Genomic DNA, 142,072 nt, shown 5'->3' on the forward strand with positions numbered 1-142,072 from the left:
CAGGAAATTCGTCGACTTTCGCTGTTCAAGGGCGGCGAGGAAAGTAAAACGCAGCACTCGGAGTTCTATTCTCGGTTTGCCGAGACTATGCCGTGTAATCATTTACATGACCAAGAGTCAGAGACGGCGGTAAAATACGAAAGGGAGAGCAGTTAATGACACCAGCCACCTGTTAGCTGGCCAAGTTTCTCAGGATCGATTCTACATAACTGAATGACTATGAGACTCGTAGGCGATTGCCAGACTACGGGTATTTATGCAAATTCGTATTTTTATGCAAATAATTAAAATAACACGACCGAGACAGCGATTCGTTTCATTTATCATCGTTCGTTTCATCGTTCATCGACGAATACTCTACGAATCTTTATATCTTTAAACTTTCCATAAAAATCCGTGGTTTGGCGATTATTTAGCTATGTAATAAAAAAAAAAAAAAAAAAATAATGCGTTTTATACGCACGTGATATTTGTGAAGTGTTTCTACGACGTAGAACATAGACGTCAGAGGATATAGAAATGGGACACAAATTTTCGATACCTCAAAATGAAATTTAGCCCGAGGGCAAAGTTTAAGTCGAAGTATACTTTGTTGCTATAGCAGAAGACTCTTTGAATAGAAAAAAGAATATGTAAAGTGTATAGGACTGTCGAAACGATCTCCGTACTATTTATGTTCTCGAATAGGTCGATCATATCGATCGTGTTTCGTGTTATTGGCGTAGTAATCGAAATCCCTTGCCATCCTCTCGTTCTGTATTTTTATTATAATCTTTTGATAAAGTTTTAAACGTTCGTACAATATCTTTTTCTTCCTTAGTTTTGCTGAAAAATATGGAATTCTCTATAAAACTCTTACTATACTACAAAAAATGGAAACACGAGAACGTGTAAGAACGTTCATTTACATTTCGACTTATTTATAATAACTATGTTTTAGAATACTATATTACATCACTATCGTTCATTAATAAAACATAACGTTTATATAAATTTTTAATTGTAAATTCTAACCGGATTCACTCGTATAGTTCACGAATTGATCATAGTAAAGGATTCGTTGAGTAATAGAATTTTACGTTAATTGAATTTCAAAATGAGTTTTAAGAATATAAATATGTAGCTTTTAATTATAAATCTCGAATACAAGCATATCCGTGTTGATAGAATTTGGCCATCGTACTACTACCACGAGTGTATTATAGTCGTTTATCCGCATGCCAATCTATCGACATGCAAATGAGACTAATGATCCTCAACCAATGGATCGATGTAATCAGATATCGCTGTCGCGTTTCATATGACGCGAGTGTTACCGATTAGCATTAGAGTTCATGTTCCATCACACTACTTACAAATCGTTCATTGCATTTTTCTCTTATCTCCGTTTCGCATTTGTCTTTGGCAATTACAAAATAACAAACAAGTAGAAAAATATATTCTATAGTGTGAAAGTGACGCATAGGTTTCTAGATCGAACAATGATTTTCAGAAGTTTATTGTGCTTGCTTCGTTGCAGCATGGAAAAAGGAATCGCTGGTGCACTTTTCAAGACGAAACTTTTTCGCTCAAAAACCTTGCAAAAATAAAATATTGAAACAATTGTAGAAATACGAAGGATTTGTAGCGAAACGTTTCCATGCCAAAATATCATCGGAAATATATCTAAGCTAAAAATTGGTCATTGAAAAAAAAGGAATTAAAAAATCCAATCTTTTGTGTTAGGTCGTCCGAAAAGTTCCTTTCGTTTTTGTCGAAGTGGTCATCGCTTCTAAGAAAACTCTAGATCTGGTCTTTAGTTTTCTCAAGCACCGAAGCCATCGACAGCCTATAGACGAAAAACTGCGACGAAGGCATAAACTGTACACAGGCAACGTTGGCTTCAGGGTTTTCAGTCATAGGGTAACACTGCTAGCGTGCGAATCTGGATCAGCTCATATTATATTCCGACTTGTATTTACACTTTAGTATTTTAAAATATATATTTTCTACCTTACAATTTATCCACGCGTTCCTTTGTATTCACATACAACTAATAACCTCAACAGCTTTATAAGGAAATAATGGATGCACAACATTTTCCGTTTTATATTATTTTATCGAATTACGTATGATCCATTTTCTTCTATCGAAATAAAGATCACAACGTTCGACAGATTAGGTTTCATGTTCGTATAAAGATGCATCGTTGTAAAAGACGTGTCTGTAAAAGAAAGACACTTTTCGGACAACCTAATAGCATGCTGAAATCTATTAATCGTAAACGATCAAGATTATTAAAAATGCATCTAAGCTTTCGTCATCCGCAAGGCGAATTTTCACAAAAGTCGAATTGCAAAATGTGTGTTATTTGAAAATTCAGTAATGGACAGGAGATTACGCGGCCATGCACCGACGCGACGTTCCTCTTCGTCGTCATCTTCATCGAATCGATGGACTTTCACTGGCAGGTCTCTGAACCCGGCGCGCCGCCGCTTCAACGACGTCTCTTCCGGTTTGGCCCCGTCGCGCCGTTCGTGAACTTGAAAACCGGACCGGCCACTGTCTCAAAGTTTCGCGAACTCACCTTCCCTCTTCTCTCCTCTTCGCTGCTCCCCAAACCATGGTCTGCGAAACCTTGCACAGCTGTTCGTGCATTTTACGGAACGCTCGTGAGGAGAAAGTGGCGGAGGAACGTGGAAGAACCGATTGGAGTCGAGAATTTTCCTATCGCCATTGTAATTCATGCTACTGACCTTAATAACGATGGTAATCTTTGTCGTACGTCGCAGCAATCGGATATATGTGAAATTAAAAGCAAGTAAAAATGTAATGAAAAATAATGTGGAGAAGGTGAGATCTACCAAACGGCTATTAGTCTAATTACGTGAACAACATGTTCGTGCAATTAACATCGTTATAGTAACGTATATATACATGTAACAACGTAATGAGCATCACCGAGGAAGATTTCAATGACTTATGCTGATAGATCATTTTCACATAAATTCTATTTTTATTTTTACACTCTTTGTAATTAGATCGTGGATGTTGGCGAAAATTTAGTTGATTTGAAATTAATTTGAGGAATTACCGAATAATCAGGATGGTTATCGATTATCATAAGAGCTCTATGAAGTACCGATTAGTAATGTGAAGTGGAATGAAAAAAATCATTGACCTGGATTAGATGGATGTATCGTCGGGTAAGAATGTTCGCAAAATTTCTATTTTCATTCGCGAATGAAAGGTAATTGACAGTCGTCAAGCTAAGGCGGTAAAGTTCTAGTTTGAATTCTTGGATTAGACGACAATCGATTTCTCCTGGTTTCAATGATTTGAAAAACGTACAACTTCCGACGGCAGGATTTAAAAAAGAACTTTCAACCGGACGATTTCTCTCCAGGAGATTCTTTTCTTTTTTCAAATATAGATTTTCACTCTGGATCCGAATCTACGAACCCAAAAGGTAAAATTTCGATTTTCCAATTCCTTTCGTCGCTCCGATTTAAAAATTGCTAATTTTTTTGTCTTATAAATAACTAGTTAAAAAAAAAAAAAAAAAAAATACCGAAAGCTAGAATCTCAAAATCCCCAAAATCGACTTCCATGTCCATCGTCGATCGATGAATTTCTATCGACCTGTGCCCAATCAGATTCACTTCCGCCATACAATTTTACGATATACAAAATTCTAACAAACTAGTACTGTTGAAGCATCGAAAGGCAGAGGTTGGAAATTCTTAGAATCCAGTGCCATATCCGTTGGCAATCGGTTTCCATTGACCTGTACCCGACGATTCGGAAAATGTTTCGATCAACCGGGGGAGAGACGCTGAACGTCGCGACGGAAGAAGGCGAAGGCGAACGCGGGAAGTAGGTCGGAGAGAAGTGCCGGTCCTTCGTCGGAGACACGAGGAGCCGCTGACTGAGCGCCTTCGTCAGTCTCGCGAAGATATTCCGGGAGTCAACAGGTGCGTAGGAGCAGGCCTTCTCTCTCTGCTTCTTAAAAAAAAAAAAAAAAAAGAAACAACTATCTTCGATCCTCAAGTTCCACGCGAATCGATCGTTCGTCAATTTCGTTCTTTACGCGTCTATCATGCGGATCTGACGACGTATCCGCGTTATATTCTTCCTCCTTTTTTCCTCGTTTCTTTTTTTATTCTTTGCCTATTCCTTCGTGCGCTCTCTCTGGACACGATCTTCTCACTGGATCTTTGACCACTGGATCAGCTGGATCAGCACGATCGAAGACACGCAAAAATGGACAGATTTAAGGTATTTATTCTTTTTGAGTTTGCGCGTTTCTAAGTCTTGGCGTGTAGGTATCTTCGCAAACTTTGTACAGAGTTTTGTTTTTTTTTTTTTTTAATTTAACGCTGATTTTGTTCTGTGACAGAGGTCTTATAGTTCTTCATGATCTTGTGCATGGATAAAATTTGCCGTCTATCGACTTTGTTAAGTATTGTGAAATTTCCGACATTTGATGCGTTTTAGTCGTTAACAGCTTTTTAGTATTCCTTCGTTAAATCTACCTTAGCATTTTGCATGAAATATTCTTCCAACTTTACTTCCTGAGTTCTCTGTTTACTTTGTAGTCCCTTGAAATAGCGTTACGACTTGCTACTCAAGCTTCTCGAGCGTTTCTTACTTTCGATATCTTCTTTTCTTCGAGTTGCAAGATATTTCTCCAGCACGTCGTTCTTTTCACTGCTCACATTCTTGCAATTGCAAGACAAGCTTCCAATGTATCGGCCGCTTTTATCTCAAATGTAAAAGCGATTCTTTACTCTCCACGTCTTAACAAGTCTATGGAATACGTAAACAGGCAAACGTTCCTCTTACGTTTTTCTTCCACCTTCGTCAAATAAATCTTCGTCTCTTTAACAATGGTTTCTCGCGAAACAATATTTCCAGCAGGCATTTTTGAAACCTGCGCAGCTCCGTCGTATCGCAAAAATAATTCCACTCGTTTCTTAAATTATTGTCAATTTTCTACATCCCCGTTCCGGTTCTTGTACATCGCAGTTTCGCATTTCTACCGATGAACGCTCGGAAGCGATTTCTTCAATTGAAGGATCACCGAGCAAACACCGGAGGAGGACCAAGGAATTAAATAGAAATAAGAAAGAAAAGAATAATCGTTAATTGGCAGAGAATGAACGTCGATCCGCGAGCTTTCTGGAGCGGAAACGCAATGTGACACGGATCGGGGGCATCGCAGTCCGCGTGGATCGTGCGCTTCCTTCGCCGACACATTAATTGCGTATCGTTCATTAGTTGGACGTTGCAATTTTCATGTTCCCATAAGCTCGATAATGTACGAACCTTCAATTTCACGCTTCAACGATGTACGTATGTTCACCAACAGACTGTTAGCGATCTATCATTATTTATCCTTTGCGAGTTTCTCAGCCTTACGATCAATTACCATATTCGATTTTCGATAGTTAGATCTGCATAGTTGGCAAGAATCGGAATATTAATTACTTTTAAAAGTATAGGTTTTTTTTATATGTCGTTCCTTCTATTTGTATATTTTATTTTGAAAAAAAAAAAAAAAAAATGGTTCAGAACTTGTCCTAATTAATTTATCTATATTGCGTTCCACATCCAAGATTTTATTTTACGTTTAAAAACGCTTATCTTAGAAGTCTCGAAAACGAAGAGAACGGGTATATTGTAACCCTATTCAACGAAGGAAGATAAGATCCGAGAATCATAAATGTTCATGAACATAATCGCGATGTCGTAAAAAGATGAATGGAGACTTTAAATTTGCAGACTTTGAGGTATTACGAATCAACGAATATTATACAAAAGAATATATTCATTGGATCACAGCGAAGGAAGGCTATTACGATAAGAAATATTTAAATCGATATTAATCTTCGATTAACCGTTCGCTTCGTCAGCACGAAATTAATAACGCTATACTCAATTTATAACGACTTTTACGAACATCTTTACACGCCATTTCCATCGTTACGATTGAAATTAAATTCACCGCAACAGAGAAATAACGCAGATCACTCGTTTTTATATCGTTGAAACCACAATTTGCATCGAACTAAGTTCAATTCTACCGAGGCACGACTATCCGTATCCAAGTGGAAGAATAAGAAAGAACTTAAGATCGCTTCGTACGATTTGCGAACACCATTGCAAATACCATCGCAATCCACGACCCACAGAAGACCCATTCCACTTTCCTTTGCATATTTCAACACAAAGATGGCTGCTGCAAAAGGTAAAGAGTCTTCGCGAGGTCGTGAACGCGTTAAGGTCACGAGGGGTTCGATCGGTTAGCAGTTTCTCGGCATCAGCCGTTCGGCCGTGAATCGTCGAACGAAAGTCACCAGAATGGAAAAAGTGGATCGTCTCGTCTTCAACGCGTGGACGCGATGCGTGCAGGCCGAGCGTGTGCGAGACGTGCCCGGGGAAAGCACGTCGTTCTGTTTCACTTGTTGATGCGAGACCAGCCTTCTCGGTCCAATTGTTAATTTTATTTCGATCCACCTTCTTCGTCTTGATCGGCATGTTCGAGAACGTTACTTACATTTCGTTCTTCTCATTTTCGTTCCGTTGCATTATTTGGAAAAATTAAACCGGTAAAAAAAGGTCGAAGAGTTTGGACGAATTGCGAGATAATCGAAGACTACAAGGGAAATAACGCTATTCATATTTTCCATCCATGTGCGAAACAATTTTAAGATTCGGTATGTTGTCTATTAATATTATGTTACTAGATTTGAATTTTTATTTGATTTTGATACCGAACATGCGTTTTTCCATCCTCTTCGTAATTTTGAAAATATCGTTGGAATATTGGAATATCGAAGATATTAAAATATTGCTTGTCTCGATATTTATATATTTCGCTTTTATCAAAGTTCGTCGGCTACGTACGTCTTTCAATTTAACCGATTCTTGCCACTTTTAGCTACTTCGTGTCGAAATATTCCTTCTGAATCGTGAAGTAGCGTTGAAATAAAAAATCAGTAAGAACGTATTTCTCGTGTTTCTTCTCTTACGGTATTCAACCAATTGTTAATCTACGTGGAAATTTTTGAATGGATTTTTTTATCGTAGAATCGTCCGATGAAAAGATTATACGTTTTTTTACGTGTCTCAGTTTTCATGGAAAATATACGCGATGTTTAAGTTTCAGATAGTAACTGTGAATTGAGCGATTGAGCTGTTCATCGTGATTTTCTCTTCGTTATTTACTTTTTATTTCATGCACTTATATATTTTTATACTCACTCGTGCTAGCTCATGCTTCGATCTTTTTCCTCCTATTCTTGCTCGTGCTATTTCACATTTCTATTAAATCTAACACTCTATCCGACAACAAATATCATTTCGTTTTAAAGCGCAATAATCTCAATGTCGGTCGTTTTCACGCATCAGCGTTTTCAATGGATAATGTTTGTTTCAACCTGATAAAATATAAACGCGCAATGTCCAGAAAATTGCCGCAATTTGTCGATACTATTCAGTTCGCGAAGGAAATTTCAATCATTGAATAAGTAGTACGTTATCTCATTGTCATTATCGTCAATTCGACGATTTAATCTTACAAGCGTAAGTACTTCGCGGTGTCTAATCGATTCATATTTCCTCTCGTTACGATTTAAACGCAGCTTTCCCAACCATTTGCGAAATTTTACTCCTCCAGACTTTTCTCCATGTCGCAGCCACGTTAAATCGATCGTTGCAACAGACCGTTGTATCGCCTGAACGGCATGGTGTTTGCTCGATGAATAATCATGGGATTTATAATAGAAAGTATCTAGACACTCGGTTACTGCATCGCTATTTTCTAATCTTCGCCGAAGAATCTGGGAGATTTCAACGAGCCATTAAATTTCTCTCACCGCGATTGCCTCCTGCGACGCGATTCTCGTTTCTGTGAGGCGCATTCGTCTTTCAACGCAACTTCCTGAGCATAATTCATTGCAAGGTCGTATGATGGAGGTTAGCGGAAGAACATTTAGGTGCGAGACTGGTGGATCTTCATTTGCATGAAACTGGTGAAACTTTCATGTTAAAATAGCCACGTTTCAAGAGTAGCCTATCGCATTTTCTTCTTCCTTCTTTGAAGATTAATATCGACGCAGGGAAACACGATCGCATTAATCAGGACATTTTGTAAAAATTCGATCGCAGCTGGATCGACTCACGAAATTGTAGTTTCGTGGCATTTCACAAACGAACGATGGCAACATCTCCAAATTCCGACACGATGAATGATAATGCAACTGTACTGTGAAAACCGCAACTATACTCATTTCCAAAATATAATGTGTAAAAGTATACGTGGAAAAAATTATGATAGAATTTATCAGTTAAATCGAACGTGTAACTTTATCAAAGAGCGACGTTCCATTCAAAAAGAACACGAACACGTAAATTTGCAAATTACTACAGGGTCGATAGAAATCGATGTCTGTAACTATTAATAATTAATGAGTAATTTCTCAAATTATATTTATATCCTGCAATCAATCAAATTCATAAGAACTATTGCAAAGATATAATAGCAGAGTTTATCATTTAAATCTGGTTTATACTTTCTCGTGGCAATTTTTTCTATACTTCGAAGTATGTTGGCAGCGAGGCTCATTCTACTTCCTAAAATAGATTAGACAACTTAGACTTACTGGGAATAAAGAGGAGGCGTAAAGGAGAAAGTTCGATGACTCATAAAGCGTAATACGGATCGCATGTTATTCCTCTTTTGTTCGATGCAATTAAACACGTCTTTTTTGCAGATTCTGCACTATCCTTCGAAAGTTAGTTTCGCGAGTTAAGAATTTTACGAAAGGCTCGCGAATTCCTCGTTTCTCGTTTTATAGAAAATTTTCTTCTCCATCGAGAGTAGACATGAAAATTTTATTTCTGTCTGCTGTTTTTTTTTTTTTTTTTTTTTTTTTTTACCGACAAACAGCTTGAACGACGAAACATCAACGACTATATCTATCATGGTTGGAACTTTTTTAGATACGGATACTTGTCTTAACGAAACTAGTTTGCAATGCTACACAGAGTCTATAATTCATTCGAAATAATTTCTTTTGATCTTCGAGCTTGGCTCGTTAACATAGACACAATTTCGACATTACAATTTTGGTACTCAAATTTTTCGATCAGGTTTCACTGATAAAAAATTCCGACGGCGCGATATGAAAAGTGAAAGTGACCCTAAAAATCTTCGAATCGCTGTCACCAAACCGAACGCATCTCCAACCTTGCGTTTTCAGCTTTACATACGTCACTGTGCATAAGTATTTCTTGAGCTGGTGAAATTTCATCAAAATATTATTTTACGACGGTAATACGTTTGGTAAGAAAGAGATCAGTCCGATCAGAATTTACTCTGACCCAAACCTAATTGAAACTTAATTTACATGCAATGTAAATTATCTATTCGATGTAAACTCACCTATTTCCCATTGTAGCAACGATCTGTTATAAAACGAATTTCTCATAATAAAGTCGACGATAAATTCAAACAAACTTCTCACTTGCCACTTTTCTCAAACTAATCATACGCTCGTTAATCGCAATCAGGCGTCAACCTAATTGTTTCACCATCTTTCATTTATTACAGACGTATTCACACCCACCTAAATAGCGAAATCATGAAACTCGCCTATAAAATCTCGACACAAAGAGTCTAAATAGGCTTCGTGAGCATAATCGAGCACGTAACATATCCCATACAAAGCTGTACGTAGACGTAACACGTAAAAGCATGTAGCTTGGGATCGAGGAGGACATAATGGACTTCCGGTAGGTCCCTTTCCATCCAGATACACAGCCATGTAACGAATGAATCGTTACATAAACTGTATTCGTAGTTAATCCTTCGTACTTACTGCCAAAAATTATCTTACGTATCGTTATTGGTTAATTTTAATCATCGTCTAAATTAATCTACCAATTTCGCTGCTGATAATCTTTCAGAGACCTCAGACTAGACGCTTCACTCGCTTCAATAGCATTTCTCAAACTATTTTTCTAAATATATATATCGACCACTACATAATTCTGCAAAAAGTATTTCTCTCGTTCTAGGTGACGTTCACTCTGGCGTTGATGACACTAGCCATCATCCACACGAGCACGGCTGATCTACCGAAACCCAGCTACGCTAGAACGATGCTCAAAGTATCACGAAGCCTTCCAGGCGAAACAGAGGAGCTGAAAGTACGAACCAGCGAAGGGAACGTGGCAACTTTGATCGTGAAACGTCGAGACAAATCCTACCCCGAACAACAAACAGCGAACGAGCCTGCTAAAACTCTTCAAGATCCTGAAAATCCTAATCCTGAACTAGGCAACGAGAACAGCACATCGTCGGACGTATCTGAATCGATAAAAACCGAACCAAAGACCAAAGAGGACATCAGAAAATTGGAAGAGGCTCAAATAGAACAACTCAGAGCGAAATTGTCAGACTCTGACGGCCAAAGAGGCTTCTCGAAACTTGAAAACGTATCCGCGAACGAAGAGACGAACATCGCTGAAAAGATTCGACCAGTCAGCGAACAGAACATCGATTACGGAAGCTGGACGCCTCTGGGTACCGATGGAAGGGCTGTTCAGCTTCAGGAATCGACGACGGAGGAATATCTGAGCTGGAAACCTCTTCAGAGTGATTTGAAGACGACTACCGAAGAAAGGACCAATTACGCCAGATTCGATTCAGCGTTTCCTGCAGGTGGACTACTTCTGCCGCGACATTTTCAGGACAGATCGGAGAGGAAACTGCAGTTGGCCGACCAGAGCGAGGAGAAGACTCGCTACACGTTTTTGCCTCATCAGATTCGATCTTCGAGGACGAATATCGGAGCAAACGCGTCCAAGAACAGAGATGGCAAGAACGTGCCGCCAGAAGTAATTGTCAGGTCGGAGATAAACGTGAAATCAAATCCAAAGAGGTCACCTATGACGCTGGATAGGGATGGTACCCCTGTGATTCATGGCAAGAGGGTTCCCGACGAACCTATCGATAAGATTCAAACGTGGCGCAACGCACGAGTGATTAACAACAAATTGATACACGATGCAGGATCTACGGACAACCTGGAAACCTCTTCGAGTTTTTATCCGGCGGAGAATGCTGTGGAGAGGCAGAGGTTCGAGAGATTCTTCAAGAACGTTAACAGGAGGTATGTCGAGGGTATAAAGATGAAAGAAATGTTTACAATCGAAAAATAGAGCTGGCTTCTGTTGCACACGTTGAACTAATATTATTGATAGTTCGACCAATGAAATTATTAGTAACTGAACTAGTTTATTATTTTATTATTATTATTATTATTATTATTGGTAATAGCAACAGCGGTAGTACGTAGTAGCAATTGAATTAATATTATTAGCGAAAGTTTACAAGTCATGGGTTACGAGTTAGCTACTTGGTTATATATGCTTCGAGGAAATACACGATAAATATCGATATATTTTTCGTCAATTTGTCCGATAGATACGGCAAAGACTACGAAGAGGAAGGGAGAAACGTGTTCTTCGAGTGGGATCCAAAGAACTACAAGAACGAAGCGTTGAAAGCAGAGGTGTACGAAGCTAGAACAGACAATTACCGAAGCAACTCTCACAAGAGGATGCTACACCCTGACGGCGTGTCGATCTATCCAGTTTCGCAGCTCTACACCCCGGAAAGTCAAAAGATCGCGCCAGTCGCCTTGAAGCCTGGCGCCAGGGCACCGGTCCTTCAATACGCTCATCCAGAGTTGGGCGTGCAGCCTGCAAAGATTCTAAAAAACGAGAAAAGAAGGCCGGACAATTTCCCGGAGAACCAATACTCCTTTACCGAGCAAAGACAGAAGAAGAAGTACGTCTTAAACGACAAGAACATCGTGGACACTTACACGACGAAGAATTATTACCCTAATCAGCATTTCTATGGTCTGAAGAGGCCAAACGACGCGCCATTTTGGGTGAAAATCTCGGAGAACCTGAAAAACCAATTCTCCAATAGCGTGGAGAAGGTTTCACAATTTACTCGGCCAGTGATCGATCCTCTGGTGGAAGCTACGCATAAAATTTCACAGAATTTAGGTCTTTCGAACGGTAAAGAGGCTGAAGACAAGGTCGGCACTGTTACTTCCGGTAGCAGTATCCTGATTCCAGCTCTGGGACTCGTGGCATCAGGCGCTGCTCTCGGAATCGGTGCTGTCGCTGTTGGAAGATACCTGGACGTTGATGTCCTAAAGAGATCTAACGAAGCTCTAGGCAGCGAGGTGGAATATCAACGAGCTTTGGACGCTAGTCAGCCTCTGTTGAGGGAAACGGATAGAGAGAATAATGGCAGAGACTCGGAGCAGATAGACAAATATAGCGGAACCGTGTACTTCCTCGAGAACGTAACACCGAACGAAGAATCGAAAGTTGATGGCGATGGTGGAAATTCGAATAATCGGAACGGAGTTTTGTTGATCGTGGAGGGAAATGAGAAAGCAGAGAATCAAGAGACTAAGCCGGAAATGGAGGAGAATAAGCAGGCGACGGGATACTCGAGAAGGAAACGAAGTGTCGATTATTTGGACATTTTCCAAGCGGAAGGAAATTTAAAGAACTTAATCAGAAATAAACGTTTGCAACGAAAGGGAGCCGATTCGATCAGCGAGATCGTAGAGATCGATCTTCCTTCTCGCGAAGGTAGCATCGACGTCACGGAGTTTCTTATTCCAAATAGAAAAGCTAACGATCGAAGTAATTCGAAAAAGAACAGCGAGGATTCTGCTATTTTGATAATCGAGGATGGCTCCACGCCTTTGGACTTCCTCCAGAAAAATCTGGCTAACGATGTGTCTGATAAGAACGATTTGGACAGCTTGGAGAGGGTAAGCTCGGAAGCTTCTGCGAGCGACGAAAAAGATTCTGTGGACGGAAGAGGCGAAAGACGAAGGAGAAGAAGTATCGAAAGCGATCAGGAACTGGAAGACGCACTTCAGAATCTGGAGAACGCGGAGGTTGCCGAGGTAGCTCATATCGATGGTGACTGGACCAACACACCCTGTGCCAAAAGGATATTCTGCGACGCCATGATCGAAAGGGGCGCGGATGCGGTTATTTTGATGGAGAAAAAAATGGCTAGTCTTTTAGGCTTGTGAGTATCGCGTCAACTTTCATATCGAAGTATTATGGTCGTTTCGAGAAATTATTACTACCTATAGAATTATATAATTTGGTATTGAATCATGTTATATTATAGTTAGTAGAGAATATTACAGTCAGTTACCTATAAAGTTTTACTATGATATGTAGTTTCAGAAGCAAAGTATCGTGGTATTTTCCTAGCATTGTTATGGTACACAGCTTTCAGATTGAACTATTATGGTTGTTTCCAAGAATTATTTTCTTTTTAGCAAAAAGGTGAACGTAAAGTTACAAAACACACGGGAAGTTGTTTGTTCGTGTGATATAATGACGGTTCTCGCCAATTAGCATATTATTTTGTAGCTGGCTATGTTTGGTGTACGGCCTTTCGGTTTCGTAGATCTGAGAAATGCCGATAGACCTCTTTTCTTCCTCTTCGCCGCTTCTTTTAGAAGAAACCAGTCTTTTTACGGATACGTACTCCTTCTAGAGAAAGGAACGCATTTTAAAAGCTTCACCGATTCGTCTAAGAAGATGTATAGATTTTTCAAGAAAATGGTAATCGGTTTCACAGAATGGAAATGCACCAGAGAAAATACACAGTGGAATAGACTGTATTTCTACAGTCCATTTATCTGAACTTGTCTGGCGACAAACAGTTTACGTGATTGCAGTTCATATAATAGAATTACTTCTACCTCCTACTAGGAGATCACGCTCAGATCAATGATTTTTCAGACCAGCAAAAGTTCGAAAATCGATCGAATATTAAATAAAATTTCGTTCGGATAAACCGAGTTCTACTGTACGCGTTTCAAGAGCGAATCGACGTTACTCGCGTGTTTAATTTACAAGAAATACATTGAACGTTGTATCATCGAATCATTGGAAACAGATAACTTAATTTTTTAAATATTCATGAGTGTCCAGTGAAAATCGATTGCACGGTCGTGATTTCCAGTGAAACTATGCTCGAAACGAACATGCAGCGATCTCGGGGTAGAAATCGTTTACGATCGATAAGCAGCAGCGAGAAATGAAACGTTCGGATTCGACATCAATTTGTCATCGTTTAATTTTCTATCGTTTCTTGCGCGGAGCTTTTCCCGTGACACGCGTGTACATAGTCTGGCTCGTCACGAAGGTACACGACGTGTGCACGCGCTCGCGCACGCGTGTATGCACAGAGTGAAATTGTGCTAAGAGGTAAAAGTCGAATCAGTCAGTAGGACGTCGCCGGCGAAAGCTGGGAAGAAAGTTATCTGTTTCTCGCTATGGTTCCGTCCAGCCGGCGAGGTTCTTTGATTTTCACGACTCGTCCCGGGATAATGGCTTTGTTTGAACTGGTTTCAAATGGAAAGGAAATTGCAGATACTATTTCAAGGATTTGAAGAATCGATCTGGAGTATTCTTTAGATAGACGCAGACTTTTTAAGATTTTTTTTTTCCTTTTCCAGAAGCTTGGAAAATCTACATTCGTTTTACCTGAATATCTACATATTCGTTTTAGAAAAAGTTAAAGGTCAATGTTACAAACGGTATTCATCGTCCTACGGTATCCTTTAGTTATTTTATGCGACTTTCGTACGACTATAAAAATGTGATAGGAATTTAAATTACCAAAATAAAACGTAGAGTCTGATAAAAAAAAAAAAAAAAAAAAGAAAACGCTTCGTCGAGAAACGCTTCATTGTGAATAGTTTCAGCCACTCTAAGTGAATTTAAATACGCGGGTATACACAACTTTTACGCTACATAGCCTTGCAAGGGATTAATTTCCCCATTTACTAATCACATCTATTCGATTAGACTTTCTAACTCGTGAATTTCACCAAAACAATTTTGATCTATCGTCGCAATTCGATAGGGTCAACTTTCGATTCTACCATCTGCTTGTCATCGTCCTTTTCATTTAATCCTACGATTTATTAACGATCCAATTACACATCGTTCCGTTAGCTATCAATTACACCGTGCCTATCGATAGTCTGGCAAGATTACGGTCGCCTCGGGCTTTTTCTAACGAATTGCCGTCAATCACCAGCCGTTAATCGCTTGAATTTGTGTGATGTTCACAGAATTCAGCCGGGAGCAGCTGTACAAGTGTCCAGCCACTTCCAGCAGGTCATGGACGCGGTACGAAGACACGATTGTTCGAGCTTTCTGTGTCCCCAGGCCAGGCCAGGAAACGTTTTCTTTTAAACAAAAGAAAAGGAAAAAGAGAAAGAAAGAGAACTCTCCGCTTAGATTCCTCTTGTAGATTCGTCGACGGACCGTGTACTTGCCCCCCGTCCTTAGCCTCGGAGAAAAGCGGAACTGAGAAATCGTTAACTTAGCGACCGGTGAAAGCATCGCCGTATAGTTCGATTCGAGTGATTCGGGATACGGCGATTCGATTCGCACGTTGATTTGGTTTTAGAGACGTTTTCGAGAGTTACTTTCAATCAGAGCACGAAAAGTGGGAATTTTTATTCAATTGGAGTGCGAACGTTTCGATTATTGGGATTCCATTCGAGATGATAAAGGTTTGGCTGTAGTTTTTGCAAAATTTGATGACTGACATTCGACAGCAGGATTAATTTGTAGATCAACGTCTAAATTAGTCGGACTTCTTTGAACGCGTAATAGAAACTGCATTTATACCGAAATTCGGTCGAATTTTGTTTCCTCAATTTGATAAAAATAAGTAGAATCCGGATGTCTTCAAAAGCATAAAAGAAGCTTCGCTTATGACAAAGTTCGTTCGACTCTTAGTCAATTTAATGGGATTTGCATTCATGTATGTATGTAATGGAACATTTATTTTATATTTCTGGAGCTCGGCAAAGTTTTTAATAGAAGAGAGCGAAAATGGAATCACGAATAATCTCTAAGAAAATTGTAGGGAACATTGCGAACTGATTTTTCAGCCAAAACTGTACATATTTGCCACCTTATTTAATATAAACTTAGGCTGGTAATTTAAGAAACTAGAGTTAATTAATTTCTATGAAACTCGAAACGACATAGCTCAAACTTGACCTAAATTATTCGATGCTACTAGATCGCACTGTTTCAACGCGATGATTTAGATAAATCGTTTGAATTACGTTTCAATTAGTTTGGGTCAAATTTGAGCCTTCATTGGGTCCTTTTCAAAGGAACGGATTTGGCTTGAGAAATCTGGATAGATGGATTGATTTCTTGAGAAAAATCGACACACAAATTACTAATCAATATGTATAATATTCTAAAGCGATATATTTATTTTGTTTCTTCCATTTTATTGTTTCACCTGCCTAATGGAAACAGCCTTAATTTGTAAAATAGGAATAAATTATACTTTCTTGCAATAATTCTGGTAAGATCATTTATTCTCTCGTTTTACCGACTGCAAATAATTATCTGAATGGTACATTACTGTACCACATTCAAGAAGAAACTTTAGCCAATTTTGTATACAGATTAATACTATTATATGAAATAATTTATATAGAAATCCTTATCTATCTTCTATTCTCCTGATCAAATTTGCTCCTAAATAATAGTGATATACGCGAGTTTTCCTCTTAATTACATGCTCATGATTTTCTTCAAAGACTGAAACTTATTTTCCTCATTTAAAACGAACATAAGATCGAGATACGAACAATAAAAGAACCACAGTAATAACTAAAACGAAAGTTGATTAAAGTAAATAAAAGTTAATTAAAAAAATTCTCAAGTTACCTTTATACATGTACCGCAAACAAGTGTCTATCTACAAATGTGATCCAACGTTTCGTATCCAATTTCAGTAGCATAAATGCGAACAAAAACATAGTAGTACGTTCCATGGTAAAAGTTTCTCAATAAAGGCAATCAATTATTCAAGAAAGAAGACAGAAGTTAGTCAGTAAGCACTTAAGTCGAAGACAGTTTGCTAGTAGGCGAAGACGATTAAAAAAATTTGTCTATCCTCGTAGACGCGAAACTTCGAAGCTTGCACGCTTCCAAGTTGCAACATTTTCATATGAAAAAAGGTGATGAGGTGGTTTTTCACCTGCCAAGACGGGCATGCGCACGTCTTCTTTCGTGTAAAGAACGAGAAATTCGTGACAGTCGTTTGATCGTGCAGCTCGCGTGCGTTGTACTTCTAACGGATTTCGACGCAGGTACACATTTGACGATATTTTCCTAAATGTTACTTAATGTTTCGTACATCCCATGGAGTACTATTCAATAGAAAAATGTTATAGGAATTAAATTATACAGTAACTCTCCAATTTCATCTGGGAAAGTATATTCCAGTTACAGAATCATCCTAGATATTTATAAAAGCTACACCAGACGAACATTCACGGTTAGTTACTTTTCATTATAAAAGATATAATCATTCTATAGAATTTTTAATATATGTTACTGTTCAATGAACGTAAGATTTTATACAATTATATACAATTTTATAAAATTACACTACTTATCGAATAGATACTTTGGTATTTACTCTCATAATATATACTCTCATAAGAGTTCTTTTATCGGAAAGAACAAAGCTCTATTACGAACGAATTCCATAAACAATTGAATGATTTGATAAAGTGATTAAAAAATTGAAACGTCTATAAAACTTACATTTTGTACTAGTGATACCAAAGCTTCTTCCGTTGGTGATTTCATCATTGCTCCCAATTTGTCACCTTAACATTCCTAAAAAAAATATGAAATACAAAATTGTATTGTTTGTTTTGAAATAACAACAAAATGAGGACATTAGTATGGCTAATATAATAGACACTCGTTCTTTTATTACATAATATAGAAGTTCGTAAGATTTTTTAATTTATACAATTTCTGGATATTATATTCGCCACTTAAATAAATTTCTTCGACAACATAAACTTCCAGTAATAATTGTAATTATTGATAAATTATTTCCTCCGCGAAATTAAATTTTTTTATTTGCAAATTTTGATGCACATCCGTGAAAGGAAAATAGTACGGATTAACAACATTGCAAAGACGCGAACATTCCCAGTTTTCCTTTTATTTCCACGAATGTTGGATGTAGTTATGAGTAATTGCAGACGAATACTCGTAATAGCCAAAATTAGACGTAACGTTGAGAACGACACTGAACTACATATTCACGAATAATTAATATCATAATAAGCATTCTGACTGAGCAAGGCGACATGCGCTGTGAAAAACGTCCTGATAATTTTTGAACGTGAGAACAGGTGGTTCAGTTACGAGAAAAAAGGCTCCTATGGATATCCAACGAGGTAATTTTAAATATTACTAGAAGGATAATCGCAAAAAATTGAAGTTCTTGCAAAATTTTTTGTTTTACCACCCTAAAAATAAATATTTCTAGAAATTATATTTTTAAGTAATATATCATAGAGAGAAAAAGAAAAATTACAGGCATATTTAATCTTACGATTCTGAAATACTTTTTGAGAACCTATTTATGATAGATAGAGATGTAGATTTAAACAATGTATACGCTTGGAATTACAACCTGCTGAAGTTTATGGGAATCTGGCCGGAAGAGAGGAAATGGAACCGATCTTCCAGTTACCTCGTTCTTTTACCGTTTATCACGATGGTGTGTTTCGCATGTGGTCCACAAACTATTAACCTTTCGATAATAGCTGGTGACTCGGATTTGGTGATTGAGAATCTATCGAATAACATTACCTTCATGGTTTCGATTATGAAGACTTTGACTGTTTGGATCAACGGCATACGTAAATATTTCAGAAAATTAACAAATATGGATTTATTTATATTTTTAACTAAAAATACTACCAAACATGCAATTTTTAAATCTCATTGTACTGTTTTATTTTATCATATTCCCTCATTCGTTCACGTTACATTTTAAAATATTCTTTAATCTTATTCTAATTGTTACACAAAATGATCCATTAAGACTTATTCTATCTACCATTTCCTCCTCTTCCAAGCGTTAAAGTCTCTGCTAGGACATATGGCCAATGACTGGGAGACAGTGACGAATAATACGGATCGAGAAACAATGGTGAACACCGCGAGGATCACTAGAAAGATTACAATAGGAAGCACATTGATGGTCAACATCGTAATTCTCGCTTTTGTGCCTGCACGATTGTCTAGCATGAAAAACAACGACATTACACTATTCCTCCGTGGCTATTATCCGTACAACACTAGCGTCAGTCCAAATTTCGAATTGACGATGATCGCTCAATACGTGGCTGCTATTTATGCAGCGAATACGTACACAACTGTAGATAGCCTCGTCGTCCTACTGATTTTCCATGTCTGCGGACAGATTTCGATTTTGAAGCAAGATTTAGGGAAGATTCATTCGTACGATAAGAAAAATATGGAAATAAAGATGCAGAAGATCGTCGAAAAGCATGAATATATAAATAGGTTTGTATTAAGGAAATTTGTTATTTTGTTGATGATACTAGAAAATATATACAGCGAAGAGAATAAATTAGAATAAGCGTATGCATGGAATGTTAATTTTCGATGTTTAAGTTCATCAATGTAAAACTACTGTATGTTCGTCTTTTATTTTCTTCGTCTCAACCTTTAAACTCATATTGTTGCTATCTATTAACTATTAATCTTGTCATGCGTACAACTAAGGTTCGCGGGAAGGATAGAGAATTCCTTTAATATGATGCTTCTGTTTCAAATGCTGAGTTGCACCATTCAGATATGCTCTCAGTTTTACCAAGTTATTATGGTACGACGAAAAACATACATTTTTTCAAGTGTATATCGTATAAAAAAGTTTCAAAAAGTATTACAAAATAATATATCATTTATTTCATAATTTAATGTGCAGTCGTTGGGAGAGAATACAATGGAACACATGATTTTGCAAATTTCCTTCCTGTTGATATACGTAGCTTACGTGATGTTGCAATTGTTCCTATATTGTTACATGGGAGAAAAATTAGCAGCCGAGGTACATTTTAGAAAAGAAAGATGACTGGATTGTCGTATCTAGAGGCGAAAAATTATTAAAATTTTCAACTTTTTCAGAGTACAGAAATAGCTAACATAGCCTATAACACCAAATGGTACAATTTACCTCCCAAGAATGCAAGATGGCTTATAATTATTATGTGTCGTGCCAGGTCTTCACCCTTACAAATTACAGCAGGCAGATTTTGTTCCTTTACTTTCGCGCTCTATTGTCAGGTAAGTGTAAACGAGTTATAATACAATTTACAGGTAGCATTTTTGTGCACTATATTTCCGGAAATGAAGATGATTTTCGATCTTTTAACTGGACTGCTGTATGTCGTTCTATGTCATATGAAGCGATTTGTGGGGACGATGCGCTTAAAAAGCTGCATGTCACTCTCGTTTCTAGAAAGATACTGCAAGTGTAAACAAACGATATACGCTGTTATATTGGTCATAGGAAACTGTAAAATTTTTCGCTGATTATTTTTTTCTACTACATAGCATTGAGACAATACCAAGAAAAAGGCTGGATAATTCCGTGAACACCCTACAGGTTAAGGATTTAGTTTAGATATAAAATAAGTAGATGGGTGTAAATCTTTAGATGTGACAGTATTTTAAAACAAATTTCGTAATGAGCAGGAATTAGAAAAATGTGTAATGCAGATCTCAACATATACAGAACAACCTTTTTTTTGTGTTTAGGTCTTAAAAACTTCGATGGGCTATGTTTCTGTTCTACATGCAATGAAAAATCAATAATAGACGAACCCATACATCTGTGAATTTGAGAACTGTCCATCAACTTGATAAAACAAGCGTTACGAAAAGAATGTTTTAGTATATATCTCTAAATGATAAATTATATCTCAAAGCAACGAGAATTAGAATGGCGAGACAAACAAATTAGGCACTGTGTAAAGTAATAAAACAATTAATTACTAAACAGATTCCTCCAGAACACGAGTGCTTCTCGGGAAACCTTGAAGATCTTTTTTCCTCCTTGTACACATCCATACTTTTCTCATCACATTTGTTGAGAAAAAAGAAAAATTGGCCACCATTTGCTTTGGCGTGTACAGATAAAAAATGAGTAGGCTACTCGGTTTGCTAGCAACACAGTGTACGTATGTGTAGTTTAGTGAGGCTCAGTACAATTCTTCCTGGATCCCGCGCCAAGAAGTTGATGATCCTACTTGATATATATTTATATACTTGTAATGCATAAATGATTTTTGCTGTTCCCATTTTATACCAAGCTACTAACACACATATCAGCAAAGGTTTACAGAAAGTATGTGGTTTGCTGTGACAGCAGTCAGGTGAGTACACAAGTTAGGGAAAGGTTCTCCGCGACATTCGCATCCCTTATGCTTGGTTTATAAATTTGTGCGTCGATGCAAGGCAGTGACAGTCACGCGTGTGATACGGAGACATGATTTTCTGTGTCATCAGGTCAGACGAGTAGTACGCGTAGCAGCATTTGTGGAGAATATAAGGGCAGGTCTTTTCAGTGGGTTGACAGTAGCACTTAGCAGTTCCACATAATGCATATTATGCATAATACGCATAACGTGGTATTTCTGCTTTCTTTTGAGAAAAAGAAGAAGCTAAGAAATATCTTCTTTTAAAAAAAGAACTTACCGTTTGGATTCCACCTTTAGGTTCGTGCACTTGCCCCTCGTCTTTAGCCTTGGAGAAAATCGGAACTGAGAAATCGTCGATTTTGCGGCCGGTGATAGCATTCAATTCGTACAGTTCAATTCGAGTGATTCGAGATCCGTTCGTTTTTTGGTTTACTGATGTCCTCGACATTTACCTACAACCAAAGCACAAAAAATGGAAATTTTTATTTAATTGGAATGCGAACGAATTCGTGGTGATATAGGTTTCAATATAATTTGATGGCTCAGATTGGATAGTAAGTCTAGTTTGGTGATAAAAATTTGCAATATTTCTGGCGAGACCGTTTATCCTCCTATTTATTAATTGTCTATGTTGTCTATTACAGTGCTGTATGCAAAAAGTAATGTTTGTGTGTAATTTAATAGTACTATATAAAATAATTTATATGTAACAACGGCTTTTTCCATTTTTTGACAATTTTCTACCTTATCTTTTTAATTAAGAAGATGCGTTCTTACTCTTATTATTAAATAAAACTTCAATTGTCTCATATTTTCCTGATCCAATTTGTTTCCATATAATATTGATATGTATGTGTTCTCGACTCATTTACATGCTACAGATTTTCTTAAAACACTGAAACTCTATTTCCCGGTTGAAACCAAAACAATATCGAGGCACGAAAAATAAAAGAACCGCAGTAATAACTGAAATTGAAATTGATTGAAGTAAATTAAAGTTAGTTAAAAATTTCTTACGTTATCTCTCTTCATGTACTGCGAACAAGTCTCTGTTTACAAATGTGAAGGAGTTTCGCATCGAATTCAGGTAGCACATAAAAGCGAATAATAACGTAGTATGTCCTACGGTAAAAGTTTCTCAATAAAGGCAATCAATTATTCAAGGAAGAAGACAGAAGTTAGTCAGTAAGTACTTAAGTCGAAGACAGTTTGCTAGCAGGCAAGACGATTAAAAAAATTTGTCTATCCTCGTAGACGCGAAACTTCGATGCTTGCACGCCTCCAAGTTGCATCATTTTCACATGAAAAAAGGTGATACGGTTGTTTTTCATCTCCCAAGACGGGCATGCGTTCTTCTTTCGTGTAAAGTACGAGAAATTCGTGACAGTCGTTTGATCGTGCAGCTCGCGTGAGTGTACTTCTAACGATCTTCGACGCAGGTACACATTTAACGATATTTTCCTAAATATTACTTAATGTTTTGCACATCTCATAGGGTACTATTCAATAGAAAAGTGTCATAAGAATTTAATTATATAATAACTCTACAATTTCATCTGGAATATGAAGATTTATAAAAGCTACATCAGACGAATTTTCACGGTCAGTTACTTTTCGTTATAAAAGATATAATTATTCTATCGAATTTTTAATATATGATACTGTTCAATGAACGTAAGAGTTTATACAGAATTTTACAAAATGACACTACTTATCGAATAGATATTTTGGTATTCATATACTCCCATAACAGTTTTTTTATCAGAAAGAACAAAGCTCTATAAACGAATTGCATAAACAATTGAAGAATTTGATAAAGTGATTAAAAAATTGAAACGCCTGTAAAACTTACATTTAGTGCAAGTGATGCCAAAAATTCTTCCGTTGCTGATTTCTTCATTGCTCCCAATTTGTCATCTTAACATTCCTAAAAAAAAAAATATGAAATACAAAATTGTATTGTTTGTTTTAAAATAACAACAAAATAATGACAATAATATGGCTATTATAATAGACACTCGTTCTTGTATTACATAATATAGAAGATCGTAAGATTTTTTATTTTATACAATTTCTAGATATTATAATCATCACTTAAACAAATTTCTTCGACAACATTAACTTCCAGTAATAATTGTAGTTATTGATGCACTATTACCTCCGCGAAATTAAATGTTTTTATTTTCAATTTCCAAATTTTGATGCACATCCGTGAAAGGAAGATAGAGTATTGTCTAACAGCGTAGTAGAATGCGAACATTCCCTGTTTTTTTTTTTTTCATTTCCACGAATGTTGGATGTAGATATGAGTAATTACAGACTACCGTATGACAATCGTAATAGCCAAAATTAGATATAAAGTTAAGAACGACATTGAACTACATATTCACGAATAATTGATATCATAATGAGCGTACTGACTGCGAAAGACGACATACGCTGAGAAGAACGTCCTGATAGTTTCTGAACGTGAGAACAGGTGGTTCAGTTCCGAGAAAAAAGGCCCCTATGGATATCCAACGAGGTAATTCTAAATATTAATAGAAAGATAGTCGCAAAAAATTGAAGTTTTGCAAAATTTTTTGCTTTACCACCTTGAAAACAAATATTTTTAGAAACTATATTTTTAAGTAATATATCATTGAGAGAAGCAGATAAATTATAGGCATATTTAATCTTACAATTCGGAAATATTTATTAAGAACCCGTTTATGATAGATAGAGATATAGAATTAAACGATGTATACGCTTGGAATTACAACCTGCTGAAGTTTATGGGTATCTGGCCGGAAGAGAGGAAATGGAATCGACCTTCCAGTTACTTCGTTCTGTTACCGTGTATCGTGATGGTGTGCTTCATTTGTGCTCCACAAACAATTAACCTTCCGAAGATCGCCGGTGATTCTGATCTGGTGGTCGAGAATCTGTCGACTAACATTACCGTCATGGTTTCCGTTATGAAGACTCTGACTGTTTGGATCAACGGCATGCGTAAGCATTTCAGAAAATTACACAACAAAAAAATAAACAACAAATATGGATTTATCTTGTTTTTTTACTAAAAATACTGCCAAATATGCAGCTTATAAATCTCATTGAACTGTACTATTTTATCATATTCCCTTATCTATTTACGCTATATTTTAAAATATTCTTTAATCTTTTTCTAATTGTTACACAAGAAGGATCCATTAAAACTTATTCTATCTACCATTTCCTCCTCTTCCAAGCGTTAAAGTCTCTACTGAGATACATAGCTAATGACTGGGAGACAGTGACGAATAATACGGATCGAGAAATAATGGTGAACATCGCGAGGATCACTAGAAAGATTACAATAGGAAGCACATTGATGGTCAACATCGTAATTCTCGCTTTTGTGCCTGCACGATTATCTAGCATGAAAAACGACGACATTACACTATTCCTCCGTGGCTATTTCCCGTACAACACTAGCGTCAGTCCAAATTTCGAATTGACGATGATCGCTCAATACGTGGCTGTCATTTATGGAGCGAATACGTACACAACTGCAGATACACTCGTCATCCTACTGATTTTCCATGTCTGCGGACAGCTTTCGATTTTGAAACAAGATTTAGGGAAGATTCATTCGTATGATAAGAAAAATATGGAAATAAAGATGCAGAAGATTGTCGAAAAGCATGAATATATAAATAGGTTTGTATTAATGAAATTTATTATTTTGTTGAAGATACTAGAAAATATATACAGCGAAGAAAATAACTTAGAATAAGCGTATGCATGGAATGTTAATTTTCGATGTTTAAGTTCATCAATGTAAAACCACTGTATGTTCGTCTTTTATTTTCTTCGTCTTAATCTTTAAACTCATATTGTTGCTATCTATTAACTATTAATTTTGTCATGTGTACAACTAAGGTTCGCGGGAAGGATAGAGAATTCCTTTAACATGATGCTTCTGTTTCAAATGCTGAGCTGCACCATTCAGATATGCTCTCAGTTTTACCAAGTTATTACGGTACGATGAAAAATATACCTTTGTCCAAGTGTAAATCATTGAAAGAAATTTCAAAAAGTATTACAAAATAATATATCATTTTTCTCATAATTTAATATGCAGTCGTTAGGAGAGAATACAATGGAACACATAATTTTTCAAATTTCGTTCCTGTTAATATTCGTATCTTACGTTATGTTACAACTGTTCCTATATTGTTACATGGGAGAAAAACTAGCAGCCGAGGTACCTTTTAGAAAAGAAAAATGAACGTATTGTCGTATCTAGAGGCGAAAAATTATTAAAATTTTCAATTTTTTCAGAGTACAGAAATAGCTAACATAGCCTATAACACCAAATGGTACAATTTACCACCCAAGAATGCAAGATGGCTTATAATTATTATGTGTCGTGCCAGGTCTTCACCCTTGCAAATTACAGCAGGCAGATTTTGTTCGTTTACTTTCGCGCTCTATTGCCAGGTAAGTGTAAACGAGTTATAATACAATTTACAGGTAGTATTTTTGTGTACTATATTTCCGGAAATGAAGATGATTTTCGATCTTTTAACTGGACTGCTGTATGTCGTTCTATGTCATATGAAGCGATTTGTGGGGACGATGCGCTTAAAAAGCTGCATGTCACTCTCGTTTCTAGAAAGATACTGCAAGTGTAAACAAACGATATACGCTGTTATATTGGTCATCGGATACTGTAAAACTTTTCTTTGATTATTTTTTTGTACTACATAACATTTGGAAAATACCAAGAAAAAAGCTGGGTAATAAATTCGTGAACACCGTACAGGTTAAAGTTTAGTTTCGACATAAAATAAGTAGATGAATGTAGGTTTTTATATGTGACAATATTCTAAAACAAGTTTCAGAACGAGCAAGTATTAGAAAAATATGTAATACAGATCTTCTATCTAGGGTGTGAAGATGAACAATAATACAAAATATGTATATGCGTATAAAATATCTCAGACGTATATAAAGATATACAGAATATCCTTCTTTTTGTGTTCAGGTCTTAAAAACGTCAATGGGGTATGTTTCTGTCCTACACGCAATGAAAAATCAATAACAGACGATCCCATACATCTGTGAATTTTACAACTGGCAATTAACATGATAAAAGAAGCGTTAAGAAAAGAATATTTTAGTATATATCCCTAAATGATAAATTGTATCTCAAAGCAACGAGAATTAACGTGGTGAGACAAAACAATTAGGCACTGTGTAAAGTAATAAAACAATTAATTACTAAACAGATTCCTCGGGAAACTTTGAAGATATTATTTGTCCCTCTTTGTGCACACCCATATTTTTCTCATCACATTTGTTGAGAACAAAGAAGAATTGGCCACCATTTGCTTTGACGCGTACAGATAAAAAATGAGCAGGCTCCCCGGTTTGTTTGCAAAACACTGTACGTATGTGTAATTTAGTGAAGCTTGGTACAATTCTATGCTGGAACCTACACCAACGAATGAATGATCCTACTCGATATAGATGTACTTGTAATGCATAAATGATTTTGTTGTACCCATTTTATACCAAACTATTAACACACACATCAGCTATGTGGTCTGATGTGACAGTAGTCAGGTGAGTACGCAAGTTAGGCGAAGGTTCTAGCGCCTCATTCGCATCCCCTATGCTTGGTTTGTAAATTCGTGCGTCGATGCAAGGCAGTAACAGTCACGCGTGTGATACGGGGACATGAATTTCTGTGTCTTCAGGTCAGACCAATAGTACGCTAGGAGTGTCGGAGCAGAGTGGAAAGCATTTATGAAGAGTATAAGGGAGGTCTTTTTAGTGGTTTGACTTTAGCATTTTGCAGTTCCATATTATGCATATTATGAATAATACGCACAACGTAGCATTTCTGCTTTCCTGCGATAAAAAGACGAAGCTAAGTAATACTTTCTTCTGGAAAAACTTTACCCAATCCTATTATCCTGATGAAATATGTTTCCATATAATATTAATATGTATGTGTTCCCGTCTCATTTACATGCTACAGATTTTCTTAAAACACTGAAACTCTATTTCCCGGTTGAAACCAAAACAATATCGAGGCACGAAAAATAAAAGAACCGCAGTAATAACTGAAATTGAAATTGATTGAAGTAAATTAAAGTTAGTTAAAAATTTCTTACGTTACCTCTCTTCATGTACTGCGAACAAGTCTCCGTTTACAAATGTGAAGGAGTTTCGCATCGAATTTAGGTAACACATAAAAGCGAATAAGAACGTCGTATTTCCCATGGTAGAAGTTTCTCAGTAAAGGCAATCAATTATTCAGGGAAGAAGACAGAAGTTAGTCAGTAAGTACTTAAGTCGAAGACAGTTTGCTAGCAGGCAAGACGATTAAAAAAATTTGTCTATCCTCGTAGACGCGAAACTTCGATGCTTGCACGCCTCCAAGTTGCATCATTTCCACATAAAAAAAGGTGATACGGTGGTTTTTCACCTCCCAAGACGGGCATGCGTTCTTCTTTCGTGTAAAGAACGAGAAATTCGTGACAGTCATTTGATCGTGCAGCTCGCGTGAGTGTACTTCTAATGGACTGCGACGCAGGTACGCATTTAACGATATTTTCCTAAATTACTTAATGTTTCGCATATCTCACGGGATACTGTTTATTAGAAAAATGTCATAAGCATTAAATTATATAGTAACATTCCAATTTCACTTGGAAGAGTATATCCCAGTTACAGATATATCCTATACATTTATAAAAGCTACATCAGACGAATTTTCACGGTCACTTACTTTTCATTATAAATGATGTAATTATTCTATAGAATTTTTAATATATGTTACTGTTCAATGAACGTAAGATTTTATACAGAATTTTACAAAATTACACTACTTATCGAATAGATATTTTGGTATTGATATACTCCCATAACAGTTCATTTATCGGAAAGAACAAAGCTCTATTACGAACGAATTCCATAAACAATTGAAGAATTTGATAAAGTGATTAAAAATTTGAAACGCCTGTAAAACTTACATTTAGTGCAAGTGATGCCAAAAATTCTTCCGTTGCTGATTTCTTCATTGCTCCCAATTTGTCATCTTAACATTCCTAAAAAAAAAAAAATATGAAATACAAAATTGTACTGTTTGTTTTAAAATAACAACAAAATGATGACATTAATATGGCTATTATAATAGACACTCGTTCTTGTATTACATAATATAGAAGATCGTAAGATTTTTTATTTTATACAATTTCTAGATATTATATTCGTCACTTAAACAAATTTCGTCGTCAACATTAACTTCCAGTAATAATTGTAATTATTGATGAATTATTACGTCCGCGAAATTAAATTTTTTTATTTGCAAATTTTGATGCACATCCGTGAAAGGAAGATAGTATGGACTAACAACGTTCCAAGAACGCGAACATTCCCTGTTTTTCTTTCATTTCCACGAATGTTGGAAGTAGTTATGAGTAATTACAGACGAATACTCGTAATAGCCAAAATTAGACGCAAAGTTGAGAACGACATTGAACTACATATTCACGAATAATTGATATCATAATGAGCATTCTGACTGAGAAAGGCGACATGCGCTGAGAAAAACGTCGAGATAGTTTTTTATCGTGAGAACAGGTGGTTCAGTTACGAGAAAAGAGGTTCATATGGATATCCAACGAGGTAATTTTAAATATTAATAAAAAAATATTCGCAAAAAATTGCAGTGCTTGCAGAAATTTTTGTTTCGCCACCTAAAAAATAAATGAGTAAGTGATAGAAAAAGGGAATTATATTTTTAAGTAACATATCATAGAGAGAAAAAGAAAAATTATAGGTATATTTAATCTTACGATTTTGAAATATTTTTTAAGTACACGTTTATGATAGATAGAGATATAGATTTAAACTATGTGTACGGTTGGAACTACAACATGCTGAAGTTTATGGGTATCTGGCCGGAAGAGAGGAAATGGAACCGACCTTCCAGTTACTTCGTTCTGTTGCCGTGTATCGTGATGGTGTGCTTCATTTGTGCTCCACAAACTATTAATCTTCTGATAATCGCGGGTGACTCTGATCTGGTGATCGAGAATCTATCGACGAACATTACTATCACGATTTCGCTTATGAAGACTATGGCTGTTTGGATGAAAGGCAAACGTAAGCATTTCGGAAAATTAGCATCTAGGGATTTATTATGTTTTTTTTTAAATTAAAAATACTGCCAAGTATCCACTTTGTAAATATTACTCTACTGTTTTATTCTGTTATATTCTATTATCTGTATACATTACATTCTACGAAATTCTTTTATCGTATTATAATTGTTACATAAAAAGTTCCATCAAGACTTATTCTATTAGCCATTTTCTTCTGTTGCAAGCATTAAAGTCTTTGCTGAGATGCATGGCCAATGACTGGGACACAGTGACGAACAATGCCGATCGAGAAAAAATGGTGAACATCGCGAAGATCACTAAAAAGATTACGATAAGAAGCATACTGCTGGCCAACATCGTGGTTGTAGCTTTTTTGCCTGCACGATTGTCCAGCATGATATACAACGACAAAGAACTGTTTTACCGTGGTTACTATCCTTACAACACTACGATCAGTCCAAATTTCGAATTGACATTAATCGGTCAATTCATGGCTGCTCTTTATGCAGCCATAACCTATACAACGGTCGATACTTTTGTCGTCCTGCTGATTTTTCATGTTTGTGGACAACTTTCGATTCTGAGAGACGATCTAAGGAAAATCCATTCGTATGATAACAAAAATGTAGAATTGACATTACAGAAGATCGTCCAAAAACATGTATATATTAATAGGTTCGTATTAGAAAAAATCGTTCTTTTGTTGACTACGGCAAGACAGATTGAAGAAACACAGTGATGAGTATGAATTATAATAAGAAGAGTTATGAAATATTGAATAACGAAATTGAAATTCGAGAATTTAAAATCTTTCTAGGTCTATCTTTTACCTTCTTTGCTTTAACCCATAAATGCATAATGTCACCATCTGACAATTATTAATCCCGTCGTATATATATTTAAGGTTCGCGGATACGATAGAGAATTCTTTCAACATGATGCTTCTGTTTCAAATGCTCGGTTGCACCACTCAGCTATGCTCTCAGACTTATCAAGTTATTACGGTACGAAGAATGAAACATTTATTTCCAAATGTATAATATATTGTCGAAGGATACAGCAAAAAGTATTCTAATAACAAAATAATATATCAATTTTCTCCTAATTTAATTTATAGTCACTTGGAGAGGAAGCGATAGAACATATGATTTTGCAAATTACGTTCCTGTTGATATACGTAATTTACGTGATGTTGCAATTGCTCTTATATTGTTACATGGGCGAAAAGCTAACTGTCGAGGTACATACTTTTTATAAATAAAAAATTAATTACTCGATATTCTTGGTAAATGAAATTTGCAACTTTTTTCAGAGTACAGAAATTGCCAACACGGCGTACAATGCCGAATGGTACGATTTACCTCCCAAGAATGCAAGATGGCTTGTAATTATCATGTGCCGTGCCAGGTCTTCACCCTTACAAATTACAGCAGGCAGATTTTGTTGGTTTACTTTAGTTCTATACTCTCAGGTAAGCCTAAATCAGGTATAATACAATTTTCCTAAAATTGTCGTCATCGACATATCCGAGAGATACAAGGACTAATTTATAATGATGTGCCAATTTTTGTATAGAAATTGTGTCCATATGAAACATGTTCAATTTTGCTCAAATAATTAGAACATAAGAATTCTATATATGTAGAATATAGGTATCCTGTTTGACAGAAATATCACATGATTCTTGCTTCAATTCTATCAGGTAGGATCCTATCCTTGGAAGATATGTATCGATAAAGTTTAGTTAGTAAATCTTAGAACACATCTTATGTGAGAGATATAAAAATATCGTGCAAATTGACTGCTTAGATTTTAACATATTAAGAGAGGAAGATATAGCGAAAGGTAGAATAAATGCAGCGGTGATATGTTGATCGAATGTTTTAGGACATAGAATTGGAACCGATGCAAAACGTAGATATATGATATTAGCTTAAGAGAAATAAAAGTATATACAGAGGGTTCGCGTATTTGCTAGTCGTATGTATATATGTATATGTCCCAGACATGTCAGAGGAATGTAGAAGAATGTATTCCAAAAGAAATTTGGGAAGAAGCAGGAGTTAGAAAAATATGTAATGATATCACATGTTTACATAAACATATACAAAGCAATCTTTTCTTTGTGTTCAGGTCTTAAAAACCTCGATGGGGTATGTATCTGTTCTACTCGCAATGAAAAATAAATAATATACTTCTGCAAATTTTACAACTGTCTATCAACTTGATAAAAGGAGCGCTACGATAAGAACATTTTAGTACATTTCTCTAAATGATAAACTATATCTCAGTGCAATGAGAATTAAACTGATGAGACACAAAATTAGGCACTGTGGAAAGTAATAAAATTATTAATTATTAAAGAGACTCCTCGAGACCACGAGTACTTTTCACAAAACCTTTCCTTCCGCATCTTGACATTCTCCCGGTTTTTCTTCTTCTTTTTTTTAACATATTATATTTAGGGTGCTTCTTTGAGCAACTTTAATCCTATTCCTAGTCGATTGCTCAGAGACTAACCGTAGACATGCCACTGATAAATATTTAAACGGTTGATAAACCGTAACTGCAACTGAAACTTTCGTTATAACGTTGTTCGTATTGGATATTATCATTCATTCACTGCTATTTTCTCCATTTCTCAGCATTTATGCGCTATTTTTAAGCGAAATCTTGGACACACTGAGGATAGATGACAGTCTGTATATCAGCACGGCTAGCTTTAATAAAAAACGATGATGTCTCTGCTATTATGTTACGAAAATTAATTTTCTAAATATTTTTCGATAGCGAATAATCATTTACGTAAAGATATAAACATAGATACGTGCACTTCCTTTGCAAATATTAAAAAATCTTATATAATACACGTTAATTGGCACGGATGATCAAGAGAACGATTAATCAGTACTTGGCGAATTTTTAAGCAGATTCCTAGATAAATTATTAAAATCAGATAAGATGGTGTACAATGCCAGCTTGTTGCGATGGTCAGGTCTAACATATTGTCAAAGCGATCAGGTATGAGAGTGTATGTTTAAAATTGGCACGTGCGAATTTTCTCGTAAGCGGTGGCTCCTCAGTACGCGGCTACCGCACGATTTTGAACAGCGAACGAGACTGTCGAGCATCCGAACATCCGCTTGTAAATCATAAGTGATCGTAATGAGTATCCGTTCGTTCATCTCTTTTGTTTTTTCACCCGTGAATGCTATCCTTTCTTTTTCCCCGCTTGCAGAGTAATAGACAAGGCGTGTCAGAAGCTGATCTAGGAGCACTTCAACCAACCACGATCCCTTACAACATTAGCATGAGTCAAAATTTTGAGATCGCATGGCCGGGACAATTCATGGGCTCGGTGTTAACCGCGATATGCTATTCTTGTTTCGACACGTTCCTTGCGGTTCTCGTGTTATACTTGTGCGGTCAATTAACTGTTCTTAGGATGGCTCTCGAGGATCCAGCTAACGTGACGAAAAAGAATAATTACGCAAGGTTCTATGAACGACTGGGATTCATTGTGAACCAGGACAATCGGTTGTCTAGGTTGGTACAAGCGATTTATCAGTACGCTAAAAATGTTTGCGCAAATTCTTATTTTCATGAGCGCGAATTAAGAAATAAATATTAGGAAGAGATTTGTTTCGCAATCCAATTAGAAAAAAGAGATGGTTATTTAAAAAAAAAAAAGAAAAAAAGAAATGTAACGATTTAGCAGAACGAAAAATCGTTTAGGACATAGCTAGTAAACAAATTTAAAGAAGGGCTTGTTCCAAGGTTTGCCGTGATCGTGGAAGATCTTTTCAACTTCACGATACTCGCTCGGGTTAAAATCTGCACGTTGTCGTATTGTCTGACTGGATGCCGTATGATAACCGTATGCTATAGTTAATATTACATTGATATTTGTACGACGAGCAAAGAAATTGGTACATAATGCAGGTTCTTTTCCTTTTTAGTCCGTAAATCGGATGCAAGCGGACGTTCCAATAGTTGGAATGATATTTTTCATCATAAACGTAATTTATACTGTGCTGCATCTTCTCATTTATGGCCATGTGCGTGAAATGCTTCGTGGACAAGTGAGTTATTTATATATAAATGGAAAATTTGTTCGACGGTTAAAAGTTTCATTTCTTTCTTTCAAGTTACCCTTCCAATACTATAATAGAAGATTTGCTTTCAGAGTGCTGGTGTTGGACAATCAGCGTACGATTGCAACTGCTATTTACCACCGAAGGACGTGATTTCATTAATTATCGTGATGTGTCGAGCGAAAGTATCGTTTCAAATAACAGCTGAAAAATTCAGTTCCTTCTCCTTCGAACTCTTTGATACTGTGAATCAAACGATCATGGAACTAAATTATTTTTTCTTGCACTTTTACAAACATTTATATATGCATCTGAAGAGTTCAGAATAATATTTTGTCAAGTTCTAAAACTTTCTATTGGATATCTTACCATATTGTTAGCTATGAAATATAGACTGATCGATGAAAAGTAACATAATCGTATGGTTGACAAATGTTTGTTCTCGTTTATCATAATAAGAAACACAGCACACTGCGTATTTTATAAAGTCACACTGCTTGCGGAATAAATATTTTCATATCTATTCAGAGTTCCATATCAAGATTCATGTACTCCCATAAGGATACTTTTACCCGAAGGAATAAAGATTTAGTACGAAGAAATTGTACACTCGAAGAATTTGATAAAACCATAAAAAAATTCAGATGTTGACAAAACCATAAAAAAATTCAGATGTTGACAAAACTCACACTTTATAGGAATAGTATCTCTCCCAAAGATTTTATTGCTTTCCTCGTCCTTTCAAATTCACCAGTTTAACTTTCTAAAAGGAAAAATATGGGATAGAGAAATGCATTTCACATTTTAAAATTGCACGAAAATAGTGATATTACAATACGTATTTGCACTTTTACAACACAATATAAAAGACCACGAGATAAATACAAATAAATATGTCGCGTAGAATTATGTATACGTTTTATCACTGCAATAAACAGGGTAAGACTGCTCTTATACAGATCTGTAAAACTACCTGAAGTCTCAATGTAAATGGAACATTTGACAGATCTGATTTTTCTAAATTAATCCGAGAGGTACATTAAATCTAACCCTTAAACGTAAACTGTATAAATATAATTCTATTAGTTGAAAATCTTAATTTTATAAATTACATATTTTTTATTTTATAAAATTATTGGATATTGTATTTATCATTTAAACAAATTTCTTCGAAAACGCTTACTTTCAATAATAGGTGTTTATTACTGGTGAAATATTTGCTCAATAAAATTGAAAAAATTCTTTTGCTTGTAAACTTAGTCGCATCCATGAAAGGAATGTAGTGCCGAGTTAACAATATTGTAAAGACGCAATGCCTCCCCTGTTTCGCTTTTATTCCCTCGTATCGTGGAAGAGGTTGTGAATAATTGCAGATGAACACTTGTAACAACCAAACTGTAATGATAGATCCAACTTACTTCGAGACAAAGTTGAGAACGACGCTGAACTACGCATTCACGAATAATTGATATCATAACGCGCATGAAGGAGACGCGCGCTGAGAAAAACGTCCGAGTAGCTTTCGAACGTGAGAACAGGTAGTTCAGTTATGGGAAAAAATGCCTCTATGGATATCCAACGAGGTAATTTTACAATTTTACAAATTTAATTAAACATATTCGAAAAAAATTGCAGTGCCTGCAGGAATTTTTGTTTTATCAAATTAATTTACAAAATATCCTAATTGTTTCAAATAAATAAATAATTAAATGAGACTAATATACAAAAGGCAAAGAAAAAAAAAAAGGAAATTTATATTTTTACGTAATATATCATAAAGAAAAAAGAAATACTGTATATTAAATTTGACTGCCCAGAACTATTCATTGGATAATAATTTAGATTTAAGATACGAGAAAAATGAAGATTATATTCTAAAATAATATTATAGGCAGTGAATAAGAAAAATTGTAGGTATATTTAATCTCACGGTTCTGAAATATCTTTAAGTACCCATTCATGACAGATAGTGATATAGACGTAAAGTATATGTACGGTTGGAACTATTACATGCTGAGATTTATGGGTATCTGGCCGGAAGAGAGGAAATGGTACCGAGCTTACAGTTACCTCGTTCTTTTACCGTGTATCATGATGCTATGCTTCGTATGTGCTCCACAAACTGTTAATCTCTCGTTAATCGCGGGTGACTCTGATTTGGTGATCGAGAATCTATCGACTAACATTACCATCACGCTATCGCTTATGAAGACAATAGTTATTTGGTTCAGAGGCAAATGTGAGTATTTAAAAAATTAAGAAAAATAAATTTATCGTGTTTATTTAACTAAAAATACTGTCAATTATCCACTTCGTATATCTTATTCTATTGCTTTATTCTATTATATTCTGTTAACTATTTATATGATATTTTAAGATATTCTTTAGTCTTATTCTAATTGTTTCACAAAACGAACATTCAAGACGTACTCTATCTGGCATTTTCTTCTCTTGCAAGCATTAAGACCTCTGATACAGAGCATAGTCAACGATTGGGGCACAGTGACGAACGAATCCGAGCGAGAAACAATGGTGAACATCGCGATAATCACCAGAAAGACTACAATGAGGAGCACATTGATGGTTAACATCGTAGTTCTCGCTTTTCTGCCTGCACGACTATCTAACATAAGATACAGCGACAATGCACTGTTCTTTCGTGGCTATTTCCCCTACAACACTAGCATAAGTCCAAATTTCGAATTGACGATAATCGGTCAATTCGTCGCTACTGTTTATGCAGCGAATACCTACACAGCTATAGATACTTTCGTCGTCCTGTTGATTTTTCACGTCTGTGGGCAGCTTTCGAATTTGAGAGACGATTTACGGAAGATTCATTCGTACGATAAAAAAGATGTAGAAACGAAGTTGCAGAAAATTATTCAGAAGCATGAATATATTAACAGGTTGGTATTCTAAAAATATTCTTATATCGAATATGGTAAGAAAGCCACACGGTAAAGAGAATAAATTATAATAAACGTATTCATGAAATATTAATATCTTAAATTAAAATTCATCGATTTTAAATTTCTGTATGTTTATGTTTTGTTTTGTTTTAACATGTAATTGCATAATTTAGCCGCCGTTTAGCAAATATTAATCATGTCGTATGTACATGTTAGGTTCGCGACAACGATAGAGAGTTCTTTCAACATGATGCTTCTGCTTCAAATGCTGGGCTGCACTATTCAAATATGCTCTCAGTCTTATCAAGTCATTATGGTACGAAGATAAAAATATGAAGGAATTTTCTAAAATAAATACATCAGCTTTGATATAATTTAATTTATAGTCATTTGAAGAGGAAGCAATGGAATACATGATTTTCCAAATTACGTTTCTGTTGTTATACGTAGTTTACGTGATGTTGCAATTGTTCCTATATTGTTACATGGGAGAAAAACTAGCAGCCGAGGTACTTTTTATAAAAGGCAAATTAGTTAATTGATGTTTTCGGTGATGAGAAATTATTAAAATTCGCAATTTTTTCAGAGTACGGAAATAGCTAACACGGCGTACTATACCGAATGGTACAATTTACCTCCTAAGAGTGCAAGATGGCTTGTAATTATTATGTGCCGTGCCAGATCTTCGCCGTTACAAATTACAGCAGGCAAATTTTGTTGGTTTACTCTAGCGCTATATTCTCAGGTAAGTAGTGTAAACGAGTTCTAATACGATTTACGAACACAAAGTTTCTTAACGATTCTGTCATAAATTGCGAAGTATCTACAGTGACCAATTTATAACGCATTGTCAATTGTCGACACAACAAAGATTATGACCTTGTGAAAAATGTTTTATCAGAAATGCTCCATTTCATTGAGATACACCATAAAAGTTCTAAATTTAGAATACAAGAATCCTGTTTGAGACGAGTATTAGATGATTGCTGTTCAATTGCTGATCAATTCTAGCAGCACTGACTACAGGCTCAGAATTATATCGATACAATTTAGGTACCAAATTCTGAAACACATCCTGTGTAAAAGACGCAAAAATATCTTGCAATTTAAATGCTGAGTTACATTCTAGTATATTAAGAGAGATGGATATAGTAGAAGAAAAAATAGTACGAATATAGAGACCGAACTAAATTAAAAAATAGATATGCGATATTGTATATAGATTAAGAGATGAAAAAATATGTACACGGTGTTCATGGCATTTCTAGACAGCGTTTTTATCGTAAACGTTAAATGCGAGGATAAAATGAACAAGGAACAAATGTTACTGTTATTTATAAGCAACATAATGGCGTATGTAATTTTTTTATGTGTGTGATAATATATGTACGAGTCTTTAGATGCGACGATACTCCAGAAGAAATATAGGATTGAATGGGAGTTTGAAAAATACGTAGTCCAAGTCTCTTTTTTCGAGCTGCGAAGCCGAAAAATAAATAGATATCTGTAGGGCCAAAAGTAGCGGCCAAAATTAATTTTAGCTTCTTTCACCAGATATTAACAATTTTATTTGAACTAAAAAATGAATATAACGATTCTGTGCAACATATTTCGGAATCATATTGTTTGTTCTACTGCTTTCGCTGTTCTAACATATTAAACGAGTATATTGATATTCCGAATGCGAGAAGTTTTTCTTTATGGTGCTGATATTTTATTTGTCAGGTAAGTAAATTATTTTTACTATTTTTTTATTAAGTATACTATACCTAATCTATTAATTGTAATTACTTGCCCCAACTTTTCAATTTTCTTTGTATATTATATATATTACAATTTAAAAGGTTTCCACATGTTTCTCGTCCAGCATCCAACTAATCAGCAGTCGACCAGTACACATAAAATTATTTTTATCAAGTTCAATCTGTTGGCAACTGAAATGAAATTAGAAAATGTTGTCAATTCTAAATACTGAGTTTCACAAAATTAATATCACTCCTTTTATTAAGTCCATTTGTATAACAAACACATTTTTTAAATTGTGATTTTTGCCGACACTAGCCTCAATATAACAAAAATGCTTAGAGTGATCGGTATTACATATTACATACATGACACGACACTCCCTTATATATATGTGTAATATCTCACATTTGCATAAATATATGCAAAACAACCTATTTTTGTGTTTAGGTTTTAGAAACCTCGACGGGCTGTGTTCTGTGCAACATGCAATGGAAAATAAACGATAGACGATAGAATTATACTTCAGCGGATTTTACAACTGTCCACCAACATGATGTAAGAAGTATTAAGGAAAGAATATTTTAGTATATTTCTTTAAATTAATTTCCAATAATAATCGTAATTATTGATGGATAATTTGCTCGATGGAATTAAATTTGTTCACTTGCAAACTTGATGCACATCCATGAAAGGAGCGTAGTATAGTGTAAGAAAGCTGCAAAAGCGCAAGCATCACCAGCTTCTCTTTTATTTCCTCGTATCGTGGAGGAGGTTGTGAATAATTACAGATGAATACATACTTATAACAGTCAAACTATAATGACAGATCCAACTTACTGAAACATAAAGTTGAGAACGACGCTGAACTACGCATTCACGAATAATTGATATCATAATGCGCATGAAGGGGACGCGCGCTGAGGAAACCGTTGGAGTAGCATTTGAACGTGAGAGCAGGTGGTTCAGTTATGGGAAAACGGGCCTCTATGGATATCCAACGAGGTAATTTCACATATTGCCTAATAAATATTGGTAAAAACCAGCGGCATTAGCAGAAATTTCTCTTTTATCACTTTAATCGTTGAAAATAAGAAGTGAATAATTGAAAATAATACAAAATAACTAAAACTGGAGACTATAATTTTAGATAATACTACGGATAGTGGAAGAGAAATATGACATATTTAATCTTGCGACTGTGAATTATTTTTTAAGTACCTATTTATGATAGATAGAGTACCTATTTATGGTAGATTTAAACAATGTGTACGCTTGGAATTACAACCTGCTGAAGTTTATGGGTATCTGGCCGGAGGAGAGGAAATGGAATCGATCTTCCAGTTATCTCGTTCTATTACCGTGTATCATAATGCTGTGCTTCGCATGTATTCCACAAACAATAAACCTTCCGATGATCGCCCGTGACTCTGATCTGGTGATCGAGAATCTATCGACTAACATTACCGTCATGGTTTCCCTTATGAAGACTCTGACTGTTTGGATCAACGGCATACGTAAGCATTTCAGCAAATTACACAACAACAAAATAAACAACAAATATGGATTTATCTTTTTTTTCTATTAAAAATACTGCCAAATATGCAGCTTATAAGTCTCATTGCACTGTACTATTTTATCATATTCCCTTATCTATTTACGCTATATTTTAAAATATTCTTTAATCTTATTCTAATTGTTACACAAGAAAGATCCATTAAGACATATTCTATCTACCATTACCTCTTCTTCCAAGCGTTAAAGTCTCTACTGAGATACATAGCCAATGACTGGGACGCAGTGACGAATAATACGGAACGAGAAACAATGGTGAACATCGCGAGGATCACTAAAAAGATCACAATAGGAAGCACATTGATGGTCAACGTCGTAATTCTCGCTTTTGTGCCTGCACGATTGTCTAGCATGAAAAACAACGACATTACACTATTCCTTCGCGGCTATTTTCCGTACAACACTAGCGTCAGTCCAAATTTCGAATTGACGATGATCGGTCAATACATGGCTGCTATTTATGCAGCGAATACGTACACAACTGTAGATACTCTCGTCGTCCTACTGATTTTCCATGTCTGCGGACAGCTTTCGATTTTGAAACAAGATTTAGGGAAGATTCATTCGTACGATAAGAAAAATATAGAAATAAAGATGCAGAAGATCGTCGAAAAGCATGAATATATAAATAGGTTTGTATTAAGAAAAATTGTTATTTTCTTGAAGATACTATGAAATATATCCAGCGAGGAGAATAAATTAGAATAAGCGTATGCATGTTAATTTTCAAAGTTCATCAATGTAAAACCATTGTATGTTCGTCTTTTATTTTCTTCGTCTCAACCTTTAAACTCATATTGTTGTTATCTATTAACTATTAATCTTGTCATGCGTACAACTAAGGTTCGCGGGAAGGATAGAGGATTCCTTTAACCTGATGCTTCTGCTTCAAATGCTGAGCTGCACCATTCAGATATGCTCTCAGTTTTACCAAGTTATTACGGTACGATGAAAAATATACCTTTGTCCAAGTGTAAATCATTGAAAAAAATTTCAAAAAGTATCACAAAATAATATATCATTTTTCTCATAATTTAATATGCAGTCGTTAGGAGAGAATACAATGGAACACATAATTTTGCAAATTTCGTTCCTGTTAATATTCGTATCTTACGTTATGTTGCAACTGTTCCTATATTGTTACATGGGAGAAAAACTAGCAGCAGAGGTACATTTTAAAAAAGACAAATGACTGAATTGTCGTATCTAGAGGTGGGAAATTATTAAAATTTGCAACTTTTTCAGAGTACAGAAATAGCTAACATAGCCTATAACACCAAATGGTACAATTTACCTTTGAAGAATGCAAGATGTCTTGTACTTATTATGTGCCGTGCCACGTCTTCACCCTTACAAATTACAGCAGGCAGATTTTGTTCCTTTACTTTTGCGCTTTACTGTCAAGTAAGTGTAAACGAGTTATAATACAATTTAGAGGTAGTATTTTTGTGTACTATTTTTTCGGAAATGAAGATAATTTTCGATCCTTTAAATGGACTGCTGCATGTCTTTTTATGTCATCTGAAGCGATTTGTGGAGACGACGGGCTTAAAAAGCTGCGTATCACTATCGTTTCTAGAAAAATACTGCAAGTATAAAAAAATGATATACGCTATTATATTGATCATAGAAAACCGTAAAACTTTTTCCTGTTTATTTGTTTCTAATGCAAACGATTTGGAAAATACCAAGAAAAGAGCTGGCTAATAAATCCGTGAACACCCTATATGTTTAAAATTTAGCTTAGATATGAAATAAGTATATGTGTGCAAGCCTTTAGATGTAACAATATTCTCAAACAAGTTTCGAAATGAGCAGAGATTACAAAAATATGTAATACAAATCATCTATCCGGAGTGTGAAGATGAATAATAATCAAAAATATGTATACACATATATAATATCTTACATTTGCATAAACATATACAGAGTAATATTTTTTTTTTGTATTCAGGTCCTAAAAACCTCGATGGGGTACGTTTCTGTTCTATACGCAATGAAAAATAAATAATAGACGATCCGATACATCTGTGAATTTTACAACCGTCCATCAGCTTGATGAAAGAAGCGTTACAAAAAGAATATTTTAGTATACTCCTCTAAATGATAAATTATATTTCAAAGTAATGAGAATTTAAATGGCGAGACAACAAAATTAGACACTGTGTAAAGTAATAAAATTATTAATTATTGAAAAGATTCCTCGAGACCACGAGTGCTTCTCAAGAAACCTTGAAAACATCATTTTTCCCTCTTTTCGCAGATCGACATTTTTCCTATCACAGTTGTTGAGAATAAAGAAAAATTGACCACCCTTTGCTTTGACGCGTACAGATAAAAATGAGCAGGCTTGCCGGTTTGCTGGCAAAACAATATACGTATGTGTACTTTAGTGAAGCTTGGTACAATTCTTGCTGGAACCTACACCAACGAATTTATGATCATGCTCGATATATATGTACTCGTAATGCATAAATTCTTTTGCTGTACCCATTTTATACCAAACTATTAACACACACATCAGCTATGTGGTCTGATGTGACAGTAGTCAGGTGAGTACGCAAGTTAGGCGAAGGTTCTAGCGCGTCATTCGCATCCCCTATGCTTGGTTTGTAAATTCGTGCGTCGATGCAAGGCAATGACAGTCACGCGTGTGATACGGGGATATGATTTTCTGTGTCTTCAGGTCAGACCAGTAATACGCTAATTATGTCGAAGCAGAATGAAAAGCATTTATGGAGAGTATAAGGGGAGGTTTTTTTAGTCGGTTGACATTAGCATTTTGCGGTACCACATAATTCATGTTATGGATAATACACATAACGTGGTATTTCTGCTCTCCTTCGAAAAAAAGACAAAGCTGAGAAATATGTTCGTTTAAAGAAGAACTTACCGTTTGGATTCCTCCTCTAGGTTCGGCTAACCGTGTACTTGCCCCTTGTCTTTAGCCTTGGAGAAAATTGGAACTGAGAAATCGTCGAGTTTGCGGTCAGTGATAGCACTCGCCGTATTGTTCGATTCGAGTGATTCGAGATCCGTTTGTTTTTTGGTTTTACTGACGTCTTCGACATTTACCTACAATCAGAGCACAAATGTGGAAATTTTTATTCAATTGGAATGCAAACGAATTCGTGGTGATATAGGTTTCAATATAATTGAATGTTGTATATTACAGTGATGTGTGCAAAAAGTAATGTTTGTGTGCAATTTAATGTTATTATATAAAATTATTTATATATAACGACAACTTTTTTCATTTTTTGACAATTTTCTATCTTATCTTTTTAATTAAGAAGATCCGTTCTTACTCTTATTATCAAATGAACCTCCATTTGTTTCATATTTTCCTGATCCAATTTGTTTTCATATAATATTGATATGTATGTGTTCTCGACTCATTTACATGCTATAGATTTTCTTAAAACACTGAAACACTATTTCCCGGTTGAAACAAAAACAATATCGAGGAACGAAAAATACAAGAACCACAGTAATAATTGAAATTGAAATTGATTGAAGTAAATTAAAGTTAGTTAAAAATGTTCCACGTTACTTCTGTTCATGTACTGTGAACAAGCCTCCGTTTACAAATGTGAAGGAGTTTCGCATCGAATTTAGGTAACACATAAATACGAATAAAAACGTAGTATGTTCCATGGTAAAAGTTTCTCAATAAAGGCAATCAATTATTCAACGATGAAGGTAGAAAGTATCCAGTAAGTGGTTAAGTTAAAGACAGTTTGTTAGCAGGCGAAGACGATTAAAAAAATTTGTCTATCTCCGTAGACGCGAAACTTCGAAGTTTGCACGTACTACTTGGAAGTTGTAACATTTTCACATGAGGTGTTTTCTCACGTACCAAGAGGAGCAGGCATTTTTCTTTCGTGTAAAGAACGAGAAATTCGCGACAGTCGTTTGATCGTGCAGCTCGCGTGTGTTTACTTCTAATGGACTTCGATGCAGGTACCATTTTTAATTATTTTTGTGAATTTTACTTAATCTTCGGATATGTCATGGGATACCTAAAAAGAAAAATACAATGAAAAATAAATTATATAATAACATTCCAATTTCACTTAAAAGAGTTGCAACATATCTCAGTTAACAGAATTATCTATATATTTATAAAAGATATGCAACATGAATTTTCGCTATTAGTTAATTTTTATTAGAAGAAATATAATCATTCTAAACAAATTTTAATATCTCCTAGTATTCAATAAGCGTAAGATTTTCCACGAACTCGTTTACTTTTAAGGATTGAAGACAGCTATTGGATGGAATCGTTGGAATATGGAACTAATTGGCATCTGGCCAGAACCGGGAAGGACTGACGAACGATTGTCACATTTCAAGGCTCTATTTTATTTGTCCATAATAACTATATTTGGAACTGGACCGCAGAGTGCGAACCTATTTTTCATATGGGGGAATCTTGAGTTGGTGACAGAAAATTTGTCAACAGCTAATATTCCTGGTATAAACGCGATGATAAAGCTGATCTTCGCTTGGTACTACAAAGACTGTACGTATAGAGAGGACAAACGATCTACTAAACAATTACAATGGTGCGCGCTTAAATTCTATTAGATCGGGGATCCACGTTTCTCGTGGAACAACGATTTTGTTCTGGAAATATTCCCAGTCCCCTCAATAAGGGCAAAGAATAAACTTTGAATTTAAGAGAAACAACTGCACTGGAATCTTTTACATTTTTTATAGATTTCTTCTTTTTTTTTTTTGATATTTAAATCACATCAATCGCTTGGTTATTAGCGACTATATTATTTTAATTTTTTTGATATTATGTTACTTATATCTAAAAACTCGGTAAGGTCTTTTGATTTGTCAATATATATAAAAGCTGTCCTTTAGTGGTGTTATCTTGCAAAAATCTTGCTGTTTACATATTCAAGTGATACGAGTTAATAGGCCATTTAACAAATTAATTAGATTATATTTCAAGCTTTCAAACCTATCATGAAGTCTTTCTACGATGACTGGCGCAGTGCGAAGACGGAAGAAGGAAGGGCAGCGATGCTGAAGATGGCTAAACCTGCGAACTTTATTTCCGTCTGGTGTTCGATATTAACTCTCACAATGGTCACCGCATATTTAAGCCTTCGATCTATTAGCGTCTATCTTTCTGATAGATTACATGAAAACCAGGATCGTTTGAGCTTGTATCCTGGATATTTTCCCTATAACATTCGACCAATACCGATATTGTTAATGACCAATTTTGCTCAAGTAATTGCCGGATATTCAGCTACTATTTGCTATACCACTGTCGACACTTTTATCGCTATGTTAGTCCTGCATATATGTGGACAATTTGAAATTTTAAGGAAGAAATTATCAAGATTGATGGACGGCGACGAAGGAAATAGAAGCATAGATGAGTTTCAAAAGGAGTTGGTTTGGATTATTACCAAGCACGAGCATCTGAATTGGTGAATAACATATCTCGATATTCACTAGCTTTTTATATATTAGATTATTATATAACAGATTTCTAAAACGATCCGAATACTATTTTGTAAGGATATTCCTTGACGTATTGAATGCGTATTATTTTGTTCTTAAGAACACTATTAGGAAATTTGAGTTTCCTTTTATGTTATGATAATCTCAATTCTTATTCAATACCATGATGTATTTTGATATTACCATATTTCAATACTTAACGTGCTCCAAGGCAATCATTTGTTAATATTCCAATACTTAAAATTTTCCGTATCCTAGTATTTCAATATTATAATATTTCATTTTCTAATATTCCAACCTTAAACACTAAACTCGGTAAACATTTTTATTAAAGGCTTGCAGAGACGATCGAAAAATGCTTTAGCACGCTATTGTTGCTACAGATGTTACTGTGTACCATCGAAATATGCTTTCAAGGTTTCTTATTCTTCAACGTAAGTTACGTTTATTATATTCTTCGTACTTCATGGTTGTAAGATTACAGTGATAACGCAAATTAACCAGGTATTGATTAAAAACGAAAATGGAATCTTCAACTTTCAACTGGTTTTCTTTGTCCTCTTCGTCTGCTTCATCCTTGTACACGTGTATCTTTATTGTTACATAGGCGAGATGCTTCTAATTCAAGTAAGTAATGCTTCTGGTCACTGTAATCAACATATTCATAACTGAGTTATGGTAGATCCGGTCTCATGCTCCTTGTAAATTTGAAATCGTGCATCGAGTATTAATGTCTGACACATCCCGCAAAAATCAACTATTATTTCAATCGCGTTATAAACCATGAAGTCGGAACCATAATAGATTAAATTTTTACAGCATCGCTTGTTACCAATTTATCATTGTCCAAGTAAAATAAAAACGTTAAATGTGAACACAGTGCTTTCAATAATCATAGAATAGATACATAATCATCTTACAATCATGTTTTTGAAGAGATAATAGACACACGCAGCTGTATCTTGATTTATAACTTATATTAAAAAAGAAATACACACACACAGAAATAGTTTTAACGAAAATCTCACGAACGTCAAGATAATTATAATTATGTTTAATTCATCGGTGCTTGGCAAACAAACGAATAAACCAGAGGTTCGTGAAAGAAGTAGAAAAATTACTTTGGATGGTTTCAGAGTAGAGAAATGAGCAATTGCGCGTACGAATCGAATTGGTACAACGTCTCACCTCCTGAAACCAAATGTCTTCTGTTCATCATGTACAGGTCCACTCGTCCACTTTGTTTGACTGCAGGCAAATTTGGTATCTTCTCTATGGAACTCTTCAGTACCGTATGTACAAATACCAATTCATTAACCACAACTATCGAAATACATAATTCACAGAAAGAGAGGAAATCACTTAAATCTTGTTTTAGATTCTAAAAACAGCGATGGGATACCTTTCGGTGTTACTAACAGTTGCAAATAACGATTAGACTTGTTCGTTCGTAGTCAAGTTACAGACTCATCTTTAGAATACGTACCCTGACCTGTACGATTGTTCATTTATAATTGTTTCAGCGAAGTGTTATCACAGTTACGACATATCACGATACCGCATGTAAAACTTGATCGTATTAAACGTTACAACGCAAGACTAACCGAGAAAGTGAATATTCTCTACATCACAAAAAGAAAATCCGCGATATAAGTAAAAGCTTCGAGCTTCGAGTTCCGCTCGAATAGAGGCAAAGTTTCTTTTGCTGGCTGATAGATAAGATAATTATCGAAGACAAAGTTTCACAGAGAATACAGTTTATGGAAAATAAAATTTCTATATTTCGGTTCGTCAGTCCTCGATCTTGTCGGCTAACCGAAAGAGTTCGAAATTGCATGGTTTGTTTTGCTCCGCAAACTTCCAGATTGCGCCTATTAAAAGTTCCAAGAGAAAGGTTTCAACCTCACGATTGTGAATGCATAATGAGCGACACGAAAGCCCTGCGCGTAATCTGCAGGTTCAGTTATCGAAATATCCCTGCTGAGGAAACAGATAGAACAGAGACGTCGCGTTGATCCAGACGATTTAATCCTTTCAACCGGTGGAAAATTTCAACTTTGAAATTTGCGACTCATTGATATTTTTTAAAAGACTCGTTTTAAAATTTGTACACTATCGAAAATATAATTCAAGTAACACAATTTCCACAGTTGTGGAAGATAAAAATTCGTTATTTCTTCAAACGAATCGTAGTATTCTATAATTCCAAGTACCGAATTCTAAATTTAATAACAGCCCTCCTATAGTTCCATAAATACAATGTTTTTTTCTAAATGCGTCCAAGCTACGATTTAACGATTGTTTACAATTATAATTGATAATAATTGCAATATATTCATAATTATTACGTTCTCAAAATTACGAGAGGTATCGTTCGAAAGAAAAAATGGACTTTGCAATGGGATGGAATCGCTTCAACTTGACGTTACTCGGTGTGTGGCCAGAACCGAGAAAAGTATCAAGAGGATCACGATTACTTTCGGGTATAATATTCTGGTTTACGACTATTGTGACGTTTACTTTCATCTGTGCACCACAAACAGCAAATCTGATATTGAAATCGACTAGTTTGGACGAAGTAATCGAAAACTTATCGATTAATATACCGATCGCCTTTGCGTTGATTAAGCAGATCGTTCTACGATACTATAAGAAAGGTAATTATACCGATATTACGATTTACACTTATGTTTATATTTATATATATTTACTTATATATTTATTTCTCCAAATCTACCTAATCAAAGAAATGGAGTCTAAACGAAGACTTATTTCACCCTTGAAATGTTGCAAGAAATATTTTATGTAACCGCATGAATGTGCATTCTATGGATTTTTACTAAATTTCTCATAAATACATAAATATCCATAGTTGATTAATCTTTCAAGGTTCTAAATCAAGCTGAATTGCTTCTATTCCTTTTAGTATCTATATGTAAAATCAATTATTACGTATGAAGACTTAATTTCAAAATACACACATACTTATATCAAGTAGGTATATTAGGCCATTCGTGAGCTAATCTAATTAGAAACACAAGGGTCTAATTACTGATGCTTCTCCTAATTACCCATTAACATTTTTCTAAAATATGTGGCGATATCTACAAATATAATATACATATAAGAATTAATATCTCTTTAGCCCTAACGCTATTACTCAGCCAAATGTTCGACGACTGGACCGAGCCAATAGCAAATGAAGATCGTCAAACGATGTTAAAGAACGCGAAAATTAGTCGAATGATATCCATAGTCTGTTCTACTCTAACGTATCTCATGCTTTTCGCTTTTATATCGCTACAAATTTGGAGTAATATGCAAAGTGCGTCAGAAGCCGATCTAGGAGGACTCCTTCATCCAGCCACGTTCCCTTACGACACCAGCAAAAGTCCAAATTTCGAGATTACATGGCTGGGGCAGTTTATGGGCACGGTGTTAACCGCGATATGCTATTCTTGCTTCGACACGTTCCTTGCGGTTCTTGTGTTACACTTGTGCGGTCAATTAACTGTTCTTAGAATGGCACTCGAGGATCTAGCTAACACGACGAAGAAGGATAATAATTACGCAAGATTCCATGAACGACTGGGATTCATTGTGAACAGGCACAATCTGTTATCTAGGTTGGTACAAACGATCTATTAGTGAACTAAAAATGTTTATTAAAATGTTTATCAAAATAGGTCTTAAAGGAAGATATATTTCTCTCGCCAATTATTTAAAAGAAAAGAAAGAAAAATAAATAAATAAATAAAACAAAGAATAAATGTTGCTTAAAGAAAAGAAAATGTTAATAAATTTAGAAAAATGGAAAATGCAAAACGGTAATTTAATTAAATTATGATTTAAAGAAGCATTTCTGATCTAAGGTTTGCCGTGATCGTGGAAGATTGCTTCAATCTCACGTTACTTGTTCAGACTATAATCTGCACAGCGATGTTTTGTCTTACTGGATATCGTATGATAACTGTATGCTGAAGTTAATATTGCATTGATATTTATCCCACGAGATAAGAAATTGCTACATAATGTACATTCCGTTCCATTTTAGTCCGTAGATCAGGAGCAAGCGGACGTACCAATAGTTGGAATGATATTTTTCATCATACACGTAATTTATACTATGCTGCATCTTTTCATTTATTGTTATATAGGAGAAATGCTTCTAGGGGAAGTGAGTTATTTATATATAAATGGAAAATTTTGTTAAAGAAAGAAATCTCAATTTCTTTCTCGCAAAAGTAACGCTCCAGACGCCCTAATACAATATTTACTTTCAGAGTACCGGTGTTGGACAATCGGCATACGAGTGCGATTGGTACAATTTACCACCGAAGAACGCCATTTCACTAATTATCGTAATATGTCGCGCGAAAGTATCGTTTCAAATAACAGCTGGAAAATTTAGTCCCTTCTCCCTCGAACTCTTTAATGCTGTGAGTCAAACGATCATGAATCTAAATTATTTTCTAATGGACTGTTACACACATTTAGACATAGATTTGAAGAGTTGACAATGATATTTTGTTAGGTTCTAAAAACGTCTGCTGGATACCTTTCAGTATTGTTAGCCATGAAAGATTGACTGGTCGGAGAAAAGTAACATAATCGTATTATTGAAATATATTCGTTCTTGTATCTGGAAGAAAAAATAAAAAAACACAGTACACTGAGCATTTCATAAGATCACGCTACTTGTCGAATAAATATTTTGATATCCGTTCAAAGGTTCATATTACGATTCATATTGCTCCATAAGAATGCTTTTGTCCGAAGAAATTGCACACACATTGGAAGAATCTTTTGGTAGAACGATTAAAAAATTGAATTGGCCATAAAACTCACATTTCGTAGAAGTAGCACGTCTCCCAAAGATTCTGCTTTTGATTATTTCCTCGTCGTTTACACTTCACCGTTTTAATTTACTGCAAGGAAAAAATATGAAATAAAAAAATGCATCCTATATTATATATATTAAAATTATAAGAAAACAATGATATTGCTACCATTAATATAAAAAAAATTTGCACTTGTACAACATAACATAGAAAACCACAAGATACGGATGAAGAGCACGCGATATGTCACGTAGAGCTATCTATACGTTGTATCACTACAGCTCACAGGGAAAGACTGCCCTTACATAGACTTCTGGAACTACCTAAACCCTAAGTGAAAATATGACAGAAGAAAGTTTGATACTGGACTCCGTACTATATTAAAAGTATTGGCATTACTATATAACTACACATTTAAAAAAATCGTATAGAATAGAATTGAAATTTTTAATTACGTTATATTTTATTTTTATCTATTAATCCTACAAATATAATATAATAAACATGCCACATAAACGTAACTGGTGCAAATTTGAACCAATCTATTTCATAAACATAATTTTATAAATTATATATTTTATATTTTATAGAATTCCTGGGTATTATATTCATCGGTTAAACAAATTTCTTTGACAACGTTACCTTCTAGTATTTATTGTAATTATTCATAGATTATTTGGTCCATGTGATCAAATTTTTTTTATTCGTGAATTTTGACAAAGAGAGTTGCAAAAACGCAGGCATCACTTGCTTCTTTTTTATTTTCTCGTATCGTGGAAGAAGTTATGAATAATTACAAACGAATACATACTTGCAACACTCAAACTGTAATGATAGATTCAACTTACTTCGACATAAAGTTGACAATGACACTGTACTGCATATTCACGAATAATGCGCATTCTGACTGCATGAAGGGAACATGCGCTGAGAAAAAGGACGGAATAGCTCCCCAACGTAAGAATAGGTGATTCAATTATGGGAAAAAGGCCTCTATGGATAACCAACAAGGTAATGTTACATATTAGTTAAAAAAATATGTGTAAAATGTAACAGTAGTTGTAGAAAATTTTCTTTTGTCATCTTAAAAATGAACATGTTATGTCATGTTAAAAATAAACTATTATGTAAGTGAAAATAATACAAAAATGGCGAAAACGAAGGAAATTATATTTTTAAGTAATATACATAACATTGCCATCAGTCCAAATTACGAATCGACAATGATCGGTCAATTCATGGCAACTTTTTATGCGGCCACTACGTACACAGCAGTAGATACTTTTGTCGTTCTGTTGATTTTTCATGTCTGTGGACAGCTTTCCAATTTGAGAGACGATTTACGGAAGATTCATTCGTACGATAAGAAAGATGTAGAAAAGAAGTTGCAGAAAATTATTCAGAAGCATGAATATATTAATAGGTTCGTATTCGAAAAATTCGTTCTTTTGTTGAAGATGGTAAAAAAGATGGAAGAAACACAGTGATGATTATAAATTATAATACGAAGAATCATAAGATATTAATTAACGAAATTGAAATTCGAGAATTTAAAATCTTTCTAAGTCCATCTTTTACTTTCTCTGTTTTAACCCTTAAATGCATAATTTTGCCATCTGACAATTATTAATCACGTCGTATGCACATCTAAGATTCGCCAACAAGATAGAGAATTCTTTCAACATGATGCTCCTCCTTCAAATGCTGAGTTGTACCATTCAGATGTGCTCTCAGTCTTACCAAGTCATTATGGTACGAAGAAAAACATACCTTTTCCAAATATATATCGTACTAAAGTATCAACAAATTTTCTAAAATAAATACATCATCTTTGACATCGTTTAATTTATAGTCATTTGGAGAGAAGAGATGGAATACATGATTTTGCAACTTTCGTTTCTGCTGATATACGTAGTTTATGTGATGTTGCATTTGTTCCTATATTGTTACATGGGCGAAAAACTAACTTCCGAGGTACCTTTTATGAAATAAAAATTAATTAATCGATGTGTTTGGTTATTAGAATTTGCAATTTTTTTCAGAGTACAGAAATTGCTAACACGGCGTACAATGCCGAATGGTACAATTTACCTCCCAAGAATGCATGATGGCTTGTAATTATGATGTGTCGTGCCAGGTCGTCACCCTTACAAATTACAGCATGCAGATTTTGTTCCTTTACTTTTGCGCCTTACTTTCAGGTAAATGTAAACGAGTTATAATACTATTACAGGTAGTATTTTTGTGTACTATTTTTTTCAGAAATGAAGATGATTTTCGATCCTTTAAATGGACTACTGCATGTCTTTTTATGTCATATGAAGCGGTTTGTGGAGACGATGGGCTTAAAAAATTGCATGTCACTGCCATTTTTCTAGAAAAATACTGCAAGTATAAAAGAAATGATATACGCTATTATATTAGTCATAGGAAACCGTAAAACTGTAGCGGTATATGCGTCTTAGGACGTTTCGATTTGAAGACACCTCACGTATTTGTTTTGCCAAACAGGATGAACACTGAACGACGCACATAATGTAGTAAACAACCTCTGGACAAAGCAATTTCGCTGCTACGTGCAACCTACAACCGGCGACAAGTTCAAACCTTTCGGTACCCCCCTTGACCAGTATAAATGGACGACCATGTCCTCCAGACACAGTCAGTCAGCCAATCAGTCAGTCAGTCATTTAGTCGGTCAGTCAGTCAATCAGTCGAGCCAATAAGTACAACGAATCAGTCTAGCGAATCAGCATAACAATTAGTATCAGTACCGTAGTATCGCGTAATCTTATAACGAATATCATGAAGCGAGCAACGCTTGCGATTAACTTTGTATTCTACACTTTAAAATATTTCTAAATATAGTTAATCGAATTAACGCGTTTCCTTATTACTTTAACCAACAACACGTCTCACCGTCCACTACAAAAATTTTTCCTGCTTATTTTTTTCTAATACATTTGAGAAATATCAAGAAAAAAGTTGGCTAATAAACGTGAACACCTTATATGTTTAAAATTTAGCTTAGATATAAAATAAGTATATGTGTGCAAGCCTTTAGATGTAACAATATTCTCAAACAAGTTTCGAAATGAGCAGAGATTACAAAAATATGTAATACAAATCATCTATCCGGAGTGTGAAGATGAATAATAATCAAAAATATGTATACACATATATAATATCTCACATTTGCATAAACATATACAGAGTAATATTTTTTTTTTGTATTCAGGTCCTAAAAACCTCGATGGGGTACGTTTCTGTTCTATACGCAATGAAAAATAAATAATAGACGACCCGATACATCTGTGAATTTTACAACCGTCCATCAGCTTGATGAAAGAAGCGTTACAAAAAGAATATTTTAGTATACTCCTCTAAATGATAAATTATATTTCAAAGTAATGAGAATTTAAATGGCGAGACAACAAAATTAGACACTGTGTAAAGTAATAAAATTATTAATTATTGAAAAGATTCCTCGAGACCACGAGTGCTTCTCAGGAAACCTTGAAAATATCATTTTTCCCTCTTTTCGCAGATCGACATTTTTCCTATCACAATTGTTGAGAACAAAGAAAAATTGGTCACCGTTTGCTTTGACGCGTACAGATAAAAAATGAGCAGGCTTGCCGGTTTGCTCGCAAAATAATGTACGTATGTGTAGTTTAGTGAAGTTTGGTACAATTCTTCCTGGATCCTACACCAACGAATTTATGATCCTACTCGATATATATGTACTCGTAATGCATAAATCCTTTTGCTGTACCCATTCTATACCAAACTATTAACACATATCAGCTATGTGGTTTGCTGTGACAGCAGTCAGGTAAGTACACAAGTTAGCGAAAGGTTCTTCGGGTTATTCGCATCCCCCATGCTTGGTTTATAAATTCGTGCGTCAATGCAAGGCAATAACAGTCACGCGTGTGGTACGGGGACATGATTTTCTGTGTCTTCAGATCAGACCAGTAGTACGCTAGTAGTGTCGGAGCAGAGAGGAAAACATTTATGGAAAGTATAAGGGGTGGTTTTTTTAATAGGTTGACATTAGCATATTACAGTTCCCTATAATTCATATTATGCACAACATGCATAACCTGCCATTTCTGCCCTCCTTCGAAAGAAAGACAATGCTAAGAAATATTTTGTAAATGGGAAATCGTGCATCGAGTTTTAATGTCTAATCTCAATCGTATTAGAAAGCATAGAAGTCAGAACCATAATAGATTAAATTTTTATAGCATCGCTTGTTACTAATTTATTATTGTAAAATAAAAATGTTAAATGTGAACACAGTGCATTCAATAATCATAGAATAGATATATAATCATCTTACAATCATCTTTTTAAAGAGATAATAGCCACACACATATGTATCATGAATTTTAATTTATATTAAAAAAGAAACACACACACACAGAAATAGTTTTAACGAAAATCTCAAGAACGTCAAGATAATTATAATTATTTTTAATTCATCGATGCTTGACAAACAAACGAATAAAGCAGAGGCTCGTGAAAGAAGTAGAAAAGTTACTTTGGATGGTTTCAGAGTAGATAAATGAGCAATTGCGCGTACGAATTGGTACAACGTCTCACCTTATGAAACCAAATGTCTTCTATTCATCAGGTACAGGTCCACTCGTCCACGTTGTTTGACTGCAGGCAAACTTGGTATCTTCTCTATCGAACTGTTCAGTAATGTATGTACAAATATGAACTCATTAACCACGACTATCGAAATACATAATTCACAGAGAGGGAAGAAATCACTTAAATCTTGGTTTAGATTCTAAAAACAGCGATGGGATACCGTTCGGTGTTACTAACAGTTACAAATGACGATTAGACTTGTTCGGTCGTAGTCAAGTTGCAGACTCATCTTTAGAATACGTACCCTGACCTGTACGATTGTTCATCTATAATTATTTCAGCGAAGAGTTATCACAATTACGACATATCACGATACCGCATGTAAAACTTGATCGTATTAAACGTTACAACGCAAGACTAACCGAAAAAGTGAATATTCTCTACATCACAAAAAGAAAATCCGAGATATAAGCAAAATATTCGAGCTTCGAGTTCAGCTCGATTCGTGGTAAAGTTTCTTTTGCTGGCTGAAAGATAAGATAATTATCGAAGATAAAGTTTCACAGAGAATACAGTCTATGGAAAATGAAATTTCTCTATTTCGGTTCGTCAGTCCTCGATCCTGTCGGCTAACCGAAGGAGTTCGAAATTGCATAGTTTGTTTTGCTCCGCAAACTTCCAGATTGCGCCTATTAAAAGTTCCAAGAGAAAGGTTGCAACCTCACGATTGTGAATGCATAATGAGCGTCACGAAAGCCCTGCGCGTAATCTGCAGGTTCAGTTATCGAAATATCCCTGCTGAGGAAACAGATAGAACAGAGACGTCCCGTCGATGCAGACGATTTAATCCTTTCAACCGGTGGAAAAATTTCAACTTTGAAATTTGCGACTCATTGACATTTTTTAAAAGATTCGTTCTAAAATTTGTAAGCTGTCGAAAATATAATTCAAGTAACACGATTTCCACAGTTGTGGAAGATAAAAATTCGTTATTTCTTCAAACGAATCGTAGTATTCTATAATTCCAAGTACCGAATTTAAATTTCATAACAGCCCTCCTATTGTTCTATAGATATAAATAAAATTGTAAATATTCCAAACAATGTTCTTTTCTCAATGCGTTCAAGCTACGCATTAACGATTGTTATAACGATTGTTTACAATTATAATTGCTAGTAATTGCAATATATTCATAACTAGTACGTTCTCAAAATTACGCGAGGTATCGTTCGAAAGAAAAAATGGACTTTGCAATGGGATGGAATCGTTTCAACATGATGTTACTCGGTGTGTGGCCAGAACCGAGAAATGTATCAAGAGGATCACGATTACTTTCGAGTATAACATTTTGGTTTACGACTATTGTGACGTTTACTTTCATCTGTGTACCACAAACAGCAAATCTGGTATTAAAATCGAGTAATTTCAACGAAGTAATCGAAAATTTATCGATTAATATACCGATCGCCTTTGCGTTGTGTAAGCAGATCGTCCTGCGATATTATAAGAAAGGTAATTATACCGATATTACGATTTACACATATATTTATATTTATATATATTTACTTATATATTTATTTCTCCAAATCTACCTAATCAAAGAAATGGAGTCTAAACGAAGACATATTTCACCCTTGAAATGTTGCAAGAAATATTTTATGTAACAGCATGAATGTGCATTCTATGGATTTTTACTAAATTTCTCATAAATGCATAAATATCCATAGTTGATTAATCTTTCAAGATTCTAAATCAAGCTGAATTGATTTTATCCCTTTTGTAAAATCAATCATTCCGTATGAAGACTTAATTTCGAAATACATACATACTTATATCAAGTAGGTATATTAGGCCATTCGTGAGCTAAGCTAACTAGAAACACAAAGGTCTAATTACTGATGCTTCACCTAATTACCCATTAACATTTTTCTAAAATATGTGGCGATATCTACAAATATAATATACATATAAGAATTAATATCTCTTTAGCCCTAACGCTATTACTCAACCAAATGTTCGACGACTGGACCGAGCCAATAGCAAATCAAGATCGTCAAACGATGTTAAAGAACGCGAAGATTAGTCGACTAATATCCATAGTCTGTTCTACTCTAACGTATTTCATGCTTCTCGCCTTTATATCGCTTCAAATTTGGAGTAATATGCAAAGTGCGTCAGAAGCCGATCTAGGAGGACTCCTTCATCCAGCCACGTTCCCTTACGACACCAGCAAGAGTCCAAATTTCGAAATCACATGGCTGGGACAGTTTATAGGCACCATGTTAGCCGGGATATCCTTTTCCTGCTTCGACACGTTCCTTGCTGTTTATGTGTTACACTTGTGCGGTCAATTAACTATTCTTAGAATGGCACTCGAGGATCTAGCTAACACGACGAAGAAAGATAATAATTACGCAAGATTCCATGAACGTCTGGGATTCATTGTGAACAAGCACAATCTGTTATTTAGGTTGGTACAAACGATCTATTAGTGAACTAAAAATGTTTATTAAAATTTTTATTAAAATAGGTCTTAAAAGAAGATTTATTTCTCTCGCCAATTATTTAAAAAAAAAAGAAAGAAAAATAAATAAATAAAATAAAGAATAAATGTTACTTAAAGAAAAGAAAATGTTAATAAATTTTTGAAAAATGAAAAATGCAAAACGGTAATTTAATTAAATTAGGATTTAAAGAAGCGTTTGTGATCCAAGGTTTGCCGTGATGGTGGAAGATTGCTTCAATCTCACGTTACTTGTTCAGACTATAATCTGCACAACGATGTTTTGTCTTACTGGATATCGTATGATAACTGTATGCTGAAGTTAATATTACATTGATATTTTTCCGACGAGACAAGAAATTGCTATATAATGTACATTCCGTTTCATTTTAGTCCGTAGATCAGGAGCAAGCGGACGTACGAATAGTTGGAATGGTATTTTTCATCGTACACGTAATTTATACTATGCTGCATCTTTTCATTTATTGTTATATAGGAGAAATGCTTCTAGGGGAAGTGAGTTATTTATATATAAATGGAAAATTTTGCTAAAGAACGAAATCTCAATTTCTTTCTCGCAAAAGTAACGCTCCAGACGCCCTAATACAACATTTACTTTCAGAGTACCGGTGTTGGACAATCAGCATACGAGTGCGATTGGTACAATTTACCACCGAAGAACGCCATTTCACTAATTATCGTAATATGTCGCGCGAAAGTATCGTTTCAAATAACAGCTGGAAAATTCAGTCCCTTCACCCTCGAACTCTTTAATGCTGTGAGTCAAACGATCATGAATCTAAATTATTTTCTAATGGATTGTTACACACATTTAGACATAGATTTGAAGAGTTGACAATGATATTTTGTTAGGTTCTAAAAACGTCTGCTGGATACCTTTCAGTATTGTTAGCCATGAAAGATTAACTGGTCGGAGAAGAGTAACATAATCATATGGTTGAAATATATTAGTTGTATATGGGAGAAAAAGTAAAAAAACACATTAAACCTAACATTTTATAAAATCATGCTTCATATCGAATAAATATTTTGATATCCGTTTAAAGGTACATATTACGATTCATATAGCCCCATAAGAATGCTTTTATCGGAAGAAATTATACAAACATTCGAAGAATCTTTTGGTAGAACGATTAGAAAATTGAATTGGCCATAAAACTCACATTTCGTAGAAGTAGCACGTCTCCCAAAGATTCTGCTTTTGATTATTTCCTCGTCGTTTACACTTCACCGTTTTAATTTACTGCAAGGAAAGAATATGAAATAAAAAAATGCATCCTATATTATATATATTAAAATTAAAAGAAAACAATGATATTGCTACCATTAATATAAAAAAAATTTGCACTTGTACATCATAACATAGAAAACCACAAGATACGGTTGAAGAGCACGCGATATGTCACGTAGAGCTATCTATACGTTGTATCGCTACAGCGCACAGGGAAAGACTGCCCTTACATAGACTTCTGGAACTACCTAAACCCTAAGTGAAAATATGACAGAAGAAAGTTTGATACTGGTCTCCGTACTATATTAAAAGTATTGGCATGACTATATAACTACACATTTAAAAAATTCGCATAGAATAGAATTGAAATTTTTAATTACGTTATATTTTATTTTTATCTATTAATCCTACAAATATAATATAATAAACATGCCACATAAATGTAACCGGTACAAATTTAAATCAATCTATTTCATAAACATAATTTTATAAACTATATATTTTATACTTTATAGAATTTCTGGGTATTATATTCATCGGTTAAACAAATTTCTTTGACAGCGTTACCTTTTAGTAATAATTGTAATTATTCATAAATTATTTGCTCGATGTGATGAAATTTTTTTTATTCGTGAATTTTGACACGCATCCATGAAAGGAACGTAGTATAATACTGAGAGAGTTGCAAAAACGCAGACATCACTTGCTTCTTTTTTATTTTCTCGTATCGTGGAAGAAGTTATGAATAATTACAAACGAATACATACTTGCAACAGCCAAACTGTAATGATAGATTCAACTTACTTCGACATAAAGTTGACAATGACACTGTACTGCATATTCACGAATAATTGATATCATAATGCGCATTCTGACTGCATGAAGGGGACATGCGCTGAGAAAAAGGACGGAATAGCTCCCCAACGTAAGAACAGGTGGTTCAGTTATGGGAAAAAGGGCCCCTATGGATAACCAACAAGGTAATGTTACATATTAGTTAAAAATATTTGTAAAATGCAGCAGTATTTATAGAAAATTTTCTTTTGTCATCTTAATTGTTAAAATAAATGATTATGTAAGTGAAAATAATACAAAAAGAGCAAAAACGAAGGGAATTATATTTTTAAGTAATATACTTACGTGGCAAACAGAAAAAGGAATATTGCACATTAAATTTTGCGGACGAAAACTATTGTTTAGAGATCAATGATTTAGATTTAAAATACCAAGAAAATAAGGACTATATTTTTGAAGAATACTATAATTAGAAAAAAAAGATGTTATATATATATATATATATTATTGGGGTGCGGAATTATTTATTAAGCGCTTATTTATGATAGATAGAAACATAGATTTAAACTATGTGTACGGTTGGAACTATAACATGCTAAAGTTTATGGGTATCTGGCCGGAAGAGAGGAAATGGAATCGGCCTTCCAGTTATCACATTCTGTTACCGTTTATCATGATGGTGTTTTTCGCATGTGCTCCACAAACTATTAATCTTTTCTTAATCGCGGGTAACTCTAACTTGGTGATCGAGAATCTTTCAACTAATATTACCACCACGATTTCACTTATGAAGGCTATGGCTGTTTGGATCAAAGGCAAACGTAAGCATTTCAGAAAATTAACAAGTAAGGATTTATCATGTTTCTTTTCAGTAAGAATACTGCCCAGTATAAACTATATAAATCTTATTCTATTATCTATCTACGTTATATTCTACAACATTCTTTAATCATATTCCAATTGTCAAACAAAACGGACTTTCAAGTCGTACTCTATCTGCTATTTTCTTTTATTGCAAGCATTAAAGTTTTTGGTAAAGTGCATGGCTAATGACTGGAACACAACGACGAACAAAGCCGAACGAGAAACAATGGTGAACATCCGAAGAATCACTAGAAAGACTACAATAAGAAGCACGCTGATGGCCAACGTTGTTCTCCTCGCTTTTGTGCCTGCACGGTTGTTTAGTATGAGATACAGTGACAACATGCTGTTCTATCGTGGCTATTTCCCCTATAACATTACCATCAGTCCAAATTACGAACTGACAATGATCGGTCAATTCATGGCTACATTTTATGCGGCCACTACGTACACATCAGTAGATACTTTTGTCGTTCTGTTGATTTTTCATGTCTGTGGACAGCTTTCCAATTTGAGAGACGATTTACGGAAGATTCATTCGTACGATAAGAAAGATGTAGAAAAGAAGTTGCAGAAAATTATTCAGAAGCATGAATATATTAATAGGTTCGTATTCGAAAAATTCGTTCTTTTGTTGAAGATGGTAAAAAAGATGGAAGAAACACAGTGATGATTATAAATTATAATACGAAGAATCATAAGATATTACTTAACGAAATTGAAATTCGAGAATTTAAAATCTTTCTAAGTCCATCTTTTACTTTCTTTGTTTTAACCCTTAAATGCATAATTTTGCCATCTGACAATTATTAATCACGTCGTATGCACATCTAAGATTCGCCAACAAGATAGAGAATTCTTTCAACATGATGCTCCTCCTTCAAATGCTGAGTTGTACCATTCAGATTTGCTCTCAGTCTTACCAAGTCATTATGGTACGAAGAAAAACATACCTTTTCCAAATGTATATCGTACTAAAGTATCAACAAATTTTCTAAAATAAATACATCATCTTTGACATCGTTTAATTTATAGTCATTTGGAGAGGAAGAGATGGAATACATGATTTTGCAACTTTCGTTTCTGCTGATATACGTAGTTTATGTGATGTTGCATTTGTTCCTATATTGTTACATGGGCGAAAAACTAACTTCCGAGGTACCTTTTATGAAATAAAAATTAATTAATCGATGTGTTTGGTTATTAAAATTTGCAATTTTTTTCAGAGTATAGAAATTGCTAACACGGCGTACAATGCCGAATGGTACAATTTACCTCCCAAGAATGCAAGATGGCTTGTAATTATCATGTGTCGTGCCAGGGCTTCACCTTTAAAAATTACAGCAGGCAGATTTTGTTCCTTTACTTTAGTGCTATTCTCTCAGGTAAGCGTAAACGAGTCATAATACAATTTACTCTAAAATGTGTTATAACGCAAGCGTGTCATTAGCGGAACTGAAATGTGCATTCGATAAATTCGTCATGACATGAGAGTTTTTGTATGAGATAAAAAAACGTACAGCATTCTGCTTCAAAAACTGAAGGTCGCTCTCGTTTCTTGAAAAATATTGAAAATATTAAAAATTGATATATGCTATTGTACTGGTCATAGGAAACTATAACTTTTTCCTCATCCTCTTTTTTTTTTAATATATGCAATTTACAAGAAAAACACTGGTTAATAAATCCGTAAACGCCCTATACATTTAAGATTTAGTTCAGATACAAGATAAGATGTATGTATATGTTTATGATAGGAATGTAAATTTGTGAAAGTCTTTGAAAGAGATACGAGAATGTGTAGGAGTTTGAAAAACACGTAATCCAAACCCTTCGTCTGGGCTATGAAAATGAATAATAATATAACAAAGAAAAACATACATATGTGACATTTCACATTTACATAAACATGTACAGAGCAATTTCTTTTTCTTGTGTTCAGGTCTTAAAAACCTCGATGGGATATGTTTCTGTTCTACACGCAATGAAAAATAAATAATATACTTCTGCAAATTTTACAACTGTACATTAACTTGATAAAAAAAGTATTACGAAAAGAATATTTTAATGTATTCCTCTGAATGAAAAATTATGCCTCAAAGCAACAAGAGGTAAAAAGACGAGATGAAAAATTGGACAGCGTAATGAGTAATAAAATTGTTAATTATTAACAAGATTCCTCGAGACCACGAATATTTCTGGAGAAACATTTTTCTTTCTTTTTGTGTTCATTTTTCTCCACATCGACAATTTTCCTTTTTGCTTTGGGTGCATAATACTTGAACAGCTTTAAACTTATTTCTAGTTGACTACATACAGACGATCCGCAGACACGCTATCGATGAATATTTAACCAGTCTACGAACCGTAACCGCAGCTGGTACTTCTGTTACAAGTGTTGCCCGTGTTAGGTATCATCATTGTCCACTGTCATTTTTCCTATTTCTCATCGATTATGCGCTCTTTTTGAAGTGGGAACTTGTACACATTGCGAATGGATAACAGTTGGTATGCCATCACGAGTAGCTTCAATCAAAAGCAATGGTGTTACTGCTATTACGCTATAATATAAAAATAATATAAATAATACAATTATGCTAAAATATAATATAATGAATCATCAAGAAAACTCTGAATCAATAGCCTGCGAATTTTTTAGCAAATTCATATTTCCACGAATATCGTTTAAGGAAATAAGACTTGGATAAAAAGTTGTTTTACTTTCTGGATATTACAGAGAATACTGTACTTTATCATCTGTTAATCAGTAAAAATTGTTTATTCGTGTAGAATAACGATTAAGAATACATAGAAAAAAATTTGTAGAAGTTATATTGCAAGAGTTTTCACCGTTTATTTCCGTCAACGTTGACGAAAGAAAGTTCGCGTGGTGCGTGGCTAATATACGTTATTAACAATTGTGTATGGAACACCATCACAATGGGTGAAAACAAAGAGAGATTGGCCATAGTTTTCTTTGATGCGCGCAGATAAAAGATAAACGAGCTGTACGGTTTGCTGGCAACAAAAAACGTCACCTTATAAAAATCATCGGCCCCATCGTCTGCAACGTTACTTTAGTTCTTCTCATGTCGCGAAGTACACGACTTTTCTCTTACACGAGAATTTACAATAATTTTTTCTTTGTACAATGTTCGTACGATACGATGAATAATTTCGATTATAATTAAGACTTGACTTGTTTCGTGAGATACTTTTAGTTTGACCAAAAGGTCCAGTTTGTTGTGTATATGGTGAGAAATTAAATTAAGTTGGCAGAAAATGATGTTAAATGCGAAGATTTTGATTATCATGGGATTAGTGATTTATGGAGTTATTGCTAGAAACATGGAAGGCAATAAAGAGCTTCTTAAGGAACCAAATAATAAGAAGCATGGAGTTTCTATGTTGATAGAAATAGCGAAGGAGCTTGTACAAAGATCCTCGACTAGTAGTCAGGTATGTCATCGTATAATAATATATTATAAATATAATAGTGAATTATATTTACTATGTACATATTTAATATCGTATACAAGGTATTTCTCGCACCTTGGCTTACGCCAAATAGCTTTATATTCAATTTAAGAAAGTAAAGGCAACTTGAATCTTTGAATTCGCCTCTGCTTCAGAAGCAAACACATATACCTCGTGTTGCACTATTCGAAATTATTTAATTTTAATTCGTGAAATATTCGTTTACGTAGTTTCAACATTTTTGGTGAGAAATTATTACAAAATTATTACAAAACTGAACATACTTAAGTAATTTTGTCAGAAATTATAAAATAAACGAATTAAGAATAGATGAAGTATTAATTTTTAACGATACAATTTTTACAGGTATTGAATCTGAATTTATCAAATTTGTTATTACTTTTGGTATTGAAAGCAGTCGTATTTGGAGCAGGATATCTAGGCCATCATGGTTACAAAGGACGCGACTTAGAAGAAGGTGTATTTTATCGAAACAATTATCAAAATTGAACAATGTTTTCTTATATTTAGATATACGAAATATTGAAAATACTAATATATTTCTAGAAAATGTGGTATCTGAAGCTGAAGTTACGTTGGCATTAGGATACTTAATGGGAGATACCTGTCTGTATAGAGCAGCTTGTGAAGAACCTCACGTCGCGAAAGAATATCTAGGAGCTGCAGAAATGATCATTCAAACGATAAAATTGCTACCCCAGTACGTAATTTATAATACGTTTTTTAAAATATATCTTTTAATTCGCCTAGCACTAGACTATGAATTTTCATGCCTTTATGGAAAAAAGATAGAAAGAATAAACAGAATGCATATAATATTTAAAAATATATAAAATATACAAAGTAAAGTATTTGTTATACATAATATTTAGTACATGAAATAAATCTACACTCAGGTCCCATTTCTTTAATTGTGTTCATAAAGGCATAAATATACATAAATATTCGTAGTTTACAATTTTTAAAAATAGCTGTATTTATTTTTCAGAGGTTCGTCGGTTGAAGGGAAGTACGAGGAAATAATGGCGGAATTCCGAAAAGCCATCGAACATGGTGTTGCAGATAATTGCCCGCCTCAATATACTTGCAAGAAAGAGAGTATTAAGAATTTTTTGAAGGAAGAGGGGAAATGAAAATATGCTGAATTAATAGTTGAAACTCTGGAAGAACCTACAGTATTTGTTGGATGCTTCCAAAAATAAATTGTATGCTTCTAAATGACTCCTTTAATTTTTTACAATTATTATTATTATTTGTCCATAGAGCTCTCTTTTGTTATTTATCAATTTGATAATTAGTGTCAATTGAAAAAATTAACTTCTATCAATTATCCTTTTTTAAACAAATTGATAATTTTTCTACTAACGTCATAGGTTACAATAATTGTTAGGCTTTAGATAATTAATTTCTGACAATGTAAAAACCGAAATATTTTTATTGTGCAGAAAAATTTTATTTTATTAGTCTAAACACTTAATCCACAATACTTTAACCTTTTTCATCTCTATACTACCTACATATTTTAAATATACTATATAGTATACTTCAATTGTTGTAATTTAATTTGTATCTATTTGATATGCTATTGTATATAGTAACATTCCTTCCCCTCTCACCTCAAACTATAAAGTAAGCTAAATCATTTCAGAAAACGTCTAATTTGATATTTCTTTTGTGTAACATTATCATTATACATATAGATATATCTAGAATTTTATGATTCATGTATCATAAAGCTTGAAGTATTGCTAACAACATGCACGCAATATATCTGCATAATTTTAACATATTACATACTTAGTTACCTGCTTCTTCCTCCAAAACTATCAAGAATCTTACTTTGCAGTTTCAAATTCGTATTCATATGCGCCATCTTGATGTTTTCTAACATTCCTTTCCTAGAAATGATTTAATTTTTATTCAAAACACTGTTTTTATTAAAAACAGTGGTATCTGATAAAATATGCATTATCTTAAACATAACGAGATACTTAATTAAAACGTTAAACGTTGATTTACCTAATTTTTCCTATTTTGTTTCACTTTTACGACGAAGAAATAACGCGTCAGTGTCACAGTAGTTTAAAAACTAAAAGCTTTCGTATTCGCCGCCAGACGTCAGTTCTGCAGTTTGACAACTAACCTATCCTGATGAGGCATATAGCACTGACGATCAAGTTTTGATTTTCGCCTATTCACGCCGTTTGAGCATATAAACAATTTTTGCCTGTAATAGTATTACAGTACTTACAACTACGATTGACTAAAAAATGAGTTCCATAGGCACAGGGGTAAATATATAGTGTATTAATTTAAAAGAAACTGTGATAATCCATTAGTTATGAACAATAATAAAATATAACCTCCTTCTGATTTTCAGTATGATTTGTCTGCTTCTCAATTTTCACCTGACGGACGTGTGTTTCAAGTGGAATATGCACAAAAAGCCGTCGAAAATGGAGGGTGAGTGTTCAAATAATTTTATTTGCCAATTTATCCTAAAAATATCTTTTGCGAATTTGGTTATCTACACCATTCGCAAGACTTCAAAGATACTGCAGTGACACAGAGAATTTTCACTAATTTATAAACTTTTGTTACAGTTTAAAATATTTATTTGAAAATTATATTGCTTTGATTATAGAACAGTTATAGGATTAAGAGGAAAAGATGGCATTGTATTTGCTGTGGAAAAGATAGTTACTTCCAAGCTTTACGAGGTTGGCACAAATAAAAGAATATTCAATATAGACAGACATCTTGGTATGGCAGTTTCTGGTTTGATATCCGATGCCAGACAGATCGTAGAGATCGCTAGATCCGAAGCGTCTAGCTACAAATCCCAATATGGAATTGGTATTCCTCTGAAATACTTAAATGAAAGAGTTTCTATGTACATGCATGCGTATACTTTGTATTCGGCAGTCAGGCCATATGGCTGTTCCGTAATACTTGGTGCGTATGAACACGACGGTCCAGCTATGTATATGATAGATCCCTCTGGAGTTTCATATGGGTACTATGGTTGTGCTGTTGGTAAGTGTGATATGTCCATTTTAAATATACACATATGATTATTTCTATAAACATCAGAAATGAAAAAAAAATATTTTATAGATATTTAGATGGTTTTCACATTATTAGTTAAAGAAATCTCACCTTTTTCTAAATGGAATTATACATTTTCTCATATGTCATTGGATACAATTTTTAATTTTTTAGAAAAAAATATTAAAATACTTTGGTAAAAAAATGATTAATTTGAAAGATATTTTGACTTTAATCTTGTACAACTTATTGTATGAAAGGCAAGGGAAGGCAACGCAACGTTTTTATGTTTATATTTTCCTTGCCTTCCATACGATAAGCTTTACAAAAGTAAAGTTAAAATATCTTTCAAACTAATCATTTTTCAATCAAGGTATCTTAATACTTTTTTGTAGAGAATTAAAGTATGCATAGAATGGTGTATAAGAAATTGTATACCTTCGTTTTAAAAAGTTATGTTATTGAAATCTCTGAAAAATAAGAAAGTGAAAAAAGAATCGATATATCTTATTAAGCTTTCTCCATGAAATCAAACAACTAACGTCTGAAACATTTTTCGAATTTCTGATATTTATAGAAATAATCAGGTGTATATATTTAAAACGGACATATTGTATATTTAAATATATCATTCTATAGGCAAGGCAAAACAGTCTGCAAAGACGGAAATTGAAAAATTGAAGCTATCTGAAATGACTTGCAATGAATTAGTAAAAGAAGCAGCACGTATAATTTATCTTGTTCACGATGAATTAAAAGACAAGCAATTCGAACTTGAAATGAGCTGGGTTGGTAAACATACGAATGGAAGACACGAGCGCATACCGGCGGACGTAAAAGCTGACGCCGAGGCAAAAGCGAAACAAGCAATGGCAGAAGATTCAGACAGTGACACAGAAGACATGTAAATTGACTCGATAGTCTTAAAGATACTTTTTATATTGTAAGTTATAATTTAAATACCTACAAATTACTGCAACAAATTTATTGTCACCTTGATATAGACAAATAAAGAATACTGTCTGTTGTTTATAAAATTGCACATTCTCTCTTTTTAATATAAAGTATCATTTAGTTTCATAATTTCTCGGTGTGTTACAAACGAATGTTATGGATTTCTTTTATCAATTTACCAGAGTGTGATATAACTTTTTAATCTGCTCGAAAAAAATCCTGCATCACACATCCATTCGTTAAACGTAAGTTCTGTAAACAATCGGAGACCTGTCATCCGCAATAATCCACAAATAACGAGTACGATTTTTCCTGTTCGTTAATTGGATTTGCAAATCTTTTTCCTCGCCGAAAATGGATTCTTTGTACTGTATTTGACGCAAAGGATACAATACAACAAAAACAAGTTTGCTTAAAAAAATAATTCTTAGCAATTTGTAAGAAATTTCCTTTATACATAATTCCAATTTGAACTCTCTGTCTAATCAGAATACAACACAGAATCCAAACAAACTCGATTCCAGCATCAGCTCTCAGGATTGTACTTCCAACCAGATCTCCAGCTCTTTCATCACCTAGTTTCCATCATGATACATCTATCCTCAAGAGAGAATATCCTTACCCAATGCAATTAAGTTCACCGAGTGACCAGAGGTTGAAAACAATATGACCATGTGATCGTTGATTTCATCCTGATGGAATGAAACTGGCAACCGCGAGGGGTTGAACGGGGGTTGCTGCTGTAGTTTCGCGCATGCTGTTTCTACTTGCCGGCAAGAGGGTTGGTTTTAGCCGGTAACGGCGACTGATAGAGAGTACGTGCAGCCGGAGGAAAGGGTAGTTTCATCCGGGCTTTATATAAGGGTAGGTACAGTTTGAAACTTAGTCATAAACTGCTTTTGGTTGATGCATATAGTCCGCTTCTTGCGCGACTTCGAAAAAAGGAACGTAATCTGTCCGACGATTAACGCGTTCAATCGACACGTGGTGCTTTTTCGTTTGCTTTTTCCTCTTTTCCGTGTCGGTGGTAAAAAAGAAAAAAAAAAAAAAAGTGTAGAAGTGTAAAGGCAGAGAAATATAGGAAGAATGTCCTTGAACCGTAGCACCGTGGACAATGTCGTTTACGATGCCGAGGATCAAGTCAGTCTGATGGTGTACGTCGCTGCAGCGATCGCATTGGGATTTATCGGATTTTTTGGTTTCACCATGAATCTTCTGGTGGCGATCGTGATCGTCAAGGACGCGCAGATACTGTGGACACCCGTCAACGTGATCCTGGTTAATCTTGTCGTAAGACATCAAATAATAATTCTTGAAACGATATTAGCTGATTTTATGACGTTTTTCGTACTGGTTTTTGAAGTTTGCCAGGGATGATTTATAGATGTTAGTTTAGTAAAAATCTTAGTTTAGTAAATTCATTTTGGAATGAATAAGAATATTAATTGGTTCGGTATTTAGAAATTATTTGTTCATAATTACAGTCGACAGATATCTATTATCTTTTTCAAAATTGTATTGTGGCAAAATAGTGGTCTAAATAGATCAATATTTTACATTCTTCAAACCCCGTATCCTCTTGCATAATAATTTACTAATAATATCAGCGAATTTACAAGTTATAAATCGTAGATTATACACGTCTGCTTTACAATTTTATAATCTTATATAGAATAATCAAATAATTCGTAATTTGTAAATTTTACTTGTAAAATTTTATTTGTTTTCTGTTTAAACGAAAGAGGATATCGTTGAAAGTGTTTATGTGAAATCTCAGTCGTATAATTCGCATAGGAGATGTTAAGGTTCGTGGACGCGAATAATTTATACGTCTTTATATCGCGCCTCTATGCAACTCTTTAGCGCGGTGCTAAGTAGACGTATTAGTTACACTCTACGTTATTCATATAGAAACTGTGTCATTCGATATTATGCAAATGAGTCGTTTACTTTTCTCTTCCATGGGAAACTAGATATACTTGATTGGATTTTTATAATTTAAAAACCAATCAAATCATTATCCAGTTATTGAAATTGTCGTAAATTTGATTACTTTTATGAAATTCTACCTTCTGACTAATTGGTAAGTGAAGATTCAGTTGATCGAAAATTCTAATTGGCGAATCTGTGGAATAGATTTATTTTCTATTGTTTTAGATTACAATCGCGGGAGAATTTTTACCGGAACCATGACGAGCAATTTGGAAACCAGTATTTACGTAGTTCGTATTTTTATTAGAAATATTAAAATCGATTCTCTTCACATCTATTTACTCCATTGATTTAATCGAAGCTTCGCGTACATTAATTTTCCATCGTATAATTAATGTTTTCAACTGTTTCATTTTCAATTGTAACGTCGACGAATGTTGTCCTTTCAATCAATTTTATTACACAATTATTAACGCATCATCGATTTATATCTCTGTTGAATTTTGTAAGGACGTTCCATACAATCTTGATTTCTTTCCCGGGGATGAGGCTGGAGAAGAGGATGAAAGCTCTGAAATTCGAGGAATTATAGTTGAAGAAGATGGGGTCGCGCGTACTCTAGTAACGAAAGTGACTAGAAGAAATTCTTCTGGAAAGAAGAATCCACCTCGGAGTACTAAGTCGATAAAATTCGTGCAGCTTTTCACGGCAGCCTTACGCGTTATCGCATCTTTTTAACTTTAATTTTCGTCCGTCTGTTTTCCTTTTATGAAACAATTATTCGGCGAGCTGGAGATACGCAACGATGGAAAAAGATATAGGAGAGCGTGAATATTTATAAAGTCACGGGCTTTACAGTGGAATCTACCGTAACAGAACGGTATTTTTCCGCGTCGTTTGTGTCAATCAGTCCTCTAATGGCATCCTCGTAGCATCGTGTTTTCATCGAATATCACGGAAAATATTCCCATTGTGGAATTGAATACGAGTGTTGAATGGAAACTGAAAAATTGCGAAAGTTCTCTGATCGTTTGTTTTTTCTTTTATGTCGTTTTATGTGATAATTGTTTTAAACGTTTGTTCCTTCGTTTGAGTAAAGATTCAATGTGAATAATTTAAGGACAATTTTTACTTCAGGTTGGCGATTTCCTGGTGGCTGCCTTTGGAAATCCTGTTGCGATGGTTTCTGCTATCACAGGCGGATGGTACTGGGGCTACAAAATGTGCCTCTGGTATAATTTATCGTTTATTAAACGTAATCGCATGAAACTTCTCCGAGGCGTATCAACTACATACGAGACGATATTCCCTTTCATTCCGAACGAATGTAATTTTTCTATTATTCCCTTTTCTTACTCGCTTTTGTCGTAATCGCGATGCACATCGTGGTTTCTTGCGGTAGAAAATAATTGAATCTCGGATAAATGTAATCTTCTTGCTGCTGTTTAAAGCGGCTGACTCCGACGAACGGAAAGAAACTCGGGCAACTTTTACTGAAAATTAATGGCTGAGCAGAATTGTTTTCCCCACGGCTTACAGTTGAGAATTAAAGACAAACGTGAAAATGTCTGATAAAGAATTCGCATTACAGAATTGCGATTAGTTTACGCTGCCTCGATTTACGTTATAATTAGTTTACGCTATCAGTATCGGCTATTTACGGAATACGGTAAAATTTCTTGTTACGTGAAATGGCAACGACACTCCGTGATCCTTGGTGAAAGGAAAAATTGGATTCTTTGTCGTGACAGATCTAACGCTACTGCGTCGGTATTGGTAGGCATGTACGTACAGAGCGAATTGTGCCATTTTTTTTATAACGAGCTTGTAAAGCAACATACGTAAGCTACAAAAGCTACCATTGAAAGGGGAAGATTTTTCTGGAAATAGAACAGCCGAAACACGGCCAACGAAACCAGCCCTTCTCTGCTCTCTTCTATTCCATCTCCGTTGGGAACGTGATTATTTTACAACGTTAAAATTTCAACCAATGTCGATATTTAATTACGAAAGATTTCACAAATGAATAACTCGTTCTCATCTTCTTAACTTATTTCATTCAAATATTTCTCTACGTTTATTTAAAAGTTTTGTTCACTGGTTCTCTATGATACAGCACTTTTTTATACAAAATAATCGCACGAGATACAGAATAATCGTTCACAAGAATTAAAATATCCAAGGAAAACGAAGTAGAAGTACTATTTATGTTACTACTTATATTCCAGATGAAACTCCAAAGCACAAACGCAATGTGTGAATGTTGTGACATTCCCTGTCATGCACGTTTCGCTCGTAGAATTTCAATAGCACGCACAGAAAATCCATTTATTTAATACATTAATGCTCATTATCGGCACGAATGTAATTATCATTCAAGAGCGTGCGCCGATGAAGATGCGGTTCGTTAAACGTAATTATCGTAAGATAATTCTGCAAAACTTTAGTCTATTCGAGTTCCTTTCTGTGTAGAAAAATTATCGCCTATTTCATTTGGTTAACTTTTATCTTCTTTCAGGTAAGTAATTATCGACTGGCCCATTTTTTCAGTTGCTGGTTATTTCATTTTCGCTTCCTCTCGTTAACCCTTTAATTCCTTTAATTCAGCGACTACTTTTAACGTTATTTTTCTATATTTTTATATCTTTGGATATAGCTATTATCATTGTAGCATGAGCATTGATGATCAATGATGATTTTATATATATATATATATATATATATATCTTAATACATGTATACGCTTTTAGAGAAGATTATTAGTCATTTATCATCAGTATAAATGTGGGATATAATATAAAATTAAGTATTTTCGAGCTCAAATTGTCGAGGCTTGAAAGTGTTTAATAAAAGAACGTAAAAGTGAGCCGAGTATCTTTTACGAATTATTTTTGCCTTCATTTTGTCACAAAATTTGATGAATTTCCTCGTTAACGGAACGTACAATTATCCCTGGAACTAATAATTCCTTAGGATTCGTAGAATGGACGAGTTTCGTTATAACGAGATGAAACGTTCGCTCTGTCGCGGTCTCGTAAAATCCTGTGTCTCTTTCAGGTCATTAAATATGGTGTCGCGACGACAAAATTAAGAGAAAGTATCTGGCGCACGGTGTACCTACCGCAAAGTGGAGTTTCGTGGTTTGCCATCGTTTAAACGTTTAACAAACCTTCAAAGAATTCTTCGTGGAAACCGCAAATGATAAAAGCAAACAATGTTACGTCTAAGTCTGAGAGAGAATTGGGAATAAACGGATATTTCTAGTGAACAGTTGAGAAATGTAAATCGACACGATTCTAGTCCAAAATCGACGTCGTCATACAGGATGTCCCAGTTCCTCTCTATAAAACGATCCTGGCATATTTTATAAATAAAAGTTTAAGAATATATCCTTCGATCAAATATAGATTCATAAAAAGTTTATAGAAAAATTATAGTTTAAAATAAAACTGGTTACGATAATTATTCTTATATCTTACTGCTTTTTTATGATACTTTTATATCTGATAGAATTGTAACTTTAAAGTTTCATTGGTTTATTACAATAATTAATTAAAGTTAATGGTTTATTACAATAATATATTATTCTGACTGCGATAACGCGACTGATATTAATTTATACAAAATTCAGGTTCCTATGATACTTATAGAATAAAATATGCCAAAGATCATAGGTCGAAATCAAATCTGAGAATTTTCATAAATTTCATCAACCTCTCGTCCACTTTCTCCTGCCCAGAATGATTAATATTAACCGAAAATCTTTGGCTTGTTACAATTTCATTGAAACAACGTTCTTTTTTTTTTTGTTTTTCAAAGCTACGCTTGGTTCATGTCCACCCTGGGGTTCGCCAGTATCGGGAACCTGACAGTAATGGCTGTTGAAAGGTGGTTACTGGTAGCCAGGCCGATGAAAGCTCTGTCCATAAGGTGAGAATGATTCCATTTACTTTTACCTTATTTGACAGTCAAAGATGTTTCGAAAGAGCTATGTATATGTTTCGTCAAGGTGAAGAAAAGTGGCCTTGACTTTGTTAGTCGAATCGTGGAGCAACACGACGGACGTTCCGCTCCGAAAATCTCAACTCGTCGTGACACACGTGCACGTGAACAATGTAGAGAAGAAATGGATCGTAACACTCGATGCTTTTCTTTGCTCTGTCTTAATTACACGCTGAGATACGTCGCATGTCAAATCGAATAACGCAAAGGCGAATCGATCGTTCGTTCCGCTTACAATTACAAGTTATGGATTTTCAGATCGATCTTATGAATCGAGCGTTTATGTAAATACAGCTTCGTGATTATGTAAATGAACGTTCACGGCGAGAAATAATTACTAACTTGTAAACACTCGGAAGATAAAAAGCATAACAGTGAACAACTAGCTTCAGAGATGAGAATTTCTGATGTCTCAACAGAGACTCGTCAAACAATTTTCAATCGCAGTCTTTGAACTTTATAGTGGAAAAAATTTGTATCGGCAAACTGAGAAAATCTTACGAAAATTCTTGACTCTTTACAGAAATTCGGAGAAGCCTTTTCTAACAATTAGTTTAAAAAAAAGTAGTAGCATTCTTTAATAACACGCGAGAGTTGCCTGTGTAATTATGAACGCCGTTCTAGATTCTAGAGGATAAGTTCAAGATTAAAAATCCGCGTGAACCACTTCAACGGTATTTTACCGATCTTCTAATCAATTTTGGATTAGCAATGTCAGTCTTCGTTCTTTAGACGTTTCTTAAGGTTCAGCTTTTTATTCTCACGTTAAGACAGAATGGTGTTTCGACGATAAAAAAGAAAACGCGTAGAGAAATGTTCTTAAGTGTTTACGCTACGATGATAAAGGAGAAAATAAATTTTCCTGGCCGCAAGCCACGATTACTTCGCTGAAGACCGTCAAAACGAAGTCATCGTTTAACGCGAAAATTTTTGCCGACAGTCGTTGGCCAACCAAAAGCCGAATTAAACCGACGCTGATAATAGAACGTACGCTATCGCTTGAACACGTTCGGACGTGACACGTGTTTCTTAGAAAAAGAAGATTTTTATTTCCAACTTTGTTCTCATCGATACTGAAACTTTAATCGATCCCAATAAAAATAGTCGTATAAAATGTTCCAGTAACACCCTTATTTATCCTTGAAGAAACGTTCCGTTGCAAATTTTGGATACAATTTTTCCAAAATGTTCTCTGCCAAGTTATTTAAAAACAAAGAAAGACGCTAATTCTCGAGATACTCTGTATTGCCTATGCAATTACCTACTATACTAAGTATACTAAATATTATAAATAAATACTACACTAAATAATATTGTTAGAATTTAATCTTGAAGTTAAGATTAATAATCTGTGGAAGACACAATGTTTGTGTTGAAATAATATTCAGTGATGTTTACTAAACAGAACTACAAAACCTGATGTATATAAACGAGTGATATAATTAACAACGTAAGGAAGAATTGTTAATTGTTGGCCAGTTACTCTCAGACTAGACTTAGGTAGTAACCCATGATTCTTTAAATACTTTGAACCCCACTCTCTATACAGTAATGAGTATGACCTGTGTAAGTGTCCTGTTCAAATGCCTGTATGGGTGTCTGTGTAAGGGTACTTATGCCTATGCGTAAAATATCGTTGTATTCCAACAAACATACTAAATATGATTGCGGATTGTGTCAATACCACTTAATGACGAAACCCGTAATCACTTGGTTGCCAACCCAATATTACGCACGCTGACGATAAGTTGCCTTATAATTTTACTCCACGCACTGTCTGTACGAATCGTCTGTTTTCGACAGGTATGCGATAACACTTGGAATCTTCGTCTGGATCTATGCACTCTGCCTCTCTCTGCCACCGCTATTTGGCTGGGGTAGTTACGGTCCAGAAGCAGGAAACGTATCTTGCAGCGTGTCCTGGGAAGTCCACGATCCTCTTACCAAAAGCGACAGCTACATAGGATTCATCTTCGTGTTTGGTCTGATCATCCCCGTCTTGGTGATCAGTAGCAGTTACGTGGCAATTATAGTGACCTTGAGAAAAGTGCGAAAGAGAGCAGGTAAGTTAATTCCTGATCGGAATCCTTTCCAAGAATTTGCAAGATCTGATCGAGTCTGATAGAAATCTCCTCGGAATTACAGTAAAGCTCCGTTTATGTAAACTTGTCGGCAGATTCGTACAATAGGAATTCCTCGCAATATTTTTTTTTTTATTTAATTTAATTTGTACTTTACAATTTGTCCAGCTGGACATTCGATAAATTTTTCTAGCTCAATTGCTAAATAACATGTGGATGGCTGCCCCCAGCGGGATACCATCTTCGAGTCTGACTATTTTAATTCTCACCTAGAAAATTGAACATAAGAAAATTTCTATTTTTTTTATTATTCAATTTGTACTTTACAATTTGTCCAGCTGGACGTTCGATAAATTTTTCTAGCTCAATTGCTAAATAACATGTGGATGGCTGCCCCCAGCGGGATACCATCTTCGAGTTTGTCTATTTTATTTCTTTAGTTAGGTCAATGGGGTGTTTTCTCTTTAGTTTTCTTTTTATGAGAGATTACTCGCTTCAGCAGCCAACTGGTGCTCGCAATATGCATGATTTTTCATTTATGATTTTTCGTTCAAATAAACGAGCTCGATCGACGGAAGGCTATTTGAGCGCTAAATGATAAAATTTCAAATACATAAACGAAGCTAATACGAACAGAATTGTTCTGTAGTTTGCCTTTTATATTTGTGAAAGAGCCATACTTCCGTTGCTCACGCTAGCAGCGCGAAAATAATTTGTTTCACAGGCGCAAGCGGAAGACGCGAGGCAAAGATCACGAAAATGGTTGCACTAATGATAACTGCTTTCCTGCTCGCCTGGTCGCCTTACGCTGCTCTCGCGATCGCCGCGCAATATTTCGACGTAAGTAATAAATTCATATCCAAGAGTATGATCGTGTAAAGTGGTCACAGTTCCATGATTTCGTGCAGAAAATTTTACAACTTCCTCTTATTACTTACATCGATCTTCTTGAATACATCTTTTCTTAATGTTATCGGGGGAACAATTTCTAATTTTGTTCTTGCAAAGTTTCGTTAACGGGCGATGTAAAATTCAAGTTTTCATTGATAGAACTGAGATAATACGAAAACTCGTGTTACGAGGTTCTTCACCATCAAGAGCAGTTTCATATTAATATATAAGATCGACTGAAATTGAGAAAGCTGTATCGTTGCACGCGATACGAGATGCACCTTTGTTCGTACACCGTGAACGATTTGCATATCTATACATGCAAGGTGAAAGTATTTCGTTATAATTTCGTATTACCAGCAGGTGCCATTAACAGACGCAGCGCTATAACGATGTCCGTTAAATATCGTCACTCGTTTCGTATGTATTCGATGATACTTTGTGTTTCACACTGGTCCGAACCTAACATTGAACATCGCCATCGACGCTTAACAGTGACGGCTAACTGGAGAAAGAAACACAGAGAAGAAAAGAAAGAGAGGAGTTAACTTGTCGTTTGAACTTTTAATCTTATAAACATAATGTTGGAATACAACGATATTTCACGCATAGGCACAAATACTCCTACACGGACATCCACACAGGCATTTGAACAGGATACTTACACGGATCATACTTATTACTGTATAGAGAGTGGGGTTCAAAATATTTAAGGGATCATGGGTCACTACCTAAGTCTAGTCCGAGAGTAAATGGCCAACAATTAACAATTCTTCCATACGTTGTTAATTATATCACTGGCTTATATACATCAGGTTCTGTAGTTCTGTTTAATAAACATCACTGAATATTATTTCAACATAAACGTTGTGTCTTCCACAGATTATTAATCTTAACTTCAAGATTAAATTGTAACACATAATAATTCCTTTAAGGAATTATCCTTTAAGGATATCCTTTCCTTAAGAATGCACAACGCTATTGGTAGACGATACAGCAACCGACAAAACTTATTACGCAGCTAATAGAAATCGTTGACCAAGAGACAACAAATTACTCTAACAAAATCTTCGATTAATTTTCTAGGCGAAGCCATCGGCATCGGTAGCTGTGCTTCCAGCGTTATTGGCCAAATCCTCCATCTGCTACAACCCCATAATCTACGCAGGTTTAAACAGCCAATTTCCCCGCTCTCTGAAGAAGATCTTCGACGTACGAATCGCGAGATCCACGTTACCGGACAGTCAAAACACCGCGTTGACGCTGTTAAACAGACAAGAGCAAAGGAACTGAAGGCCACTATCTCTATCGAACAACGCCATAAGTGTCTGCAGCTATGTAGACGTTGGATGAATCGCGGAACCATCGAATATAAGTCGTCTTAACAACGTGGTTCTTCCTTGTCGCCCCTCGGTTGTTTGCTTTCGCCTCTTTTCGTCCGCTGAATTTGCTTATCCGATTACGGATTCACGTACGTGAGCGGATCTTTTGTTTCTGCGATCGAATTAGTCGTGAGAACCGCGTTGAGTTTTGCCGGGATACGCTAAACGTTCTTTCGTTTCGATGCGAATATCTTAACACCTGGTGGAAGTTTCGAAAATCGCGGCGAAAAGCAAACGATACGCGTTCTTTTCTTTCGTTTTCCAGTATTTTCGTTTGCTTTTTACAGTCTTCGTGACTCTCACGCGTTGCCATGTGTTAATTAATGCGTGAATTTTTTTTCGCTGCTTGCTTCCACCGATAAACGTCGCAGTGTGTCTCTCGAAGATCGTTCGTGTAACGAAACATGCGAATAAGAAAAATTGAATTTCATTACGGTTTGGTTTCGCGCAGCGTGGCATACTTTACCTTCTTCTTCTTCTTTAATTTTTCTTTTTATCATTCGTAGCAGGTAGCTTGAATATATTTTATCGCAGGTCAATTACTAAAATGTCGAATAAAAGAAACACCGAAGTTTCGAGTAGAATAAAATAGAATTATTTGAGTTCGAAGGATATTTGAGTCGAGCTAAGTAATTTGTCTTGCGATTCGCCAAATCTCACAATGAACAATTTTCAAGCAAGCCACGTTTCAAGATATTCGATTTGTTAATCACGCGATAAACGAGAAGAGGACTGATCGTAACGTCACCGAGAGAAACGATAAGAATCATGATTAAACTTCATTTATAATCTATATTACACGCCACATATTTTAAATCCATAAAATAACAATTGGTCGTAAATTAAAACGTGGGAGGAAAAAAGCAAAGCTTGGAGCAATGACGCAATTACGTTAACCATTAAGTATCGATCGTAAAGCAGACGTGTTGTTATAATTTACAAATAAAAATAGCCAATAAACAATCATATCTCTCTGTTCTTCATTGAAAAGGATTCTACGCTCGTAGAATAGTAATAGTTGCGCTGTTATTCTTTCTAATTCCTCTTACGAGTTCCAGTCGCGATGGAATCATTATGGATGGCTTTGCGAAGTGTCTGTATTACGATTCGTAACACGTGCGATTATGGCAAGATAGCGAAAGTGAAATCGCGAGGAAAATCCAACGTCGCTAATCAAACCTTTTCTGAAGCAACTGCGTACGATGCGATTGACCCATCCAGATATGTAATTTTAAATTCAATCAGAAATCCTAATCGCAATTATATCTGCACGCTCTCCCATATCGTCGTTATTTTTCTTTCGTTATAATTATATTAAATTAAATTCAATTAAATTAAATTATAATCACGGCAAAAGAACATACGGTAGTTCACGAAAGTATCGAATATCGCGTGTCACGTAAAACATTTTGAAATTTCACTGGCATCCTGATTATATCGGTAAATTTTGAAACAAATGTAAAAACGTACAAGGAAAGCACACAGGATGTTTAACGCAAGCGCATCTGCTTGCTAAGTGTATCTTCTAGAAATTATAAAACAGCCTAATGAGCCTCGATATTCGATAGAATCGTCTTTGACGCTTATTATACGCCCAAGATGACTATCTATGCTGTATACTAATCTTTCACTAAATATATATTCACCAAATAGATATATTTGCGGTAAATATCTCGTGTTTTATACGCGTTTCCAGATTGATTCGAAATATTATTAATACAACGAAGGTAGTCGTTACAACGTTAATGAAATTCCAAAATGTTTTCTACAACATAAAAGTTATGCATAAAAGTTTCCTGCAGTGACGTTCGCATATTTTCGCGCGCCATGCTACACCGTACGTGGTACACAGTTTATGAAGACACTGCGGATGATCGAATAAAAGAACTTTTCCCAGAAATTTTCTGAAAACGCGCTTTTCGATATTCTACGACTGAGACTACTATAGATAATTGTCGTGTTGGTCGATCGTATCGATGCGATTATGGCGAGATAGCGAAAACAGGACTAGGATTTCCATTAATCGAGCGTGTAACGACTCGAGCGAAGAGTGAAAAGGAATGAATGGATACCGTGCGTAATCCGTCTGCGAACGTTTTCACAAGAACGATCGGTATTACGCAACGATAATTGGCCACAGTCTCGCGACTATGAAGATTCGTTCGAGACGACGAGTTGCACGGCCAGCCGTGAGACAGGTTTCGAATAAAAGCAAAAGCCACGGCGAAATGGGACATTGGATCTTGGTTTTTTTATTGCCACATCTTTAGCACGTGATCGTAATACTTCATCGATGGCTAAAGAAAATCTTGGCAACTGATACACATGCTCGTCGCCTGAGAAAGAGAAGAATAGGAATCGTGGGATTAACGAACGAGGAACTATTTGTTCCGGAAGATTTATCGCACAGAACGATTTTACACAGAAGCTTACAAATTTTTATTTTTCTCTATTGTTTATTGCTTTTCATATTTCGATAAGAGAAACGATATTTTTCCGTGGTTGATCTTCTCTTAATTTTCTTCTCGTAACGTGCAAATCCGATCGTACTGTGCAACTTTCGATATTAAATTATCTGCTGATTCAAATAATCCTACCCTGTGTTCAATTTTCTACGAATGAAATTCCTATCTTACAAAGTTGATTTTATTTATCGTATCTTTAACGTACAAAGTTTGCCTCGGTTTACCATCGAAAATTAACAAATCCTTTCAATAATAAGAAACAGCTAACCGAAACTATTTTGTGAAATATATTTTTAGTATTCTTTCACGGATCGAAGGCGTAGAAACTAGATATTTTTGTAGGAAAGCGCGTTGCGAGTTACAGAACGATCGCATCGGGCCGCTGCACAGTGCAGCATTGGAATGAGAATTGGGAACAAAAATCGGAATTCGCTGGTCGCGTTCGTTCGCACGTTCGCAGATCAGATACACAGGTAATCGCATTAGATTTTGAGGTAGAAACGATTTTTACTAACCTCCGTCGATTTTTGAGAGAATTACTGTTTACAATTATATCGCTTACTTACAGACTAATGATATCATCGTACAATAAGATCGAAATCGGACGATTATTTCGATTTTTATCCACCGTATACCGCATTGTATGGCGTAACGATTGGAACCAGACCCGAATTCGAATGAAGCTAGAAAGAAAGAATTAAAAAATGATGACTTCGAAAGGAGCGTTTGCGATATAAATATTAGTCGAGGCAAGCAGCCTTTCTTTAGCATAGGGACTCGTTTACTACGAGAAACCTGCTTCGAACAGGAGTGTCGATCCATTTCGGAAGCGAATTTTTCGAAAGTGGAAGCAAAGATAAAAGTTACAGTTAAACAGGAAAACGGGCGAGAAAAGTTGAGTGGAAAAAGGTAATTGATAAGTTTCTACGTTCAATCGGATAATCGTTTCATTTTCTTAAGAAAAAATTAGTCTACGTTGTTTAAAAGCGCGAGTAACTTTATGGAAGAAGAAGCAAGTGGACGAAATAAAAGAGAAATAATTTTCCCAAAGAAATTGTGCATAAAAAATATTCCATATTTACCATGAAAATATACCATCACCGTTGTAACGAATCTTTTACGATTCAAGTAATTTTGTATCAAATCCTCTGCTGTTCCGCCAAACGATTTATAGAAAAGTACTCCATAACAAATCGTCTTTGGTGGAAGCAATTCGTTTTAACCGAAAGAAGAGATATAATTTCTCGTTCCGACGAGACGATCGTAAAACACGAAGAATGGCCCGCAGAAGAGGTCTTCGTTGTCAACGAGGCAGAATCTCTCTTGAACGAAAGAAGAAGAACGAACTTTTTCGACAGCAATACTTTCATTTTCTGACATTTAAATCTTACGTGGAACGAGTTAACCAAATCGATAGAGAAGCAATTAGGACAGAGGAAAAGGGGCAGAAGAACGGCGAACGAATGGAACGGTGAATCTGACGTAGCTTCTGAAATCTGAGCTGTTGAAAATAGGATCCACGTTAAGAGACACGAGTTTCTATTCTTTCGTTGAACAAGGCCGTAAACTTGACAAATGAAAGGCGATTTCAGAGCAAGTGTAATTTACCGATATAAATGGCTGTGAAAGGAACTTATCGAGTGGACCACGGTAAAGATCGTACTGCGACTCGATCGATCGCTAGAAATCTAATGGTAAATTGTGGCCAATTCGATTCGATTCGATTCGATATACGACCGTCTTGTTATTTAGTTATTTCATCACGAAAGGAAGAAATAAGAAATATTTCGTGTTTTTGGTGGACCGATTCGATTGGTCGAATTGTTACAGAGCAGCGTACATTGTTATCGGTTTGCAATATACAGTGAATACAAAGTTTCATGGATATATTACGCGACTAATACACAGACACGTTATACGGTACGTTATTTTACGCTATTCTCTTATGCTGTTAGGTTGCACCTTTTAAGAAACGAGAGATTATGCGTAGTAAGTTTGCAGATTGAAGCGAGAAATATTGGACTGACAACTAAGTGATTGCGGAGTTTGTCAATACCATCTATTGCGGATGATGATGATTTTGTCAATACCATCTATAGCAGATGATGCCAATAGATGGCATCGACAAAATTCGCAATCACTTAGTTGCCAAGCCAATAATTACGAAAGAGAACAATCTGGTTTCTACGATCGTTTGATTAATCTACGTCGCCTCTCTTCGAAAATATGACGTTTATCGTTTAATTAGTCGATTAGTTCGCCTGTAATACTCTGCTGAGATTTATGTTACAACGGTTTATATTCTCCGACGGCAAATAAACCCGTTTTGCCTGCAAGATTTATCAAGTGTTGAGAATTCTCAGGTAATAAAAACATGGAGCGCGTGCTTTCAACTTGTAGCAACTCGTAACAGCTTGAAAAAGCAAGTCTCGTTGAAGAAACGTGGCGCGGCCCTACGCTTCTGTTCAAGAAGTGGTCTCGATAAAACTTTTGCTTATATAAAAGTAAATAAGAACGCAAACCATTAAAAGAGTCAGAAAGTTGATTTTCATCCTCTTCAACGGAATAACGTGGAGGAAGAATGAGAAAGAAAAACAAAGTCGTTGGCGAGCGTGACTTTTAAGGAATTTTTCCTCGTCGAATCCTTGAAATTTACGCGGACATTTCACAGCACGCGTTTTTATGTACGTGCGATTTAATAGTACGAGGATGTTTTTCTACTTGAGACACGCATCGATCGAGAAAGAAATCGATATGCACGGTACGTGTAATACGCGGTGGTTTCGATATGGGACGGGCCACAGTGCAGCGAACTGTTCCGATAGCAAATCGGTCGCGAACGAGTAACGGTACCGAACCAGTGAAATTTGTCCTGATTCTTTATTTCGCCACGATTCGCAAAACGCTATCTCATGCTTGATACGTTCTATAAAATAGTTTCTTTTTTGTCGCCTATACAAATTTCTACGTTTCATAATTTTTGATCGGCAATTTCTAGGTCTCGCTCATTTTTAACATTCGCAATCGTTGTTTTCGATACAAAAATAGGAAAATGTACGTAAATGTAGGAAGATCGCAGGCGAACTCGTAGCAATTACATGTTTGTTTCTTCTAATGTTACTTTGCGACTAGAAACGAATATCTTGATATAAAAATACATTCGTCACGTTTGACAATACTATTGCTACGTTCATGTCATTTAAATTGAATTTTATATGCAAACGATATCTCGCTCTGTTGTCTCTGTTTGCTTGAATCGAATGCGGTAGAAGTATCGAAAGGTCGAATTATTTCAAAATGATATGCACCAGCAGTTTCCTACGCTCTTATTTATTGAATTGAATTTAATACAACTTTTACGACATCGAATTGGTACCTGCGATTTCCTATATTCCGCGACGTTGATAATAAGCCTGATGATCGCTCGAAACTTCGATTAGATTAGATTAGATTAAAATTGTTAAAAGTGTAATTAAGCGATCGGATATTCGAAATCGCTTGCTTCGTTTCTGCTTTATATCTAATACGTTCTCCTAAACGGAACCAAGTATTTTACAATGTTTCGAAAGGCGATAGAAATCGTTAAAAATACGAGTTAAGGTAAATGGAAAGTAAATAAAAATATTTGAATCGCGAGATCTTGACGTTTTATTTACGACGATATGTGAGCGTTCCAATTATTTTGACCGTCTGCTACAGGTAAAAATAATTCGACCTGGCCTGGAAGAAAAAAAAATTATAAAAGAGAAACTCGAGTCCTTCGAGACTTGAATCGAGCGTCCATGTTTCTGGGTGTCCCGGTTTATCCTTCTATCGATAAATTCGTTCGCACAAACGTACGATATTATTACGCGATTATTCGTATAGCGGAATATTTCTTGTACAAATTCCAATTACTCGAACGCAACAAGTCAACGTGGATCTAGTTTCTTATCAATCCTGATCGTACCGACCACGATCATATTCCACGCATTTGTATCGGTTTAAAACGTGATTATGCAACTTGGAAAAACTCTAGGAATTAGTCATTTTTCTTTTCCACTTGAGCGTTGCACGTTTCGTTTTGCAATTATACGTTGTCTCTGCTAATTTATAATAAACTTGTCGCTGTTGTATCAGAGATTATAAAACGAATACAGCGTCCTTAGGTCGATGAGAAAAGTGTACCAGAAACAATTTTGTTTTCTTATTGTACACAGATCGGATCGTTGGGTTTTAAAAATTATAAATCTCGGAGGTTTAAGTTCGGTTTAACGGTTGACATCTAAAAAGAATTGGAAAGTAAGAACTTTTGGAAATCGTAGAAGACGGCAGTAGAATTTTATTTTAGCTATAAAATTCGCAACCCACGGATATTTGTTTCTTTACCTTTGCCTTTAAAGAGTCGGATCTGCCTGAAGCAAATAATTAGGTCGTCCGAAAAGTTTCTTTCGTTTTATAAGGAAATAATGGACGCACATTTTTCGTTTTATATTATTTTATCGAATTACCTATTTTCTTCTGTCAAAATAAAAATCACAACGTTCGATAGATTAGGTTTCATGTTTGTACAAAGATGCGTCGTTGTAAAAGACGCGCAAGTTGTAAAGACAGCAAAGACACTTTTCGGACAACCTAATACAAATTACAAATTACACCGTGTGACACAGTTTGATACTTGTAACGGGTAGACTATTAAACATTCCTTTCTCACAGACCTGTTATTTGCTTAATGCATTTTCACCGGTCCAACGCAAATCATCATATTAATTCGCCCAGTCATCGTGGTAAAAAATCACCGTTACTCTATTGCACAATCACATTTTAAGATTTACTCGTCAAATCTTCAACTTTCACTTGTAAGTATCGTCCACTCATTGATACTACTCGTTCATCTTCGAAGAGAATTTGCGGTCTGAAAACGACCAGCCGTTAAATTAATCATCGTGCTATGTCGTTTAAATTGTAAATCAACTTCTACTTTTGTTTCCACGATTCCACAGCGACGAAAAAATAATATTCGTGATGACAGAAGCCGCTTATAAACGTCGGAAATACCTGCGATATTCGTACATCAATAATATCTGCAAGCGTGAACGATAAGAGAGATGTAGTTAGTTCTGTTTGCCATCGACTTAATCTTTCAGCGCAAACGTGTTATTCTTCGCGACATTTACAATTGATAAATTGCTTCCGTTTGTCGTACAAATAGTACGTTCCATCGTCGATTATTAATGAAATCAAATGTTAAATAATTGATCAAAGATAAAACGAAATAAAATATCGCGTCGTGAAAAGAACGACGCAGAGGCAAAGTTTTCTAAATTGTATATTTTAAATGGAATTGTAATTTTGATAAACGCATTTTGTTTAGCGAGATATCGTGTAATAATGTACGATAAATGATATTAAAACGAAGATCAAAGATGAACGTTCTTGACATTTAACAAACGTTGATACTCTAAAGTGTAACAAGATCTGGAAACGATATGAAAAACTGTTCGAAAGTATAGAAAGTATATTGGAATTAAAAGAAACTGTTTTGCCGAAGGGGTAGAATTTTATAAAGAACATCTAATTAGGATAGCAGAGTGAATCGTCGTCGTAAAATGTAACGGATATTACGTTACTACTTAATGATGATAGTAACGATTAACGAAGACGCTCCAAACGACTTCGGATAATCTTTCAGTAAATTGTTCTTTTATCGTGTTTATTATCGATATTCTTTATTCTCTGATATTAAATGTAAATTATAAATAAACGAAATGAGAAGATCAACGAGAAGAACTCCTATGTACTTATACGTTGTCTCTACTAATTTATAATAAACTTGTCGTTATTCTATTGGAGATTATAAAAAGGAATACGGCGTTCTTCGATCGATGAGAAAAGTGTATTGGGAACCAGCTGGTACACGAGCTGTACCTAGAAAATTTTTTTTGTTTTATTATTTAATTTGTACTTTACAATTTGTCCAGCTGGACATTTGGTAAATTTTTCTAGCTTAATTGCTAAATAACATGTGGATGGCTACCCCCAGAGGGATACCATCTTCGAGTTTGACTATTTTATATCTTCAGTTTTTTTGTTTTTTTGTTTTTTTTTATTATTTAATTTATACTTTACAATTTGTCCAGCTGGACGTTCGATAAATTTTTCTAGCTCAATTGCTAAATAACATGTGGATGGTTACCCCCAGAGGGATACCATCCCCGAGTTTGACTATTTTATTTCTCACCTACAAAATTGAACATAAAAAATTTCTTTTTTTTTTATTATTTAATTTGTACTTTACAATTTGTCCAGCTGGACATTTGGTAAATTTTACTAGCTTAATTGCTAAATAACATGTGGATGGCTACTCCCAGAGGGATACCATCTTCGAGTTTGACTATTTTATTTCTGATTTAGAAAATTGAACATAAGAAAATATCTATTTTTTTTATTATTCAATTTGTACTTTACAATTTGTCCAGCTGGATGTTCGATAAATTTTTCTAGCTCAATTGCTAAATAACATGTGGATGGCTACCCCCAGTGGGATACCATCTTCGAGTTTGACTATTTTATTTCTCATCTAGAAAATTGAACATAAGAAAATTTCTATTTTTTTTATTATTCAATTTGTACTTTACAATTTGTCCAGCTGGATGTTCGATAAATTTTTCTAGCTCAATTGCTAAATAACACGTGGATGGCTACCCCCAGCGGGGTAATACCATCTTCGAGTTTGACTATTTTATTTCTGATTTAGAAAATTGAACATAAGAAAATTTCTATTTTTTTTATTATTTAATTTGCACTTTACAATTTGTCCAGCTGGACGTTCGATAAATTTTTCTAGCTTAATTGCTAAATAACATGTGGATGGCTACCCCCAGTGGTATACCATCTTCGAGTTTGACTATTTTATTTCTCACCTACAAAATTGAACGTAACAAAATTTCTATTTTTTTTATTATTTAATTTGTACTGCACAATTTGTCCAGCTAGGTATTTGGCAAATTCTTCTAACTTAATTGCTAAATAACATGTGGATGGCTACCCCCAGTGGGATACCATCTTCGAGTTTGACTATTTTATTTCTCACCTACAAAATTGAACATAAAAAAATTTCTATTTTTTTTATTATTTAATTTGTACTTTACAATTTGTCCAGCTAGGTATTTGGTAAATTTTTCTAACTTAATATAAGAAAATGACCCAGTATTATACGCCTACTATATCGACAGATAAGACAATGCTCGAATATTTCAATAGTATATCAAGATGCAAACTAATCTTTCACTTTTATTTCACTTTTCACGAATTGATAATCCTAACAGCGCGGTAAATCAAACTCTTATATTCTCTACTTTCCACTGATTAAAAAACCTTCTATCCTGCGATATCTGAATTTAAAGAATTTCCAATACCATTTCTTCCACCTCGTGTACGAATAATGCGAAATGGTTTGTCATTCCGTTAGTCCATCAAAAATCCATCATCAATCTTCGATCCTCCTCCGATCTTTTCAATCCAAAAAATTCGCAATACCACGGTTCTGACTTGTAACGAGTAACCCCAAATCATTTTCCCATTACGTGGATCAACCAGCAATCACAGCAACAGAAGCAAAATTCCAATCGAACTTTAACTCCCACTTTTGCATCGACAGTATAGTGTAATAAAAATGTCGAGGTAACTCACGATTGGTTTGTGTATCTTTTTGTTGCTCGTTTGCGGGACATCTTTGTGAACGGGGACCATCGAAAAGGAAGAAGAAGCAAGTGCTGGTGGGAGGGAAAACTCTCTCTCTCGAGCACAGCTGATCATTAAAGCTGCCGCTGGCCAGTCAAACTTTCACGCTCGGTGATATCCAAGCTTCGTGCGTCGAAACGCGTCGAGTCTCAAGGTCTGCGAAAATCGATCGACCGATTTTTTTCGCTCGAGCCCCTGCACCTGGGCCTATTAACCTCGTTTTCGCTAAATCGAAATTTAACGGAAGATAAAAACGAGATAAATTTTTGAAATACGAAAGCAGTGAATGTGATTCGATCGACTCGCTAAACAATAAGAATCTTCGCTATAAAGCGACGTTGAAAAATCTGCCAACTTTCGTCGAATCGAAATTCAGCCGAGTTCGTACAATACGAACATAACGAACGACAAGATCGACCTACGCATTTACGTACGAAACATTGAGAGTTTTTAACCTAATGCAAACTAAAAAGGTGTTTATCTCCTTCTTTCATTGCATCGATATTTAACCAGAAATATGACCGAATGAAATAAATTTCTGATCGAATCGATACGTCCAAGGGTAAGGAATGTTCGCTGTAAAGTGACACTGAAAGGCGTAGGTATCGGATTATAGCGAGGAGAATCGTGAGCGAGGATATCCGAATGGAATTAATGGAAAAGTTGCATGGTGAAACTGAATCGACGAAACATTGATTTAGAAGAACGATTTCAATTTGGCAGAAGAAACTTTTTTCGTAGAAATGGTAAAGAAAACGTGGAGGAACGAGCGCACGAGAAAGGAAGGAAACACTGTCCGCGCGTAAATCGCAAAAAAGAAGTCGAGGACCAGCGTCACGAGGTAAGGAAAAGTGTTACGGATCGCGTCCCACGAACGATTCTCGACGACTCGATCGAAGAGCTTCGTCGACGACCAGATATACCGTCGAGCTGTAGCAAACATTTATGAAATAACGTCATAAATATGTTCGTCATACGTCGGTCAATTCGTGAAGATTTAATCGTTAAAATTTGCTAGTGAAAAGAACGAGACTTTGATCCTCGAAAAAATCTTTGCTCCTTAATTTCCTCTGTGTACCACCGTTCGAAAATAAGTCTCCTGTGAAATATGATAACTAAACTAGACTTTCAACGAGTCGACTGATTTTGTATTTGGTATTCTGTATCTATTGGAAATTACGATTTAGTATAACAAGGGAAGAATTTGTCGAAACTATTTGCAAGAGTCATAGAAATATAAATTAGCTCTATATAAAGAGTCATAGAAATAAAATAGAAACGAAAAAAGAAAACCGCCATTGGTCGAGCTATCTAGCTATCGTCGCGTGTTCCAAAGATCGTAGAAATTTGAAAAAAGGACGACTTGTCGTTAGAGTTCCTCAGTATCGATCCTTTTAATCAAAAATCCATCGAAATCATTTTCAAATCGAGTTACGCGTATCTAATTATTAGTCGAGACGAATGTTGCCAATTAATTAGAAAAACGTAAAAGTATTTAGGCACCGTTCGATTTCCTATTAATATAGATAATATTTATACAAATTTTCTACATTTACCAAATGTTCAGCTGGACAAATTGTAAAGTACAAATTAAATAATAAAAAAATTTTCTTCGACAAATGTTTCGATACTTTCAAATACATACAAATGTTCAATTCGTCGACAAATCTTCGCTCCTCGTGTCTGTGCGATTGAACTTTCGATCCTTGAAACTCCCTAAAACGTACATCTCGCTGTTTGAAAAGGTTGCTCGTCCATTTGAGATTCACGAGAAGAATTTAACGTCTCGTCTAATCCCGTTAAACGTCCCGTGGCACGTACGGATAGCGACCTATCCGTTTTTCGCGAAGGAAAGAGAATCGTCAAAGGAAGAGCCAGAGAAAGGAAGAGGAGAGAAGGAGAGTCAAGATCAGGATTTCAATCTCGAGAGATCGCATTGTCGGTCTCGAACGAGCGGTGCACTTGAAACTTGCATTATTTAGTGAAAGTTTCAGGCGTCGTTTGAATATCGTTGGAGGTTAAATTTGCGAATTCTCACGAACGAACAAGGATTAATTAAAGATGATCGGCTGATGAATCGAATGATCTTTACTGCGAGTTTCGCGTACTGTGCTTCAAACAGTGTCGTTTGTCGATCGAACCACTGTCGCGTAAGAAAGAAAATTGCCGGGACAAGCGAATGTTTCCTTTTTGCATATCAGAAACGAGAATAGGTAGTTTCCCTTTCTTTAGATAACAAATATTTAGGCTTAACGTTATACAGTGGATTTATTCCTATGGTTTTATTATGTTTCAATAGCTTGTTTAAAGTACCGATTAATTTATAAAGCGTTGCTCGATGAAAGGCAAAATGAACGTAAAAATGTTCCGTTTCAAGATCTGTTTCTTTACTTTTGAGTAGTAAAATTGTAATCGTACAGGCCATTGCGAAATACATTGAGTATCGTGCACCGAATGACGTAGAAAGGTAAAGATGACACAAAGAAAATGATAAAACTTGGATGTCCTTCGCATTTAAAACGGTAGACAGAACATTTGAACTAAGGAGAGCTTCTATGTAGCCGTGCTACACGAACAAACAAATCATTTTGTGGTTTTCTGTGTTTCAGTTCCAGAGCTCTAAGCCGGAATAAAAAATCACGGAAACGAACGTGATCGGTCATGCTCGGCGGCTTCGTGTAAAAATGACGAGGAAATAACCGTCTCGAGGTTTCATGGACGGGTTTGTCCGAAGAAAAGCCGTCTCCTCTCCCGTCCACTCGTCTCTCTTAGAACTATCGTCCATCGTACGATCGATGGCCGTTTCTTTTTTCTCTCGTCAACCTATCATTACAATGATAATGGAGCTGTTTTCCCAATCCTTCGGGCTTTGACGGGTCAGCGTATATAGACGCGGTTCCACCGACGAAAACCAGACGTTCGTGTCACCCGAGCTACATCGTAATACGCTGCTTGGAAACAGAAGTTGGAGAATTTGAGAAATTCAGTGGAAGAAAAGATAGAAATATACATCGGAGTAATATAAAGTAGAGAACGTTGGAACGTCGAGGTTACAAGTGAGAAACTGTCATAGAAGCTCAGGCAGAACTTGGAGGAATTTATCAAACTATACGAAAGAGGAGATAGAGACGTACAGCTGAAGTAACGCGAAGCAGAGGACGTTGGAATGTTAAGATCGCGAACGAGCAGCTTACGTATAAAAAGAAGCTTAGGCAAAACTTTGGAGAACTTAAGGAGTTAGATTCAAGAGAACAAGGCATATGGTAAGAAGATATTTGAATGTTAAGATCGCAAGTGAGAAACTCTCTGTTCGATCAGAAGATAAAGCAACGTCGAGTGGAAAATAGGAATCGACGTAGAACAAAGAATATCGAAGAATACTAACAGCGCAAACGAGGAATGTTCACGGAAGAAAGTTGCAACGTTTAAGGGTGCTGCTTCGACGATTATATAGTTTCCGATGTCAAAAGCTTCTTCTTCCAGTGTAAACTTCATTGGATAGACGTAGGACACACTGGTTGAGTTGTCGCGGAGGACCAAAAGAGCTGAAACGCGAAGAGAAGGAAATCAACGGTGAAAACTTAAAGATGACCAATTCGATGGCTCCAACGATCATTTTCTTCGTTATCTCGTTAGTCTGTAATTCCACGATGGCTTACAATATCCTGCTAGCCACTATGGGTGGCACGAAGTCGCACACCGTGCCATTTGTGGCACTGGGTAGCAGTTTGAAGGCACGTGGACACAACGTGACCCTGTTGAGCGCGTTTCCGGGACCAGCTGCGAACAGCGGATTGCAAGAGTTCGTTCCGCCTATCTTCGAGGTAGACATTTCCAATCTTTACGAATAAAATATTTCACAAAAAAGAAAAAAAAAGAAGAAATTGTATTACGAAGATCGACAAGTGGCGGAAATTGAGAATTCTCGAATTCGGTGCTTTCCTGCTATCTAATTATGGAAGATAAGCTGATCAGAAGTAGCTTTTAGAGAGTAACGGAAGACATTTTCGAGCGCGTATTATTCCGTCTAGACGCAATTTCACTTATAGTATCGGTTAGTTGGATTATTTAATTACGAGAGTGCCGGAAGTAGCACAGGGACGTACAAAAGAGACGGTATACGAATTGACTGGAGTTTGTAGCGTGAGCAAACAACCGCTGGTAAATTATAGAAACCCGGGTCGAGAAGCTTGGGGAATTCGATGGTTGTAGGCTATGTACACACAGAACATCTTGGTTTCAATGAACGCTGTTCGTTCCACTGGGTGGAAATAAAACAAATAACTTGATACTGGAATTTTGATAATTGAAAAAGAGGAGATTATTATCGAGAACGGCGTATAAAAGGTTTAAGAAAGGGAAGAATACAAAATAATACGAACTAAAACGTATTTGTCGAATTGAATAAGACAATTGAGCTTCGTTCAAATTAATCGAGTCAGCTGACTCGGATGCGCACTGGTGAAATGGTTTCAAATTGCTTGAGTCCGCGCTTTGCTTGACACGAAACGTACGAACTTCGAGTGATGTCGAGGTTCTTTAATTACTCACAAAAATGTCAAATCACGTAATTACGCGCAAGTTCCAAGCAAACGCTTGGATTTTGACTCGACTGATTTGTACGAATCTCCTAAACTTGAATTTTACAAGCCCATTTTAATTCCAAATAATCTGATTAATCTACAGAAGGATTTGGTAAAGAAAACTCGAAAACCTAACTGTGTCTAAATTCGTCGCTTTGCATATCAGTAACGTTAATGACTTTGTACGAATCGCGTACGTATTTAAGCTTCGTATCGCTTGACTCCTCGATCTTCTAGTTTCGTCTCGCTAAAATGCTCGCGTTCCGTGGTTATTCGAAATAACACGTTTCCATCGAGTGGATACACAGTAGAAAAAATTTATTAAAGAAAAACGCGATAGTAGGATTGCTTTATGAGAGAGCTGGCATTTAGACTGTGTTTTATTATCGATAGGCTTATGTCGGGAATTACACGTCAGAATGGGACTTGGTTGGCGCAAGATTTCGAGATGAAATGCCTATCTCTCCGTGGGACGCAATGCGATATGCCTGGGAGGCATGCGAGGCGCTTCTTCGCGACGAAATCTCCGTATCTTGGCTGAGAAGACCCGAAGGCAATACTCAGACGCGATGGGACGTCGCGGTCGTCGACGGAGCCTTCCCCGAGTGCCTTCTAGGAGTTCTTCATGGCGAGGATGTGCCCACTATCATGCTAAATACCGTAACTATTTTAAATACGTTGTAAAGACAGATATTCGCTAGCAAACATATTTGCCAATAGCGTTCGCGAATAACAAGTCCGTAATTGCCGAGATCTAAAAAAAGTATTTCATTATGTACATGATCTTTAGTCTGGATTAAAATTTTGAATAATTTTTATATCGATAAATTAATTTTGAATAAAAGCGTAATAATGGGTGCAGGATCTGACATTTAAAAGAATATTTTAAAGCAAATAAATAATAGGAAAGTAGATAAAGGAGTTTCGAGAAAACTAGCTTACCGCACCTTTCTCAATGTCTCGATTACTCGCAGCGAAACGACTGAAGAAAAATGTCGATATAGGTGGCACTATACAGCGGATCCATAAGTCGCCAAGGAAACCCATCGCCATGGTCCGTTACACCTTACTTTGGCAAATCCCTGACCCAGGACATGAACTTCTTTCAAAGGGTTCTAAACGTTGCCTGTCTCGTCACCTTGAGAATAATGCACTGGATTATGGTCAGCGGGTACCTTCAACCGGTTCTGAGAAAGTATCTAGGTACGTATATCTTTTATTCGCGATCGGTTTCATCGACGACGATCTGCTTTTTCTCGAACAATCTCGTTTCATCTTCGCTGCTTCAGGAAACCAGTTGCCAGACGTGCGAGATCTGACCACGGAGATTCCTCTGACGTTGCAGAACAGTCATTATAGCGTGGCAGAGTCGGTGCCGTATTTAGCGAACGTGGTGAACGTCGCGTGTCTGCATTGCAAGCCGGCGACAAAGCTTAGTCCCGACTTGGAGAGCTTCTTGCAACGCGGTGAGTCGATACCCTCAGTCAACTCGCGTCGTTAACGGGAAATTACGTTCGCCTGTTGGGCTAAGGTTTGTCGATTGGTCGGAGAAAGTGGAGATGATGGAGCTGCGTCAAAGGATATTGAACATTTCTCTCGTAGCGTGGGAAAGATGCAAACTCGCGCGATGTAGAGTTTACATGTTCGCTGTAGCGAAGATCGAATCGCCGTAGGAATGTAACGCTATAGAACCACCGACCAGATTAAAATACACGATTTGTGCCAAAGAAATAGAAAAGGAAGATACGGAGAACAAATTGTTGTCCCGTATTTTACGAAGAATCATTCGAAATCGCAAAATTGCACCGTCGTAAATCTGTAACATTATTATAAAAATTCACATATTGATCGTTTTAATGGATCTGCTAACTTTAACGTTAAAGTATCCTTGATACGACAAAAATGTCTAATCTGTCTTTCTGCCATAACGATCCATTACGTTTTTGTACCAGCTTATCGACGACCAATCTATCATACAATGGACCATTTTCAGGCCAAGTCGAAAGACTGAAAGTAGTTCGTCACGATAACCGTGATACATGGCCGTAGGTTTCATATTCGTATCTATGGGTTCGTCGGTTCGAGCATCAGGCATGCCAGAGGCACTTCGTCAAATTTTCGTGGCAGCCTTCGCCACGCTTCCGTACAACGTCGTGTGGAAATGGGAAGGTATGAAGATCAAAGATCTGCCGTCGAACGTCAGAACGGCGGCATGGTGGCCTCAGCAAGAGCTGTTAGGCCATCCGAAGCTACAAGCGTTCGTCTCACACGGAGGACTTTTGTCTTTGCACGAGGCTGCTTATCACGCTGCCCCAACCCTCGTTTTGCCTGTTTTCTGCGATCACGATGGAAACGCGGCTCAAGCTGGTAAAATATCGCCTTTTATCTTATTGTTTCGCTAACTCTTTGCACTTGGAATATCGATCAAAGAGCACGTAACAAATGTGACTCTCTGTCTATGCTTGTGTTTCTCTAAACGAACAAAGAATATACTCTGGCATCTTTGATCTCTGTTTAATATATATATATTTTAGAAATATATAAAACTGAAGGAATTGGATGACTTGGAAAAACTTTGTCTAAGCATACGATCTTCAAAGGAATATTTTCAATCCTTTTGCATTACAGAAAAACTGGGTTACGTTCTGGTGATGGACTTGGCTAGGATATCCATCGGAAGCTTTCGCGATGGGATTCTCAAAGTGGCTGCCGTACACAACAATTCGTACCGAATAGCAGCGAAGAAGAGAAGCTCGTTGCTACGGGAGTTGCCAATTAACCCCAGAAAATTGGCTACTTGGTGGGTAGAACACGTTGCCAAATACAAAGGGGCTGAGCATTTAAAAAGTTCTACAAGGTATGTCGAAGCCTTTGTAAGAATTTCTTTTTTGGGTCTTAATCCCTAAGAAATTGTTTAATGGAATTAATTTGTTTTAGATATATGAATGTTATTCACTATTATTCCATCGATGTGGCAATGTTTTACGCGATAGCGTTATTACTATCGGTATACGGACTGAAGAAATTGTGTTGGAGAACTATTTCCAAACAAATTGTTAGGAAAAAAATCGACTAGACTGTGAATAGTATCAATTTCGTTTTCTGCGAAATTATCATGTATTTATTTAATACGTTTAGTACCTTCTAATATCGTCTATGGATACTTTAGCGATTTTTGATATTGCCTATATAAATATCTTGCAATTAGATTAAAAATATTTTCGTAAAAATTTAAACATTTCCATCTTCTTTACCGTGCTTGAATTAATATGTAATATAGCAAAATAAGCTCCGTTTAGATGAAAGAAGAAATAATTAAAAGTAAAAATTAGTGATTATTCAGAAAATGATAATATCGACGTATAACAGGTTTCTACATTAACTACTATTGATGTAGCGGGTCGAAAGTATCTTTGAAATCTCACGGAACGATGCAATGTAATTTACATTGCACATGTAAACAATTTGCAAAGTTTGTGGTTTAAACTAGGAGCGCGAAAATATATTGAAACAATCTTTTTGAGACTGTATGCAATTCATAAAACTATAAACATCCGGTTGTTCGGCAATTGTATAAACGCGAACTTGTTTACAAACATTCGAATCAAAAGCTATCCTGACATGTTATATGTATATTACCTGCATAACCACTCTCCGATGTAAATAAGAGAAACCAGATATATATCATGAACATTGATATAAATCACTTCTAGTAAGATGTTTTTGCTTATGCAACCTTCAACAAGATAAATGAAAAACAGTATTCCTCGCTTCAAAACAAAGACTCGACGATAAAAAGTCTTTTTTACGTAGATATCTTCTCTTATGCAACCTTCAACGAGATAAATAAAAAACAGTATTCATTGCTTCGGAACAAAGACTCAATTAATAAATATTCTTGAAAACAAGTTTCTACTGATACTTGCGCAACCATATATGTAAACTGGCTGAACACATTCCCATTTTCCCTCTACATGGAAGAATTCCTGTATGCTTTACCCGTATATACCTCGAAACAACTCGTCGTAACTTAACCTATGGCGTCTGGCCTCCATTATTGGGCGTTTTGACAACGCTTCCAATCATTCGGACGAGTATCGTTTCTCATCGAGAACGACAGTTCCGGAAATGGTTAAAATCTACGTCGCACTTTTAAACACTTTAGACTTGGTGCGGATACATCTACATGCTATTCGATTCTGTAGGTTTGTACATAAACGATACAATGCACATGAGTGCGAGATCTCATTCTTAAAAGTATAAAGATATCGAATTGCGTAGCGTCACTGGTGATAAATCACAACGACGTCATATCGTACACTTGCTGTGTCAAGCCTTACGTCCCAAATGTTTGTGAATATATAAACGTCTACAGATATTGACGGAAGCAAGATAGCAAGACGGGGAAGGGGGCATGCACGTGGCGAGTGGTGGAGTACGGTACTGACGTTAGTTAAGGAGTCTTTACGAACGGCGGCGCACGAGTCGGATTCCCGCCGCGACACGAGCAGAGTACTCGTGTTTTCACGACGCTTCTACGTCCGTGACCCGTGGCGAAGTCGGCGCTCGATCGCGATTGGATCAGTACCAGCTGATTCGTTCGTCAGAATGTTGGTGTACGTTTTGTTATTACATTTCTGAGGGCTGCCTCTAACCGAGTATTCTCTCGTCAATCGCGAATCGGTCCGTGTGTGCGGAGACGATACGAGAGTGTCGGGCCAGAGTGCAAATTCCGGGGCACGCGAGTAAAACCAAAAGGTAAATGCCATATACGGGATAGAATGTAACGTGTGTGTATGCGCGTGATGGTAGTGAGGATCATGGTGTTTTGAAAGGACACGTCTAACCACGTGGAACGCGGTACCAGTTTGTAGCGTGACTCGACAATTTGTTCGTGAGACGAAAAATATATTAAACGTGCATGCTTGAGAAAAGTGAGGAGGTAACAGTCTATGAGAGGAGGCGAGAAACAAAAGAGGGCACTTGAGACGATGTCGCGAAAGAAGAGAGAACAGAGACGGAGAGAAAAGAAAGAGAGAGGCAGAGAGGGAGAGAGAGAGAGAGAGAAACAGGCGGGGCAAAGATAGAATAAAGACACGAAGAAGAGAGTCGAGGCAGAGAGTTGACTGTTGTTCGATCGGCGAAAACACGTGGGGAGCGAGCGGGAGTTTCGCCGTGATCGGCGAACGTTGTTGTTTCATAGCCCCGTAAATGCGAATTCTTCTCGTTAAACGGATGAATCCCTCGTGTCGTATCTTGACGATCGATCGTTCCTCGGCACTTGGCGAAGGTGCACGAGAAACGGTGGAAAACGGCATCCTGTCAGACGAATATGCGCGAACGGTAAACGATGCTGCGCATACGAGCATGTAGAGTGTTCACATGGTGGCGGTAGGTGGGTAGCTGGATATCTGGTTTCTCACTCGCGGCTTCTGGGGCCTGTTGGTCACCGGAAAACAAACGACCGAGGTCGGGGCCGAAGTCCTCCATGCAAAATGCCGCATATCGAATACGCGCAACAACCGATGCAACAAACAAATGCTCTATACAGTATGGGCATCATCGTGTGTGTTGTGTGTTTGTTGCGACGCTTTTACCCTCTTGCGCTTGCCTCTGGCGCGTGACGTAATCCATTCAAGCGCTTACTACGCAATACGGGACGCGGGCAGCAGCAGTCGCCTCTCTCTCTATCTCTCTCTCTCTCTCTCTCTCTCTCTTCAATATAGTATACCTTTCTCTTTCTCTAGTCTAGAGGAAGACCATGCTTTCCATGTTTCCTTCCTTGTCGCACCCCCCTCCCACTTTGTCGGAACAACCCTTCTTTTTCTTATCATTCGATAATGGCGACGAGAAAGAAAACGGTCTCACGTCGTGCGTCGCAATTATAGTTTCCTCCCGACCGGTTTTTCCTTTCGTCCGTCAGTCGTGCAGCTCTGTCTGTGTCTGCCTGCTTTTTGTGGCACGTGTTTTTATATATTCTCTGTTTTTCCCCGTCTCGAGTTTGTTAAGCGATCGTGCGTGCATAGACGTATATCCTGTCGTCCAAAGGAAATTCAACGATCGAAGGATTTCCGAATACACGAGAGCAGAATTTCGCAGTCGTGACCACTCGTGACCACCCTTTCTCCCTACCCCCACTCTTCTGACATTCCCCTACCGTCGCGGCGAGTTTTCTTAGCGTCGCATGTGAATTACGCGGTTCTTAGCGCAATCGAACGTGCCGTGCCGCGTTTTGTTTCGTCGCGTGTAGTGTGTACGCGTGTGTCGAACGCGTCGCGCGTGAGTACCGCGGGGAGTTAACGGTATCATGTTTAAAAAAGCAATCCGAGGCGCGCCAGTGACGATAACATGGTCGCCTTGAACGGTGTTTGGTGTACTTGTTCGTTTGGTGATGTCTGTTCATCATCCATGTGAATTCGTACTTCCGTTGTACTATTTAAATCTTTATAGTCGCATAAGAAACGATATTCCAATTGTGCTGGTAAATACAAAAGAAGCAAACTAGATTGAACTGTTTAACGAAGTTCAATGCCGTGAATTATGAATTCTTCTGGTACGTAAATATGATTCCATCGAGTATCAACAACCTGTTCGAAGGTGGGATAAAGTAAACAAGCGGTGCGTAGATGGTTAAGAGCAGAGGCTAGTTGCAGTGGTGGCGTCTCGGCGCTTTAACCTTCGGGGAGTGGTTCTTTGTGTTTCTTCTTTCTCTTTATGTTTTATGTTTTATTTTATTTTACCGGAGTCCGCGAAGCCAACTACGCATTAGAAGTGGCTACGAATCATCGCGCGTCAGTCGAAGGAACGAGCACGCGCGCGCACGTACGCATCAACTCACGCACGCAGTCTTTGTCCTAAATAGTCCGTGGAGCGAAGTATTGGAAGAAAAAAGATGGAATTTCGTGGTGTATAGAGCAAACTCGTGTCTCTTGTGAAATCTTCTACGGACGAAGCCTTGAAAAAGTTCCGGCTAGGCGACGACGCAGAAAAAGAGAATTAGCCTGTAGTCGTGTGTTTTGTAATCGGTCGCGTTACCGTACACATCGATCCAGCTCCTTTTCCACGTGCACTTGTACCTACGTATATACCCCTATACTTGTACGATTAATCACAAATGTCTACGTGTATCCCTCGAGCTGGAAACGTTTTTTAAAACGGATAAAGACATTAGCTCTCGGCAATTGTTTTGCGGTCAATTTTCTTTGAACGTATTTCCACACCTATGTGAAATCATAGAACAGGTATGCTTAACCGTCTTCTGTTCTCGTTAAACGTCAAAGAGAATCGAAGAGAAAAGTTTCTGATCGAAAAGGTTTAGTCTCAGTCCTTAGCCCTAAGTTTCCTGTACGAAATAAAACATCTTATTTCTTGTTGTTGTTGGCACGTGTGATCTGTTTCACTTTTACGCGAAACATTTTCTTAAAACACCAAAAGTTCTCCTCGAAGTCGAAACAAGATTGACTCACATATGAAAAAATTCATATATGCAAATGTCCATATTATATATATATATATATATTATATAATGTATGTATATATAATGTAATATCATATATAATACACGTACGAAGAAGTTCTCCATAGACGTCGCTAAGAACCTTCGTAGAACCGATCAAATCAAAACGTTAAACGTTTCGTAATTTCTGATAAAGTTTCGTTCTAAAAGTCCTTCCTAAGTCTTCCTCCAAATACCTTAATATACCGAGTAAATTTACCTTTTCACTTTGCACTGATGTATAACTGATAGTGTTGCCTTTTGGTTTCTATTGATAAAAGCATACGCACACATACACACAGAAAACTTGAAGCGTGTAAACAGACCGTCGTGAACGACTGCATGCGTACATTTACACGTCTATGTACGTGCAAAAATTGTTCTACTTGGCCTTTTTACTTCATATCTATTTTCGTTATTTACGCAGTGATTTCGGACTATCGGCATGCCGAGTAATGTGGGACACACGGCAGTGGTGCTTCGGTAGTGATTGTGTTATCGACGTGTCATCATCGAGGACGAACGACACGGATCCACTTCGCGGCCAGGAATGTATGTATGTATCTATGACACGCGTAAGTATTGGCGCGTAAAAAGTTTCGGCACGTTTCTTAGCCGGCAATTCGAACGGTTTCCGCGATAATAACGCGCAACAAGCGATCGTGTCCCATAGCCGTTCGAATTGCGTGTCGGCCAAAGTATGTCGAAGAGAATGTTATTTGTTCGCCGGCGTCTAGACGCATGATTTTTTTCGATAAAAGGTGCTTCGATAATAGTGTGGCGATTAAGCATGTGGATTAGAATAGTTGGTTTGCTACGAAGATAATGTCAATATTAGACGATACATGCGTTTGCTGGAAACATTGATTACTACATAAGTACAGTTTACAGTGAGTCACGAAACTGTTTGATTACTCTCTGTACATCTATTAATATTGTACGTGTTGTACAAAACTTTTTGAACTTTCATTCTATAACGATCATTGTATATCTGAATTCTGATCGTGGTTATACATTGGTAAAATTTAAATATCGTTGAACGTTTGGTTCAACGCTATGAAAAGACTTAATAATTAGCCGTTGCGTTACGATAGAACTTTGGTTAAAATTGAAAACCATTCTGGATGTCTTTTTTCCAACTCGTGAACCATTGTTTGGCTCAGCACGAGATATACGTATCTGTCACGTGCTCGCGAAACAGCGTTCAACTTTGACTTTGCGACACTTGTTCCGCGCTCAGGGTATCGCGTGAACAATGTTTTTTTTTTTGTCTCTGCTTCTCCGTGCCGACGTGTTTTTGCACGCGTGGAAGAAGCTCGAGCGCGCACACGCTGTCTTCTGTACCACGTGCGCGTAGAAAACACGTTACAACACGACATTCGATTAATCGGAAGCGATTAAACGGAAGTAAATAAAAACGCGCTCGAACGAAAAACCGCAATGGTCGTTTCGAGTCGGTTTCGAAGTACGTTCATAAATCGTGGAAAATGCTAATTACGCGTAAACATGTTGCGGACAATTAATTGGCTAGCCAACGAAACGGTTTTTACGGCGTTAGTAAACAAAATTCAATTAATTAATCAATTATGCAACCAAGTTATTGCGGACGAGCGTGCATACTGATATCGATGATCGTTAAATTTTAAACGAAAGATACAGAGCGCACGGAAACGTTAAATTTAACGGTTCTGCGATAAATTACGTTTAGTAGCCGTTTAATTTGACCGATTGCTAGAATAAGAGAAGACTGTCAATTTACGTGCGCGAGCTTAAATCGCGCTAAATTATTTATAGTAGGTTGTATCGTATACGTAAAAAATCGAAAGTCACGTAACCGCGTATCAGAACGAAGACACGATTTAAAGAGGATCGTAACTCGACAAGAAAGAGCCGTGACGCAACCATGTTTTGTGTTATTGCGATTATCTTGAAATTATAACCTTCAACAGCGAGAGAGAGAGAGAGAGAGAGAGAGAGAGAGAGAGAGAGAGAGAGAGAGAGAGAGAGAGAGAGAGAGAGAGAGAGAGAAAGGGCATGTTACCTCGTAAACAAAATTTTTATCGTAGTTCGTTCTATCCATCCTCACCTGGCTGTCAGAATTTCGTTCGGGTGTGAAATAAACATGGTCGGTCCATCGTCACGCGAATGCAGGGGGCCGTGACGAAGATCGGAAAACGAGAGAAATACTGGCCGTAGGATATAACAAAATGGTTACGTAAGCCAGCGACAGAAGGCTGGTTGATCCGAGGAAAATCATTGTCACGTCTCTCGTTTGGTTAAATTTTCTCTCGTATAAATTTCCCCGTAGAAATAACCATCCAGCTAGCGTGTAACCATTTTTACGTATGCAAAGTAAACAAACGTATCAGATAGCCGTATTTCATTTACGCTCGATGGAAAAACGAGATAAGAAGATTTCATTAAAAGTACACCATCCTCGATAACTGACAGAATAAAATACGTGATCGGTTAACGAAACGACGAAAGTTACTGTATTCTCGACTATGAACACGAAACGGCAGCTCGCGTCGTTACGACCGATCGCCACCCCCGTTATCTCGACTCTTCCGTAATCAGCTTCTGTTCTAAAAATAACGACAACGTGTCGCGACCGGTGGAAAAGGAACGCAGACACATGAATTCGAGAGCGTCACGGAACACGATAACGATCGCGAGAAATCACCGTCGGGATCGTGGAACGGAAACACCGACGACTTATAGTTTAAAAGAGGTCTGTGCCGTTTAACGACGTCGAGATCATCTCCCTAGTATCGCGGTCCGGTGCGTTTGAGGAGGGACGTTTCTGCAACGGTTTTAATATAGAACGACTCCGTCGACGAAACGATCGGACTACGAGCGAAGACAATGAACGTGTACGGCTAATATTTAATGAGACGCGCAGCAAGCATTTACCTACGTAACGCGAATCGATTCAACGAGTTTGACGCAACGGTTGTGACACACATGACGTATACCTTGCAGTGATAACGCGTTATCGCGACCACCGTGATGCAATTTCTTCGGTTTCCATTAATCTTAATCGATTTTTTTTCTTTCGTGAATGAAAATCGTAGAATAAGCATTCTATTTCCTGCCCATGTTTCTATTACGTTACTACGTTTATCGAGTACTATTATACAACTTGGGCGTAGATAACACAGCGTTTCGTTAAAACTTTATTTACTTGTCTTAATTATTTGGAAAAGGAAAGTGCTAGTTCATCGTAGTGATATACATTTTTGTATTTAACGCTTCGGGTAAGTAGTAACGAAAATAATATTCAGCGAATTCTTGCGACTGTTTTTCAGCATCGCGTAAATTCAACGAATTTAACAGAGTTGAATAACGTGAATCGATCAAGAGGGAATGAAACGAAACGCTGCGTCAACGTAAGTTCTAGCCGCGATGAGTTAAGATTAGCGAGAATTTGCGTTCTGACAGAAAGTTGAACGTCCGACTCGATCGAAAGTTAAGTAGCCGTGCTTCCACGTTTTCGCGATTTTCATTCCGGTGTGTAATACGCACGGTATTTGCGCTATTACAGCGACCACCACTAGCAACGAACTAACCGGCACGAAAACGAAAGTTACGCAGTGGAAATATCCATTCGTTGGCTGTTACGTGCTCGTCCAGTGGAAAAGTGGAAATTTCCTTGCACTGAAGGTCGTGGCTGTAATACGGCCGTTTCAGGAGATCGAGATTTCCATGGAAAAGGAAAATGTGACGGTCAAGGACGATAAAAATGTCGGTCAATTAGCGCGGTATCGCGCTTCGTATGCTCGCCTCGGGGAACTCAGTTTCCAAGTAACGAGTAATTCTTGTCACACGAAACGCGCCTATCTATTTGTCGTGTAACAAATGATCGAAATCGATGAAATCATTAAGACGATATGTTAGCTTTTTCTGTGTCTCCCAATATACACCGAATTAAGGACAAATAACTGTACGTAGGTCAGAAGTAATCGAGAGAGTAGTTTGGAATTTCGTGACGAATTGATACAGGTGGAGAAATTAAGGTCACTTCAAGATTTCAAGTGATGGAACTTCTTTGCAACTGTGTTCTCATGGACTTTTTTCCCTTCAAACTTACGGTAGTATAGTATCATCAATTTGAACATGCTTTACATCAGTTACACAAGCGTATGTCTTCTCCAGGTTATCGTTTAATTTTTACGCAGTCGCATAGAAGTGTTCTTTTTATATAAAATTTTGATCTGAAGTTATACTTTAAACAAATTTTTATTATCGGCGTGAAAATGCGCCGAAAATAATTCGTTTGTTCGTAAAAGCTGTTTGTAAGAGTCAGAAGAGGAACATAATGAATTATGACGAATTATACGTGTTAGCCTCAAACCGAAATTCGACGATCGTTCATGGAATACATCGCACGATTTTTAAATATCATTTAAATTCTGCGTAATCGAGCTTCGCGCTTATCCGTACACCATAGATCCCAAAGTTCCAACGAATCAGTCTGTATATTGTGACTACGTTAAATCGATGGGAAGGGACACACGTGGCCATATAAGCCAAAGAGGCATCTATTTCCTCGTAAACGGCTCGAAATGTCCTCGAAGCGTTCGTCTGTCGGTGAGCAAGTAGTATAAACCGAAGGGGGTGGGAGAGGCCAAAAGAGGCCGTGATCTCTTGACACACGTAATTTGGGACGACGCAAAAGCAATGCGTGGGCCGTTGTTGTCGAAGCTTCCTGGAAGCGTTTTCTCACGGTGTTTGTATGTTCTTGTTTCTACGCCTTCGATCGATTCCACAACACACTGAAAATAGATCGTCCATCGAATCACGCGATCCCACGAAATAAAATATGCAAAGTAGATCTTTTCGTTAATTTAACCTTGTTGCGATGCTCGAGTTCTTATATTTCCATCTTTCGCCAATAACGGTGCTCCGGTTTATTTTACCGAAACTCGTGATATATTTTTTAACGTTAGAAGGATACAAATTGAATCGAAAATAAACCGTAAGATTAATCGTCGGCTAAGTATAAATGTCCAACGGTATAATTTTGCGTTGCAACGGTTTGATTCTATGGCGAATAATAGCAATTTCCGGAGGCCATTAACCCCTGATACAAGAGCGGTTAACTGGCCCCTTATTGTACGGAGTCTGATCCTGATGATCATTCAAATCGATAGTCCGGTTATGTAGATACATCGTGTGGATTAGAACCGATGCAGTGCAGACGAGAGACGCGATGCTGCACCCCGTTCCGATTTCGTATTAATCGCCGTTACTCGATACACGACCTATCTTCAATGTGCGATTCGTCAGATTTGTGTGTATTTCTAATCGTACAATGCGCATACGGCACGTCGTAAAATATGTCAGTGGTTATAATGGAATCGAAAAAAAGAAGAAAATTTGCAAGTGAAGCTGTTCCGCAGAGAAGGAACGATGAAATTCTCAAATCACAGAAATAGAAATTACCATTGCACACTAAGAAGAGATTCCACCGCTTTGTTGTGTTATCTTGAAGTAGTTGCGCCACTCTGGCAATTTATAGCACTTTGCGAAGAAAATAACCGGAGAATGCAACTTGAAATGAAAATGCGACGAAATAAAAATTTACGTTTGTACTATTCTCTTTGTCTAATCTACCGAGATAGTGTAACTAACATTTGAAATTATCTGCATAACTAAAGTACACATGAATTTGCATAAAAATTCTCGGTTTAGTCGTCGCTGTAAACAATCGCAGAGTAAAGAAGCACCGTACAATATGTACGTAATAAATATTACGTGATTTTGCTACGTCTTGATTCGTATTGTACGATCTACTACTGCAATCCGATACGTATTTCGTATATTAAATGTTACGTGCTAAAGCTGCCAAGTCTCACAGCTTCGCTTGTATGTACAAAGCCGCAACTACATGACATCGTTTATCTACATCGGGCCTTACTCGAAGTCTTTTCTACAGAAATGTGTCTGTACACTTTTGAATGTCGCCTGTTGCTCTTCTATCTGGCTCCAGACTTTATATCGTCGATGCGAAGGGAAACTCGAGGGACTCGGTGGAAAATTGCTGGAGATTCGGAAGGAAGATGAGACAAATCTAGGAAATATCGTACAGAATTTTTAGACCTTCGTAAGCTGCCTTAGCAGTGTTCAGAAGCATACACGTTCTCCAACTAAAAGTTTAGCTGCATTTTTATCTGTATTTGATTTCTTCGATGTAAAGATTTGGTCGTTTTTACTATCTTTCTAGCGGGCTTCTCCGCTTTGGTGGAAATTTCTATTCTGAGAATTTTCATTCTATACTTAAACAATAGGAAAAAGATTGTTATTTAGTTTTATTTTATTCCGTCGTTCTTCTTACGACCTGCTTGATTGGCAACTAAGTGATCGCCAAGCCAATAAATGGATAGAATTCCTGTTACATGGTATCTTGACTAGGAAGAAAATATGATTTTCCAGCAGCTCGGCAAAGTTAATCTTGTTTCTCGGTATTCTTTAGTGTGTCGTAATTTTGTTTCGTTTCGTTTTCCTAGGTGTTCATAGATCGTACAATCTGGCATTATTTGAATATCGAAAATTGGTGCAGATAGAAGCGGTGAAAGTCGATGAAATTGGTGGCGATAGATGTTAAGGACGAGGATAGTAATTTAATGGTTGACTAACTTCGATAAAAGCATTTCTCTGTCGATGCGTCTCTTCTTCCGCGTGTTCTTTTTTTTTTTTTTCTTTTTTTTCGTCGCGATCAGACGCTATGGTCTTTTTACACTGTCCGGCGATGAACGAACTTGTGTCTACGTATAAACCAGGAAACATTTATCATCAGAAGCTCCGTACCGATGCGTAGACTCGGGATTACGGTGGAATGTAAAAGATCCATAGAGAAGTGTTTGACTTTTACGAGCGAGCATGAAAATCGATCGTAAACGTCCCTCCCTCTTTTTCATAATTTACCATTTTACGTACTGTCATATCCTGTATATTACCTTGCGGTGAAAGCACGTCGTTGTATTAAAACTGACGTTTGAATCATTCTTCCAAGTCACGTGATACGCTAGCGTCATTTCGAACAGTATATTAAACGAAGCTGCCACGATTGGAGGGGATCAAACGCGCGCCATTTTAGTTGATCGATCGTCGCGTGTTACTCGACGACCGAATATCGCCCGTTTTCTGCGTCGTTCCTCCTTAATTTTCGTGCGCCCTTCGCATGGAACCTTGCAGGAAACGAGGAGTAAGTCACGTGGCTCGAACGACCAAAGTAACGACGCAATGATGCAATTTTTCGTCCTGTCATTCCCGTTTCCCTTCGTCCAATCTCGTTTGCCCGATGATCCGGCCCGTAATCACGCAAATGAGATTTCTCTATCGCCATCGTCTCGTTTGCCGCAACGGTGAACGTTGTTTACGCGCGTGAATATAATTCACGTTTCTAGAAATAATCCGCTATTATCTCTCGGTTGCACCCGTCTTGCTTTCGCATCTCGCTAAACCGATCGTGTCCTCGTTTCGAGATAAACTCGAAAGAATTTCCTTCCTGCAAACAATTCTCCTAGGCATTATTATTAGTCGCTTGTGATTTTTCTTTCCATGAAACTGATAATCGAGATGACCTTTCGTGATTTATCTTTCGTTTCGAGAAAACACGTTGGAGGAAATGGAAAATAGAAGATATTGCGTAGCAGTGATGTAGGAAAGTCGATACCAGCGTGTAAATGTTGACGTCTCTGATGTTGATATATTAACGTGTTGAAAAATGTTAATGCTCCTCGACTCGACCGATGTTTTTCGATATCAATACGTATCGTCATTTAATTACTGTCAACGTACAGATAGTCTGTAGAAACGATAGTCTTATAATAAGTCAAAATGAAACCACTAAGGAAGTTAAAGTGCAAGTTTGAAGAACGACATAAAATATTTCGCAATAATTTAAACACCGATACTCGAGGACTAATAACATAGTAAGGTATTAGCAAGCATACGTATGGTTTTCATGATCGTTATCATTAAGACGTTAACGAGCCTCGCAGTCCATCCTCAATGTACAAATACGTAATTTCACACAATCTTGCGGTAGTAAAATGCCGTGCGTATCGTCTTGTTACAAGCTGTAATTACGACTAATCTAATTGTATCTTTACCAGTCGAGCATTTTGCATCGCTGATTTCGTTGCCTGTTACACCAAGAGTTATTTCTTTCTTTTTTTCTTTTTTCTGCTCGTGAAACACCATTTGCACGTTAATTATCAGCAGTCGGACATTCTTCCCAATTTCATCGGAGAATTTTAATTGTATCGATATTACGCTCGTTCGCGATGATACGGTCAACATCATTGCTTAATCAATCCGTATTATGTCCATTCAATTAATTGGCGAATATTTCAGGTTTGGTATGCACGGCTTTTGCGATTTACCGATCCGAATGATTATTACCGGTGTTTGTCATCGTTATCGTTATGATGTTATTATCGGAGGAAATATAAAATATAATAATTTGCAGATATAATTTGCCAATCACCGATATGGATTTATCTCGAATGTTTTTCATTTAGTTGAAATTTCAACTTTAGTTAACGAATTTCTGATAATGCAACGAAAATATTAATTATACTTTGCTTCGGTTTCTTTCGATTAAAAATAAAGAATATGTTAACGTTAAGAATATTTTGTTACGTCGATCTTTATTTTGATTCGATAATAAAATTCAAATATTCAAACAGTTAGCTGTTGCGACCTCTGAATAGCGTGTACCTAAAACGTGTCGGAAAAAGTAAACTACGACGAGTATACTCGTCAAACACAGAGCATACGTGGTTGTCATTACACGGAATTAAATTATACCGAAACGACTGTTTTATTTTTCAATTTTATTACCGATAGAACTCGTCGTAACGCAAAATATTGCCATCTCTTTATGACGAATATACTCGTCAAAAACAGCTAACTGGTATAAGATACATTCCCCGGGAATGTAAATCAATTCCGTGGCGTTATTGCATCATTATATTTTCCTTTCGTCGCAGCTGTGAGTTATACCTAATATCGCCGTACTTATATCTCCTACAGAACAATTCGAAATTCTTTCAAAAAAATTGCAAATGCTTCCAAATTTCCATTTATACGTAATCACGCGTAATTTATAAATGGAATTAATTAGCGTGTAACAATAACGAGGACCACGACTTAATAGCAAAATAAGCTTACAGAATATTCCGGACGAATTCTCGAGCTGGAAAGTTTCGGCACCAGGTTACAACGTCATGTCCATCTAATTATGGTCCGGTTAACATAACGCTTCGTTCGTGAGTCAGCTTGTTGACGTTCTTTCAAACGATTTTGCTCTACCGCTTCGTTTCTGTCTTTCTTACTATCTCGTCGGGTCTCGCTCGCTCGCGTCCATTCAAGACAATGGAAACTCGTCGGTTTTGCGCAAAGATGATAAAAAAAGCGTCAGCTCGGAAACATACGCATCTGCAGCTACCATTCATATGTGGACATTTGGTATAATTAGACCAAAAGATCGATATTTTTGATATATTCTCAAAGTTGTGATAGAAGAACGTGCCTTTACTGTTCATTTGTTTATAAATAGATTTAAGTTGATATCAGTTGTATGTACAGCTGTGTCACTCGAGAGAGGAACGTGTTTAATAATAAATAAAATAATAATAAACAGGTTCGTTCAAAGAGTATTTTACATATTTATAGGCGGTAGCGTATCTATATTTTTTTTCTTTTTCTTTTTTGTTTCTTTTTCTCTGTTATCGTGTGTTGCGTCAGCGTGAGGCGAGCAGAGAGACCGGAAATGGGTTGCGAGGGAAAACAATGTGCGTTATGGCGATGCTAGTCTTTTCGTTACGTGCCACGGAACAAGTCGCCTCTGAAGGGAGTACTCTTCTCCGCTTTTTCTTCTTTTTCTTTCGTTTCAGGGTTGATAAGATTGTTCGTGATAGAAGGGTTTATCGTGACTCATGGGATTCGCGAAATGAGCTATCTTGGGGTAAATTTTCTCCCGGTCTTCTTTTCCTTCATACATAATTGAGTGAAATCGTGGCTAATACGAGTAACACAGGTTTCAACAAAATTAAACTCCAGTTACTAGGAAGCTAAACTGAACAACTTAATTTTCATTCACTTGGAAAGAAATTTTTGTTCTATATTTTCATTTTAATGTCGGAATACAACGTTAGTCGACGAATTTGTTTTTCACGTGACTCGATCGTCTGCTGGTAAAGTTAAAATCCGAGGACTTGGAGAATTTGCGACGGCTTGGAAGTTGAATGAAAATTCCAATTAAACAAAAGCTGAACGCTCTTGGAAACTAAATACAAATCTTAACTAAACGAAAACCAAAATACAATGGAAAGCTAAACGATGGTCAAATGCGAAAAGGAATGGCACAAGACCGTTCGTGTTTATGTTACAATTTCACAAGCGAGACTGCATCCTGCAAACAAGAACTTGGGACATTTTTTTTACCAAACTACGAACCATTTGTACGGAATTTGTACCAAGGTATACCGTAGAATTCCAAATTAATTAACCTTATCACGAATAATATTTCAAACTAAGTACACCGAACCGTTGTTAGTTATTAGTTAAAATCTGGAAAATTAAGTACACAGAGGGTTCGAGTTTAATCGTTTAATCTTCGTTTATGGTCCGCAGGAAGAAATTAATATGTATGCGTATATCCCTGGAATTACGTGATTCGTTCCTGAATCGCGGATATCCTATCAAGTAGCAACTACAAGGAAAACGTGAGATCGCTAACGAAACATCGTTAACATCCTCGAAGGTTCACGATCACATCAACCTTTAACTAATTCTCGGTCGATCGTATCCAGTCGATCGTACATCACGATACATAGAACGAAAGAATTTAAAATTCTATCAGGTACGTCGAAAAGTTGTATCGTTTCTGTTTTTCGAAAGGATGGGAACCAATTACTCGCACTGGAATTTCTACTAATTAGTCTTCGATATAGCGTTTTCATTAAATTTCTTATTTTTCTTATTAAAATATTCTTCCAGCCACTACACTATGACCTGATTCTCATATTTTTCCTGATTTTTCCTATCGGGGAGTTTCATAAAGACCCGAAGAAATTGCCAATTTATATTTAAGAAGGGCTGAGAGAACTACCTTCATCGTATATTTTTTTTTTTTTTTAGAAGCTTGAACAAAATGCCAGATTTCTGGTGCGTTTCGTCTTGGAACAATCGATCGATCGAATTTTCAACAAGTAATTTGTTCAGCAAACATATTACGGACTGTTATATACTAAGTATAGCAATAAATAGACCGCGCATGTTTATGTATTTATTGTTTATATATGAGAAATTTAAACATCCAGAGCGAAGCACATACTTCTTGTCGCGTTTACTAGGTAAAGCAAATTTTTACCCGGATTCTACTTCCGTTACACTTGTAAATAAAAATATGAAATTGTACGAACGTCTGGACGTACACGATCTACTCGTAAATATACAAAGAAAACCTGACGATAAAATTTCTCGGTCGACCTAACACAATAGAACATCAAAATTCGTGTCGGGCGAAGGTCGTAAGAGACCAAGTGTGAACTGTTGAAATCTGTATTAGGCTGTGTACGGACGTTTCACGATATCTACATTCGTAGGAAGAAAAGATCGCAACAAGCTGAAATTCTTCACTGCCGAAATTTCGTCGTAAGTAGCACGATTTTAACGCGTGACGAGTATATGAAAGATGCAAGTTCCTTAGACCGAGAGGCGTAAAAGTTGCTAATAAATAGCGCGATGAGTTGTTCGACTGAAAATTCGTGCACGTGCGTCTGTCGCTATGACGAAATAACACAGCCGCGCAACTATGCCGGCCCTGGGCTGCGGCTGGCATACTTTTCGTGCTAGGAACCAAACGCGAGCGTGCCAAGCTACTTCGATGCGTTAATTAATTTTGCAACTTGTCGTCGAACATCGATGAAAGTCGAATCTTGTCATTTCGAGGACACGCGACCGTATACACAATCGATTTCCTTTCGAGTTCGTAGCATTCCTCGCGAACTTGAAATTCGTCGAAATTTTACGCAAAATCGTCACTGTAAATTCGTTTTCTCAAATTCTTGATGGCGAATATTATAATAACGCGTTCACCGTCACTTCCATTTATTTCAACACTTAGTTGAATGTAGTTTGGGCAGTTGCTGTAAATATACCGCGTGCGTCACGCAAAAGATTTTTTACGATACAATTGGCACGATCACGTTGGTAAAGTTTGAAACAGAAATCCGGAAATGCGTATAGAAGGTGAAAAATATTTATTGCAGAAACATATACTTTGGAAAAATCCAATCCGTAACTCGTAAATGTATTCTGAGATCGGTTTCAAACTTTACCACTGGTATTGAGTCAGCTATACTCGCAAACAGTTAACGTTTAGACTTAGAACAGTTAACATTGTACAGCTAGAAAAAGAAGAAAAGAGAATATGCTTTTCTCTACTGTACTATATCTTGGGCTTAATTTTAAACGTATGATCATTTTTGTTTTATCGTTGTACGATCATTTTGCCAATAATTCAAAATGCTTTCAGCCTGTTTGTTTTGGATCGGTTCAAATGTGAACAGAATAGATACTATGATTTATTTCTGATATACGCGAGTTGCTCGAAATAATTTGAGGGTCGTTCGCAAATAGATTATCCAACACTCTCGATACTATGCCATGCAAATGCTGTATAAAGTGCATACAAACTAAAATATATGTAGCCTGGTTTTTCTCTATGAACTTTATAGTAAACCTTATTTTCCATTCCTTGTTGAAAGCTCACGAAACAACGCGAATTAGACGTTTTACGTCGATCATGTATCCCTGTTTCAAAGGTCTGTCCTTTATTGTTTATAATAAACTTTAAAGGGATCTATTTTGAGCGGACGTATTTCTCTAACGAAATTCGACGACGCACTTCTCTGCGTTACGAATTATTCATGTCGTCTAGATCACGTATCGTCACGAATTCCTTGGCAGAGTGGCTGATAAGAAACGAGGGCTCAGACACGAGCCAATCCGCTGTTTATCAGCTCGTTATCAGGGCCGCGTCAACTTATGAATGGGCGGAATGATGCCTGTTCGTACGATTTCGGGCTCTTTAATGACCATTCGAGTTTTTCGTAAGATTTAATTACTAGCACGAGAAACGTATGGACCATTCACTTCGTCGAATTTCTTATAAACTGTTTTTCAAGTGTATGGATTATCTCGGAAATTTGGAATGGCTTGATATCAGGGCAAATCAAATACTCGAAAATGTCAAGTACTCGTAGCAAGATCAAAACAAATCTGTTTACTTCGGCATTACTTTCTTAATATAAACAGGAAGAAGAAGGAACCAAGGAGGAAGTTAAAAAGGTAGAACTTAAATTGCATGCTAAATTATTTGTATTCGCGAGAGAAATCGATAAGTATACGATTTACTTGAAGATGAACATTTTTAGTCGAACTTAAAAGCAACCCGAATGTTTCCATCACCGTTTGATAAGTTCGTTCGCTTTAGTTTCGTTTTTACTTTCGTAGAATCTTTGTATCTTTGCTGTTTTATCTAGGCTCGTCGAAAAGAGAAATAATTTGAATACCGCGTCTTCCACTTTGTAACGAACGAAACGTGTTTAAGAAAATTAGAAAATCGTTAATGAAAATAAGGGATTAGAGATATTTTACAGGAAACGATACCCAAACAAGGATAACAATCGTGGAATATTTTTTAGTGGTCGAAACAAAACCTCCTTAATATCTTGAACAAGAGTTGACGATCTGTAATTTTTCTTAGTATGATTTACAATTTGTAATTACTTTACCGAATAGTTATGTATTTGCATATTATGTATTTCTACGTATTTGTAAAATTTTCCATCGTATTTGTAATAAGTTAATAAATGTTTTGTTTAGATATTTGCATAAACGAGGTCAAACAAATTTAACACAATTCCAGAGTTGAAAAGTCGGTCGATATAGTGAGGAATATATATAGTTATATATATATATAAATATATATAGTTACCACTTGCAATTATCGCAATTTGTTTCCAAATGAATATCAGCCAATCCTCTCAATTAATCGTCTCGAGTTTATCGAAGTTCTCCGATAGGATGAATTATTGGGTTCCAACAAAGAGAATGAAGTGGATAAATTAAGTACCATGAGAATAATTCGATAACGAACTCTGTTTCTTCTTGCGACCGAGTTCTAGTATTTTTATCGTTGTTTTATCTGTAGTTAATTTTCAGTTACTATACTACTTCCTTTGAGACTTCCTTTTCCTCTATGTAATTACGCTACCATGAAATTTACCGGTCGAAGCTACTATCAAGCTATTTTCTTTTCTGCTTGTTACTTTTTTTTTTTTTTTTTATCCTTATGGATGGCATTTAAAATTGTTGCAGAGCAAATGCCATCGCGTTGTTTTCAAATTTCGTTGGAAGGAACGTTGCATAAAACAAACGACTTTTCCAACTTTTCTTATTTAACGAAAACAGGCTTCTGTTTTCGAACGAATACGTTAATTACGAGACTCTATCGTTCGATTTCTTTCTTCTTTTGTTTTTCGAATTTTTATTCAAGGATATTTCAAGAATTTTTCTTACGATTACCTGCAATGACGAAAGGAAGATGTTTTTGAATTCTCCTGTTTATGAAACTTGTAATTTTCTCTGTTTGTTTCTACGAAATGATAGGAAATGATAGAAAACGGAATAATCTAATCAGCGTGACTCGATAGCAAATTATCCAATAATTCTACTGTCCATTAAGTCTAGCTTAATTCAGTGAAATGACGCTTTACAAATTTATGAACCTTATCAAACAAGATTTCACCCAAATTCCAATTTGTTCGTTAAATTACAACAACTTGGATATTCATCGTTAGTTATGTCAAAGTATCAGGCTAATTACAATTCGAAGCAGCCTGAATATTCCTAATAACCATATTAAGATGATCAATTTCTCTTCGCGATAACCAACCTCTAATTTTCATCTGTCCACAAAAAAGAAGTGTAAAAAAAAAAAAAAAAAAGAAAAAATAGAAGGAGAAATGGAAACTTCAAAATGAGGCATCAACGTGTCGACCATTCCTCGTACAAACTTGACAAGATATAAATTCCAATTTCTGTGCTGGAAAGGAGTGGATATCTGATGAATATAGAAGCGGATCCTTGGTTTCACCGCAGAAAACTTGTTCCCAGACCTGACAGTGGAGCATAATTATACTCGTCACGTAAATAAAAATAAACCGTGCAATTACCGTGCAAAGCACACGAACTATGTTGTATATAGGAAAAAATCTCCTTTGGAAATATTTGCATACGAAATACTGGAGTAACAAAAATGCTAAGCGCAGGTTAAAAGTTAATGTCCAGTATATACCATTCAGTTAAGTACCACGTTATTATCACGCGCAAGTCGGTCTTTTACGTAATGTTGAGCAACTTGAAATCTTTTTACCAAAAAGCGCCGCTTACAACAATTACGTTGTCGGTAAATTTATGCGAGTAGGAAGGTATCGAAGTCCACGTGTGTAACATTACGTTCGATATATTGCGCGAAGCGATTTCTTTCCGCATAATTTCCGAAGATACAGAGAGCTCTCTAGAGGTTAGCGATCTCGCGAGTAAAAACGCGTTTGGCCATTCCAATCTTATTTTTTTTTATCTTTTCTTCACCGGTGAGATGAGAATTCCACGAAACCCCCACGAAACTAGTCTGGTTTCACGAAATTCTTTATTTTCTTGCTCCTTCCTTTTTCCTTCTTTTTTTTTTTTTCTTTTTTTACATATTTTTCTTCCATTTCGTTCGGAAGTCAAGTTCAAAAGGTCCTTCATCAATGTGTCTGTTAGCTCGTGAGTCACTCAGCTTGCGAGTGAATCGGTACACCCATGTGGTTGCAATTTTTGGAGGGCAGCTCTGCTGTTAAATCGAACACCGTCCGTGATTTATGCTCGTAACTTTGTAAAGAACGTTATGCGATACGTTTATGGATATAACAACCTGCGCGGATCGTGAGATCTTTCGGGCGTCTTATCGAGGATGGAGGTCGTGGCTAAAAAATACAAAAGAACAGAAAGTGGACGGCGAAGATTACGAGATGCTTTCACTGCTTATCGAGTTAAAATTTCGTGAATCCTGCAACTCGCGTGACAAAACGGCACTCGCACGGTTATAAGCAGCGTCATGAATATGCAAGTCATTTTTCTTTTTCTCTTTCTTCTCTTTCCGTTTCTTTTTACGCTGGTAACTCGTGAAAGCTGTTTATTGAAACAGCTGTGGCTTGTCCAGGTGTTCGCCACCTTTTTCTGCAACTTTGTTAGATTAAGTGCACCGGTATAAAACACTTCATGATCACCGGTCATTTTATCTGCTCTCCTTAATTATTTCCTAATTTAATGATTTACGTTTCCGTAACCAAAGCACCAAATATGTACGATCTTGACGTTCGTAAATTTGCCGATGTCACGCGATTTCCTTTTTTAATTTCCGACTTTAATTATTTTAATTATCGCGTTCCATCACTGTTACCGCAGTTACCACATTCTACAATTTAATGCCCCGTAAGCGGACTGACTTGTTCACGTTTTAAGTTTATACAAAATTTAACAAATTTATTTGACATTTATTTTAGTAAGAATAACGATTAACATCGAGAAACTTGAGAGATAAAATTTGAAAGTTTTTTAAAGTTCTAGTAAACTTTATGATACTCATAGTCGGAATTCTAATTCTAATTCGCACGAATTCTCCCGACTATACGAATATTAAAATGTAAAACCGAGCCATACGATAATAAGAAAATATAAGAAATCCGAAATTCTGAATCTAGAGAAACTTTTCTAGCGATGCGTAAACGCGCCACAGTGCTACGAATAAAAGTTGTATGAAACTTCTTAAAGGATTGTGTGGTCGGTTAGTCTCGCGTCTCTGCCGACGATTACCGCGACAATCCGCTAAACGACGTTTGAATAATCATCAGGAATTGCCTGAATCGGACATGAATCCGACTAGTCACATTTGTGCCGTTCGATTGCTTACAGGCGTCGCACTGGTACAGCTATGAGGGGCGGAAAATTCTTCATCTTCAATAAGAAGCTTCTTTGAGCATCGCTTTGTTCAGGATTTACACACTGGTTCTGGAGAAAGGCTTCGAAAACAAGAAAGGGAAAAGAACAAGAAGAAACTAAACCATTCGATCGACTATATCCGAGTCCTAACTATCTGCATCGAGTCGATCTTCTTTCTCAAAAATTCGCTTTTCTAATTGGAACTTGCCAGAAGAGCCCTAAGATCGATCTATAAGATCGTAGATCGAGGATCGCGATTTACTATCGATCAGGAACGGAGTATGAAGCCGGAAGATCCGCAAACCAGGTCGTTGAGCAGTCATTAAACCAGCTGTGACCGCAGTTCATCGTGCTTGTTAATCGTTTGCACAAGGTAGAAAGTGGAAATCGTCACGGAACTATAATATATTACATAGCTGGAAACCTGAGTCACGATTCTTGGTAGAATGATATTTGCAAGTTTCGCGCGATCCTAACGATTCGTCCGAGAACGAGCAGAGGTGGAAAAAAGGTTTAACGAGAGAGCAACTAGCGATTCTGCTCGAGGCAAACGATCGTTCGAGTTCCTTGGATCTGGAAAAGAAGAAGCGAAACCGCGTTGTCTGTTGTTCGATCTTGTTCGAGGTCCATCGGCTGAGATCAAACTGTTTAGAATCGCTTGACACACAGAGAGGGCCTTTGTTCGACGATCGATCGATCTGGTGGAGGTGGGGAGGCGAAACACGTTAAAGGGTGGGGTAATTTGGGAAGATTTGACGATCGCTTTCTCGATAGTACAGTCTTCGCTGAGACAGGAAGATGAAGATGAGGTGGTTACTGGTGGTCGTGCTCCTTTCCACCACAACGCTGCTGTCCTGCTGCCAACCAAATAGTGTTCAGGACAGGACAAGCCTCGACGATGACAACGACGAGATTAGGAGCAGATACGAAGCGAATTACGCATATACAAACACCGAGAAGGCTACCCCTAGGAACGGACGTCGTGAGAGGTACCTGGACGATTCTGACGATCCGTTTTACGAGCAGATCGTTTCCTACAGAAGCAACAGGGCCATCGATGCTTCCAGGTATATACTCTTGAAAAGAGCTGATTGCTTGTTTGATCAAGGACTTTTCGTTGTTAATCGATCACGCCATTACTAGTGGGTCCTTAACCCACCTTTGGTTGAAGGGAATTGTTTTTGGATATCTGAGTTATATAAAGCGTAATAATAATTCCTTGCAAAAAATTGAGAAGATAACGTGGAAGGAGCTTTCTCGTAGGGTTGCCCGTTTGCAGAGAAATCGGAATTGAAATATATGGAGACCTGCGTGCAGAAGGCGTAGATACCATAATTTCAGAGCCGATTTGCGTGCCAACGAAGAATCCCAGAACAAAACTTTTTGCACGTTTTCTGTGCACTTTTTTGCGCTGAATAATCTCCCGTATCCCAAATCCCAATCCTATTTGTCTGTAATTTACGTTAACATTAATCTGTGTCTGTTGCGTCTAATCTATGTCTGTAATTTATACTGTAATTAATTTCTTCTATCGCCTATTTGAAAACGCAATGTTTTAAAACATCTAATCAAGCATAATTGAATCAAATTAATCCCCCTTGTCTCTTCAAAAAATTATCATTCTCTAAGACGTATCGTTATTTGTCCAAAGCAGCAATACAATTTCCTAAGAAGAAGAATTTCTTCCCATATATAAAGAAACAAAATTTAAAGTATTGCACGTACATGGAAGGAAAAGAGAACTCGGACCTTCTTCGACTAACCCAAACACAGAACCTTCAATCCTGATTCGAACAAATCGCACCTCGCCGTACATTTTACGATACTCTCGAGCGATCCCGGCTAAATTCGTTGCCTAATGACGACAGGTCGACGGAAGCCAACGCAAAATTGACCCAGCAACCGGGCCAACTACCGAACCTCCCTAAATCGAACGCAAAACCAATCGACGTGGTTCACGAGAAGGGTCGACGAAGGGTCACAAACAAAAACGTGACGATTGGCGATGGAATTTGCCAAAGCATCGATATACGGAACAGCGCGTCTGGTTTCGGCATTATGAAGGATTGTCGCGTGATAGAGGGCTTTCTGCAGATCGTCCTCATCGAGAATAACTCCGAGACGGACTTTCAACCGATCACTTTTCCCAAACTTCGGGAAATCACTGGCTACCTGCTTCTCTATCGCGTGAATGGATTGAAGACCCTCAGCAATCTGTTCCCAAATCTCGAGGTGATCAGAGGCAACATTTTGCTGACCGATTACGCGTTCATGGTGTACGAGATGCAGAATCTACAGGAGGTAAGCATTACGTAGGTACGATTTATAATTCTGCGCTGCGAAGTTTTTACTTCTGGTATTCGCGGTGTGAAAAAGTAAACGAGCGACGATCGAATAATAGCTCTGTTTGCGAAGCAAATATTGTCCAGCCATATTGGTGAGAGAAAGAGAAAAAGAGAAAGAGAGAGAGAGAGAGGGAGAGAAAGTTGGTTGACTCTGGAAAAAAGAGATGGTGCTAATAATTCGCGTGTTGTTTCTGAAAATAAATCAATATTCACACCGCTGGCAAATATTTGCACAGAGAAATATCATTTTTCCGCAGTTCGTTCTGTATTCTCTGTTTTGTATTCGATCGGTTGTATTCTCCTTGTTCGAAAGCAACAGATAGATAATTAAAAAAAATTTAAAGATATTTGATTAGTATTTAGTTGAATTTAATTTTAGCCTGTTAGTTTAAATTTTAGTTTCGTTTCAACATAAACTATGTATCTGTGTTAGACATGGAATCAACTTCAGTATGTACTTATAATATGAATATATGTAAATGTACAATAATTTTGGGCTTCACGATCGTATGATAGTTTAATTATTTTAAAGTTTTGTTTTAAAGATTGTTTCTTTTCTTAGAATGACATTTTTTTTTTGCAGATACTATGGCATTGTATCCTTAAAACCTTCGGAATTTAATCATGTCCTAACTTATTTTCTTTATTCTGCAGTTCATTTCTAATTATCTCGGCGTTACGAGCAATTGCGCATGCTTTACAGAAATAAAATTTCCATTAAACAGACCAAGATATGTCTTGTCAATCGAGTAAAGTAAAGAATTTGAAACGCGAACCAGTTTGCAAATACAAGCCACTTTACAAACGTAAACTATTTCTTTTTTTTTTTTCTTTTTACATAATAAATTAAGTACTTATCGGTAGTATATCAAAATCAGCGAAAAAAATTAGTAATTATGTTGTAGTGGAACCGGTTAGAAGATCAATACGATAACACGAGTAGATCGACATGCTCGAATCATTTCCCACGTTCCTGACAGAGAGACTTCTCTCCAATTTGCTTTCTGGACGTAGCTAGTTGACTCGGCGGGTCAAGTGACGTTAATTAGTCAATCGAATTAACCAGTCGTTCGACCTCTGGCTAGCAGTTAGCTTTATCGGGGCTAAATCGACGCCTTGTGGCGGAATTCTTTCTTGCAGATCGGTTTGAAGAAACTTACCGAGATCTCCAGGGGCAGCGTTCGGATCGAGAAGAATCCGGCGTTGTGTTACACCAACCTCGACTGGGACCTCATCGTTTCTGCGGGGGAGAACGTTATCAAGGACAACGGGGAGGAAGCCTCTTGCCCTGGTATTTATCGACTTATTAGTCGGTTAATATTATTATTCTTTCAATTGATGAAAAACTCTTTGAGTAGAATATCATGTTACGAACATGCTGTGTTAATAATTAAAGAGCTTATGATAAAAATGATTCGCGTTCACGTTTTCTTTTATTTCGAAAGAATGGAAGAACGTTCTAATATATTTAATTGTTGTTTAATACATTGACATTTTTTTTTAACGAAATATCCGTATAATCTGTATGTAATCACAATGTGGCAGTGTATCTGAATATTGGATTGGCAATTAAGTGATTGCGGATTATGCCAATACCATATAATGACAAAATCCGCAATCACTTAGTTGCCAACCGATTACGAAGCTGTAGAATTATTTTTGTAGAATCGACTAACTTTCATTCGATAACTCAAAATGTAGATTATTTTCTATAATATCAGTTTCATCGCGAGCCTTGATTTCGATTGCCAGAACGAGATATTATTTAAAGAATCGCAAGATTGAACGAGGATGCTTTTGTTTTTAAGCTCGTTGATTTACAACATATCGTGTCAAGCATACTGTTTCAATCGTGTTTTGTTCTTTTTTTCTTTAATACGATTTTATTGAAATTACAAATCTGTATGCTTTTTTATGCATGTGATTAATGCCGACATAAAGATCTTTGCTTTTTGCGCTTGGTGTGCTTTTGCTTTGGAAAGGCAATTCACTGATCTTTCATTTTTTATTCTTTCTATTCTTTGTGATCTTAATGAACTTCCTTTCCTTTGTTTGGTCGATTCCATAATTAAAAGATTTTGTTTGAATTAAAGACTTCGTAGGATTACGTCCAGATTCAAAATACTCTTTAACCGTGTATATAACTCGTTAAAGTATAAAATTCCACTGCTTTTGCACTAATTGGCTGTTCGTTCTTTTTTTTTTTTTGCATTTCTGTTGCAGGCGAACAAGAACAGTTCGGTAGTATATTAAATCCAATCTACATATAACATAGTATATAAGCATGAGAGGTATAAGAATAGGGAGGAGTAGTACTAAGTCATTAACCATTATTTTAGATGCGTATGTGTAAAGAAAAAGTGTGGAAAATCCATACTACTGACAATACATAGATATGAAAAAATCTTATGTTTTTCTTGTGGATTTGAACCGTAAGTTAAAAGTTTTCAATTGGATTATTTAAAAATATGAAAAACAGGCGGAAAAATTTTGCGGCTTTTTTTTTTTGGTCAAGATTAGATTTGAAATGTTTATAAAATCATGGTTTCTGTAAGAACATAGAAAGAACTAAATATAAACTTCGGAATAGAAACAAATTCAGTTTTTGTTCTCGAATAATTTGGTTCGATCTATTTGACGAATGATTTACTTTAAAACGAGAAAAACAAAACGAAAAGAAGAATTACTTGGAAAATGAACAAAGCAGTTTATACGATTTACTTTTTATAGAAAATATTTAAGAAATCACGATCGTACGATACGTATAATTTCATTGTCATGAATGCTTTTTATTTAATCGTCACAAGTTAAAGCAATACATTTGCCCAAGGGAGAATCGTGTATGTACCTAACGCACGTATTGTAGCAATTGAACTCGTGACGAGACTTCAAGTATGTTTAAGAGCTTCTACAATGCGACATTACCAGTATACGATCTTCCCAACGTCGTGCTCGCATGTTAAAGATACATTAGCTCAGGTACGAGCAAGATTACCACGCAGCCATAGTTTTAATCGACTTTTCACCGCTACAGGATGTTCCCACTGTCCCGGGGGTTACTGCTGGACTTCGCAGCACTGTCAGAGAACAGAGAGGCTGGATTGTCATGATCAGTGTCTGGGCGAGTGTCACGGTCCAACGGAAAGCGAATGTTACGTATGCAAGCATTATCGGCACGAGGGAAAATGCGTGGAAACCTGCCCTAGTGATCTGTGAGTTATATTCTGCAAGCTTACTTTTGTTTCTCCTGTTATATGCTATATTTTTAAAAATATTTTTATCGTTAATTTCACATAGCATAAATTTGTTCTTTTAAAAATATTTTTATCGTTAATTTCACATAGCATAAATTTGTTCTCTTGTAATCCGTAATTGTGTATTCGTTAATTTTATTCGTAAATGTAATGTTAAATATTGGTGGAAAATTGGTCGAGCGATTTAAAATAATGCTGCGGAAGCTATATTGATTTTTTTTTACTGATACAGAAATTCTTTCTAAAATTAATTCAACTGATTTTCAGAAAATACATTTTTCGTTCGGTAACCGGTATTATCATTTATTTTATTTGTAAATATATTACTACAGTCTCTCTTGTGTAATGTTAATCAACGATTTCAAATAACTATATCTGAAAATTACTCCCGTTTTTTGTCTTTCCTTAAATCTTCCTTATTTTCACTTCTTTTTAATCGTTGATTTCTCGCAAAAGTCTTATATTTATTATTTAGCGATACCTTGCACGATTGGTCCTTTCGAACTTTGAAGGGTTCTGGTGATTCCATCCTCGCGTATATCTTACTTTTCTCCGATCGATGATAAATCTTGCCAAATTCCTGTGAAACTGACTTACAGAAAGCACAAAATTCCAACTGATTTAATTATTTCTCCGACAATCTGTATGAGTTATCGGATATCGTGCAGGAACAACGTAACACTTACGGATAGGTGTTGGAGTAGCTGGAAAAAGTCTTTTCCACTGCAAAGGTGCTGCGTATTTCCATAGTTATGGAAAAAGTTTCTCTTGAAACTCTGAAGTATCCTTCTTTTGGAAAGGAGAACGGAAGTCGCCGGTCATGCTTTCTATTCTTTCACGAACGCTATGAACATGTATAGTGGGGGGATTGTATCGCAGTGACCTTGAGCTGCTAACTGTTTCCAGGCAAGCTATAGCAGCCGGATAAACGCGACACGATCTGTTCCACAGATACTCCTATCTCTCGAGACGCTGCGTCACGAAGGATGAGTGTGTACGAATGAATCGTCTAAGACGAGTATATTATGTCCTGGAAGATGGTCAGGCGTGGAGACCGTTCAATGGATCCTGCGTGACTCATTGCCCTGACGGTTACGAGGATGCACTCGACGAGAACAATGTACGTAAAATATTCTCCTTTGTGTTCTCGTCCTTTACTTCGATCCCACCGTACGATTAATTATTGTGTACCAACATTGCGATCAGATTGCGAGATCAAGGAAGGAAAATGGGAAGGTAAGGTGTAGACCGGTCGCGTTGAACATTCGCTTCATATTTAATTCAACGCACGATGAGAAGAGAGAACGTTCGTTATTGTAGAACGCGCGCGGGTGTTAAAATACTAAATCGCCGATAGAATTATAAAACGATGAGATCTCTTGTTCTACTTGAAGAGATCAAGGGTGATGGTAATTGACAATTGTGGGCTGGCCAAAGATGATAGAGATACCAACAAACTACGGTGTGATAACGTTCTACTATCTGATCGAAGATGTGGCTTATGAGATTGTTCGAGTGTGAGTTTTTTTTTTTTTTTTATTTATTTATTGTGTTAATCGTTCTCTGAACAGCTACAACGCGGAAATAGAGGCAAATTTTAATTTGCAAAGAAAATGTCGGTAGGTCTTTACGAGTTTCGGTCAGCTCGTAGATCGTTGTTAACTTAAGTTAATAGTAATTAAAATAATAAATCAGTTTGATTCCTATAGCAAGTGTCTTCTACGAATGGTAGCGACGTGCTCTGTATTTCTCGTAACACATACCATTCATAACACTTCGTTTTAATTACAGATGACCACGTGTCGCGCTTGCGTGAACAGCTGCCGGAAGGTCGGCCACGGCGCTCTGATCCGCCACATCTCCGACGCCCAGAGCTTCCGTGGTATAACCGTGGTGAAAGGCGCGCTAGAGTTCCAAATTCGAAATGGAAATCCGAACATAATGAACGAACTAAGCGACGCATTCGGCCGAGTCGAAGAAATTACCGAGTACGTCAAGATCACTCACTCGTTCCCCATCACCTCGTTGAATTTCTTCAAAAAGCTCAAGGTTATCAAGGGTGAGAAACTGGACATTAACAACGCCAGCCTATCCGTCTTGGACAATCCCAATCTGTCCAGCCTGTTTCCACCTGGGCAAGAAATTAAAATCGAAAATGGCCGACTATTTTTCCATTACAATCCAAAGCTCTGCTTGTCCAAAATTATACAGTTCAGTCAAATGGTGAACATCACGAACTACACCGATCTGGAAATACAGCCGCAGTCGAATGGCGAGAAAGTGGCTTGCGATATAGTGAATATAAATATCACGGTTAAAAATCTGGGACCCGATTACGCGGATTTGATGTGGGATAGTTACAAGCCACCGGAAGGGCAGCAGTTGCTCAGTTACCTGTTGAATTATATCGAGACGGAAAATCAGAACATCACGTACGAGATGAACGCTTGCGGGTGGAACAACACCTGGCAGATAGTCGACGTAGATATTCCTAAATGGAATACAACGGTTACGAAGCATATCAGCAACCTGAAGCCCTACACTATGTACGCGGTATACGTAAAGACGTTCAACGCCAGGACCACCAAGTTCGTAGGACCAGTGGGTCAGTCGAGAATCATCTTCTTCAGGACGAAGAGCACCATTCCATCGCCTCCGATGAACGCAGTATCCACTGCCTTGAGCGAGACTGAGATTCTAGTCAAGTGGGAACCGCCACTGTTCCCTAATGGGCCAATAGGATACTACATGGTCTCTAGCGTCATGATCTACGAAAACGAGAATCTAATCTCGTCCAGGGATTACTGCAACGATACGCTAGACAATGAACTGGAATCTGAAGAAGTGGTGCCGGACGTAACCGTGAAGACGCCAGTGGTAAATCGGGTTTCGTGTTGCTCGAAGAACACAAACAGGAATATCATCACGTCGAAGAAGTTCGAGATTTTCTGCCACGAGAACACGACTATCAGCTACATATCACCCGGCTGGAAGGACTACTGCGTGTACAACCCCTACAACACCGTGGACGATCAGTTCTACGAGCTTGCGAACAATCTGTCCACCCCTCGATCGGAAGAATCCAGCAAATTCGATGCATCAAAGTCCACGGGGAACGTGTTAGACAAGCACGCGGTCACGTACAACGTTAGCGGTCGAAACAATTCGTTCGTGATCAAGAATCTGCGCCATTACTCGCGCTACATCATCAGTATAGCCGCGTGCGGCGTCAAAGTCAACGAGTCGAATATGTGCTCATCGATTCAGTACACGAACACCCGAACGAGGAAGCGGAATCATGCGGATGACGTGAAGAACGTGAAGGTGCAGGTGACCAACAACACCATCGTTGAGGTGTTTTGGGACCTGGTTAAAGATCCTAACGCCCTCACCGTTTCATACACCATCGAATACACCAACTTGGACGTGAAAGACGCGAAGAAGAGCACCGAGTGTATTCCACGAACTGGTCAAAGAGATACCATGAACAGTTACTTGATCAAGAACCTGAGCCCTGGAAAATATAGTTTACGGATGAAGTCCACGTCGTTGGCCGGTGATGGTAACTTCTCGAACGTGGTGTATTTTTCCATAGGTCTGATCAACAACACACCCATCACGTTACTAGTGTTGCTCACGTTTGGTGTTTTGTCTATGATATTGGTCGTTCTACTCGTCGTTTTGAGACATTGTCAGAAGAAGAAGAAACAGGAAAGACTGATCGCCAGCGTAAACCCTGATTACATAGAAACCAAGTACGTGATCGACGAGTGGGAGGTACCGAGGGAAAGCGTGGAGATCTTGGAGGAACTTGGTTTGGGCAATTTTGGTATGGTGTATAGAGGAGTGTACGACAAGACTACGTCGGTGGCCATCAAAACGATTTCGAAGACGGCTAGTCAGAGAGAGAAGAACGAGTTCCTGAACGAAGCCTCGGTAATGAAGAACTTCTCGACTTTTCACATAATTAAACTCATCGGCGTGGTATCCATCGAGAACCCCCCGTTCGTTATCATGGAACTAATGGAGAATGGAGATTTGAAGACCTATCTGCGTCGGATTCGCGACACCCATCTCGTGCCAGATGCCTGCAGAATTATGAGGATGGCGGCTGAGATAGCCGATGGCATGGCATATTTGGAATCGAAGAAGTACGTCCATCGGGACTTAGCTGCGCGAAATTGCATGGTGTCGAAGAACTTGGTGTGCAAGATCGGTGACTTTGGCATGGCCAGAGACGTCTATGAAACGGACTACTACAAAATCGGTAGGAAAGGTCTTCTTCCGATCAGATGGATGGCACCGGAGAATCTGTCAGACGGTGTGTTTACGTCAGATTCTGACGTCTGGTCGTTCGGTGTGGTTCTCTATGAGATTTTAACTCTCGCAGAGATTCCTTACCAAGGTTTCTCTAACGAGGAAGTGCTCAGTCATGTGTTGCACAAAGGGACTCTAAATATTCCACGTAATTGTCCCGAAAATATCCAGAAGATCATGGAGAAGTGTTTCAAGTGGCGACCAAACGATCGTCCCACGTTCATGGAGATCGTGTCAGAGCTGGAGCCGTTTCTTGGCCAAGATTTCTACGAGAAATCGTTCTACCACTCGATGGAAGGTGTGGAGAGCCGAAACTCGGGTATGAAGAAACCCTATCATCACGCAGCTCCTATCAGATTTCATTGGGGCAACGAGACGGCCAGGTGGGTAAAGGAGTTCGAGGACAACGTGACGCTGTTGGATCAGACGAAAGCTGGCACCAGCAGGGGACGCATTTTTAAGAACGGCTTCCAGCATTTCGGTAACGTAGCCAACATGGAGGACGTACCCCTCGATCGATGAAGTTCTACGGTCAGTCTATAATAGCGAATTTTGCAATGGCGTAAGTGTATTCGTCCGGGACAAGTCCCCGGCAAGTCACAAACTCGTTTAGGTACGATGTACAAAGGATACTCAGGGCAATGAATCGTAAACGAGAGCCCAACGAGTTCGGCAGACGGGAATGGGCAAGGATTTTTTTTCTGTCTCTTGCCAGCCTGACAAGTTCAGGACGACGCTTGAAAAGATTCGTCTGTCGGTGCTCGTTGATTTCCAATTAGGACCTTAATGGCAACGAGCGACTAAGAATATCTTCACAACTTTTCGTGCATACGTTCTCCGCTCTACCCGAGCGCTAGTAGTATGTATAATCTTTAACTTAACCAAAAGCGTTTGAAGGCAGAATCCAGTCAGACGCGATGTTTTTCTTTGATTTCTTTTGTTTTTCTTCTTAGAAAGCGTAACCAAAAGCTCTTAGCTCCTCGGCCATGCAAGCCTATGAACTTTGTTCATTCCTTGAAAGGATTATATTTCGTTTCGTCCTTTCACATGGATATTTCTTTCTGTTTTTCTTCTACCTTTTCTCTCTAGATTAGTAGATAATGTTTTAGGGACACGCGTTTTTTTGTTAACTTGCAGTCTCCTGCCGCTCAAAGAACTGACTAATTATATGTGCTAGATACGAAGTTGCGTAGAGTTCGTAAACCCAGGTACAATGAATTCTTTGTTTGTTGATACTCGTTGCATTTTCAACTCATTCTTCAGAACTGCCCTGTCTAAACTTGCCAAGTTTGGTGCTCGTCCAAGATCAAATTTTTGATTGTGTACATTTTTATAAAGGGAACATTACTGACTGTTAGTTATTAGATCCAGAAAAATAGACGGAAATAAAAGAGACTCAAGAGACTCCGAAGGAAAACATTTTACTACAGATAACAGTAATTTGATTGTGCTCCGATGCATAAACGACTGGAAATGCTGAGTAACAATGAATTCACTGTATTCACGCGCAGTTTTTGCGAGGAAGAAAGTGAAAGAAGACACATTCGTGTCGTAGGTACTTTCTTCGTCGACCGTTTCAAAACGACGCGACGACCGATCGAAAGTTCAAAGCTCATCGAATCGCATTGTCGTGCTCCATTTGCCAAGTGGGACTCGATGTGTCAAGATTTATGGATGCGTATACATATCTACCAACGTTCTATCAAGAGAGGAAGACTTAGCAATACCATGAATTAAAAAAAAAAAACCCCTTTTTCACACTGTTGCAATACTCTAAGATTCCAAAATTAAGCAGAGTTCGTTTCCATTTTCATACGAACGACGTCAGACAGGTTTTCTGAAAAGCAAAAAAAAAAAGAAAAAAAAACAAAAAAAAAAGTGGACTAAAAATGATGAAACGATCTCTGTATCATCAAGAGAATCTGGCGGTGCAGCCAAACGGTAAAATAATTTGATTAGAAATTACATCACCGCGACATATCGAATCTATTGATTTACTTTCTTTCTGACAGCAGAATCGTTGAAAAAATTACAAAATTTTGAAACAAGATACCATTCAAACTCGTGATACTGATCTCTTCTATTACAGAAACGAATTTATTTTCACTAAAATCTTATACAATTTAGGCGAATGTATACACTGATCAATCACTTACACGTTTGCTAAATTCTATACTTGCAATCTGACAACAGAATCCTTTCAGAATTTAAGAAACTCTTACATTTTCCCTTTATTCGATCTATAAAATCAACCGATAAAAATGCTCGAGCAATTCCCCTTTCCAGTTTTATATTTATTCTATGATCTTTTTCTAAATCCTATTCCCTTCCAGAAACTTCCGATTCATTCTGCGATTCGTTCTATCATGAAAGAACGATCGAAAAGAGAGAGGCAAAGAAGCAGCTGCACGGCGATGCACCGCCACCCCATTTCGTCCACGAATCGATCCCAGACTGTGTTCATAGGACAGAGTCGACCGGAAGCCGACAGAAAGAGAGAGAAGATAGAGATAGAGATTGAATAAGGGGGCGGGGAGGGGTAGGAGGGGAGGGGGGTAATTTAGGCGATCGTCGAGCGCTCGAGAATCCATAGACAGACAGACAGACACACTGATCCCCCTCCGCACGTACATAGTAGACATATACATACCAGAGTTCCTTGTTCAGACATACGTATATAGTTTACGCGAGGAGTGCCCGTGTGCGCGTGTACACATATTTTATTCGCGGAGGAAGATAATGGTTACACTTCCGGGGGCACATGCGCGCTAAGCCGCGTTTCCATCGTGCAACGTATACGTTGTTCTACGTAAAAAAGAAAAGAAAGAAAAAAAAAAAAAGAAAACACTTGCAATAAGCATGCCAACAATCTTCTTGCAATAAGTACTGAATATAATTAAACGTATAAAGAATAGTTAAGCGTTGTAAGCGTGTATAGCGGCTTAGGTAAATGCAAAGGGAATCTAAGAGACAGAAAAAGAGTATATCTCTATTTTATTGTAATGATATATATATACATATATATTATATATATATATATATGTATGTATACATGTACACATAATAGGCACACGTTCGTATAAGTATTTTTCGGCTGCAGTATATATATATATATATTCACTCTTCGACCGATCGACATAGACACTCGCAGGGGGAATGAAAGAAAAAGGGGACAGAAAGGTGTACGCGTATCATGGCGCACGAATACATTGGCGCAGGTACAGACAGAAGTTCCAGAGAGGCTTTTATCGACGGGACGTTGCGAAAAGTCGTCCACCAGAAAGATTATGTCCTTTCCGGTTATTGAACGATAACAGCCTCCGTTTCCGATTCCTCGCTCTTTCATTATTTTGAATGGAGACACGAATCGAGTCGGCCCGAGCTATTAAATTTCGAGTCTATTTCGTGAAAGAGAATTTATGATATGGTTATGTACTGGGTGTTCTTTCTTGTTGAGTTTGAACGTTTTGAATGCTTTGTAGTAGTATTAAATTTGTTTAGTACGTCAAAATGATAGTAGTTTCGTACCTATTTCTTTCTTTTTCTTTTTTTTTTTTCGGACGTCGTTTGATTTCCTTTTCTACTTTTCTGTAGAGGTTTTAGACGCTCGTGAGACGTAAGTAATCGATGCAAAATCTCTGACAAAGCGTACACGTTCTCGCGCACAGTATTAACGTACACTTACATCGTTGCATCGATTAAGAATAGAGTAATCACGATTTTATCAACATCGCATAGATTGTTATAACGCTTAAAGCAAAAGAAAGAAACCATATTTTTTCGTTTCTTGAATATTTTCACTTTATAATAATATTCATAATAAAATTCTCTCGTATATTTATGATAAAATTGTATTATAGTGGCGTGAATAATTTTTTAAACATTTATATGAATCGATAAAAATTGAACACCTTGTACACGCCGTATCATGCGTTGCAACCTTTCGTTTACCTGGATCAACTTCACACGGAGATAAAAGAGTATATATATTATAAATATATCGTATGTTATTCTTACTATTATTACTATTATTATAATTTCTATGTTTATACATATATGTAAATATTTAACTTATTTTTATTTTATATTTGATTCGCGAGCGTAGCTCGTGTCCCGTTATTACTAATTCTAATCGTTTGCTAGCGCACGCATAGAAGTTCCTTTAATTTAGCAATATTTCAGCGGTATATTGTTCGATTTCGTCAAATATTTGCCGTAATTTATCCATGCTAGCTTTAACATTAACGATAGTGATTTGAAAAACGGGAGAATAAGGATGCACATAGTCGGAAGTCTGACCTGCGCGAATACCATGTACCTTCTCGTTCTTTTTCATTTTCTATTTTAACCCTTAACGACTGTCGTACACGGACGTTCGTTCACCGCAGCACATCTTTCTTTAACTAAAAAGTTCACGAAGTCAAACAAACTGGACTAAACGTATTATTATCGTTCAACGTTAGACGAACAGTTCGCAGCAGTTAGTTCAGAAGTATTATGTATTGCAGCACGATGATATTAAGATAAAGAGGGGGAGGGTGAAATTTCACTCGTCATAGCCTTCAAAAAGGATAGATAGACTTTTAAACCGACGAAGCGGTTTTAAACGGGGAAAATATTTGACAAACGAAAGTGTGTGGTAAATTAATTTTACCATAAACTACGCTACGATTAGCAGTCAGGCAGGTATTACATAGGATAAAACGTTACTAAAAGAATAATAACGATATGAGATAGTCGTGTTTTATTGTTGAGATATCCGATCTCCGCGGTCTAATATCTTCGGCAACACAGATATACGAGATTCTAAAAGCATAGAACTTTCTTCGTTTTAAGGTTAAACCGTGCAACCGTGTGAATAATCTCTTGAAGAAATAGAGAACAGTGGAATGGAACCAAGCAATCTTACTTACGATTAGATACGAAGCATCGCGAACACGTTATGTACCGTGATGGTCGATCACAATGAGTTTTCCCCGTTGTTGCAACCATTTCTAAACTATTCCGTCTTTATCTTCTCGACCTACGTGCATACGGTTCTATCGATACGCTGTTATTTACTGAAAGCCGTTCTAATTTACTTGGAAACATTTCAATCAACTAGTCGCGAATTGATTCAGTTGCTTAAATCAAACTAAATCTTCCTTGCGCCAATGTTTGATAAGATTAAGCGTCGGACGTTATTAAAACCGCTGACAACTATAATTGACAATTAGAAAAATATAATTGGATAAAAGAACGAGTTACAGAGCGTTAAGATGTGTTTGTTAATGAACAAATTTATTTAATTACAGAGATACCGTTGTTCAAATAAGGCAATATTCAGTAAATAACGCGTACAGGAGAATCCTTGAAATCGAGTCCTGAGATGTTCACCATCGCACACGTTGTATATATTATTGTGTAACAAATAGTGATAATAATGTTAACATAACGATTCGTATCCGGATAGAACGATGTAGGTGAAACGTTGGCTCGATATTCCATAAAATTTCGATAATTAGACGAATGATAAACCAATAAAAAATAGAGGATAAGTGTATAAATTCGCGGCACTGTATATATACTAGGGTGTCCTAAAATATTTGGTCAAATGAAATGGAATTTGAACGAACGACGACGCGTAACGAAAGAATTGATTTGGAAGTTTCGATCGCGTGTGATATTGACAAATATTTTTCATATTATAAAAAACTTTTTTTCATATCTCCGGGGGATTTTTATCTTTTATTTACTAGAAATTTTCACATTTTCTTAAGAACTAGTAAGGCAGCGAGATTTCAGTTTAAAGATTCTAAAAGTAAATTGGAATACTCTAAGCTTGTCGAACGTTGTCTACGTTGATAAAAAAAAAATAGAGATTAATACGATCGAAATGATAGAAACAATATTTTATTCCTCGTCGTTGATCCTCGAATCCATTTTTTCTCATATTTGACTGGATATTTGTCGATGCTACGTTCGTTTAAAACGTTAATCGTTAACATACTAATTGTACTAAATTCTCCAGGAAGGGTCTTTTTCTCTCTTTCTCTCTTTTTCATTGTGTTCCATGATATCGACAATGTGTATAACGATATTACAAGCGACGAAGAAGAAACTAAAGAAGTGAAAAAAATGTGTAAAAACGAAATTTAAATTTTGCCGATAAAATATGCTAATGAGAAAGAGAGACTGGAAACTGTATAATAATATTCTCGAAAATCAAAATATTCTAATGGGCATTAATCGTGTGTATTTATCGTGAGCCTCGTGTTTGAATAATACACGACTATTTTTTACGCGTTGCAATAAGTAGAAATTTAAAAATCGTGTAAATAAAAGAGAATAAACATTTCGAATAACTAGAAGAGGAAGAGAGAGAGAGAGAGAGAGAGAGAGAGAGAGGAAGAGAAAGAGAGAAAAAATTGTATCGAACCAACGTTTGTGGAAAATAAGTAAATAAACGAATAAGAGAAAAATATAGAACCCTTAGGGTGTATATGAACTAAAATTAAAAAATTAATTAAAAGGGAAAGGGAATATCGAAAATCGAATACCGGGCCAACGCATAAAAGACTAAAAAAAAAAAGCAGCGAGCTACGTTCTATGTGGGTGATCGATTTTATTAAAGTATTTATTATTGCCGCCTAGTGCCTGAAGGCAGGAAATCGTTTCGCGTGCATTTCCGGATACGTGGAAGCACGTGTTTCTATAAGGAAACGCGCGAGGGAGAGAGTTTTTCGTTGATGCAGGTGGTCAGTGCCGTAACTAGAACTAACTTCCTTAATAAGTCATTAACTGTACTATTACTGGATTGTTGAATCGTTAAACGAAGAATCTACGATCTTGATCTGTTAAACGTTAGGCAGTGGAACGATTTATAAAAATTGCATGGACGGGACTTTAACGAAGGTAAACTAAACTGTATAATAATAATAAATACTTCGCAAGTGTTTGCTATGCGATTCAGAGATACGGAAAGTATTTCTATGATGTTCTTCTATCGATTAATCGTATGGTATTTTTATTGGAACACGAGCGAGGAATTTATACGAACGAGACAGTTCGTATAAATCGATTAATAATGCCATTTATATCTGACAATCCTCTTTCAATTTCTTCAGATTTCATTCTTTCAAACGTCGACGAAAAACATATTAGTCAAATTCTTGGGATGTTCTTTCCATAATTACGTCGTTAAGGAAGTGTTAGATTTAAATAGCGTAAACTGTCTGCCATCTCTCGATAGGTTAATCCCAGTCCTTTTCGTTTCGATGTAGTACACACGACACTTTCTATCTGTCAGATATTAGATCACATTCTTTGAAATAGACTGCAGAAACAATCAGGTACGAAGTAAAGTAGCGAAAGGTAATAAGACTAAATAAAAAAGAAGGAAAAAAGGTGGTAGGTAGAGGTTCACAGTGCGGCCCAGTGTCACTGATTGCTTTCACACGACCTATAGAACTTTCGATGTACATATTTGATTGGCAACTAAGCGATCGCGCATTTTGTCAGTATCACCTAATGACAAAATCCGCAATCACTTAGTTGTCAACCCAATATGTCGTGTTTTCTCGCGTTAATTTATCGAATGTTAGAGTATATGTGGTCCAATCGCGCGTTACGTTTGCGATACTCATCTGTATCGGTTCTCGTGTACATAAATAGATTTTCTGGATCTAGATTTAGTAACTATGAACAGGGTGAGCACAAGCCTAGTTTGTAGAGTCTGTCGACGAACGATCAGTCAAGTAAAAGAAACCCTTAATTCGTTTCGCAGGCAAATATCCTAATTTAGCGTAATCGACGGTAAAGTCAGCAGCACTGAAACGTAGACACACACACACACACACACACACACACACACGCTACGAAGCGTGTGCAGCACCTTAGTTGCCTGTACTAAGTAATTATAGACGGTTAATTAGCGTGAGGATGAATTTCCGTGGAGTGTCCCACGGTGAACCAGGTTCAGAAGGCTTTCGAACCATCGTTCCACGCTTTAAATCGATAAATTAATCGTAAAAGAGGCGAAGCAACGTCGGGCGTGAATCGTGCTGGTTGCTTTGATGACTTTCGTTTAAATTTCACCGACTGGACTGCTTCCTGAATGTACAGGGTGTTTAGGAGAAAAGCTCCAAGATTTTTCTCACTCGCATTATTCGTTCGGATGAATAATTTGCTAAATTATCTTTGATACAACTTGTTCCTTTACGACAAATGTTTATTTTTTTATAGGCAATTGTATACTTTGACAAAATACTCATACGTGTACTATAAATCCACCAAATCCGATCACTGGATATTTATGAACAGTAGCGTTAACTCGTTCATCGATCGTGCGAATGTTTCATCGAAATTCGAGAAGGAAACGCGAAATATTACTTGGCAAAGAGAAAAGAAAGTTCCTTGCTTTTCTATGATTTTTTCTGATATTAACGATAATCTATAATTACGATACCACGTTGTTTCCTCTTACGTACAATATCTGCCGTCTCTTTGTTCCATATACTCGTATTCTCGGATCGTTTCTTTCCTTCTTTGAGTATTATACCGATCAGACGTGTTCTATTCTTCTCAGTGAGTAAAATATTTCGTTGAATTAATTTCATTAATAACGTTAACGTCTTGGATCCTTATTTTTGTTTTCAACACCCTATAGCAACCTATATGGTCTTGTTGATTCAGTATTTTCCTTTTTGCTACTCTGTTTTATAGGGTTGTTTTTCTTTTTCTCTGAACGTGGTGCTTGGGCGTTGTTTATCGAACGAAACTAATTAACCCATTTGCATCGTGGCTCTACTTAAGAGGATTGGTCCCTATCACCACGCGTAAATGACATCCGAATTCTTCATGGTGTTGATCGAAAATTTACTGTTCAAAACGATTGGTAGACGATGTTACTTCGCAAATATCGCATCTTACGTTCTTTATGACAGAGGAAAGAAGTAAAAATTATTTAGATTAAAATGGAAATAAAAAAAGCAGTCGCAGCGCGCGTAATAATCCGCGCTTGGTGATAGAAGACAGTCGCAGCGCGCGGATTAATCCGCGCTTGGATGCAAATGGGTTAAACGACAGGCCACTTCGGAATTTGTGATAGTTCTAGTTACGGTACTAGTTGTAAGCGTTCATATAGTATGTATAGGGTGCGCGAATGTACGCACAAGATAAAATGCGCGCTGCGTCTAGTAGAATTTCAATGGACTGACACCGAAGATTTAGTTTTTAAATTGTATAGGTATATCGCGCCTCAAATATTCCTTCGTTCGAACGACTGGCCTTCGATAGAGAAATATTCGCGGTAATTACGAGTATCGTAAGAACCTTTGCAACTGCCTGTACATAGTTCTCGCGGTCTTCATTTTCGATGTCTTTTTTTTTTCTAAAATTGAAGCGCCACTTCTTCTGAAACAAGCGTGATCTGGGAATCGAAAGAGGAAATTACGAACGATAGTGACAAAGTTTCAGTTCCGAGTGTCGAATAACATTATTTATAGATATAAATCGTTCGATGTTCTTTGGTTTCTTCGAGATTAAGAGCATAATCGTTAGTTATTACTATCGCAAGTTTGGATCGAATCCAAAAGCTTTGATCAGTTTCTCATTTTCTTGATATCCGTTAAAATGTTAAATGTAAAATAAATTATTGTACGTATATTGTTGTTTAACGCGCAAAACGGCTAGGGTTATTCAATTAGTCGATTTATGTTTAACCGTAAAAGTAATTTTTTCTTAAGGTTCGTTCTAACGCCTTCTTCAGGTTTCGTTAGGTTCTTTTTCAAACATCTTCTTATAAATAGATTTCTAATAAAAATTACGTAAAACGAATACTGCCTAAGCACGATCAAACTATATAAATATACAAACAAGAAACCATAGAAAATAATTTCTATCGTCTCAAGGTACTAGGAGCAATAAAAAAAGGTACAACGTAAAAATTAACTTAGACAAGTTTAACGAGATAAGATTCGAAATCCAAGATTCCTGGATCGCGAATAGCCTGCAAGACTAAGCTTATTATAATACAGCTTGAACTCAGAACTCAGAAAAAGAAAAGGATAATTGAGAGGCTGTGAGAAGAAAAGTATTATGAGCGGTACTATGGAAACTATACTATCTATGTACCGTTTCTCATAAACGTTTAAACATCAATACGTTACAAATAAGTAAGAAAATTCACACTGATAAACGTCGTACAATCGTTTGAACATAAACAATTTGATTAGTCTGATCTGAGACTTTTTTTTTTCATTAGCTTATATTTCTTTCCGATAAAATTCACGTTTTTCCATCATCGAATCCCTCAATTATCCTTATGGAAATAATCGATCGTAGGAAAGTGTTAACGTTAATTTCCGATCGATTTCCGGCGTATTTTTATCCAGACTGCTCGGATATTTAAGATTCTTCTACTCATCTACCACACGTAACCAAAAGTAACAGGAAACTTCAATTTTCTCGATATACAGAAAAGAAAAAGGGGAAAAAGGAACTCGAGGTGCATTAGTCCTATATTTTATACAGACCTTGTTACCTTAAGTATATAATATCGATAATAAACAGCATGTATACGTGTATAACAATTCATCGAACTATACTATATCGTATAACGATAAAAACGATAAAAAGTTATAGATATAACGATCTAACGAATACCGATATACGTAATTTCCTTTTCTTCATCTTTTCCTTCTTTCTTTCCTTTTAAGGAACGTGTACAATCGGAGCACGGATGTTCGTGTTCGTTCTTTTTTTTTTTTTTTTTTTTTAATTAATTATCCGATATACGTTTTTTTATTTATGATCGTTAAACATAGAAGTTAAGAAGCTATTCCTTTAGCAACGAATTATTTTGCTCGCTTAGTGGATTATCGAGTTTATTACTCGTTAAATAGGGAATAAGAGCGACATTGTGAAAAGTAAAATATTGCTATGATACAGCATGATATATGCGATTTCGTCGCGCGTGATTTTTCCTTCACACATTTCTCGAAGCAATAGAAAGCAACGATGGTTGCAAAAATAGTTTCGTATGGAATGCAAGGGATGTTTCTGTTTTCTGCGAAAAAGAGGAATTTGTTTTTCTTTTGGTTTGAAAGTGCGCGTCGAAGCGTGTGCCGTGTTCAGGCAGAAGAATCTCACGAATTGAACAACCCGTTATCAACTTCGTAGCACTTTTGTTAACTCGTAAGAATTGTCACATATCCGCCACAACGTCAGCCGCCAATTTATCGTCAATAGTCATCCGAGACATTGACCAGATCGCCCGTGTTAAACTGCATTTAAAAAAGAATATACGTAAATATAAATATATATATTGTTCGTGAAATCCATTCGGAAGATTTTAAATTATTAGTAACTTTGTGCTTCATACATTTTCACATTGTATAGAACACAGTCAGAAGAGTAACTAAATCGATAAGTCTAATGTTTCCGTTCTCTTTTTTTTAATCTAATTTAAAAGAAATTGTTTTAATTAATTTTATTTATTTAAAAAATCACGTTATACGAAATTGAGTTAGAAATATGTCGAATGATATTTGAACATTATTCGTGAACGATAAAAGCTTTGCCCGAGGGCGCTTGATCCTTAATTAATAGATAATCATAATTTATTATTTATCCCGTATGGGTGAATTCTCCCAAACGTTCCCCCTCGGTTTTTCGAAAGGTTTCGCGATTCCAGCGTAACCCATTATCCGTCAGAATTGTTGGAAATGTATATTTACGACATGAGATATCGCCTAACTGTGTTGCAATTTTCTCAATGGGAAAAAATAAAATAGAATCGAACGATCGATAGAGGAAAAGTTATATAGAACTGACGGATAATGGGCGAAGATTTATTGAAATTCTGAGGATAATATCGAAGAGATGAGCCGGAGAACGCGAGGAGAAACCAAAATCCAGACCTTTCCATAAGAAACTTTATTCCTAATCAAAAAATCCTGCCATACCGTGTCTTCCAAGACAGAGACTATTGAATAGCGAATTAGTTTAGTATTTATACACGGTTTTACGCCGCTATCTGTGTTGCGAACTCGCCCAAATCGACTAATTATTATCGATGAATGGATATTATAGAAACTGATCACATTCCGATATACGGGAATAACATTGGAATTATTATTCTAATTTTGATAATATCGTTGTACCGAATTTATAACAAAATATTTCATGTCCCGATGCTCAAACTTTTACATATATTTCGATCTTCCTCTCGTTTTAATAGAAGATGGGATTTATAACGTTTTAGAAAGATGAAAATTAAAATGATAAACCGTGCATAACGATAAGAGAATCTCTTTCATATTTTACTAGAAATTGATTTTTTCCTTCGAGTCAAATTGTAACGGTCACATTGTCGATAATCGATCTCGCAAAACTATTTTCTCGCGCGTACATCATTTGAATGATGAGTTTCTTGGACACGAGGAACGTTGTAGGGAAGAAATAACGAATAATAATAATAATAATAATAATACTTATGGGCTAGCAATATTCGATAACGATGAAAAACCGTACCCCTGTAACCCGAAATAAGTTAAGTTGTCGTTTTATCCTGTTGAAGAAAAAGTAGCGAACGTGCGAGCATTGAGATGAATGAAAGAAATAAGTCTGATTGCCTGTGAAGTGAAAAAAGTAACGCGCGAATATTTTACGACGCGGAAAGAAAGAATCGGCAAACGTCGTTGTCAACTTTCTTACGGCGAAAACGATGATGCACGCGCACGCGTAAAAAGAACATGTTTTTACACTGTGTAAGATACGAGTTTTAACGATTGTATAAGAAAAAAAAAAAAAAAAAGGTTCTATCCGGGAAAAAATTGGCGGTGGTGTGAAAAAAAAAACCAGAGACATCGAAGATAAAATTGTTCTGAAATAATTACGATACGATTAATGAGAACACTGCACCACGATTACTTGCGACACTCGATGTGTATTTGAAAAAAAAAAATCTTTCTTTTCACGAGTTGTATCGGCTGAGAATCTAATTTGGTACAGAAAAATCAAACACTATATCGTTTGTTGCTATATGTGTTCGAAAGACGGTTATTATTGTTCTTGTGGTCGAGAAACGAGAATCTGATATAAAATTGTTTTAAAATGAAAAAAAAAAAAAAAAATGTATAAGAAATCCGAACGTTTCGTATGATATATCGAATGATATTCCCTAAAATGCATCACATACATACAAGATCGTGAAATTTCTAATTTTATCAGCAATCTGCCCTTTACTAACTTATTTGCATACTTTCATTTCGAGTTTCAACGTGAAACTCGTTCGATTTCTTCGATATCTCCTGTTAATACCCCTTGCCGGACCCGCCACACCTAATCACACAAATGTACATACTTATATTGCACTAATTTTAGTATTGCCGCTGAGTATTATAACTAGTCACATAAGCCAAAAGTTTGTTACTCTCGCAAAGTTTTCTTTTTTCTCAGTTTTGTAATAAAGGAGGATGAGTAAAGTCCTTAAATTGAACTTACGCGTTATTCACAATCCCACCCCTATGTTTCCTATTTCTCAAATTTTTGTATATTAAAAAGTACAAAATTTAAGTAGACAGAGTGAAAAATTAACGGTGAGAAGCAAATAGAAAAATCGAGTAAATGTCGGTTTTAAATCGTACAGATTTATTTTTAAATATAATTTCAAATAAGTAATTATTTAATAGTTAAACGAATAATTTCAAATAAAAAATATCATTAGTTTTACTTTATTTGTTTAACTTTGGATATATCGTGTCATTACGTGTTATACGTTAACGGCTAAATTTAACGAAAAATAAAGTTACAAGTGGCATTCAGCCAAATAGGATCTTCAAATTTCCCGCCTATGTTCGACGAGCAAACATGGAAGATAACCATTAAAATCGGTTAAATATCTTAATGTATTTCATTCAAATAGATTCTTATCGCTATTTCATAACTTTATATAAGTACTCTTCCATTTACTCAACTTTATTGTCCTTAAATGTTATAAATTTCGAAACAGTCACTTACCATTTGATGAATAACCTTGATCGTAAATAATTCGAAGTCTGTACTTGATCGTCGACCGCGATTTGACAAGCATTGATATCTCGTAGAATCGTAGAAATATATCACGTTACTTTTAGAGTTTAATACAAGATGCAACCACAAATGCGTTAAGGGAAGAACACTAACAAAATTTATGGAACGATTGAAATATTTAACATAAATTTAAAAGGTATATTGGAAATTAGAATCGACGAACACACTACTACAAGCTTCGATCGCGAACCGCGTTTGCAACAATAATCGTTCGAAGGCAGTTCGAATTGTTTCCACCGAAGTCAATTGCATATCGTTAAAAAAAAAAATCAATTTAATTATTATAAAATGTAATACAGTATTGTGTTAAATTATTTTTAATAATTATAAAGCTTGAATTACACCACAAAGATTAATAAAGAATCCAGTTAAAATTAGTCAGTGTAAATATTTTATCTGTGATATTATCGACTTGCGTAGATTTATCGACGGCTGATACAAACTGGTCATACACGAGAACTCAAATGAACGACGATAGATAAATATAACCACCGAATTATTTAATCCACCTGTGTTATCACAGGTACTATCCTGATCACAGCCATACATATTGAAATATTACAACGAGTTTAACATTTTAATCGGTTTTCTTCGATAATACAGCTTGTAGAATATCAATATCCATCGAATAATAAAGAAAGATTATAATATCTGTATCTCCTCGTTTTCAATACTAGAGAATATCATATTTAACGCTATGATTCACACATTTCCAACGCTAATATCAGAATATCAAGAACCTTTTAGTAC

General features: G+C 36.4%; 16 protein-coding genes across 24 annotated transcripts; all 16 read left to right on the plus strand.

The window, feature by feature from the left end:
• The first annotated feature begins 3,864 nt into the window (after window positions 1–3,864).
• Window positions 3,865–16,442, plus strand: LOC139987044 (uncharacterized). 2 transcript variants are annotated; one of them, XM_072002878.1, is made up of 4 exons: window positions 3,865–4,257; window positions 10,063–11,159; window positions 11,474–13,117; window positions 15,186–16,442. In XM_072002878.1, exons 1-4 carry the CDS (start codon window positions 4,243–4,245, stop codon window positions 15,307–15,309), a joined length of 2,880 nt encoding a protein of 959 aa, XP_071858979.1. In that variant the 5' UTR covers window positions 3,865–4,242; the 3' UTR covers window positions 15,310–16,442. The 2 variants fall into 2 exon arrangements, with proteins under 2 accessions (XP_071858979.1, XP_071858980.1); XM_072002879.1 differs by lacking the exon at window positions 3,865–4,257 and adding an exon at window positions 6,060–6,229.
• Window positions 16,443–17,865: 1,423 nt separating this feature from the next.
• On the plus strand, window positions 17,866–20,971 carry LOC139987134 (odorant receptor 13a-like). Its single transcript, XM_072003074.1, has 7 exons — window positions 17,866–18,350; window positions 18,546–18,818; window positions 19,038–19,488; window positions 19,711–19,810; window positions 19,913–20,035; window positions 20,113–20,271; window positions 20,746–20,971. The coding sequence occupies exons 1-7, from the start codon at window positions 18,335–18,337 to the stop codon at window positions 20,800–20,802; spliced, it is 1,179 nt and encodes a 392-aa protein (XP_071859175.1). The 5' UTR covers window positions 17,866–18,334; the 3' UTR covers window positions 20,803–20,971.
• Window positions 20,972–24,253: 3,282 nt separating this feature from the next.
• LOC139987439 (odorant receptor 4-like) lies at window positions 24,254–32,093 on the plus strand. The gene is made up of 7 exons (XM_074111733.1): window positions 24,254–24,398; window positions 29,253–29,549; window positions 29,773–30,223; window positions 30,453–30,552; window positions 30,666–30,788; window positions 30,861–31,019; window positions 31,682–32,093. Exons 1-7 carry the CDS (start codon window positions 24,254–24,256, stop codon window positions 31,736–31,738), a joined length of 1,332 nt encoding a protein of 443 aa, XP_073967834.1. The 3' UTR covers window positions 31,739–32,093.
• Window positions 25,523–26,625, plus strand: LOC141445762 (odorant receptor 4-like). Its single transcript, XM_074111715.1, has 3 exons — window positions 25,523–25,635; window positions 25,713–25,871; window positions 26,419–26,625. Exons 1-3 carry the CDS (start codon window positions 25,531–25,533, stop codon window positions 26,473–26,475), a joined length of 321 nt encoding a protein of 106 aa, XP_073967816.1. The 5' UTR covers window positions 25,523–25,530; the 3' UTR covers window positions 26,476–26,625.
• Window positions 32,094–32,509: 416 nt separating the features above from the next.
• LOC139987178 (odorant receptor 13a-like) lies at window positions 32,510–34,135 on the plus strand. The gene is made up of 5 exons (XM_074111734.1): window positions 32,510–32,569; window positions 32,787–33,094; window positions 33,326–33,425; window positions 33,508–33,630; window positions 33,735–34,135. Exons 1-5 carry the CDS (start codon window positions 32,510–32,512, stop codon window positions 33,969–33,971), a joined length of 828 nt encoding a protein of 275 aa, XP_073967835.1. The 3' UTR covers window positions 33,972–34,135.
• A 1,466-nt stretch (window positions 34,136–35,601) lies between these two features.
• On the plus strand, window positions 35,602–41,883 carry LOC139987440 (uncharacterized). The gene is made up of 9 exons (XM_072003699.1): window positions 35,602–35,881; window positions 36,101–36,551; window positions 36,771–36,870; window positions 39,532–39,814; window positions 40,054–40,504; window positions 40,716–40,815; window positions 40,918–41,040; window positions 41,118–41,276; window positions 41,827–41,883. The coding sequence occupies exons 1-9, from the start codon at window positions 35,602–35,604 to the stop codon at window positions 41,881–41,883; spliced, it is 2,004 nt and encodes a 667-aa protein (XP_071859800.1).
• LOC139987173 (odorant receptor coreceptor-like) lies at window positions 36,946–37,373 on the plus strand. Its single transcript, XM_072003130.1, has 2 exons — window positions 36,946–37,063; window positions 37,141–37,373. The coding sequence occupies exons 1-2, from the start codon at window positions 36,959–36,961 to the stop codon at window positions 37,321–37,323; spliced, it is 288 nt and encodes a 95-aa protein (XP_071859231.1). The 5' UTR covers window positions 36,946–36,958; the 3' UTR covers window positions 37,324–37,373.
• A 1,827-nt stretch (window positions 41,884–43,710) lies between the features above and the next one.
• On the plus strand, window positions 43,711–45,131 carry LOC141445768 (uncharacterized; the record flags this gene model as incomplete). Its single annotated transcript, XM_074111735.1, has 3 exons — window positions 43,711–43,835; window positions 44,131–44,397; window positions 44,839–45,131. Coding segments are annotated over exons 1-3 (576 nt in total), but the record flags the coding sequence as incomplete, so codon positions are not given.
• A 14-nt stretch (window positions 45,132–45,145) lies between these two features.
• On the plus strand, window positions 45,146–50,201 carry LOC139987441 (odorant receptor 13a-like). Its single transcript, XM_072003700.1, has 11 exons — window positions 45,146–45,325; window positions 45,694–45,793; window positions 45,864–45,986; window positions 46,496–46,651; window positions 46,738–46,782; window positions 47,701–48,016; window positions 48,505–48,985; window positions 49,232–49,331; window positions 49,414–49,536; window positions 49,643–49,798; window positions 49,894–50,201. The coding sequence occupies exons 1-11, from the start codon at window positions 45,180–45,182 to the stop codon at window positions 49,945–49,947; spliced, it is 1,800 nt and encodes a 599-aa protein (XP_071859801.1). The 5' UTR covers window positions 45,146–45,179; the 3' UTR covers window positions 49,948–50,201.
• Window positions 50,202–55,958: 5,757 nt separating this feature from the next.
• On the plus strand, window positions 55,959–58,481 carry LOC139987136 (odorant receptor 13a-like). Its single transcript, XM_072003076.1, has 6 exons — window positions 55,959–56,314; window positions 56,792–57,272; window positions 57,517–57,616; window positions 57,699–57,821; window positions 57,928–58,083; window positions 58,179–58,481. Exons 1-6 carry the CDS (start codon window positions 56,044–56,046, stop codon window positions 58,230–58,232), a joined length of 1,185 nt encoding a protein of 394 aa, XP_071859177.1. The 5' UTR covers window positions 55,959–56,043; the 3' UTR covers window positions 58,233–58,481.
• Window positions 58,482–59,623: 1,142 nt separating this feature from the next.
• On the plus strand, window positions 59,624–62,282 carry LOC139987171 (odorant receptor 13a-like). The gene is made up of 6 exons (XM_072003128.1): window positions 59,624–60,173; window positions 60,372–60,822; window positions 61,052–61,151; window positions 61,252–61,374; window positions 61,443–61,601; window positions 62,159–62,282. The coding sequence occupies exons 1-6, from the start codon at window positions 59,894–59,896 to the stop codon at window positions 62,213–62,215; spliced, it is 1,170 nt and encodes a 389-aa protein (XP_071859229.1). The 5' UTR covers window positions 59,624–59,893; the 3' UTR covers window positions 62,216–62,282.
• A 774-nt stretch (window positions 62,283–63,056) lies between these two features.
• LOC139987654 (uncharacterized) lies at window positions 63,057–64,954 on the plus strand. Its single transcript, XM_072004143.1, has 4 exons — window positions 63,057–63,675; window positions 64,060–64,171; window positions 64,261–64,414; window positions 64,703–64,954. Exons 1-4 carry the CDS (start codon window positions 63,499–63,501, stop codon window positions 64,845–64,847), a joined length of 588 nt encoding a protein of 195 aa, XP_071860244.1. The 5' UTR covers window positions 63,057–63,498; the 3' UTR covers window positions 64,848–64,954.
• An 899-nt stretch (window positions 64,955–65,853) lies between these two features.
• Window positions 65,854–67,799, plus strand: Prosalpha7 (proteasome alpha7 subunit). Its single transcript, XM_072003099.1, has 4 exons — window positions 65,854–66,005; window positions 66,095–66,177; window positions 66,359–66,750; window positions 67,402–67,799. The coding sequence occupies exons 1-4, from the start codon at window positions 65,985–65,987 to the stop codon at window positions 67,668–67,670; spliced, it is 765 nt and encodes a 254-aa protein (XP_071859200.1). The 5' UTR covers window positions 65,854–65,984; the 3' UTR covers window positions 67,671–67,799.
• Window positions 67,800–67,948: 149 nt separating this feature from the next.
• LOC139987140 (green-sensitive opsin) lies at window positions 67,949–78,010 on the plus strand. 2 transcript variants are annotated; one of them, XM_072003080.1, is made up of 7 exons: window positions 67,949–68,580; window positions 68,820–69,006; window positions 70,786–70,880; window positions 73,468–73,578; window positions 75,454–75,713; window positions 76,456–76,571; window positions 77,709–78,010. In XM_072003080.1, exons 2-7 carry the CDS (start codon window positions 68,866–68,868, stop codon window positions 77,913–77,915), a joined length of 930 nt encoding a protein of 309 aa, XP_071859181.1. In that variant the 5' UTR covers window positions 67,949–68,580; window positions 68,820–68,865; the 3' UTR covers window positions 77,916–78,010. The 2 variants fall into 2 exon arrangements, with proteins under 2 accessions (XP_071859181.1, XP_071859180.1); XM_072003079.1 differs by lacking the exon at window positions 67,949–68,580 and having other exon boundaries at window positions 68,803–69,006.
• A 10,213-nt stretch (window positions 78,011–88,223) lies between these two features.
• Window positions 88,224–96,184, plus strand: Ugt50b3 (UDP-glycosyltransferase family 50 member B3). Of its 2 annotated transcripts, XM_072003048.1 has the most exons (8): window positions 88,893–89,032; window positions 90,801–92,015; window positions 93,168–93,434; window positions 93,779–93,977; window positions 94,064–94,240; window positions 94,824–95,141; window positions 95,403–95,631; window positions 95,712–96,184. In XM_072003048.1, the coding sequence occupies exons 2-8, from the start codon at window positions 91,779–91,781 to the stop codon at window positions 95,848–95,850; spliced, it is 1,566 nt and encodes a 521-aa protein (XP_071859149.1). In that variant the 5' UTR covers window positions 88,893–89,032; window positions 90,801–91,778; the 3' UTR covers window positions 95,851–96,184. The 2 variants fall into 2 exon arrangements, with proteins under 2 accessions (XP_071859150.1, XP_071859149.1); XM_072003049.1 differs by lacking the exon at window positions 90,801–92,015 and having other exon boundaries at window positions 88,224–89,032.
• Window positions 96,185–97,192: 1,008 nt separating this feature from the next.
• On the plus strand, window positions 97,193–140,729 carry LOC139987104 (insulin-like peptide receptor). Of its 6 annotated transcripts, none has more exons than XM_072003010.1 (7): window positions 97,193–97,532; window positions 117,307–118,400; window positions 119,202–119,634; window positions 120,819–120,969; window positions 122,713–122,890; window positions 123,884–124,052; window positions 124,724–140,729. In XM_072003010.1, exons 2-7 carry the CDS (start codon window positions 118,132–118,134, stop codon window positions 127,769–127,771), a joined length of 4,248 nt encoding a protein of 1,415 aa, XP_071859111.1. In that variant the 5' UTR covers window positions 97,193–97,532; window positions 117,307–118,131; the 3' UTR covers window positions 127,772–140,729. The 6 variants fall into 6 exon arrangements, with proteins under 6 accessions (XP_071859111.1, XP_071859113.1, XP_071859112.1 ...); XM_072003012.1 differs by lacking the exon at window positions 97,193–97,532 and adding an exon at window positions 100,698–100,825 and having other exon boundaries at window positions 118,985–119,634; XM_072003011.1 differs by lacking the exon at window positions 97,193–97,532 and adding an exon at window positions 100,698–100,825 and having other exon boundaries at window positions 118,988–119,634.
• The last annotated feature ends 1,343 nt before the right edge of the window (window positions 140,730–142,072 follow it).

The sequence above is a fragment of the Bombus fervidus genome, chromosome 5 (assembly GCF_041682495.2).
Source record: "Bombus fervidus isolate BK054 chromosome 5, iyBomFerv1, whole genome shotgun sequence".
Classification (NCBI taxonomy): domain Eukaryota; kingdom Metazoa; phylum Arthropoda; class Insecta; order Hymenoptera; family Apidae; genus Bombus; species Bombus fervidus.

Bases quoted from the DNA above. Each gene is read 5' to 3' on its own strand.
- LOC139987044 (XM_072002878.1), top strand. The intron at 11,160-11,473 runs GTATGTCGAGGG...TTTGTCCGATAG, and splicing joins TTCAAGAACGTTAACAGGAG to ATACGGCAAAGACTACGAAG. The intron at 13,118-15,185 runs GTGAGTATCGCG...TGATGTTCACAG, and splicing joins ATGGCTAGTCTTTTAGGCTT to AATTCAGCCGGGAGCAGCTG.
- LOC139987134 (XM_072003074.1), top strand. The intron at 19,489-19,710 runs GTTTGTATTAAG...CGTACAACTAAG, and splicing joins AAGCATGAATATATAAATAG to GTTCGCGGGAAGGATAGAGA. The intron at 20,272-20,745 runs GTAAGTGTAAAC...TTTTGTGTTTAG, and splicing joins CTTTCGCGCTCTATTGTCAG to GTCTTAAAAACTTCGATGGG.
- LOC139987439 (XM_074111733.1), top strand. From the start codon at position 24,254: ATGGTGTGCTTCATTTGTGCTCCACAAACAATTAACCTTCCGAAGATC. The intron at 24,399-29,252 runs GTAAGCATTTCA...ATTTTGAAATAT, and splicing joins TGTTTGGATCAACGGCATGC to TTTTTAAGTACACGTTTATG. The intron at 29,550-29,772 runs GTAAGCATTTCG...TTCTGTTGCAAG, and splicing joins TGTTTGGATGAAAGGCAAAC to CATTAAAGTCTTTGCTGAGA.
- LOC141445762 (XM_074111715.1), top strand. From the start codon at position 25,531: ATGGAACACATAATTTTTCAAATTTCGTTCCTGTTAATATTCGTATCT. The intron at 25,636-25,712 runs GTACCTTTTAGA...CAATTTTTTCAG, and splicing joins GAGAAAAACTAGCAGCCGAG to AGTACAGAAATAGCTAACAT. The intron at 25,872-26,418 runs GTAAGTGTAAAC...TTTTGTGTTCAG, and splicing joins CTTTCGCGCTCTATTGCCAG to GTCTTAAAAACGTCAATGGG.
- LOC139987178 (XM_074111734.1), top strand. From the start codon at position 32,510: ATGGTGTACAATGCCAGCTTGTTGCGATGGTCAGGTCTAACATATTGT. The intron at 32,570-32,786 runs GTATGAGAGTGT...CCCCGCTTGCAG, and splicing joins CATATTGTCAAAGCGATCAG to AGTAATAGACAAGGCGTGTC. The intron at 33,426-33,507 runs GTATGCTATAGT...TTTCCTTTTTAG, and splicing joins CTGGATGCCGTATGATAACC to TCCGTAAATCGGATGCAAGC.
- LOC139987440 (XM_072003699.1), top strand. From the start codon at position 35,602: ATGACAGATAGTGATATAGACGTAAAGTATATGTACGGTTGGAACTAT. The intron at 40,505-40,715 runs GTTTGTATTAAG...CGTACAACTAAG, and splicing joins AAGCATGAATATATAAATAG to GTTCGCGGGAAGGATAGAGG. The intron at 41,041-41,117 runs GTACATTTTAAA...CAACTTTTTCAG, and splicing joins GAGAAAAACTAGCAGCAGAG to AGTACAGAAATAGCTAACAT.
- LOC139987173 (XM_072003130.1), top strand. From the start codon at position 36,959: ATGGAATACATGATTTTCCAAATTACGTTTCTGTTGTTATACGTAGTT. The intron at 37,064-37,140 runs GTACTTTTTATA...CAATTTTTTCAG, and splicing joins GAGAAAAACTAGCAGCCGAG to AGTACGGAAATAGCTAACAC.
- LOC139987441 (XM_072003700.1), top strand. From the start codon at position 45,180: ATGTTAGTCCTGCATATATGTGGACAATTTGAAATTTTAAGGAAGAAA. The intron at 49,332-49,413 runs GTATGCTGAAGT...GTTCCATTTTAG, and splicing joins CTGGATATCGTATGATAACT to TCCGTAGATCAGGAGCAAGC. The intron at 49,799-49,893 runs GTGAGTCAAACG...ATATTTTGTTAG, and splicing joins CCCTCGAACTCTTTAATGCT to GTTCTAAAAACGTCTGCTGG.
- LOC139987136 (XM_072003076.1), top strand. From the start codon at position 56,044: ATGGACTTTGCAATGGGATGGAATCGTTTCAACATGATGTTACTCGGT. The intron at 57,617-57,698 runs GTATGCTGAAGT...GTTTCATTTTAG, and splicing joins CTGGATATCGTATGATAACT to TCCGTAGATCAGGAGCAAGC. The intron at 58,084-58,178 runs GTGAGTCAAACG...ATATTTTGTTAG, and splicing joins CCCTCGAACTCTTTAATGCT to GTTCTAAAAACGTCTGCTGG.
- LOC139987171 (XM_072003128.1), top strand. From the start codon at position 59,894: ATGATAGATAGAAACATAGATTTAAACTATGTGTACGGTTGGAACTAT. The intron at 61,152-61,251 runs GTACGAAGAAAA...TTTAATTTATAG, and splicing joins AGTCTTACCAAGTCATTATG to TCATTTGGAGAGGAAGAGAT. The intron at 61,375-61,442 runs GTACCTTTTATG...AATTTTTTTCAG, and splicing joins GCGAAAAACTAACTTCCGAG to AGTATAGAAATTGCTAACAC.
- LOC139987654 (XM_072004143.1), top strand. From the start codon at position 63,499: ATGATGTTAAATGCGAAGATTTTGATTATCATGGGATTAGTGATTTAT. The intron at 63,676-64,059 runs GTATGTCATCGT...CAATTTTTACAG, and splicing joins GATCCTCGACTAGTAGTCAG to GTATTGAATCTGAATTTATC. The intron at 64,415-64,702 runs GTACGTAATTTA...TTTATTTTTCAG, and splicing joins ACGATAAAATTGCTACCCCA to AGGTTCGTCGGTTGAAGGGA.
- Prosalpha7 (XM_072003099.1), top strand. From the start codon at position 65,985: ATGAGTTCCATAGGCACAGGG. The intron at 66,178-66,358 runs GTGAGTGTTCAA...CTTTGATTATAG, and splicing joins AAAGCCGTCGAAAATGGAGG to AACAGTTATAGGATTAAGAG. The intron at 66,751-67,401 runs GTAAGTGTGATA...ATCATTCTATAG, and splicing joins GTACTATGGTTGTGCTGTTG to GCAAGGCAAAACAGTCTGCA.
- LOC139987140 (XM_072003079.1), top strand. From the start codon at position 68,803: ATGTCCTTGAACCGTAGCACCGTGGACAATGTCGTTTACGATGCCGAG. The intron at 69,007-70,785 runs GTAAGACATCAA...TTTTTACTTCAG, and splicing joins TGATCCTGGTTAATCTTGTC to GTTGGCGATTTCCTGGTGGC. The intron at 75,714-76,455 runs GTAAGTTAATTC...TTTGTTTCACAG, and splicing joins AAAAGTGCGAAAGAGAGCAG to GCGCAAGCGGAAGACGCGAG.
- Ugt50b3 (XM_072003048.1), top strand. From the start codon at position 91,779: ATGACCAATTCGATGGCTCCAACGATCATTTTCTTCGTTATCTCGTTA. The intron at 93,978-94,063 runs GTACGTATATCT...TCGCTGCTTCAG, and splicing joins GGTTCTGAGAAAGTATCTAG to GAAACCAGTTGCCAGACGTG. The intron at 94,241-94,823 runs GTGAGTCGATAC...ACATGGCCGTAG, and splicing joins GGAGAGCTTCTTGCAACGCG to GTTTCATATTCGTATCTATG.
- LOC139987104 (XM_072003010.1), top strand. From the start codon at position 118,132: ATGAAGATGAGGTGGTTACTGGTGGTCGTGCTCCTTTCCACCACAACG. The intron at 122,891-123,883 runs GTGAGTTATATT...TCTGTTCCACAG, and splicing joins GAAACCTGCCCTAGTGATCT to ATACTCCTATCTCTCGAGAC. The intron at 124,053-124,723 runs GTACGTAAAATA...TTTTAATTACAG, and splicing joins ATGCACTCGACGAGAACAAT to ATGACCACGTGTCGCGCTTG.